This window comes from Coptis chinensis, chromosome 7 (genome assembly GCF_015680905.1).
Source record: "Coptis chinensis isolate HL-2020 chromosome 7, ASM1568090v1, whole genome shotgun sequence".
Lineage (NCBI taxonomy): Eukaryota > Viridiplantae > Streptophyta > Magnoliopsida > Ranunculales > Ranunculaceae > Coptis > Coptis chinensis.
The window spans coordinates 22,664,205-22,808,383 of NC_141462.1; the positions used below are offsets into that span (position 1 = coordinate 22,664,205).

Below are 144,179 nucleotides of genomic sequence, written 5' to 3' on the forward strand. Positions count from 1 at the left end.
TGTTCCGGCAAAATTCTCAGTCTTTGAGTCATTGTAAGTTTTGAAAGGATGTGTGGGTTTGAATAAGGTGGGGAAATAGTTTGAAATCAAACTCACTAAAAATAATGGGAGGAGGCGCGGTGGTGGCAGTGGCAGTTCGAAATTCGTGAATTTTTGTATTTTTTTGGTATTCCAAAAGGTCGGAATTGGTGGGGGAATATTTTGGAGAAGATTTGAAGTTGTTTTAAATTGTTGGGCGTGGGTGTAGTTAGGTTTTTCTTTTTTCATTTTTTTTTTAAATTTTTGGTTAGGGTTTTTAAGCTTTGTTAATGGTGGTGAGGAAAAAGGAAAACTCGCGAGCTGTTTTGGTTTGGAAGATGGAGACGCACGTGCATGCGAGATTTGGGCCCAACCCCAATTCGATTTCCTAAATTTGTCGATTTTTCGCGCAACTTCAAACTAAAATTGCCACTTCGTTACCGGTTCGATTTATGCGAATGAGATATGAAAACGATCAGGAGAGAATTTCCAATCCAATTATCCATAAAACACTCTATTCCGACCGTGGGTGACATATAAGAAGATGAAAAATGCCTCAAAGTGCGTGCATAATGTAAGTTATGCGAATAAATAAAATCTAAATTCATAGATAATGTCAACCTGAATTGAAATACAATTAAACGGCATAAGCAACACAAATAGAAAATTGAACAATCAAGGATGGAAAAATGAACACCCCACCCCAAACAAATTTTTGACAACAGAGTTTAGAAAATTTGTTTTACAAGTGGGTCTTTTAAAGTCATATTCCCGAGACTTCCTACATTACTATTTTAATGATTTAGAAATTTTTTTATTTTTTTTTTTTTTTTTTTGAATTTAGATCTAATCACTACTAAAAGAAGGGCTTTTTGTTTCACTTTTTAAGTGATTCAAGAAGTCACTTGTGTCACTTTTGAAACTAATTCTGAAGTGACCTATAAGCCCTCGACACATAAAGTTCTACCAAAAGTGACACAAAAGCCTTACTTAATGTGTCACTTTTTATTAATAAAAGTGACACTTAAGAATAACCTCTTGTGTCACTTTTAAGAAAGAATGTCACAGTGCTTGTCAAAAGTGACACTAGTTGTATCAGTTTTGGACCAGAGTGGGACATAATTTCGTCAAAAGTGACACATTAAGTATACTAGTTGTGTCACTTTTGGACCAAAGTGAGACATAAGTACGTTAAAAGTGACACATTAAGTATACTAGTTGTGTCATTTTTGGACCAGAGTGAGACACAAGTACGTCAAAAGAGACACAAAAGCCCCTTACTTTTTGTGTTGCTTTTGCGAATCAACTCCATATAACTCGTATGAAAAAGAAAGTGACACATAAAAGTGGTCAGTTGTGTCACTTTTAATAGATATTATGTCATTTTTTTCAAAAGCAACATTAATGTACATATATATAATTTTTTTAATTTTTTCTCATTTTTGTATTTGATCATATACATTCATTTCTCAACCTGCATCCTATATGTCATAACCAAAATCTCATTAACATGTTTTATGATATAAAGAACATCCACATTATCAAAACATCACAACCAAAATCACATTAACCTGCTTTATGATGGAAACATCCACTCGAGAAAAAAGAGACAACATTCAAAACAATTAACTTCTATTGATTTCATTGATCAAACCAAGTATCTATCATCTAGTTTGACTCCCAACAAAATAAGTCATTCCAAAACCAAAAGAATAACAATAAAGCAAACAAAATAAAATTACATGACACTAATGCTATCCTAGCTATATCTTAGTTTGTTATGCGCACTTCCAACACCAAATAACCTAGCTGTCATTTATTCATCTTTTAATCGATCCATGCATCTGCATCACGAAGTCCTCATTCCACTATGACTATACAAAATTAAAAAGCAAGTGAATCAAGAAGGGTACGGTATATTGCACAAGTAAGAAAAAAAATTGATAAGAACAATATACGTTAGCAAGAGAGTCTAGCAATAAGTAACTCTTGTTCTACCATATCTTATCACGTTATCAAATAGTGTTATACATATTGCATTGGGACTTATAAGTAGTGCATATGAAGAGAGGTGAAAGGGCCAGTGAGGATGGTAAGGAAAGTTCAGATTCATACTTTTTCTATCAGTAGGGTACATTGTCTTGTTTCTTATAGTTAATTTTATATATAATATGAAGCATCATCTAGATATTAACACACATGGAACCACTTGAGTCGGAAAAAAAAAAAAAAGGTTAACTAATATTAAACACCCCCTACCTAGATGAGCCAATTAGGATCACTCCCAGATGAGAAATTAGGGTCTCCCCCCTAAATACTGAGTTGACCGTGTTTTTTTTTGTATGTGGTTGGGGGTAATACTAGTTCACCCAAAAAATAATAACAAAGGCAAATGAAAAATAAGGAAACAATGAACAACAAATATAACCAACAACAACAACTATCATTGATACATTCCTATTAAATCCCTTTTATGTATAGCAAGTGATAGAGTCAGATGGTTTCAACACAAACATCATAAAACTATATAATTATTGGATGAAGTACATACGTTGGTCATAAGTGCATAGTTAAGGAGATAGGAAACAGTTTGAAAGCTCCTCCTTATATAGAAGGCCTAAGTAGCCTCAATTCATGTTGCACTTCTTGGTTATATCTGATGAGAAAATCAGACCATATCCAACACGAAAACAAAGTTATATTCTAAACTTGCAAGAAATTGCACTTCAACTCTGTGAAACAATCCATATGTTGTAAGCAAAAGTAATAGAAGAAGTGAATGACCCTTCACAACCCCAAACCAATAATTTATGCCTTGTTCTAACAAAGTAACAAATAGGGCTATTTTATGCATCTATTTTATTAATTCTACCAAAAGACTAGCTATCAGACAAGTAACACAGCCATAGTAGAACCAATGAGAAGCATTCAACTGTGCCTTACCTCAAATTATATTTCGGTCGAGATTCTGACGGAATACACATTGCCAGCTTGCGTTATTGCATGAACATGTTTCTGGACCACATCCAATTAAGTGAATTCAACATTAAATAGGGACATACAAAGAGAAATCAACTTCCTAATTAGACTTGCAAAAGGTGAAATGAATTTCAGCAATTTTGATTCAAACTAGTAAAAGGAGAAATAAAAAAGTAAGAGGATTACAATTAAGAATCAACTATGATGAATCATATGCAAGCGTGAATAGAAATAACAGTACCTAATTAGACCTAATTCCGTTTCCCAAAAGACATCGTTATCTGGCCAATTGTTAGTCCATCCACCAAAACTTCTCGTTCAAAGTCAACTACTAACAAAAAGAACGAACAAAGAGAAGTATCAAGTAGTTAGTATGACATTCATCATAGTGTAATCTTAATCAACTTACTAGCATAGTTGAACTTTAAATGGCTCTCCCATATCAGATTATTTATAAGAATTACTTAGAAGCCAAAAGTGAATGTAACACCACACATAGAACACAATATGGAAGCCATCTCGACGTACAATGGAACAAATTAAGAAAAACAAACAAAAGACTCTGCGAGCAATATCCACAAAATTTGAATGTCATGTGTTTTACTAGTAAAAAAGATAACACTAACCCTAACATATCATTTCTGCAAGTATTGAGTCAAAATGGCTTATGGTGGTATGGATATGAAACTAAAAAAAAAAAAAAAAAAAAAAAAAAAAACAAACAAATAGAAAAAAAAAATTAGACATGTCTCACTTACAATGAAAATTTATCTAGTAATCATATACTTGAAGGTCATGTTGAACAACTAGAACAATTAATGTGCTCCTCCCGTTGTTTCCTTCTAAGAAGATTTTATGCTATGTATGAAAATAGTAAGTAGTAAGATATGGAAATTAGTGTCTCAATCCTAAATTCTGACGGTAGTAGCATGTTTATATCATACTATCATACAATTATGTAAGTAACAGGAAGAAACGATTGCTACCTGCCTTTTCACCCCATAGTTTTTATATTGGCTGGTGGACAAAACACTCGTGATTAACAAGTGCACATATATATATGCTAACCAATATTAAGCTCAAAGTGTGTTTGAGCCTAACTTGATGTTGCTAGCCTGGCTACTGGGATTATATCCCCATTTTCACTTTGCTTGCCTTCTACAAGCAACAGATTCTATTATAGCTTAGTTAACATTGAGAAGCCTACCCTATACACTTAATGTGAGCTTAGAAGAACCTCAGTTGGTAGAGTGAACATTGAAGGGTTCTGCTAATAGACACACAATCCAAACCCATAATAGAAACCCAAAGAGAATTATAAAGAAGAAAACTTCCCATAAAAAACCCAAATTTGTTTTATTGTGGATCATTAATCTGTTTAAAAATCCTAACCCTCTTAAACCATATTCAATTGAATAACATGAAATTAAGAGGCAGCAGAGAATGAGGGGAAATAAATCGAAACCGTAAGTTATTCAAAGAATCGACGTGAATAATATTGAAATCAATAAAGAATAACATTTTTTTTTGCAAGTCATGACTACTGAACACCAAAACATCATTTTGTTTTCAAAACATAAAGGAAGAAAAAGGAGGATAGGGTTACCTTGATGTTGAGAAACCACAAAGAACAACAACAGTGAGTGATAGTGCGAAAAAAAAGGAAGAAGATGTCGCTCCGAACTAGTTGGGAAAACTTTATTTCACTTAATACAGATGAAACATTGGAATTGTTGAGAAAGAGATGACCTGATTGTATTCATGACCTAATTTGAGTGGAACTTGAGAATTTTTCTTTTTTGTTGAGGGAGTCCTTTGAGAGCACGTGCTACGGAAGGGATTTGTAAATATCTGGTTGTTTCACTTTTTTGAAAATACGAAATACATATAAAAATTGACGTGTCCTCTTAACCCAAAGTGACACATAAAATTTCTCTATTTCTACCGCTTCTAACCAAAGTGACACTTAAACACAATTTTCTTGTGTCACTTTCACGAGAAACTCTGATTTAAGTCGCACCTCACCCTAGTGCCCATCTTCATATTCTGTTTTTTAGGGTGTTTGTAAGTGCAATATACCTATTTTTGCGAGTGTGGGAGAGAGAACGTGGGCTAGACATTTGAAGTAGTTTTTGAGTAGTACTTGTGTGTTTGTGGGTCCAGTTGTGTCATTTTTTTTTAAATTTGATCATAGTTTTCTTTTGTTTTTGTTTTCTTTTAGTAAAAAGTGACACAACAACCCAAACCACTAGTGTCACTTTCAAATATTGTGATACGGAAAATTAAGTTAGTTGTGTCACTTTTCCTAGAAGCAACACGTTAACCCTCATTCCATAAAAAAGTGACACATCAAACTTCTGTGTGTCACTTTTTTGTAGAAAGTGACACGAGGCCTAAAAAAAAGTGACACAAAAAGCTCTTCATTTAGTAGTGAATAGAGAAAAACAAGAAAGCAATAAATGCATAATTCACACCATAGAGGAACATGACTAAAAAAACCGAGAAAACATGCAAGAGTGGAAAACATGAATTAGGTTAAACGTGGACTTAGGATCCGGTACTTACAACCACACATTCCATAGAGAGGATCCGGTTACCTGGATGGTGTACTTACCAATCTATGGAAGTGAAAAGAAGTACACCAATAACAAAATAAGTCTTTTATAGTCAGATACTCAAGACTATATTTAAAAGGGTTAACTAGTATTACCCCCCCCCCCCACTAGATGAGCCAATTAGGATTTCCCCCCACTAGATGAGAAATTAGGGTCTCCCCCCTAAATACACACAAAAAAAAAGTCAAAAGTGGGTTAACCGAAATTTTTTTGTGTGTATTTAGGGGGGAGACCCTAATTTCCCATCTAGTGGGGGGGAAATCCTAATTGGCTCATCTAGTGGGGGGGTAATAGTAGTTCGCCCTATTTAAAACATATGTATATACTTGACATGCAGTTTACCATATATCAACAACCAAAATAGTTGTGGATTGCTCCATAAATAATTACCATGGAATGCACCTCCAAACAGAATCAAGAACCAAGATTTTCTACGACGCAACTTAGTAAAATTAAAGTGAAGTCTGATAGATCTAGAATGTAACCGAGCATGCACCGTCTTCTTCATCTTTGAACGAGAGGGTGTCCAAGTGAATGATCTTGAGAAAATGGATGTTTGTGGAAGATATGGTGGATATGGATGAATTTTAGACGTAAGGAATGGAAGAAATGAGAATGTGGGTTTAGCACAAAACTCATTCATGGTGTAGGTAGGAACTGTCTCAATTCTAAAAATGAAGGTGTCAAGTGCCTTTCCCTTGGGAATTATTTCCGTATTAGGAGGATTTAGAAATTCATTAAGCACAGAAGAAACACGAGGGTCAAACGCAAACTCCAGGTTCCTTTGAAAAGGTGGAAGGTGGGGAAAATTGGTGAGGGAAGATGAATGAGTGTCAGCTAGAGCTATCAGGTCTAGATCATCAAAAGCCTTGAGATATGCAAGACATTCCTCAATAGGTGGCTCAACAGAATCACTGGGATAGAGGGTGAAAAATTCATCTTCCATCATAGCGTCAAGGGATGAATGGATGTTGATAAGTGGGGACTCGCGAGGTGGCAAAAAGAGTTGCAAAAGTGTTGAAGGAAATCTTCCTCAATTTCATCTACATCCAAGGAGTCCTTGTCGAAAGTAGAACTTCCAAAGGAAATGAATTGGTGCATATGATTTTCAGGAAACGTGTTGTTAAAATACTCTTAAGTTAAGCTTTCTATCATGCTAACCTCTCCACCGATAGTTATATCAGGTAATTGTTTCATCATTTTAAAAACATTGACCTCAACAGAAAGATGGCCAAAGGACAAGGACATCGAACCATCGCGGCAGTTTATAAGCGCGTTGGTAGTTGCCAAGAAAGGGCTCCCTAAAATGATCGGAATAGAGTCGTTAGCGACTTCTGTATCGAGGATAACAAAATCAACAGGATAGTAGAAATCCTTAACCCTAACAAGCACGTTTTCCACTACACCCTTAGGATGCTTGATAAACCTATCAGCTAATTGCAACGTCATTGTTGTAGGTTGCATTTCCTGTAGACCTATTTGTTTATATAAATAATAAAGGAGTAAGTTAACACTTGCCCCCAGGTCTAATAAAGCAGTGGTCGTGTGAGTATCCCCTAAAGTGTATTGTACAGTAGGACGACCAGGGTCCTTGTACTTAATGATTCCATTGTGTTCCATTAAAGTTGGAAACTGTTCAGTTAAAAAGGCGTCTTTAGGAATCTTTATCTTATGCCTAGTAGTGCATGGTGAGGTAACTTTTTAATTACTTCAAGAAAAGGTAAGTTTATCGTTAGATTTTTAACAACTTCCCTAATCTCGTCAAAATGTGTATCCTTGTTTAACATAGCTAATCTCGGAGGAAACGGTGGTTTCTCTCTATATTTAGCATATGGATCAACAGGATGTTTAACCTTGGCATTTTGTTTCTTAGGTTGTGGTTTAACTGGTACCTCTACAAGGGTAGGATCTTCAGTTTCTATTTCGGTATCTAGTTTAATATCTGGTGTAGGGACTACTGGTGGGGTAACTATAGGCATAGTTACTTTGTTATCAACCACTCTGCCTGAACGGAGAGTGGTGATGGAATTTAGCTCACCTACATTTTCATTGTCCTTACTAGTACTACCGTTTACCTTAAAGGTTGTGTTTGTTGTTTTAGGATTTAGGTATCGCTTGTCCTAGAAACACACCTTTTGTTTGTACCTTCTCTTGTGTTATCTGCAGTAAGGAAAGTTGTATAGCTTGTAAAATCTGTTGTTGGGTTTGCATAAAGGCCTCAAAATGATCCGGTTGTGGAGTAGTGTTAGCTATAGGTTGTGTGATAGGGACCATGTCACGTTGATTATTAATGTGTGACAGCGACCATGTCACGTTGATTATTAATGGGTCGATTTTGATAGCTATTATTTATCGGAATGATACCTCTATTAACATTATAATTATTATTGTTATAATTATTATAATTACCCTGACCTTGTGCTTGACCTTGTCCTTGTCGTGGTTGAGCTTGGTTGTTATAATTATAATTACCCTGACCTTGTCCTTGTCTCGGTGGAGCTTAGTTGTAATTGTTTGTTGGCCTAACATTTGGGTTAAACAACCTTGGAGGTTGTTGATTATTTCGCCAACCGAAGTTGGGGTTTTGTCGCCAAGATGCGTTAGGTTCGCTATTAATGGAACAAACATTATCTCGTTGTGATTGTTGTTGTTCATAGGCAAGAGGACAATAGAAGTCAGGATGCTCAGAGCTCGAACAGAAATTACATGGATTGGAGTTGACATTCATGACGGGGATAGGCTTTTGTTGAACAGAAATAGCCTCTACCTTTTTAGTGAGAGATTCAATTAAATTTTTAAGTTCAGGATCGAGTTTCATCTCAAACATACCGCTAACTTTAATCATTGTAGAAGAACTAGTCAACGGGAGATACCTTCACTACCCGCTTTATTATTACGCTTTTTCTGATCTTCTAGAAATTTATAAGCCTCTGAGGTTCCCTTACTGAGGAAACTACCATCATTCATTATGTCAAGCACCTCTTTGTGGTGGTGTAATAGTCCCTTGAAAAAGGCACGAACTAACGTGTCTTTCACGAGGTTATGGTGTGGACACTCTAAAAGAAGAACGGTGAAACGATTTCAAGCCTCTGAAAATGATTCATAAGGATTCTGTCGAAAGAAATGAAACGTGAAAAACATTTCATCGGTCTTCAGTGATGGGTAAAAATATTCCATAAATAGTTGAACAAGTTTGGCCCACTAGTCCACAAAATTAGGTGCTTGGGCAGTTAACCAAGACGCCGCCTTATCGGCTAGGGTGAAAGGAAACATCCTCAGTTTAATTTGTTCAGCACCAACCATAGGATGGTGGAATGTAGTAAGGACTTGGTCAATCCTATGCATGTGCTGATAAAGTTTTTCATGGTCTAACCCATGAAAAACGGGTAACAAATTAAATATATTTGGGGGGATTCGGAAATCCCCCACTGGGTCTGGTAGAACGATGCATGATTTTGGGCTATTGTTCAAGGCTTTGTAAAAGTCAGAGAGAGGAGACTCTCTTTCTTTAGCCATTATTTCAGGTGTGGTGTGTGGTATATTAGCTATGGCATTGATTTTTGATGTCTGGGGCATTGATTTCATGGGTCCTTTTCCTATTTCCCACGGTTTTATTTATATTCTTATTACCATGGACTACATTTCCAAATGGATAGAGGCTATGGCTTGCCGTAGCAATGACCATAAGACAGTTGTGTTTTTTGTTAAGGAATATATTTTATGTCGTTTTGACATCCCGGCGACACTCATTTTTGCAATAGAGTTGTTGCTTCTTTAGTGGAGAAGTGCGGAGTTACCCATATGGTGGCTACTCCTTATCATCCACAGACTAGTGGCCAAGTAGAAGTCTCTAATAGAGAAATTAAAAAAAATATTAGAAACGACTGTAAATCCTGATAGGAAATATTGGTCTAAGCGTCTGACTGGTGCCTTATGGACATATCGAACAGCTTTTAAAACTCCTATAGGAATGTCTCCCTTTAAACTTGTGTTTGGAAAACCTTGTCACTTTCCCGTTAAATTGGAGCACTATGCTATGTGGGTTATAAAGAGCCTTAACTTCAATTTGGATGAGGCAGGTGTCAAACGCAAATTACAATTAACTGAGTTTGAAGAAATTCGTAGTGATTCTTATGATCTTGAGAAGGATTACAAAGCTAACATGAAACGTGTTCATGATAAATAAATTTTGCGTAAAGAGTTTGTGGTTGGTCAAAAGGTTTTGCTTTACAACTCTCGTTTGCATATTTTCCCTGAAAAATTAAAAACTCGTTGGTCTGGTCATTTTCTGGTTACTGAAGTCACCCCTTATGGGGCAATCACCTTGGTAAATCCCAAGGACAATAGTACCTTTCAAGTTAATGGCCAATGATTAAAATATTTTCACGAGTTAATGTCCCCAGATATGGAGGATGTCCTTTTACAGGACCTATCTATGAGGACTGAGCTTTGATGTTTGGTGTACTTCCTTTCATTTCCATATATTGGTGAGTGCACCATTCAAGTAACCGGGCCCTCCTTTGGAGTGTGTGGCTGTAAGTACCAGATCGTAAGTCCACGTTTAACATAATTCACGTTTTTCACTCTTGCATGTTTGCTCGGTTTTTTAGTCATGTTTCTCTATGGAGTGTTTTATGTTTTTATTGATTTATTGTTTTCCTTTATATTAACCGTATTCATTAAAAAAAATAAAAAATATTAAAACCATAAAAATAGTACTTTAGCAAGTCTCGAATCTGACTTTAAAAGACCCACGTGTTTAAACAAATTTTCTAAACCCTGTTTTCAAAAATTTGTTTGGGGGTGCGGTGTTTGGTATTTCCATTCTTGATCGCTCAACTTTCTATTCTTGTTGTTTATGTCGTTCAATAGTATTTTGATTCGGGTTGACACTATCTATGAATTTAGATTTCTTTTGATCATGTAACTTATGTCATTCACGCACTTTGAAGTGTTTTCTATTTTCTTATATGTCAGCCACGGTTAGATTTGAGTTTTTTTTATAGATCATTGGATTGTACTCTCTTTGATGATCATTTTCATAGCTTATTCGCAAAAATTGAACCGTTAACAAATCGGGTATTTCAGTTTTAAGATATACGAGGCATGGGATACGATGGGTATTATCTATATTATTTTGGGCTTGGGCCCAACAAGTTAAACCATACGCGGTCACGTGAAACCCCAACATGTTTTCTTTTTTCTTCTCCATTCCTCCATCAAACAAAAAATCACGAACTAACTAACCAAGGACAGCTTAAGAGCGTACATCTTCGTGTCGCGCCCTAACCTCCACACAACCCATACTCAATTCTCGATCGAGTGATCCTTTCCCTAAACCCCTATTTGCATTACCCCCAAATTTTCGAAATCCACACAATAGCTCCAACACAACCCAAGATTCTTCCAGAACAAGTTTTTGATTTTAATCGATTCTCACCCTTTTACGGTAATGAGATGATTAGTAGGAAGTGGCAAAAGTTGTGGTATTTGGCAAATGATTTTTATCACACCGATTTGGTGTATAATTTTTATAAGAAGAAGAAGACTGAGGGTCGTCGGGTTTTTGTGAAGGTGGGTGGTAATAGGAGGGAGTTGGATGCAGCTGTGTTGTCTTAGATTCTTGGCATTGGGCAAAGGTCACTCGTACACACACTGTAGGAATCTCAGTTTGGCAGGATTGGTCCTTTGATAACTGAGACCGTATTGGAAAGACAGTACAATGCTGGCTCGCATTGTGTTCGACAGCCGTCTCTGAGAAAAAACCAGTTGGCTATCGCTCAGTGGGTTGGTAGGAATATTACTGGCTCCACGAAAGTGAGTGACGTCAATACGAATTGCCTTCATGTTCTCTAGATACTTCAGAAGAAGAGGTATGATTTTTGTATCCTCGATTTTATGCTAAGTGAGATTAGATTAGTTGGTGTATCTACCGCCCCTTTACCTACATTGATTACCAAGATTATGATGCTATGGGGCTGTGTTCCGAAGACTGATAGGATTAAATTGAAGGAGCATGCAAATCCACGGATTTATAAGGAATGTATTCAGAGGAGGTGGAATGTGCCTGAGGTTTTGGCTGTTGAGAGGGAATCGGATGAGGAAGAGGAGGACGACATGTCATGTTTTGATGCCAGAGTTTGGGAAAAGGCTACTACGGATGTAGCCTGTGTCTCCTTACTACATCGTGGCCTGCGAACTATCCATACTCAGTATGAGGAGATTTAGACGAGGCAAGGTAACATTATCTGTAACCAAGCCGAGCTTCAGACCAATTTTCAGTTGCTAGCTGATGGTTATAAGGATCTCTACGCTAACATGGAGATTCTCGTCCAGCGTGATAATGAGCGCGGGGAAACCATGAATGCATTTGTGGAGCAACAGCGAAGATTTCAAGTAGAAGTTCTATGATGCTTGCCACCTCACGAGGGTTTTTCTTCTGATGAATTTGGGAGGCATGAGCGTCGTCGGCGCAGGACGGATGACTCTGGCCCATCTTCGTCTCGTGGCTAGTTTTAATGTATTATTGTTGTGTTAAGATTATTTTCCCTGTTTTTAGTAGATTTTGACTCCGAATTGTTTAGTTAAGTAGTTAATATTGAATTCTATATTTGTTATTTTTTTTTTTTTTTGGTTGGTAAGCGAGGTTTTTAGAGAGGTCCCCTACCCCTTTTATTAGAAATAAAATTATAAAAAAAACTTGTTACATTCTCACTCTCTCAAATATTGCTTACCCCTCGCATCATCATATATAATTCTTTTTACATCCTCTGTAAGCAATGTCGGTTCTAACTCTAAAAAATTACATGATGGAATATTAGCTGCAATAGCATCAGCTAACTTATTAGATTCTCTGAAAACGTGGAAGATGTTAATCTGCTCAAATTGGGCTTTCATTCGCATAATAGCCCGTATCATCTTTTTGGCCTGCCATGGTTGCTGGTCCCTTTTATTTAAGAAGGCTATTACGGTCATTGAATCGGTCTGCACTTGAAGTCGTCTTGTTCCTTTTCTTAGCGCCATTTTCATTCCCTGCTCTACTGCTTCCAATTCAATAAGGTCTATCGATGGCTTGTTCGCTCTTCCATGGCTAGCCGCTAATACCTTCCCTTCATGATCTCTAATCACTGCTGCCCAACCCCCTAGCTGACCTTTGAGTGTTCCATCAGTGTTGAGGACATGACTACCCACTTCTGGTTTCTGCCAACGCACAAATTGGTGCTTCCTTTGCTTTGTTGCTACCTCCACATTCCACTTATCAGTGAACCTCTCATATGCTTCCTTTGAGTAGTTAATATTGAATTCTATATTTGTTATTTTATATTTGAAGTTGTTTTAAAATCCAACATATGCTATGTTTTGTATCGTGAATCCCACCCTTCCAACTTGTTTGGGGGTGGACTTATTTAATTTAACAATGCCTCTAATCATATCCACGTGTTTTTTTGTCGAAATATTATTACATGCTTGATAATGATCGGTTTATGTGAGTATGTTGCTAAATTAGTGTAGCTAGAATTAGCTAGTGTTGTTTGGTGCAACCTCAAAGAGTAGTGATTAGATGATTGCTATTTTAATTCTAGCCAAAAAGCTATTGGTTTGGTTTTGGAGTATGCATCTTGTCTGTTTCTATTTTGGATTTAGAAAAGTTCTTTTTCCATCATGTTGCCTTAACTATTTGGACAACTTGTGGAACTTAGAAAATAGTCCTCTATAAATACAGGGTTTACTCTCAACTTAACATCACACCTCTCACTTTGCACCTCTCATTTTTCCTTGCACTTTCACTTCATGGCACTTCTCATACATGGAGCACGCATGCCCCCAAAACACTGGAATTCTTATGGCTTTTTAGGCCACCAGCTTTTCTATAGGTTATCCTAATGCGCCTTCACCTCTTCACAACACAAGTTCTGATTTGTGGGATCTTCCGCGGTTACTTCCAGGAGTTCTAGAGTGTGTTTGTTTGATATGAACTCTCCTCATATCATACCAGAGATGTCCTTCAAAGATTTTTTTGCGAGTGACACATATGGATCTTGGTTCCGCGACGTGATTATACAAGCAGGATGGCAACCTCTAATGGTAAGCTCTGATGAACTATATTCTCCTGCACTTACAACATATTTTTATGAGCATTGTAAGTTCTTTGAAAGACCAGATGGAGAACAAGTGTTCTCTGTCATCATTGGCGATGAAACAATGGACTTAACCAAGTTCTTGTTGGCTTTTGCTCTTGGACTGTCTATGCCTGCTGAAATCCAAAACTCATGGGGCTATTAGGTAGATAATATGTATGTCTACAACTATGAGTTTTTGTATGAGACCTATGTGGCAGGGATTTTTCATGTTGACGACCAAGGGCAATATAACGTAGCCCTTGGTAGTTTGTCACTTAACGTGGGCACTGTTATGTTCTTTATAATGTTAAATATCTTAGGGGAATGGTGTTTTTCTTCTGCGAATGACGCCACTTGTAACGTCGTCCTTGCTCTAGCTATGGGACATATGCTCTATGACCTTCCCCGGACCTTAGTTTCTAGTTTAACACAAGCCCATAGTGTAGTTTGCAAAGAAGTTTCACTAAGAACAGTAATCAAGAACCTAAACAAGATTTAAGAACAAAGTTCGCAAGGAAATGTAGTTTATTAATTGATAACAATGATTACAAGTTTTCTCTTTCTCTCTCTCTCTGCTCTGGTTTTGTTGGTTTTTCTATAATGAATTTGGAATAAATCTTTCTTCCTCCTTCTAGTCTTTATATAGTGTTCTGATAATAGCTTTATCCAATCACTAACTGCCGCGTGTCCATTATCTTCTTCTCCCTCCTTTTCCTGCCTTAAACCTGCAACATACAAACTATAATACCAATTATCGAAATATCGCAATATTTGGGCTAGAATATCGGGGTGACGATATTTGCCCGCGATATCGCCCCCTCTCAAAACTTTCAAATTTCAACCACAAAAAATTTGAATGTTTGGAGAACTAGAACAACTTCACCAATTTCAAAATTCAAAAAATCAATCGGTTACAGCTGTAAACAACCCAGTTACATCAAAATTACAAAAACATTATTTCACTTTCTCTCTCTTCACTTATTTGCGAAAAAGCTTGAGAGAAAAAAACCCAAACCCCACCACCATTAACATCATCTGGAAAGCTTAATTTTGGCTGTACTCGCTATCGTCCTCAACAAATCTCTCTGCACAGTTATCAGGTTAGTAAAAAGAATAACTTAACAAGCTACTTCATGGCCAAACTTTATCGTTATCTTAAAAATATCTTGAACAACTTCGTATGTTTCTCTTTCCAGATTATTATACTTAGGGCTTAGGCTTTGAGTATTCACATATTATCTGTGTATCTCTATACTAATTAGACATTGAATTATAATTTTTGGCAGTATGGCTAGGAGAAAATTTTGTGTTAACTTTATACGCACTCTCTCGAAACACTCCTAGCTTCGACATCAAGAACGTATGCGTTTGAGACACAGTTCTTCACCTCGAACCCTGACATTATCATCTAGAGACCTCGATACGTGCTTAGTAAATAATATATTATATAATTATACTAGATATAGTGATAGTATCTCAAATAAATGATATAATTCTAATAAAAAATTTATTGTTTCTAGTAATACCAACATGTCGAACGAAAGTATTGAATCTGCAACTCAAAACAACTCGTCTTCTTCAGCTTCGTCATCACAAAGGACTGAGACTGACGAACCAGAATGGTGTGCCACGTATTTGGCTGATGGCTTAGCATGCCATCCTTTTGAGACTGTGGATTCGGAGTCGGAGTGCGAAGTTATGGACGATAATAGCATATGGAGTAATGGCTTGAACCCTTGTTTTCCAAAAATACCCAACTTAGATATAGTTAAAGTTGCCTACCAAATACCAGACACTATCCATCTTCGACATTACGCTGGAAGTACTATAGGAACTCGATGCCAAAGTCGCGATCCTAAAATAACCATTATTATTGTTGGGCAACTAGCTGCTGGTTTGCGCCTTCCCTTATCTAACCTCGATCGAGAGGTACTGAACTATCTGACCATTTCTCCTGGCTAACGCACAGGCAATTTCTGGAGATTGCTACACATTTGTAACTACTATAATTCTCACCTTGCATCCGATGTCTGGATATCCCAAAGAATTCGTCTTATCGACATTCAAAAACACTATACCTTTGTCGAACGTAATGAGAAGAATAAAAACAATATATCAGAGCCTAGTGGCTATTTTTATCCCAAAAAATGAATCAACCGCGCAGGCATTATAAGGATAAACCGAGATAGTGATTTTAGATGGCCATTATACCCTATCATTATATCTGGGCAATGGGAGTCGTCTGCTTCGATCAATGTTCCATCCTTGGCATATCATGTCTTTAACATTAGAGGCACGTTATTTTACGACACCCCATCCCTTGAATCCTTCTTTCAATCCTCTATCTCGGACCTACTATCTGACTGGTCTACCGTTGTGACCTTGTTTCAGTACCAAAACCAACCTCGATGAGAAGTCTTGGAGAATCCACTAGAGTAATGGAGCTTCTAAAAGGCACTGATGAAGAAATCCCTGCTCGCACTGGTGCTGATAAATACGACAATCCAAAATTGAATATCGATCTTCCAGATATCGACAATTATGTCGCTCCTTTATACTTTTTAAAAAGTACCATCCTTCGAGGTCAAGATTCTTTACTTCCCCAATCTGTTATGTCATGCAAAACTATTCCATGTCCCTTACAGCCTTGTTCCTCTGAAAAAGTATTAAGAAAAACTTTTGATTCCACTAAATTGTCTGCTAACACTCCTCGATGTTATTTTGATTATAAGCTTAATGGTTTTAAAATGACTGAAGATCTTTTTCCCCAAATCAAACAAGAGATTCCTGATTTCTATAATTATCTACTTTTGCAAGACGTATTTGATCATTACTGCTTATTGTACATAGATATGGGCTCTCGCATTTCTCATGATCAAGACAAATCCACCAAACACCTGAAAAAGTTTCTGCACAAAGCACCAATTGGTAGCTCCTCCCAAGCACCTACTCTTCCTTAAGAACCACCTACCGATACCAGTCTTCATCAAAAGAAAAGAAAAGAACTTGTTTCCACTGATGTACCCCGAACCTCGAAAGTACCAAAAACTGCCAAAACTACCAATACTTAACCAGCTGTTCTTGTGCTTGCCAAATCATCCACCTTACTAGCCATTCACAAACATACTGATCCCCCCACAACTTCAGGCTCCTCTTCTCATTCCGAAGCATTTGTCGCTGACTTTGTCCTTTGAAACAAACAAAAAGTTCTTAAATCTGCTTCTTTATTCTCTAATCCTCCGACACCTGGCCTCGAAGAAGCTCTTGTCATGAACATTATTCTCCCTCGAGATAGATCAGCCATGGCTGAAATTGGCACAACTAAACGTTTTCACACATTGTGCTCCTTCCTTGAAAAGGTAAAGAAACAATTTTGGTCGTACTCTTATCCTACTTTGCTCACGATGTATATAATATATTCATGAATCCTATCTTCCTTTCAGGTTAAAGTTGCTGCTGTTGGCCAATTTGAGGATGATATGAGGACCTTATGTCTTCTTCGATATGATAATGAGAAGCTGAAACAAGAGAAGGAGAAAATACAACAGTCTTTGGAAGAAAAAAAGAAAAAACATGCTTCCACTTTCTCCCAACTCAATTCTGCCAATGCCGAGATGAAGAAATTTGTTGAGGAGAATACTGAGTTGGTCAAGAAATTTAAGAAGACTTATGATGACCATGTAGCGAGCCTCGAGCAAGAAAAAATTAAAATAGCTACCCTCGAAGCCAAAACAACTGATCTCGAAGTAAAAATAGCTAGTCTTGAGGCAGAAGTTCAGAAGGCTAAATTTGATTTGGTTACTGCTGATACTCATATGAAATATTGTGTCACAACAATAAGGAGTTTCAGACCATATCTTCCTGCTAACGTTATCACCGAATACAACCTTGACTCTGATGACGATAGCGAGATGCCTTTTGACAATGCTGCCCCTAATCTTGAAAAAGACGTTGTGGACTCTACCACCCCTAATGTTGAAGCTGTGGGTACAACAATGAGTACCCCACCTTTCAATCCAGACTCCCTCATCAGTACACCCAGCTGTTTGGATGGAATTGAAGTGCGGAATGCCCTCAACACCCTTCTTGAAAGCAAATGCCTCAATGCAAAGCTTACCCAAAACTAGTCTTCTTTCTCTGATATCCCTTGATTGTAATATTGATACAATTATCTAACTGTTTCTCTAGATCTCTTTAAACTTTTTTTAAATTATGGAAAATAGATCTTTTTGCTTGTTATAAACTCATTTTGTATGCAATACATCTGATATTTATCATCCATGAAAAAATTAAAAATATAACTTTCGATATTCCTCCTAACCAAAATAATATCAATACTTAATGTATATTTTGAAAACTTTAAAAAATGAGTTTGATACCACTCCAACTAAAGCAGTATCGATACTTAATATATTTCGATACCACTCCAACTAAAAGCAATATCGATACTTAAAATATATTTTGAAAAATTGAGTTTCGATACCACTCCAACTAAATGTAGTATCGATACTTAATATATATTTTGAAAAATCGAGTTTCAATACCACTCCAACTAAAAGCAATATCGATGCTTAATATATACTTTGGAAAATCGAGTTTCGATACCACTCCAACTAAAAGCAGTATCGATACTTAATATATATTTTGAAAAATCGAGTTTCGATACCACTCCAACTAAAAGCAGTATCGATATTTAATATATATTTTGGGAAAACGAGTTTCGATACCACTTCAACTAAAAGCAGTATTGATACTTAATATATATTTTGATATTGGTATACCTCCATTTATCCCTTTGTTTTTGAGTCATACTTTTCTGACCTGGTATCGAGATGAAAATCTACATATCACCAGCCTTTTTTGCATACCTTTGCACTTTGTGCCATGCTTTAGATAAAAGAAAATAAATATTTACATTTTGACAAACAATAATCCTACCCAACTGGGCCAAAAACCAACACCTGTTGAATTAAACCATGTCATTAAGGCTTATTTAATTATCATTCAAACTTTAAACTATCTCGTGCACAAATAACGAAGAGTTACTTTTTCATAAACATTCCTCATTTTCATGCTCACCTACCATTAATACTCCTCGTTTTCTTGCTAATCACCATTAAATTCTCTCGTTTGTATGAACTTTTTTCCCTATAAAAACCCTTTAAAGAACTTGATTTTGAATCATCTCTTACAACTTCCCTACTGATTAATCCTTATTAGTTTAACTGAACAAGAAAACATGTCTCTCATCTCCCCCTTCCTTATTACCTTAACCATTTTTATGGTTTTGCCCGATTGGCCTCCTCACTGGTCTGACTGTCCTATGATGAGGACAAAACAGAAAAAGAGACAAAAGAAGAAAAAGATGAAGAAGAAGATGATGAATGGTTAAGAGATCCCTACTGCTATGACTATGTTAAAGATGGTGATGGGTCTTCCAGCACCTGTGATGATGAAGACGATGATGGAGATGGTGATGATGAAGATGAAGAAGAAGATGATGATACCGATGAAGATGATGATTAATCTTGTTATCTATATTTTAAACTTTTATTTCACCTTGTAATAAGCTGTTTAGCCTACACTTTTTCCCCTTTTAATGAAATATTATTGTACTATCTCGTTCACTAAAAATCAACATCGACATTCGACACTAACATCAATATTGTATTAAAATATTACTTATAAAGACATACCTTACTTTCTCCTTATTTTGTAATCTGGTATCGACCACTCAATACCACATATTCCATATTTTTTGTCACCACAATCTTGATCTGAGTTCGCACTGTTGCTAAGAGATGGATTTATTGAGCTGAATTTACATTGCTGCCCAGAACAGGATTTTTTTATCCGAACTCGACATTGTTGCCAAGAATTAGATTTTATTGACCTGAACTCGCATTGCTGCCAAGAACAGGATTTTTTTACCCGAACTCAACATTGCTACCAAGAACTGGATTTTATTGACCTGAACTCGCATTTCTGCCAAGAACAGAATTTTTTTACCCGAACTCGACATTGCTGCCGAGAACTGGATTTTATTTACCTGAACTCGCATTTCTGCCAAGAACAGGATTTTTGTTTGACCTGATATCGAGATGAGGATCTACAGATCACCAAGATTTTTTTTGACCTAGTATTAAGATGAGGATTTACAGATCCCCAGGATTTTGTTTGACCTGGTATCGAGATAAGGATATACAGATCACCAGGATTTTGTTTGACCTAGTATCGAGATGAGGATCTACAAATCACCAGGATTTTGTTTGACCTGGTATCGAGATGAAGATCTACATATCACCAGGATTTTTTGTTTGACCTGTTATCAATTATATAATTCTAGAGATACAGAAATCTGTTATACATGTATAAATATTGATTTTGAGAATGACAATATCTTTATTGAATGTATAACCTTGATAACAAAAAAAAATACACCATGAAACTTGAAACAATCTTTATTGATAAAATGCTTTCAAATTGCTTACATTTTGAGGCTTTGCTAATATTACCCCTTCAGCCATTTTTAAGTAGTAAGCTCCATTGATTCCTACCTTATGAATGATGTAAGGCCCCTCCCAGCTTGCTGCTAGTTTGTCATCCCCTTTTTCTTTAGTAGCTTGAGTGACCACTTTCAAGACCAAATCACCTTCCTGAAAATGTCTTTCTCTTACTTTCTTGTTAAAAACTTTTCTGAGCTGTCTATGATAGGTGTCGAGCTTTACTCTTGCTTGATCCCTTGTTTCCTTGAGATTTAAAACTTCTGAAGCCATTCCTTTATCATTTCGGCCATTTACTATCATTTTTATTCTGGATGTCGACACCACCATTTCATATGAAGTTACTGCTTCCATGCCATAAGCCAAAGTAGGTGATTCACCTGTGGTAGTTCGAGGTGTCGTTCTATAAGCCCATAAAACGTTGTTCAGCTCATCCACTCTAAGACCTTTCTTGTCTTCTAATTTTTTCTTGATATTATCCATAATGGTTTTATTTGTTGCCTCAGCTTGCCCGTTACCCTAAGCATAGTATGGCGCAGATGTGAAATGTTTTACCTTGTAAGATTCTAAGAAAGCTTTCACCTTTCCTCCCTCAAACTGCGGGCCATTAACTGATATAATAGCATAGGGCAATCCATATCAACATATGACTCGTTCAAAAGGGAAATTTATGACATCCTGCTCTTTGATATGATGCAAAGCGATGGCTTCTACCCACTTTGTAAAATAGTCTGTGACTACCAGTATGAACCTTCTTTTGCCTCTCCCTGGTATTAGCGGACCGACAATATCCATACCCTAAAGAGCAAAAGGCCATGGGTTTGAGACACAATGTAATTCCTCAGCTGGAACATGTATGACTTTCCCATGAATTTGGCATTGTACACATTTTTTTGAATATCGAAGACAGCCTCTTCGCATTTGAGGCCAGAAATATCCCTGCCTCGTGATTTTATTGGCCAACGATCTACCAGCTGAGTGGTTTCCACATTCGCCTTCATGAAGCTCGGTAATGATTAGCTGCGCTTCCTCAAGTGATATGCATTCCAAATGTGGACCTCCAGGATTCTTTCGATATAACTCATTATCAATCAATACATATCTTTGAGCGCCAGATTTAATCCTTCTGGCCTCATTTTTGTCCTCCAATACTTTGCCCTCAGATAAGTATGAAATATATGCTTCCATCCATGACGCCCCCAGTGTGTCAATTTCCATAACTTCTGCATCGTTAATGTCGATGCTTGGCCTCTGTTGAACTCTGATATGTAGAGTGTGACCCTCTATGTTCTCCAGCATCGCTGCAATATAAGCCAGGGCATCAACATGCCTGTTCTCATTTCTATTAAGATGCTGGATCTTTATCTTATTGAAATTCCTCAGCTTAGCTTTTATGAAGCTCAAATAATCCACCATGTTTTCACATTTTGCCAAATATCCTCCATTGATCTGGCTAACCACGAGCATCGAATCACTGAAAATTGATAACTCTTTTATATTGAGAGATTTAGCCATTTCGAGACCAGCTATTAAAGCTTCATACTTAGCCTCGTTATTAGATGCATGGAAACCCAATGTTATTGCCATTTCGAGTCTTTGATTTTCAGGAGTGACCAGCACCACTCCGATGCCACACCCCTTACCTCCAAATGATCTATCGACAAATAACCTCCAACCATTAGTTCCCGCCCATGGATCGTCTGTATCGATAACCTCTTCAGGCTCTTGCAGCATTGAGAATTCCTCTTCTTCCATGCCCCAACTAGCATCCTCAGATGGAAAATCTGCCAGAAAGTCGGCCAACACCTAACTTTTCTCTGATACTCGGTTTTGATACTTTACTCCGAACTCGTTTATTAATACTAACCATTTAGACATCCTTCCTGATTTAGCGGTTTTTGCTAGAGTTTTCTTTAACGGTAGATTCGTCATCACTATCACAGAATGTGCTTGAAAATATGGCTTCAGTCTCTGGGATGAAAATAAAAGTGCCAACGCATATTTCTCCAAAATGGAATACCGAGTCTCCACCTCGAGTATCGTTTTGCTCTGAAAATATACCGCCTTTCCAACCCATTTTCTACTTTCACAAGGACAGAACTTATAGCAAAATCTGATACAGTCAAATAAAGGAGCAAACTTTCTCCCTCATCTGGTTTTGTAAGTGTTGGCATTTCTTGCAGATATTTCTTTAATTCAGAAAATGCTTCTTCACATTCCTCACTCCAACAGAATTTAACATTCTTTTTAAGCAATTTAAAAAGCAGCTTACATCGATTCGAAGTTCTGGAGATAAATCTATTGAGCGCAGCTATTCTTCCCGTCAACCTTTGTATTTGCTTTCTGGTTGTAGGAGATGGCATTTGTTGAAGTGCTCGTATTTGATCAGGATTAGCATCGATACCCCACTTCGTAACGATGTACCCCAAAAATTTACCCAAACTGACCCCGAAGGTACATTTTTCAGGATTAAGCTTCATATTAAATTCTCACAAAATTTTAAATACGATGTCGAGGTCCTTTACATGATCTACAACTTTTATGGACTTGGTGACCATATCATCTATATAGACCTCGACAACTTGCTTGATGAGTTTTTTAAACATCTTCTCTACTAGTCTTTGATAAGTGGCTCCTACATTCTTCAACCTAAATGGCATTCTAACGCCGTTTTTAACTGGTCCACAATAGCCATTAGAATCTAAAAATAATCTGAATACCCATCGCAAAAACTAATCAACTCGAAACCAGCAGTTCGATCAACCAACTCATCAATCCTAAGCATGGGATAATGATCATTTGGACACTTTTTATTTACATCGGTAAAGTCGACACAAATTCGAACTCTATCATCTTTCTTCGGTACTACCACGATGTTTGCTACCCATTGAGAATGCTCCACCTCTCTGATTATGCCATTTTTTAACATCTTCTGTATCTCGACTTGCACTGCTTCTTCAGACATTGGTCTCACTTTCCGATGCTTTTGGTGCACAGGAATCGCATTTTCTTCCATATTCAACTTGTGTGAACAAACATCTGGATTAATACCGGTGAGATTCAACATTGACCATGTGAAAACATCCTGATTTTCTTTCAAAAATTCCATCAACTTATTTCTTATGCTCTCCTCCATCTCTGTACCAATGAACGTATGACACTCACTTTCTCCTATACTAATATTAATTTTCTCCACCATTTCTATGGTCTTTCTTTCCCAGATGGGTCCTCATTTTGCTTCCGCTCTTGAGTGAACTTTGCCTGCTCATGTATTTGCACCTCGGTGTCGACAGGCAAAGCTTGTTGTAACTGCTAGTTAGAACCTTCCAAGACGCCCCCAGTGTCTTGGCTTTTCCCCTTCATCATTCCCTTTACTGTGACAAAATTACACTTCTCCAATTTGGACTGATCGCCCCTAATTTCATGCAATCCATATACAGTTAGGAATCGGATGACTTGATAGAATGTGCTAGGCACAGCCCGCATTTTGTGTATCCACTTCCTTCCCAATATAGCATTGTGATCAAAATGGTGCTTTATGACCACGAATGTCGTCATCACCGTTTGAGGCCCACCTCGAGCTGGCAATTTTATCTCTCTAGCGGGCTTGGTACAAGTTCCATTAAACCCATATAAACTAAACTTTAGTGGCTTTAAATGAGACTCATCGAGACCAATCCTTTTAAATGCTCTCCAAAATAAAATATTAACTGAACTACCGCAGTCCATTAATATCTTCTGTACATCATAACCCGCAATACGCAAAGTGATTAACAAAACATTATCATGCGGTAACATTACCTTGGATAGATCCTCTGGTACAAACATGATTACCCCAGGAATGCTCGCCGACACCAGCTACTGATTTACTGGATTTGGCTCAACATTGGCCTCGAGCACCTCTTTTACAGTCGATATCTTTCTTATCTTATCTCGAAGGATTTTTTTCTAGGGAATTTCTCCTTTGTAAATCATGTTTATTACCCCCAATGGCTTCTCTCGTATAGTTGTCATTTCTTCAGGTCTAACATCAGCCCGAAATTCTCTCAATTTTCCATCCTTCATGAGCCTGTCAATCTCTTTTACCAGCTGCAGACATCTATTAGTTTCATGGTTCTCCACCTTATGAAATTAACATTAAGGTCTTCTTTTTATCTCCCTGAGAGTATATTTCGGCCAGATCACGAACTCTTCTTTCACTATCCTCCTCAATATATCTTCTGGCATGGAGTTGAGAGCTATGAAATTACTAGGATCTAATTCCTCCTTCAGTGTTTTCTCAAATTTTCTTCTTTGTTGCGGCTGATTATCTCTGTTTGCGTACTGCTTCTGAGGTTTTTTATGATCTGACCTCGAAGAATCTCGCCTTTCATATCGATCAGTCCTATCTTTATCTCTTCTTCCTACATCAGTGACTTGCAACACTGCTTGATCGCTTGCCGTCTTTAATCCTTCCTCGACTCTGATATCTCTATCAGCTTTATCATACAATTCTTGCAGAGTTTTAACCTCTTTTCTCAACAAATACTTGTGCATAAAAGATCCTGGTATTATACCTGCTTGAAAAGCTATGACAGCTGTCATTTCTAATTCATCCAACCTTTCTACCAACTGGGTTTCGACCTTGAACCTTGCCAAGAAATCTTTCAATGACTCCTTCTTTGCTTGCTTTCATTGAAATAAGGTCGACACCTGTTTTGGCTTCACCCTCTAGTGACCGTAATTAGTGAGGAACCTTTCTTCAATTTCACGAAAGCATGAAATGGATCCTTCTAGAATTGTGCAAAACCATTTTAGTGCCTTTCCTTTCAAGCTTGATGAAAATGATCGACATAGTACAGTATCCCAATACTCGGTACCCTAATATATTGAGAATTGATGTCGATAACTAAAAAGATGGTCCATGGGATCAGTGGCCCCCTCATACTGAATAAATTTTGGATTCTTGAACTTTGGAGGTAAAACAGCCCTTTCTATCTCCTTCTTCAATGGATTCCTACCCACATCGTCTACCACCTTTCGTATCGATGCTGAGACCTTTTCCAATAATTGATCTCTTAACTGCTGCTGCATCATTTCTTGCACCATTTCCTTCATGATTGGTGCTTTAACTTCTTCTTCTTGCACCACTTTTGGTGTCGTTCTCGCTACAGATTATACCTCTTCAGGATGGCTTCTTCTCACCTCCTCGAGGTGACTCGTTCGTACCACTGGTGTACCCAAACTTGACTCGTCGTCATCCTTCTCATACATAGCATCTTCAGCACGCTTCTCCTTCTCTTCCCTTATCACTTTATTTTCAGCCATTAACATCTGATTTAATTAGTTTTTCTAACTCAGCCATCCTCCTCAACAAGTCTTTCAGAGATACTTCTTCCTCTCGTATCTCATCCACTTCTTCCACTAATCTACTCACTGACCTTCTAGTTCTTCGATCTGCATTCTTAGATGCTGCTTGAGACGTGCTTGCTTCCTCAACCATTAATGTTTTACTTGTTGTCGCTCGTTTGGGAGGTATCTTGACAAGAAATCAAATATCTCTTTAACCAAACTCCCTATTCTTCACTAATCCTATCGAAACTTCTTCAACCTTCTTAACACTAGATTCGAAATTCCAAAGAAAACAAGAAAATAGTGTTCTTTCTTGATCCTTGAAACACAGATGGTGCCAATGTAGTTTGCAAAGAAGTTTCACTAAGAACAGTAATCAATAACCTAAACAAGATTTAAGAACAAAGTTTGCAAGGAAATGTAGTTTATTAATTGATAACAATGGTTACAAGTTTTCTCTTTCTCTCTCTCTCTCTGCTCTAGTTTTGTTTGTTTTTCTATAATAAATTTGGAATGAATCTTTCTTCCTCCTTCTAGTCTTTATATAGTGTTATGATAATAGCTTTATCCAATCACTAACTGCCGCGTGTCTATTCTCTTCTTCTCCCTCCTTTTCCCGCCTTAAACCTGCAACATACAAACTATAATATCAATTATCGAAATATCACAATATTTGGGCTGGAATATCAGGGTGACGATATTTGCCCACGACACATAATATAAGGCATATCTTTTTATGTCTGTCTTAGTTTGTCGAATAATGCTATGTTTCTTTCCTTAGTTTTGTGCCCATTTCACGGATTGGGTTGGGGTTGACATTGTGAGACCCACCAACTGCATTATACACTCATTTCGTGCAATGACTTGGCAGGGGTGGAGGCTACAACCTAATTGGGTTGCCCCTTACACCCCATCCGACCAAGTGACGCTTAACATGTTAGTGACTGTAGATGATAAATGGCGTGAGGCCTGGTAAATAATCATGGTGTGGCAGGATGCCAAGGAACCTCAATTCTTTATAGAAGAGGAGGACAACACGTAAATGTTGGATATTAGATAAGTTTTACTTTTTGTTAGATTATGCTTATGTCCCAAGCAATTTAATTTTTGTTATCCCCATAACGGGTGGAACTCATATAGAGTTGCGTCTGTTTCTATTTATCTATATTAGTATGTTCTAAAATTTTTTTTGCAGGTGTTTTTCAATTTTCACGCATTTCCATAGTATTTCTTACCCTTCTTATTTTAATACTTGAGGACAAAGCATGTTCTTGTTTGGGGGTGGCATAGAAACACACGTAAATTAAGGCACCTATTAGGATATAATACATGTATAATATGCACTTGTTTTCTAGTAAAAAAATTCAAAAATTCAAAACTATAAATAAACAATTTATGTTATACACTTAGGAATATTGTTATTGTTTCTTTCTCCATGATGATATTAATCTAGAAGTTTCATGTTAGCTCTTAAATTAGAATAGTTTTTAGAAATTTAGGTTAATATATAGGTAATAATCATTGCATCTTTTCATAAATATATTGTATGAGTATCTATGTTTGTATTGGCAGTAAGTTTCTGAAATCTAGACTAGAGTACTTATTCTACAAATCCTGTGAGAATATAGCCTAAAACCTTATATGAGTGAAATATTTGAGAAATGACACAAGGGATAAGTAAATTCCAAATAGAGAAATCACACGTCCACTTGCTTAATCACTATACCATATCCTAAGCGAGAATTTAGGCCATTTTGGATAAATATAGCCAAAAATTCAAACTTATATGAAATTATTTTCTGCTAGTCACCCCTCTAAGCCGTTCTTTAGCCTTTCATAAACCGCAAATCCTTTACTCTTTTAAAAGAACAAAATAAAAATAAAAATTAGTCTACCCATCTTTGAATGAGTCTGAGAATAGAGATGAAATGAAGAATAGAAAAGAGAAAGACCTATGAAACCAAGAATTTGTTAGTTGCTTCAAATAAGAAATAGAAGTTTCCATCCAAAGAAAAGAAAATAAATAAATAAATAAATAAAATAAAAAGTTAGAACTCCAAAAACATAATCGAATGAGACAAAAGCCAAAAGAAAAAGAAAAAAAATGGCTAAGGATGGAAACATAGTATAGAAGCAAAGTAAGAACAAGGTTTTCTCTAGTTACATAATATGAAGACTCTATTATCTCAGACTTGTCCCTTTTAAATATCCATTTCCTTCCTTCTTAAACCATCTCCTAATCCCCGCAACACCTAATAAAAACATCTAGCTCAATTAGGAATAGGTTAGTGTGATAGTAAGTGGCATATATGTTTGATCGACTTTGGCTTCTTTGTGTGTCATTAAGATTTTAAGGTAAAGTGTGCCATTTCACACTGGAGTGAGTGAAACTTGAGTGGAAAAATCAGAGTGTTTTTGTCTTGACATATATGTGAGGACCTACTTAAGGACGATATTCCAAAGTTTCATAAATGGACCTGTTATTGCATTTTATAGCATAGTTCATTATATATATGTTTATCCATAGATGATTGATTATTATGCACGTATTAGCTTAGATTTCGACTTGATTATTCTGTGTTTATTGCTAGTGAGATGTATAAATATCTGAGAATAAAGTAGGAAACAGTAATTTTATTTCTTAGTCATTGTAGTATAGATGAAGTTTGTGAGTACCTTCTCTGGAAAACTCTCATGAGGCTATAACTCGTCCACTAAGGAATTCCTAGTGGTTTAAGGCCTTATTGGATACGGTCAATGCAATTGCACTCGCCGAAGCGAGATTAGTTAGAACTCCATTTTTTGTCATTTATTTTAATTTCTCATATTTGCTTGAGGACAAGCAAAATATTGTTTGGGGGTGATTTAATAAGAGCCCAAAACTGTAGTTTTAACCCTTTAATAATATTACATTTAGACCAATTATGTGTATAAGATATAAGAGTTAGTACTGTTTACGTGTTTTTGTGTATTTCAAGTATTGGAGACCAATATGTAAAAAAATATGTCACTTTTGCGGGATAAAGCAGCAAGGGTTGGTTGCTAAGAAGTTCTATGATTAAAAACCAAGATTCAAGGAGAAAAAACCTTTTTAAAGCCTAATCAAAGCTGAAAAGTCAAACTCAACGCAGGCAGAAATAGAGCAGAAAAGTCAACAGAACTTCTGCAGGCTGTATCTTTGGACTTAGACCTCGGAATTGGGCCTATTATATGTCAAAACGACCGGTTCGAAAAGAGTTTTCTAATGTTCCAAGTCTTAACCTAATCAGAGGAGAAAAAGTAGACAAAAAGGCTATTATAGTCATTTCCAGCAGAGAATTCCTTTTTGGGCATATGTAATTAGGTTTTGGGCTTGATTTCATGGCCTAAAACATGGCTCCAAAACCCATGCACGAAATTGTAGACCTAGCCCTTTCCTATATAAAGAGGACTAAGGCATAACTCTTATTCACTTAGTTATTAATTCTTAGACTTAGATTTAGTTTTAGTTTTTAGAATAATTCTCTCCCTTCCCATTAGTGAGAACCTAGGATTTAATTCATATAACTCTTTCATTAGTTTTAAGTTAGTTTATTATTCAATACTTAGTCTTTAATATAGCTTTTAATTCTTAGACTCTCTTCCATTATATTAATAAAAGCCAAGTTATTGTTCTTAATTATGTCTTCTTCTTATTATTCTATTAATGATAGTCTAATGACTTCTAGCTAAACCTCCATTAAAGGGGTGATAAGAGTCCAAAAACTGTAGTTTTAACCCCTTAACAATAATACTTTTAGACCAATTATGCGAATAATAAATAAGAGTTAATGCTAATTACGTGCTTTTATGTATTTCAGGCATTGAAGTCAATTATGTGCATAAATGTGTCACTTTGGAGATATAAAGGAGCAAGGGTTGGTTGCTAAGAAGTTTTGTGATTAAAGGCCAAGATGGGCAGAAACAGCACTCAAAAGTCAACAGAACTTCTGAAAATCGTATCTTTGGACTCAGGCCTCAGAATTGGGCGTACCTTATGTGAAAAATGACCAGGTCGGAAAGAGATTTCCAATGGTCCAAATCTTGACCCAATCAGAGAAGCAAAAGTGGATGAAAAGTTTGTTGAAGTCAAAGCCAGCTGTAAAGGGCCCTGTGGACTGAAGAAATTGGGTTTTGGCCTCGATTTTCCGGCCCAAAATATGGACCCTCAGGCCATGCACGAAAATGTGGATCTAGTCTCCTCCATTTCCACACACAAGACTTAGCTCTTAAGTATCAATTAGGTTAGGATAGAAAGTAGCCATTAAAGCTTAGTTCTAGATCTAGTTTTTTCAATTAATTAATTAGCTGTTATTCTTGTTTTAATTTCAGTATTGAATGATTGTTATTTAGTTGTTAGATCAATAAAATATTTAGTTCTTGATAATCTAATTTCGTTTTCCATTAATTATTAGTTTCAATTCTTAGATTTACTTATTTGTCAGTATTAGTTTAAATCAATTATTGCATGAGTAGTTTCCATTGAGTTTAAATAAGCAAAGTTCCAATCTTTTTATGATGTCTAGCTTTAATTCATATGGAAATGATAGTTTGATGAATCAAGGCTAAACCTCCATTAGAGGGGTTTGATAAAAACTTGATTGTGAATATAGAATCGTTGTAAGAGTCTATTCCACACTAGAAAGTCGTTGATTCGCCATGAGAATGGGTGGACTTTCTCACATGCTAGTTATGAATTGGTAGAGATGTCATGTATAATTAGGGATTAGAACGACCAATTCTTACTGTAAGAATGTAAGAATTGGATTACAACAATCTATGCTAGTTCTTAAGTTGGATTCAAGGTGGATTCAACTCCCCCGTAATTCTTATTCTAGATTCAAACTTTAGTATTCCGTAGCATTTCGTAGTTGAATCATTATAATTCCATTATCTTGTTAGTATAAATTGCATCGTAGTATAATTCATAAAACTCTCATTGACTTTGGTAGGATTGATAGTCGTAGAAAACTTGAATGCTAAAGAACTAGGAGTAGAATGAATCTTCTATTCCAACTCTACTTCAATAGTATCGAGAGTAGAAATCTTTGATAAGAACTATGTTACGATAAAGTTTTAGTTTTCCTTCCGTTTATTCTTCATCATTTATTCGGAGTAGAATTATATTCACTTTTATCGTTTTATCAAATGGCGTCGCTGCCGTCTTAGTTCCCTTTAGTATTGTTTTCTTTAAAATTGTTAGTTTTTCAAAGTCCCATAACCTACCCACCCTTGTTTGATTCTCACTGTGGTTGTCCGTTTCAGCACCGAAAATTTTCCTCGAAGAATTACACGGAGCGCGACCCGCGCCCTGCAAGCTAAATTGGAGCGCCACCCGCGTCCAAGTGCCTGGAACTCCACATTTTGGCTGAGCACGACCCGCGCCCTACCAAGGCTAAATTAAAAGCCACCAGCCCCAAGCGCCGAACTCCAAACGACTGGCGACACGCTCGCACCCTACCTAGGCCTATTCGAAGCGCGATGCATGCTACATTGAAACTGCCCGATTTCCACAGGTTTGTTTCAAATTTCCATTTCTTCATAGTTTTCAGTGTTTTAACTTGTTATACACACTGAGCACGCATAAACAAGATGTTATTCATAAGCGAAGCAAAGAAACATTCAGGTACTCTTTTCTTCCACACCTCGCATCTCCTGTTAGAGGTTCATACTAGCATATCAAGATTGTTTGGAGTGTTGTTGTGTTTCGTTAAGATTGGCTTAGCCTTGCATGAGATTAAGGTCAGGCAGAAGAAAAACGCCTAACGTAATCAACCGGCAACGTCAACAAACACGCCTTTCTAGTATACCACTCACTACACCTCTAGCTAATATACTACACACACCACCTTAAGTAATGGCTGAAGAAAGAGAGTCTCCTCTCTCTGACTTTTACAAAGCCTTGAACGATAGCCCTAAATCTTGCATCGTTCTATCAGACTCAGTGGGGGATTTCCGAATCCCCCAAAATATATTTAATTTGTTACCTATTTTTCATGGCTTAAACCATGAAAAGCCTTATCAACACATGTGTAGGATTGACCAAGTCCTTACTACATTCCATCATCCTACAATTGGTGCTGAACAAATTAAACTGAGGGTATTTTCCTTCACTTTAGCCAATAAGGCGGCGTCTAGGTTAACTGCCCAAGCGCCAAATTCTGTGGACTCGTGGGCTAAACTTGTTCAACTGTTTATAGAACATTTTCACCCACCACTGAAGACCGATGAAATACTTTCCAAGATTCATTTCTTTCGACAGAATCCTTATGAATCATTTTCAGAGGCTTGGAATCGTTTCACCGATCTACTTATAGAGTGTCCACACCATAACCTCGCGAAAGACACGCTAGTTCATGCCTTTTTCAAGGGACTGTTACACCACCACAAGGAGGTGCTTAACATAATGAATGGGGGTAGTTTCCTAAGTAAGGGAGACTCAGAGGCTTATAAATTTTTAGAAGATCAAGCTAAGCATAATAATAACTCGGGGGTAGTGACGATTTCTCCCATTCCGCTAGTTCTTCTACAACAGTTAAAGCCGCTGATATGTTTGAGATGAAACCCAATCCAGAACTTAAAAATTTAATCGAATCTCTAACTAAAAAGGTAGAGGCTATTTCTGTTCAACAAACACCTATCCCCATCATGAATGTCAACTCCAATCCATGTAATTTATATTTGAGTCCAGAGTATCCAGACTCCTATTGTCCTCTCGCCTATGAACAACAACAGTCACAACAAGATAATATTTGCTCGATTAATAGTTTTCCTATTCCTAACGCCCCTTGGAGATAACATCCCAACTTCAGTTGGAGAAATAATCAACAAGTAACACCTCCAGGGTTTAATAATCAAAATGTTAGGCCAGCAAACAATTATAACCAAGGCCCACCACGACAAGGTCAAGGACAAGGTCAGGGTAATTGTAATTATAACAACCAAGCTCAACCACGACAAGGACAAGGTCAGAGTAATTATAATAATTATAATACTAATAGAGGTATCATTCTAGTAAATAATAACTATCAAAATTCACCAATTAATAATCAACGTGACATAGTTCCTGTCACACAACCTATAGCTAACACTCCTCCACAACCAGATCGTTTCGATACCTTTATGCAATCTCAACAACAGATTTTACAAGCCATCCAACTTTCCTTACAGCAGTTAGCTCAAGAGAAAGTACAACCCAAAGGTGTGTTTCCAAGTCAAGCGATAGCTAATCCTAAAACAACAAACACAGTCTTTGAGGTAAATGGTAATACTAGTATGGAAAATGAAAACGTAGGTGAGCTAAATGTCATCACCACTCTCCGTTCTGAGAGAGTGGTTGATAACAAAGTAACTATGCCTATAGTTACCCCACCAGTTGTCCCTACACCGGAGATTGAACTAGATACTGTAATAGAAACGGAATAGCCTACCCCTGTAGAGATACCAGTTAAACCACAACCTAAGAAATAGAAAGCAAAGGTTAGACATCCAGTTGATCCATACGCTAAATATAGAGAGAAACCACCACTTCCCCAGAAATTAGCTATGTTAAACAGGGATACAAACTTTGACGAGATTAGGAAAGTTTTTAAAAATCTAACGATAAACTTACCTTTTCTGGACGCAATTAAAAAATTACCTCACCATGCTAAGTTTCTTCAAGAGTTGTGCACTAAAAGGCGTAAGACAAATATTCCTAAAGACGCATTTTTAACTGAACAGTTTCCAACTTTAACGGAACACAATGGAATCATTAATTACAAGGACCATGGTCGTCCTACTGTACAATGCACCTTAGGAGATTTCCATACGACGACCGCTTTACTAGACCTGGGGGCGAGTGTTAACTTACTCCCGTATTATCTATACAAACAAATAAGTCTACAAGATATGCAACTTACTAAAATGACATTGCAATTAGCATATCGATCTATTAAGTACCCTAAGGGTGTGGTTGAAAACGTGCTTGTTAAGGTCCAGGATTTCTACTATCCTGCTGATTTTGTTATCCTCGATACAGAAGTCGCTAACGACTCTGTTCCGATCATCTTAGGGCGTCCCTTCTTGGCGACTGCCAACGTGCTTATAAACTGCCGCGATGGTTCGATGTCCTTGTCTTTTGGCCATCTTTCGGTTGAGGTAAATGTTTTTAAAATGATGAAACAGTTACCAGATTCATCTATAAATGGAGAGGTTAGCATGATCGAGAGCTTAGCTCAAGATTACTTTAATAACACGTTTCCAGAAAACCATATGCATAAATTCCTTTCTTTTGGAAGTTCAGATTTTGTCGAGGACTCCTACGTAGAGGAAGTCAACACCATCTTCAAGTCTACACAAATTGTAGACCCTTCGGTTGCTCCATATACATAGTTTGAAGACCTGCTGCCTAAGCAAGTATTCATTACTCAAAATGAGGACCCTCCATAAGCATTTATCGATATTCCTTCCACCCCGGTGCTTAAACCTCTTCCTCCTGAGTTAAAGTATATTCAACTTGATCCGGATAGTAGTCATTCCGTAATTATATCTTCTCTGTTATCTAAGGAGGAAGAGACACGGTTGATCAGGGTGATTAGAGAACATCGTTCTGCGATTGGTTGGTCTCTAGCGAACATTAAGGGAATTAACCCTAATGTATGCACTCATCCTATCCATTTGGAGGATAACGCAAAGACTTCTCGTGAACCTCAGCGTCACTTGAACCCTGCCATGAAAGAGGAGGTCAGGGAAGAGGTCTTACGATTACTCGATGCGGGTATCATATACCCAATCTCTGATAGCGAATGAGTAAGTCCCATTCATGTAGTTCCAAAGAAATTAGGGATTACCATGGTACGTAATGCCAAGGGTGAATATGTTGCCACGCATGGTCCTATGAAATGGAGGATATGTATTGATTACAGACGTTTAAATGCCATGACACGAAAGGATCATTTTCCTTTACCCTTTATAGATCAGATGCTTGAACGTCTAGCTAGTCATGCTTTTTATTGTTTTTTGGATGGCTACTCTAGCTATTTCCAAATTATTATTGATATTGATGACCAAGAAAAGACTACCTTCACATGTCCTTTTGGAACATACGCCTATAAACGAATGCCTTTTGGCCTTTGTAATGCTCCTGGTACCTTCCAACGGTGTATGCTTCATATATTTAGTGACATGGTAGAGCGTTTTATGGAAGTGTTCATGGATGATTTTTCTATCTATGGAGACTCTTTCACTGAATGCCTGTCTAAAGTTTTGACACAATGTGAAGAGAAGAGTCTCGTTTTAAATTGGGAAAAATGTCACTTCATGGTAAAAAAAAAAGCATAGTACTAGGTCACATCGTATCTAGTGATGGCATCGAAGTAGATAAGGCCAAATTGGATAAGATAGCGACTCTACCTATACCACAGACTGTCTGTGATATTAGAGCCTTTCTAGGCCATGCATGTTTTTATAGGCGCTTTATCAAAGATTTTTCGAAAATAGCTAGGCCGTTAACTAATCTGTTTTTAAAGGATGTCATCTTTGATTTTAATTTTAACTATAAATAGGCTTTTGAAACTTTAAAAGCCGCCTTAACTTCTGCACCTATTATACAGCCTCCCGATTGGTCTAAACCTTTCGAACTCATGTGTGATGATAGTGATTATGCAGTTGGTGCTATCTTGGGACAGAAACTAGATAATAAATCCACTGTTATTTATTATGCTAGTAAAATTTTAAATGATGCTCAAAGGAATTATACAACTACTGAAAAAGAATTCTTAGCTGTCGTTTATGCTTTAAATAAGTTTCGTCCTTATTTGGTTGGTTCTAAGACTCTAGTTTACACGGACCATGCAGCCCTTAGGTACCTTATCGCAAAGAAGGATGCTAAGCAGAGATTAATCCGATGGATTCTTCTCCTGCAAGAATTCACATTAGAAATAAAGGACAAATGAGGGGTTGAAAACGTAGTTGCCGACCACTTATGTAGACTTACAAACGACGATGATAGTGATTCTGACTCCATACCGGACTCTTTTCCTGATGAGCATCTGTATGCTATTTTTTCTGCACCATGGTATGCTGACATTGTGAATTATTTAACGTCTAATGTTATTCCTTATGATTGGTCAAGAAATGAACGTAAGAAGTTCTTGGCCAGAGTTAAGTTATACTACTGGGATGAGCCCTACCTTTTCAAGTATTGTGCGGATCAGATTATTCGTCGTTGTATTCCCCAATGGGAATATAATGAGGTTCTCTCATTCTGCCATGACAAAGAGTGTGGTGGCCATTTTAGTGGTATGAAAACAGTTGCTAAAATTCTTCAATGTAGGCTTTATTGGCCTACTCTCTTTAAAGATGCCCAAGTCCATTGCAAGACGTGCATTCGTAGCTAACAACTTGGGCGAATCACGAAGCGTAATATGATGCCATTAAATCTAATCATGGTGGTAGAAATTTTTGACGTATGGGGCATTGATTTCATGGGTCCCTTTCCAGTTTCCCACGGTTTTATTTATATTCTAGTTGTCGTGGACTACGTGTCTAAATGGATAGAGGCCATGGCTTGCCGTAACAATGACCATAAGACAGTTATGTTTTTTGTTAAAGAGTATATTTTCTGTCGATTTGGCATTCCCAAAGCCATCATTAGTGATGGTGGAACACATTTTTACAACAGAGTTGTTGCATCTCTTGTGAAAAAGTATGGAGTTACACATAAGGTAACAACTCCATATCATCCACAAACTAGCAGACAAGTAGAAGTTTCTAATAGGGAAATCAAAAAGATATTAGAAACAACTGTAAATCCTGATAGGAAAGACTGGTCAAAGCGTCTATCTGATGCCTTATAGGCATATAGGACTTCTTTCAAAACTCCTATAGGTATGTCTCCCTTTAGACTTGTATTTGGGAAACCTTGTCATTTGCTCGTTGAGTTGGAGCACCGCACTATGTGGGCTATAAAAAGCCTTAACTTCAATTTTGATGAGGCGGGTATCAAGCGCAAGTTGCAATTGAATGAGCTTGAAGAAATCCGTAGCGATTCTTATGATCTCGCGAAGGATTATAAAGCTAACATGAAACGTGTTCATGATAAGCAAATCTTGCGCAAAGAGTTTGTGGTAGATCAAAAGGTCTTACTTTACAACTCCCGTCTACATATTTTTCTAGGGAAATTAAAAACCCATTGGTCTGGTCCTTTTCTGGTTACTGAAGTCACCCCTCACGGGGCAATCACCTTGGTAAATTCCAAGGACAACAGTACCTTTCAAGTCAATGGCCAATGGTTGAAACATTTCCACGAGCTTTTGTCCCCTGATGTAGAGAAAGTCCTTTTACAGGACCCTATCTATGAGGACTGACCTTTTCGTTGGTGTACTTCATTTCATTTCCATATATTGGTAAGTGCACCATTTAGGTAACCGGGCCCTCCATATGGAGTGTGTGGCTATAAGTATCGGATCCTATGTCCACGTTAAACATAATTCACGTTTTCCACTCTTGCATGTTTTCTCGGATTTTGAGTCATATTCCTCTATGGTGTGAATTATGCAATTATTATTTTCTTGTTTTTCTTATATTAAATATTTTTCATAAAAAAATAAAATAAAAATTGTTAAAATCACAAACATAGTAATTTAGGAAGTCTCGGGAATCTGACTTTAAAAGACCCACTTTTAAAACAAATTTTCTAAATTCTGTGTCTAAAATTTGTTTAGGGGTAGGGTGTTCGTTTCCGTCCTGGATTGTTCAACTTTCTAGTTGTGTTGTTTAGGTCGTTTAATTGTATTATGATTCGGGTTGACATTATCTATAAAATTAGAGTTCATTCGTTCGCATAACTTACATCATGCACACACTTTGAGGCATTTTTCATCTTCTTATATGTCATCTACGGTCAGAATAGAGTGTTTTATGGTTCATTGGATTGGAAATTCTCTCATGATCATTTCCATATCTCATTCGTAAAAATTGGACCGGTAACGAAGCGGCAATTTTAGTTTGAAGTTGCACTAAAAATTGAATTTTTTTAGAATTCGAATTGGGCTTGGGCCCAAGCCCACAGTTCAACCCCAAGAACGCATCGCGTTCTTCTTCTTCACTTTTGCCACCGCCATTAACATGTTTTCAACCCTAGAACCAAAATTTTTTTTTTAAAAAAAAAAAAACCTAACTTAACCCACGCCCAAATTAATTCCCAAACCATATATTCTTCTCCAACTCATTGCCCTAACAATTTCCATCACCGAAACCACCAAAAATCAAAAAAAATTGAACTGCCGCGCCACCCACGCGCCACCACCATCGTTTTTTTTGTAAGGTTGTTTCAACTTGTTCCTACACCTCCTATAAACCCCCAAATCATTCTAAAATAGCAATGGCTCTAAAACGTCGGATTTTGCCGGAGCACGCGTTTACTGCCGACCACTTCGCGCCGTTTTACGGTGATGAGATGGTTAGGAGAGATTGGAGTGGCTTGTGGTACTCGACAAACGATTTTTACCATGAAGATTTGGTCCGATAGTTTTATAGGACGAGGGAGTTGGATGGAAATAGGATTTTTGTTAAGGTGGCTGGGAGGAGAAGAGAAGTATCTACTGGATTGTTGGCCGAGATTTTAGGCATTCCGCCTAGACGCCATCTCGATGCCACATTACAGGATTCCCAATTTACTATGGTCGAGCCTTTGATGAACGCGACTGTTTCGGAAGGGAACTACAATGCGAGCTCGCATTGTGTTCGCTAGTCGTCTCTCAAAACCAACCAGCTGGTTGTAGCTCAGTGGATTAGTAGGAATGTCATAGGGAAGGAGAAAGTCAGCGACATCGGTCTGAACTGCCTTCACATTCTATGGATACTCCAGGAGCAGAAGTATGAGTTCTGTATTTTGGAGTTTTTGAGTAACATGATTGGGGGAGTTGGGAAGAATATTGCACCTCTCCCTGTTTTGATAACGAAGATCATAATGACCTTGAGAGCGACTTCGACGTCTGATAGGATTTGCCTAAAAGAGCACCGAAATCCTCATATTTATACATAGTGTATCCAAAGAGTTTGGAGGTTGCCTGAAGAGAGGGTAGTCGAAGAGGATGAGGAGGACACGGCATGTTTTGATGCCGGTGCCTTGGAGAGGTGTAGGTCGGATGCAGAACGCATGACTGTGATTCATCGTGGCATGGGTTCTCTCAATACTATTTGCGAAGACCTCCGGACTAGGCAGGCTACCATGCAGCATAACTTTGAAACTCATGCCCAGTGCGAGGATGAGCGATGGGAACAGACGAGGGCCGAGATGGAAGCTCGGTATGAAGTTCCAAGACGATCACGGCTTACCGCGCTTTCCACCCCTGGGGGTGCTTCTTCGAGGAGGCGATCTATGAGGCCGGCGTCGTTGCCATAAGACGGATGGCTCTGGCCCATCAGGAGCCATCACCTTCCCATGTGCCTTCCACTACCAGCAACGAGTGGTTTAGGAATATTATGAGTTGATGTTGTTTTGTATTTGCTTTTTATTTAGTTCGGATGTTAATTTCTGAATTACGTATTTAAATTTGAATTTGGTTGTTAAATGTTGTTTGAATTTCAATTTTAATATAATATGGTTCTTTTCAAATTGTGCATTGTTTTTATCGTTAATCCCACCTTCCCGAATTGTTTGGGAGTGGTATTATTCACTCTAGCATGATTTGTGATATGATCCTCCAGTTTAAGATTTGTTTTGGAGTGAGGGTTGAGAATATTGCCGATATGGGCATGGCTATGAATAGATATTGTGGTAGGATGAAATCTCGATAAGTTAGGTAGTTTTTATCCTAAATTCACTCTAAAAGATATTAGGGTTGTTTTAGAATCAAGAATATGAGTTGTTTCCGTTTTCGGTTTTGGAAATTTTTTGTTTCCGGCAATTGCCTTAAAACTTTTTGGCAACTTCCCGATTCATTTTAGCAACTTAAAACCTATAAAAACTTCATTCATTCTACACTCACAATCCACACTACACCTCACTTTCATCTCTCACCTTTCACTCCCACGGTTCCCATTTTTCTTCTCCATTTTAGCAGCTCGGGCCTCTCCCCTAGTGGAGGCCTACTGCGCCCTAGGCAATTGTCGGCTCCAAATTTCATCGAGGCCAGCGACTTCGCCCTACCAAACCAGAGCTGAGCGCGACCTGCGCATATAACACTGGAATTCTAGTTTTCATCATCCGAAGGCGGCCAGCGCCCTATCCCAGCAAAAAGTGAGCGCCTGGCTGAAGTGCACGGAACTCCAAAACACCAAAGGCCCGCGCCCAACCCGATGGGCAAGAAAAATTCAATTTTTGTGTGTTGTTCGAGGATCGTTGCAGCTATTCTAAAGAGTAGTTTTGTGATGACTTCTCCTATAGTAATACCGGAGCAGTCTTTCGAACACTTGTTGGGGAGTGAAACTTATGGGCATTGGTTCCGCGAAAGGATCATGCAGTTCGGATGGAGGCATCTTCTGGTAAGTGAAGACGACTTGTATTCACCTAAGCTTACTGAATTTTTTTACAATAATGTTAAGTTCTATTGTAACCAGGATGGAGAACAAGAATTCTTCGTCACGATTGATGACACACCACTAGAATTCAATAAGTATATGGTAGCATTAGTTTCGGGAATACCATTACCTGATCCTATTCACATGTGGGGATATATGACCGATAATGCATACCTCTATGACTATACATATTTCCATGAGTATTATTAGGGAGGGTATTTAGGATAATGGACCAAGGTTACAACATACAACATAGCCCCGGTAGCCACTATGTTATTCATCCTGATAAATATTTTAGGGGATTGGCAGTTTACCTCTGCAAATAGTACCGCTGGTGATATTTTTCTTGCTTTAGCTGTGGGACGTCGCCGATATGACATTCCCCGAGTATTAGTGGCTAGTCTTAAGAGAGCCCAAAACATGCGACATAAGTATCTTCTTATGCATGTTTTGGTTTGCCGCATCATGCTCAGTTGTCTACCTGAATTCTATACCCAGTTCACGGATTGGAAAAGGGTTGAAATCATAAGACCCACCAATTGGGTGGTTCGCTCATTTCGATTAATGACTTGGCTGGGATGGCAGGTGCAACCTCATTTGGTTGCTCCTTACACCCCATCAGACATAGTAACACTAGATAGGTTAGCACAAGTTGATGACACACGGCGGCGGGCTTGGCAAGTTATCATGGCATGGCAGGATGGGAAAGAACCTCCTCTCTTTGGAGAGGGAAATGAGGAAAATGCTTAAACGGGAGTTAAGGTTAGTTTTTATTTCAGTTAGTGTCTGCTTATGTCCCAAGCAAATTATTTCTCATTAACCCCATAACGGGTGGAACTCTTATAGAGTTGCGTCAATTTTTATTTTCTATATTAGTATGTTTAACATTGTTTTGCAGATGTTCCAGAATTTCACGCATTTCCATGGTATTTCTCTACCCTGTTTATTGAAATACTTTGAGGACAAAGCATGCTTCTTGTTTGGGGGGGGCATAGAAACACGTGTAATTAAGGCATCTGTTAGGATATAGATATGTATGATATGCACTTGTTTTCTAGTTAAAAAAATTCAAAAATTTTAAAAATATAAATAAAAAGTATGCTATACACTTAGGAATATTGGTATTGTTTTCCTTCTCTATACTCTCAATAATCTAGAAGTCTCACGTAACTTTTATATTAGAATAGTTTTTAGAAACTTAGGTGATAAACAATAAAAGATAAAGTTTACCTACGAAATGAACGATGAAACTCAAAATGTAAGTAAACTAAAACTTAATTACGTGGCTAAGTTTATCAAAGATTGTTCTACTCTCGATCTATTGAACAGATATAGTGGAGTAGGAAGTTCGTTCCACTCCTAGTCCTTCCGCATGCTGTGTTTTCTAGTCTAATTACTCTACTCTAAGTCAAATGAAAGATTTACGAAATGATAACTAGACTACGATGCAACTACCCACAAGATGCAACTAGTCAACTATTTAAACAACTATGGGAATACTACGTCGATCCTATGATAAGGAATTAGGGGGGGATTGATTCCACCTTAACTCAACTTAATTTACTAACGAATCAATCGTAATCCGAATTGAATCTATACGCGAGAACAATTGATTCTTCCTAATCCCTAGTGTTCATGGTAATCTCTACCAACTAACATCTAGCAAGTGAAGTATTCAACCCCATTCTCATGGTGGACTAATTACTTCTAGAGTTGAATGGGAAATTACGACTATTCTACGCTAATCGAAATCAAGCTTCATCAAGGTTTTTCAACCCCCTCTAATGGAGGTTTAGCCGAGAATCATAAACAAGACATATATAAAGATTTGAACTTTATTTGTTTAAACTCAATTCGAAACTACTCATGCAATAATTGAATTAAACTAATAATGACAAATAAGTAAATCTAAGGATTTAAGCTAATAAATAAATGAAAATGAAACTAGATTATGGAGAACTAATTAACTTTATTTATCTAATGAATAGCAATAACAATAATTTAATACTGAATTTAAGGCAAGAATAAAAACTAATTAATTAATCTAAAACTAGATCTAGAACTAAGGTTTAATTGCTACTTTTCTTATCCTAACCTAATTTATTTTCTAACCTAACTATCTACTTTTCTACAAAGAGTCAAGCTTTTGTTTTTATACTTTCAGATCCAAAAATCGTGCATGGGCTTGGAGCCATATTTTGGGCTGGAAAATCGGGCCCAAAATCCAATTTCTTTAGTCCAAAATGGGCTCTTCAGCTGCAATTGGCTTCGACAAACTTTTGGTCCACTTCTACTCCTCTGATTGGGTCAAGGCTTAGACCATTGGAAATCTCTTTCCGAGCCGATCGTTTTGACATAAGGTAGGCCCAATTCCGAGGTCTGAGTCCAAAGATACGGCCTTCGGAAGTTCTCACGACTTTGTGTGTTGTTTTACGCACTCGTCGACGACTTTTTTTGGACCGGGCTTTACAAAGGCTTTGTCTTCTTGAATCTTGGCCTTTAATCATAGAACTCCTTAGCAACCGACCTTTGCTCCTTTATCTCGCTAAAGTGGCACATTTCTGCACATCATAGACTTTGAAGCCTGAAATGCATAAAAAACACGTAATCAGTATTAACTCTTAATTATTACTCACATAATTGGTCTAAAAGTATGATGGTTAAGGGGTTAAAACTACAGTTTTGGGCTTTTATCATTAGGCTAATATGTAGGTAATAATCCTTGCATCTATCTATAAATATGTTACATGAGTATCTATGATTGTTAGCAATAAGTTTCTGAAATCTAGGCTAGAGTACTTATTCTACAAATCCTGTGAGAATATAGCCTAAAGCTTTATATGAGTGAAACATTTGAAAAATGACACAAGGGAGAAGTAAAATCCGGATAGAAAAATCACACGTCCACTTGCTTGATCACTATACCATATCCTAAGCGAGAATTTAGGCCCTCTTTGGATCGATATAGCCAGAAATTCAAACCTATGAATTATTTTCCGCTAGTCGCCCCTCTGAGCCTTTCTTGAGCCTTTCATAAACCGCAAATCCTTTACCCTGTTACAAAACAAAACAAAATAAAAAATCAACCTACTCAATTCTTTGAATAAGTCTGAGAATAGAGATGAAGAATAGAAAAGGGAAGAACCTTTGAAATCAAGAATTTGTTAGTCGCTTCAGATGAGAAAAGTAAGTTTCCATCCAAATAAAAAAAATAAAAAATAAAAATAAAAAAAAAATAAAGAGTTAGATATCCAAAAATAGAATCAAATGAGGCAAAAGCCAAAGAAAAAGAAAAATATGGCTAAGGATGGAAACAAAGTGTAAAACCAAAAGTCAAAACAAGGTTTTCTCTAGTTATATAATATGAAGACTCTATTATCTCAGACTTGTCCTTTTTGAATATCCATTTTCTTCCTTCTTAAACCATCTCCTAATCCCCACAACACCTAATAAAGACCTCTAGCTCAATTAGGAATAGGTTAGTGTGATAGTAAGTGGCAAATGTGTTTGATCGACTCCGGCTTCCTTGTGTGTCATTGAGATTGTAAGGTAAGTGTGCCCACTGCACACTGGAGTAGCGAAACTTGAGCGGAAAAATCAGAGTGGTTTTTGTCTTGACATTTATGTGAGGACCTACTTAAGGACGCTACTCCAAGTTTTCAGAAATGGACCTGCTAATACATCTCATAGTATTACTCATTGTATATATGTTTATTCGTAGATGATTGATTATTATGAATATATTAGCTTAGGTTTCGACTTGATTATTTTGTATTCATTGCTAGTGAGATGTATAGATAATTGAGACATAGATAAGGAAACAATAGTTTTATTTCTGAGTCATTGTAGTATAGATGAAGTTTGTGAGTACCTTTACTGAAAAACTCTCACTAGGCTATAACTCGTCCACTAGGGAATTCCTAGTGGTTTAAGGCCTTGTTGTATATGGTCAATGCAATCGCACTTGGCGAAAAGAGATTAGTTAGAACTCCATTTTTGGTTACTTATGCTAATTTCTCATATTTGCTTGAGGACAAGAAAAATGTTGTTTGGGGGTGGTTTGATAAGAGCCCAAAAACTGTAGTTTTAACCCCTTAACAATAATACTTTTAGACCAATTATGCGAATAATAAATAAAAGTTAATACTAATTATGTGCTTTTATGTATTTCAGGCATTGAAGTCAATTATGTACAGAAATGTGCCACTTTGGTGATATAAAGGAGCAAAGGTTGGTTGCTAAGAAGTTTTGTGATTAAAGGCCAAGACGGGCAGAAACAGCACACAAAAATCAGCAAAACTTCTGAACACCGTATCTTTGGACTCAAGCCTTGGAATTGGGCGTACCTTATGTCAAAACGACCAGGTCGGAAAGAGCTTTCTAATGATCCAAACTTTGACCCAATCAGATGAGCAGAAGTAGATGAAAAGCCTGTTGAAGTCAAAGCCAGCTGAAAATGGCCCTGTGGACTGAAGAAATTGGGTTTTGGGCTCGATTTTCCTGCCCAAAACATAAACCCTCAGCCCATGCACGAAAATGTGGATCTGGTCTCCTCCATTTCCACACACAAAACTTAGCTCTTAAGTATCAATTAAGTTAGGATAGAAAGTAGCCATTAAAGCTTAGTTCTAGATCTAGTTTTTTCAAGGGTTATTTAGACTTTGGTCCTAACAATAGTGGGTTTATTAGGGTTTGGTCCATAAAATCTTGAATATTAGGGTTTAGTACTAGTTCTGGTTGTTGACTAACCAACTAAGTTGACTGTGGTCAATCTGCTTATATTTTTGAAATGGCAATAATAGCCCTCGCGTGCAACATCATGTGAATATATAAGTTAGACTTTGATACAAGAAAAAAGGTCATCTTCTAAAACTTGGTCCCTACTGTTATTTGACAAATTAGAGTTTAGTCCTACTTGTCAACCATTAAAAAAAACCAATCTTAACAATGGAGGATCCCTTTTCCTTCTTATTTACCCCGGCCCCTAACTCAGTTTCAGACGTTGGAAAAGGAACAACTATAACCTATGCTCGTTCCTCTTCTATGGATTCTAGGTAAACAAACCTTTCTCTCACCAAGATCGATCGAGGGGAGATCCAAAGCCCTTTCCCTTTAACAGCTGAGGCAAGACCAACCCATTTCTTTAACGTCTTCGAACCCTAGAAATGCCAGAACTCTATCTCCTTCGGACCCTGAGCCCCCTACTTCACTGGAGACTGAACTACCTAAGCCTGAGATGAAATCCCATTATAAACACCTATCAATAGAACCACAAGCAAACCTTCATTGACTCTGAACGAGATTCCAATAAATCCCCTCACTCCAGCGGATAGAGGAGGGGTATTATTGTCATTTCAATTTTAGTTGTCGCTAATGGAGCTATGGATTGTGATTGAGCTTAGCTTAGCTGACCTACTCGAAGGTACGATTTAGATCCTCGAATTGCGTTTGGTGTGTGTCGAGTGTTGAAATTGACATTTCTGATTGGTAAAGTGTTCAATAAGAGCCTGAATGGACTCTAAAGTCCGCTTCAGGAGTGAACTACCCGATTTTGTTCCAAGGCCTGGGAATTGGGCTAACATAACCTCCCTCGACGACTGGGGCTCCTTGTTGTTCTCCTCGATTTGATGAGTCTAGTCTTTGATTTGATTCCGTGTGTTGTTCGCTTCTAGATTGGCTTGCGGCAAGAGTTGTTCGATGCGGAAGGTGAACTTATTCGATCCCGTAGCGTAGTAAGAACAGAGCCCCTTCTGTGCCACCACAATCAAGAAAAACCACTATTTCATCTGGTCCTGGTAAACATGGAGAGAGCTTTGCTTTCTTCATAGTAGTCAAGTCATCTTAGCGCCTCTGGTTGTTTAGGCCCCTGTTTTGGCCCATTCTTTAATGGTTGACAAGTAGAACTAAACTCTAATTTGTCAAATAACAGTAGGGACCAAGTCCTAGAAGATGACCTTATTTCTTGTATTAAAGTCTAACTTATATATTTACGTGATTTTGCACGCGAGGGGTATTATTGTCATTTCAAATATATAAGCAGATTTACCACAATCAACAACCAAAACTAGGACTAAACCCTAATATTCAAGTTTTTCTGGACCAAACCCTAATAAACCAACTATTATGAGGACCAAAGTCTAAAAAACCCTTTTTTCAATTAATTAATTAGTTGTTATTTTTGTTTTAATTTCAGTATTGAATGATTGTTATTTAGTTGTTAGATCAATAAAATATTTAGTTCTTGATAATCTAATTTCGTTTTCCATTAACTATTAGTTTCAATTCTTAGATTTACTTATTTGTCAGTATTAGTTTAAATCAATTATTACATAAGTAGTTTCCATTGAGTTTAAATAAGCAAAGTTCCAATCTTTTTATAATGTCTAGTTTTAATTCATATGGAAATGATAGTTTGATGAATCAAGGCTAAACCTCCATTAGAGGGGTTTGATGAAACCTTGATGAAAACTTGATTGTGTAGTGTAGAATCGTTGTAAGAGTCTATTCCACTCTAGAAGTCGTTGATTCGCCATGAGAATGGGTGGACTTCCTCACATGCTAGTTATGAATTAGTAGAGATGCCATGTATAATTAGGGATTAGAACGACCAATTCTTACCATAAGAACGTAAGAATTAGATTACAACAATCTATGCTAGTTCTTAAGTTGGATTCAAAGTGGATTCAACTCCCCCCTAATTCTTATTCTAGATTCAAACTTTAGTATTCTGTAGCATTTCGTAGTTGAATCATTATAATTCCATTATCTTGTTAGTATAAATTGCATCGTAGTATAATTCGTAAAACTCTCATTGACTTTGATAGGATTGATAGTCGTAGAAAACTTGAATGCTAAAGAACTAGGAGTGGAACGAATCTTCTATTCCAACTCTACTTCAATAGTATCAAGAGTAGAAATCTTTGATAAGAACTGTGTTACGATAAAGTTTTAGTTTTACTTCCGTTTATTCTTCATCGTTTATTCAGAGTAGAATTATATTCACTTTTCTTTAGTTATCAAGGGGTTTGATAAAGCTTGATGTGTTAGTTAGAATTATTGTATTTAAGTGTTTCATTCTAGTAGGTTAGTTTATTCGCCATGAGAATGGGTTGAACTTCCTCACATGCTGATTATTAGTTGGTAAAGATTGTCATGAATAATTAGGGATCAAATACTTAATCTTTATTGGTTAAGATTGCAATAATCTACACTAGCACATTAGGAATCCATCAAAGTGCAATCAAATCCCCCTAATCCCTTCTCCATATTCACATCTTAGTATTTAATTGCCTTAGTATAAGTTAGAACAATTTAATTAGTTCAATTACCATATTAGTATAATCACAATCCATTACTCTCATTAATTTTGTTAGAATCGATTAAACTAACGAAACTTACATCTAAATAAATTAAGAGTGGGTCGAATTCTCTACTCCACATATTGCATGATAATCGAGAGTAGATAACTTTGATCATATAGCGTAAAATAGCTTTAGTTTTACTTATTCATAGCATAACTAGTTAAGAGTAGGTAAAACTATTATTTTACGGTTTATCAGTTAACGTTCATGACAGGAGTAGGCTTATGTTGAACAGAAATGGCTTCTACCTTTTTTGTGAGAGATTCAATTAGAGTTCTAAGCTCGGGATAAGTTTTAACCTCAAACATACTGGAATCCTTGGCTGTGGAAAAAGAATTAGCGGAGCGGGGGATGTCGTTACCCTAATTATTATTATGCTTAGATTGATCTTCTATAAACCTATAAACCTCTGAGGCTCCTTTACTAAGGAAACTACCCTCATTCATCATATCAAGAACCTTTTTATGCTGATGTGAAAACCCCTTGAAGAAGGCACGAACAAGCGTGTCTTTCGCAAGGTTATGATGTGGACACTCTATAAGAAGATCAGTATACCAGTTCGGGCCTCGAGAAGGATTCATGAGGGTTCTGGCAAAAGAAATGAATCTTTTGAATCATTTCATCTGTCTTCAGCGGTGGGTAAAACTGTTTCATAAACAATTGAACGAGTTTGGCCCATGAGTCCACAAAATTAGGCGTTTGGGCAGTTAACCAAGACACCGCCTTATCGGCTAGGGTGAAAGGAAACACCCTCAGTTTAATTTGTTCAGAACCTACGCTAGGATGATGTAATGTAGTGAGAACTTGTTTTATCCCACTCATATACTGATAAGGCTTTTCGCGGTCTAAACCATGAAAAACGGGTAACAAATTAAATATATTTCGGGGAATTCGAAAATCCCCCACTGGGTCTGCAAGAACGATGCAAGACTTAGGGCCATCATTTAGGGCTTTATAAAAATTATAAGAGAAGTCTCTACTTCTTCAGCCATTGATGCAGGTGTAGTGTGTGATATTCTAGATAGGCGTGTGCGTTGACGTTTACGATAGATAACGTTAAATGTTGGTTTTCTCTTACCAGACCTTAATCTAAAGCAAGGCAATCAAACAACAACCTGATATACTAGAATTTAAACTCCTCTGACAGAAGAAACGAGGAGTGAAAGAAGGAGTACCTGAATGCTTTCTTGCTACGTGTATGAATAGTGTCTTTTATACGCAATCTCAGTGTATAGAAGAGGTTTGGAACACTGAATAAAAAATAACTTGAAAGAAAAGAGAGTCTGTAACTAACCTGTGAATCGGGCTTTCTTCAGAAGGGCGTGGGTGCACTTAAATATCAAGCAACAATGGCGCGAGCGCACTCTGTGATTTTTGTTAGAAACAGGCTTTCGCGTGGTTCTTAATGGGCTGGGCCTGCAATTTAGAAATAAAACTCGAAATTAGAATACTGGAAGGAAGGGCGCGGGCGGGCTCCGAAGCAGAGTAAATAGGGTGCGAGCGCGCTCCGAGTACAAATCCAAAAAAAATCCTGTAGACTTCCAAGAGCAATTTTCTGTTTTTTTGAAAAAAGTAAACACAGTGAAAACACAAACAATCAGGTAGGTGGGTGAAGTGGGATATTGGTAGAATTGAAAACACGAAGGGAAAACTATTCTAAACATAATTAAGATTGCAGCGGTGCCATTTGACAATACTAAAAATAATAAGTTTCTATCCTAATGAATAGTGATTTTGCTAGGAATAAGAAAACTAAATTATTCTAGGTTTATATCAAATTCTTACTGTCAATTATCATGCAATAACTTGAGTAAAGATTCGTTCTACTCCTAATTGCTTAGAACGTAGTAATTTCACTAACTTAAACAATTCAACAATATTAATGAAAGCAATGTTTTTAATAAGACTAATATGTGGGAATAACTAATTAAGATATTCTAAATTATACTATAGAAATTAAATACTAAAATTGAATATGAGAAAAAGGGATTAGGGAGATTTGATATCCACCTTGATTTGTCCTTAATATGCTAGTATAGATTTTTATTGTAACCCTAATATTTATGTTTTCACACAAGGTTCAACATAAAGGTTAGGTATTTTTATCTCTAATTATTCATGGCATCTCTAACTAACTAATAATTAGCATGAGAGGTAGTTTAAACCCATTCTCATGGTGAATAAACTACCCTCTAGATTGAAACTCTTAAAAGTAATTATTCTATACTAACACATCGAGTCTTCATCAAAGCTTCAATAAAACCCCTCTAATGGAGGTTTCATAAATAAAAGAATAAGAAGACATGATAGAAGAATATAATGAACTTGGATTTTATTAATGGTGGCTAGGCTAAATAACATAAACTAGGTTTACTAAAAATAAAAACTAAGAGACAAGAGACTAATTAACTAATGGGAGAGAGCTTTAGATTTTTGCCTTAGTCCTCTTTATATAGGAGAGGGCTAGGTTTACAATTTCATCCATGGGCTTTGGAGCCATGTTTTGGGCCACTAAATCAAGCCCAAAACCTAATTACTTAAGCCCAAAGAGGGTTTCTCTGCTAGAAATTACTGCAACAGCCTTTTCGTCCAATTTTACTCTTCTGATTAGATCATGACTTAGACCATTAGAAAGCTCTTTCCAAGCCGGTCTTTTTGACAAATAATATGACTAATTCCGAGGTCTATGTCCAAAGATACAGCCTACAAAAGTTCTGTTGACTTTTATACTCTATTTCTGCCTGCATTGACTTTGACTTTTCAATTTTGCTTGGGCTTTAAAAAAGTTTTTTCTCCTTGAAACATGGGGTTTAACCATAGAACTTCTTAGCAATCAACATTTGCTCATTTCTTTTGCAAAAGTGACATATTTCTTCACATAATTGATTCCAAAATCTAAAATACACAAAAGTACGTAAACAGTACTAACTCTTATTTATTATAAATATAATTGGCTTATATGTAATGTTATTAAGGGGTTAAAACTACAGTTTTTGGCTCTTATCATGAACCCCAAATCCATAAGGTCAAGATCATTGATAAAACTATTAAACTCTATCATACTTTTATTAACTACACATGTACCTCCTATTTTTTCATCCAAACTAGTGATAACATTGAAATCACCAAACATGAGCCATGGATCAGTAACATAGGTAGCTAACTCACGCAATTCATTCCACACCAGATGTCTTTGAGTAGCATCAGGGTGACCATAAGCAAAACTAAATATCCAAGGAACATTAGCATGATAATTATTAAATTTACTTGTAACTTGGTTAAGGGTGGCTCCAAGAATATCAAGGTCACAACCATCCCTCCATAGAATAGCAAGGCCGCCTTTCAACCCCATTGCTAGAACATAAAAGACTCACTGAACTTTAGACTCTTAGCTACCAACCTAATACGCTTCTCCTTAACTTTTATTTCACATAAACATATCACATCCACTTCGTGTTACCAGATGAGAAGATTTAGTTATTGAACCGTCGTGGAGGATCTTATTCCCCGACAGTTCTAGACCACTATCATTTCCACTGAGGTGGCTGTGATGGGACAGCCACTGCGAACCCTTGATTGCGGACATTTGAGCCTTGGGAACCTTTCCTTGCACTATTACCTTCATCAGCACCATGTTGTGCTATTGAACCTTCACTTGAGCTTAGGACGGACCTATCCACTTCCTTTTCTGTGAACCTTCCATCTAAAATGTTGGCTTCTGGGTTAAAATCCAACCTACGTGCTACCATAGAGTTGTCCACTGCCAACGGGATTGGTTGTGTGACATTGTCATCAAAGTCATACTCCTGGGGTAGCAATTCATTATAGAAGTTTTGTCCATCTTCCCCATCACTAAAACCAGGGTGTATTGCTTCAAAACCATTGTTATTGTTCTCCTCCTCTTGATCAGGGTTTAGGGGGACATATGGAACCATGGGAGACTAGGACTACGAGTTTACTAAAGCAACAGGAATACCGAATATAGGATCCTCAGATATCTCCATTGTCACCAAGTACGGTACGAGTTTAAAACAGTGTATTTGAAAAAAAAAACACTTAGTTCGTGTTTTAAACGAAACGTCTTTGGAAAAAAAAAAACGAATAAAAAAAAAAAAAAAAAAAAAAAGCGGGTTTTTCTTCATTATATCAAAAAAATGGGGATAAAGAATAAAAAGATAAAGTTTAAAAAAAGGTAAAAGAATTGTTTAAATTAAAAAAAAAAAAATACAAATGAAAGAAAATTCAAATACATGAAAAAAATCATTACGGTAAAACCGATGATAAAGAATATAATAATAGTCCATAAAATTGAATTTGATTTTTGGTTTGGCCCGTAAAAAATGGAAAAAGAATTGACACATAAAATTAAAAAAACATGGTTGATAATACAAATGAAAGAAAATTCAAATACATGAAAGGGACTATCAAATTATCATTACTCATCCAAATACTAGAAGTTTTAGATTCAAGATTGATACCAAAACACGACTTTAAATAAGATACTACTAATTACCAACCATAATGGCATAATCAAGTTCTACAAATAAGTTAATAACTTTAAAATTTATAATTAATTATTAATAGTCCAAAACAAAATAAAATTGTCTCAATAAATCAATCTAACTTGCTATTCCGATGGAGGGACTCTTCAAAAATCGTAAACTCAAAACCCCTTTTTTTTTCTTCTTTTTCGTTTCAAATACCGTTTCTTTTAGATTTAAAAAAAAAAAAAAAATAAAAAAAAAAAATTGTTTTAAACATGGGAGATTTTCAAAATCTCTTTGGGTTTTAAACGAAGCTTGCGGCTTTTCATTTTTAAAAACGGGTTTTTGAAAACCCGGTTTTAAACTTTGTTTTAGAACTAGATTTGCTATTTCGAGGACTTTGCCAATATCTCGGGTTTTAAACGTTTTAAGCGGGAGATTTTTCAAAATCTCGAACTTGGTGAAAATGGATATTTCACTGAATAAACCAAATTGGGCTAAGGGATTATCGAATTGGGCCCAGGCCCTCGTTTCGTCTAGTTACTTGAGTCCGGCCCAATTGGTTAAAGATTTTCTGTATACCAAATAACAAAAAGAGTCTGCCCTGCAAAAACACACCAAATCTCTTCATCTTCATGCTGTGCCCAGGTAACCCTCGTTCATTGCTTGCTGTGTTTGATTGAAATGTTTATTGACTTGATGCATTTAGTTCTTGAAAAATAAAATTGTTGAGACATTTCATATGTACTTTTTGGTGCTTTAGTTGGTTAAAAATATTCATATACCCCTTACCATTTTACCAACTCGTATGGAAAGAATTTATGCATGTTGACAATGACCCTTCGATCACTTTTTTGCCCCCCTTATGGTTGTGTATGTTGATTGAGACCTATGAATGCTATGTTCTTTTCAGGTACTTTTTGTTATTCGTTTGGTGCACACCGTGTTGCGCTATAGTAGTGATACATAAACAATAAGAGGTGCCCTCAAATATAAGCTTAGAAATTTAATTATTTTTGTTTCCTTAAAACAAGAGAAGTTGGTGAAAGGATTTCAGTGACCGTGTGGACCAAGTAATGGAAAGTGGAAATGATACTGAACTTCAGAAGAGTTGGGAACTAAGCCAAGATGATATTAAGGATCAAGATAGGATCAGTAGCTTACCAGACGACATTATGTTTCATGTTCTTTCCTTGCTTGAAATGAAAGATGTTGTGAAGACAGGCGTTCTATCAAGACGATGGGGACATCTCTGGACTAATGTCAGGACCCTGGATTTCCGTGGACCGACAAGTTGTGAAGAAGAAGCACGGGAGAAGTTTGTTAGCTTTGTAGACTACACATTGTTATTTAATGAAAGCAAGACTATCAAAACCTTTCACCTTTTATTGGGACTAACTGAAGCCTTTCCAGAGGACATCAGTGAAGAAGAAGCTAAAAGAGTTAAAGAACTCTGCTTGCATATCGATAGATGGGTTCGTCTAGCTGTGAGAAAGAAGGTTGAGATAGTCTATTTGGATTTCTTTACTGTGAATACAAGGTGGCGAGGTTGTCTTTTGAGCTTGTATCCTTACAACTTGCCTTGTAGTCTTTACATCAACAATACAATCAAGTCTTTACTATTGGCATCCTGCAGCATCGATCCAACCAGGCAACTCCAGTGGAAATATCTGAAGGTATTAAGACTATTTGACGTTAAATTGTGTGAAGAATTGGTTGAGACCATTTTAAATGGTAGTCCTTTGCTGGAAAGTTTGCATTTATTACGATGTAATGGTCTAAGAAAATTGAGTATCAAGTCCCCAAACCTAGAGTACTTGCTTCTGTTTTTTTCCGTTGAAGGATTAAGGCTTGACATCCAAGCTCCCTACTTAAAAGTATTGGAATGTATGGGAGAGATAGCAAACTACCGTCTGATTGATGTATCTTCTCTGGTTTACGCTATAGTCCGGACACACCGGATAACATGTAATGTTTCATATCAAACTATAGTCACAAGTTTTCTTACGAGTGTTCGTCGTGCAGAATGCTTAGCAGTATGCACTCGTTTCCTCGAGGTAATATTTACTTTATACTTTAAGTTTTTGTTCTTTACTTCTTTTTAATAAGCACATTTCTTCCTATATATTCAAATTTTTCAGACTGCAAAAACACAAGAAGAATTTGTACTGCAAAGCTTTGGTTATGATACAAAATGGTGTTTAAAGTGGTCATGCTTATCTTAGTTTAGGGTCTCACTACGACACAGCATCTGGAGGTGAAATTTAATCATCTTCTCAGCTACTAATTAGTTGAAAATTTGGAATAGTTTCCTCTTTGTTGTCTGTATGATGTTTAGGTTTTATTTGAAGATTCTGTCTCATGACTGTTATCCTACGTTTTGTGTTCAGCTATCTTCTTGCAATATACTAATCAGAGAAGATCTGTTAGCAGACACCTAGACATTACTAAACTAGCACAACAGTGGGGTCTCCAGTTGATATAAAACATGCAGCGTTTATGGCGCAAAGAAGAAACTTCAATCTAGCAAACTTAGAAGACTAGAGGGAAGATACTTATAATCCAATAAGTGACCTTTATCTAGAACAGATGTAGAACTTGGTAGATATATAAAGCAACAGTATATGACACACCTTTTGAGTGCATGACATAAAGACTATATCAGTCCTATGTTAGCTACTTAGCGCTCATTCTATTTGTGATCTCATTTCTTTTGTGATTGCTGTTGGGATGTAATAGATGACGACGCTGTTGGAAATAGAAAGCCTTCCTACTCCATTTACTGATTGTCTGATTGCACTTACCTTAAACTTATTGCCGAAACCTTTATGTTGAACAGATGTGGAATTTGATAAATATTTAAGTAACAGAAGGTAACATACCTTCTATGTGCATGACATAAAGACAATGTCAGTCCTCTGTTAGCTCTTATTCTGTTTGTGATCTAACTTCTTTTGTGGTTGCTGTTGGGATGTAATAGATGGTGTCACTGCTGGAGATAGAAAGCCTTCCTACTCCATCTACTGATTGCAATTACCTTGAACTAAAGGCCAATCTTACCAAATGGGAACTCCCAGGAATACTAGCACTGCTGAGAAGTTCTTCTAATCTTAATACACTGACTATAAAGAAGGGTGATAGAGATGGCAGCATTGAAGTGCGTTCATCAAATCCTTGTTGTTCTTTTATAAGCATTTTATTTTCGATTGAGTTGTGTAGTTCATGATATATTGAATCGCTATGTTTCTTTTGGATTTGCAGTTTAGGGATGAATATCTTAAAGGCTATGATTTGAATGAAGCAAACTACTGGAGTATAATGCTGGCATCCACCTGTCTTATGGAAAAACTCAAGTCTGTTATTATATATGAATTCGATGGTGGGTCTTCTGAGATAGCATTAGTGGAGTTTCTCCTCATGAAGGCACCTATTCTGGATAAAATGGTTATTTATAGCAAAAAAGAAAAGCATTCCTCTGAAGATAGAACCCCTTCTGCCTCAAATGACAAGTCAACGCTATATGAAAAGTTGCTGAGTTTCGAAAGAGCCTCCCCTAATGGAAATTTTTTGTTCTTTTAGAAACGTACAGTTAAGTTTTCTTATTTACTTAATGTTTTGGTTTCTTTTTTGTTCACCCGAAACATGTCACCCTCTTCTTCTTCTTTTTGAAAAAGAGTTGTGGATTAGGCAAACACCTGTTATATTATAATCATCGAATTCTGATTGCTACAAATGCGTCTTTATCCGCCTCTTATTTTAGAATCTAACGAGGAGATAAGGAACAGTGAAATGTTAAGTAGGTGAAAAAATGTCAAAGAAAGAAATTAACCAAAGAGGTGGGGACCAAATAGACTCAAACAGTCACCTATGCATGTTTGTAACTTTGTACATCTCACTTTTCCAATTAACTGGTTCTTAGATAAATGTACAAGAACAAGTCCAGATCTTCCCATCTGTATGAGAATCAATTCACTTACTGAATTTCACGACAGATTTTTAGAAGTTGGAAGTCTTGTAGTGCCAAAGATCTAATACCTGAAAACTGCGGCCTAGGCTTCGTAACAAAGTATTACTGAACAAGGTCATGGAATGTTTGCTTATACTGGAGGAGGAGACTTGCTTTCAATTCTGTTTCAAGAGTTAAAGGCTACAGCGATTAGGCTCAGTTTATGTATTGCTCATGACTACAAAAGAATTATAGTGAATTCAGATTCATTAAGGGCAATTCACATTCTTAGGGATATTGACACTAGTCCGTGGCCATGCTGGAACCTGGTGGCTACCATTAGAAAACTTTTGCTTTGTTTCAATGAGGTTTCCTTGCTTCATGTATTTCAAGAAGAAAACAGAGGAGCTGATCACCTTGCAAAACTCTCCTTAGGCGAGAGCATGGAACACTATGTGGTATACCTCATTTATGTAATGTTTTGAACTCTATTATAGAGGAAGATGTAACAATGATTTATGAAAGGTTATCATACAGATGATTATCGGGAAAAAAAATGTTATAATATAGATGGGGATTTGTAAAATCCCTGCATCTTTTCAAAAAAGAAAAAAAAATACTGAAGAAGCTGTGGTCTTGCGAGTTTGTTTTGGTGCAAGTAGAGGTTCTCTTGGTGGTGTACTATTATTTAAAGAATTCGTGTTCCAAAGATGGCATAGCTCGACCAACGAAGTCACTGGCAATCTTAGTTTCAACTCATGATATCTCTCCAGAGAGGGACTGCCCATGAAGGAAGGGGGGCTTAACTTTAAGTGTGTTCCACACTAATAGACCTACAGTTAGAATTGGCCACTGACTTGGTAAATGCCATGCTAACTTTTGCATCACTTCAAGTTGATTACCACTGAGCTTCGTAACCTTCTTACCTTCATAGTTAGCATGTTATCAGGAGATAGGATTTTGACAACTGGAACCGTCAACAGGGAGATATTGGCTCCGTCATCAGGTTATTGCCCGCCCACAAACTCACAAAGAAAGCAGTTAAACTAGGAAGTGTAGAAAAGAATTTGTAGGGAGACTACCTGTGAGCTAATTTAATGTCAATGTTTGCATAACTCAGATTTCAGAGAACTATTGAGTTGTACGTGAAGGTCGGATTTTGTTTTCAACATAAGAGAGCTTCGATAACTCACAGGATGGTGATGAACCATGGCAGTTTCAAAAGGAGAAAGGAAGCAACACAAAGGGGAAAGATGTGGATCTGACTCCTCTTCCACCCAGGGCAAGGAAAATTCCAGCAAGATATAAATGATTTACTTTTACTGGAAATACACATGGTTTAGACTTTGGAATGAAGGTTTTATCACCTTCATGGAATTTATTTTTTGGTTTCAAAGTGGGAACTTGATCCAGCCCGGGTGGTGCTTAACCCCTAGTTTGTAAACTTATTATTATATATAATATATTCACATTTTGCCTGCAAGAAAAAAAGATAGTCAAGGGCTCAAGGCAGAACTCAAAATGCAAGTATATTCTGTGTCAAGCATGAGACTTGAAGGTCCATTAGTCCATTACCCCCACCGGTTAACTAATGCAAAAGTTCCTGGCGAGCTCAGAGGTCTATTACATGGACTCAAAGAGGAGTGTATAGGTTAGAAATTGTAATTGAAAGAGGTCGTTCAAGCTTACTAGGTGAAATTACATATAAAACTATGAGGACTCTAAGAATGGATAATTTAGCAATGTGCGGTGAATGGTTCGTGAAAGGTTAAGGATTTCCAGATCAAGACTACGGACTCTTTAGTTGGTCTTGTTGCAGGTGATTCCATCAGCTCCATCTGCGGAAGGTGTTTGAATTCCAAGGTCAAGAACACCAAATGGATTGCAAGTTATGTAATATTCGAAGACAAGACGAGCTTGCTGATCAAACTGCGTTAATCAACCTTTGTCGATCTTGTGAATGCATTAATTTAAGGAAAAGGGACAAAGTAGCTGGGATATCTAGCAGCCATTCCTGGTGCTTGATCCTCTGTAGCATATCAAGCAGCCACAATTATGCTTTCATATGGTTTTGCATTGAAATTATATATGTTTTCCAAGTTCCACAATTCCTTGAGGCTAATCTCAATTTCCTACAAAAAAGTAGTATACATATTCTAGGGTACTAAAATATTTTCTGAAGTTAGAATTATTATCAGTAATTTTAATAATAATTATTATTGTTTCCACCCTTTTTATGAAGATATTATATCAAAATTCTTCATATCTCTTTGTTCATAGATTCCATCATAAATGAAAAACTTAACGTGTAGGATTATGATATGCAGTAATATTATGGAAACATTCTTCCTTTGTGTAATGTCCTATCCTTCTTTCTTAGTAATTTCTATTTTCTCGAACTCGTATATTTTCATTATGAGCCGGAGAACCTTATGATTCTGTTTGTTTCTTTAAACCAGCAAGAAAAATTCTGTGGAACGGATCAACTCATGGAAAGTGGAAATGATAGTGAAGAGCATAAGAGCTGGGAACTAATCCAAGATACCATTAAGAATCAAGATAGGATCAGTGGCTTACCAGACGACGTCCTGTTCCATATTCTTTCCTTGCTTGAAATGAAAGATGTCGTAAAGACAGGTGTTCTATCAAGACGACGATGGGAACATCGTCTCTGGACTAATGTCCGGATCCTGGATTTTTGTGGACCGTCAAGTTATGAGAAAGAAGCACAAGAGAAGTTTGTTAGATTTGTAAACCAAACACTACTTTTTCATGAAAGCAACAGCATCAAGACCTTTAACCTTAAATTAAGACTAAGTGATGAAGTCTCTCAAGAGGCATCAATGAAGAAGAATCTAAGAGGCTAAAATAATTCTACTTGCATATTGTAGGGGAGCGATATCCTCATAGGGCATCGCAATCGCGAGGAGCATAAGCGAACTGAAGATATCGACCTCCAAGACGGACTGAACAACAACAGCCCTAGCAGCAAGCACCGCGAGTCGCGGCATAGATGAATCCAAGGCAACCTCCAAGACCGACCTGCGAGCGGCTCGAGTAGGTGGTGCGAACGAAGATATCTCAAGATCTAACACTTTGCGGATCTGAGAACTCTTCGGATAGAAACACACCCCACCGGTTGTAATGATTGCCAAGATCTTAGTGGTAATCTCATCAGGAAATAGGGACTACCGCATCTACCCCCAATCATAACAGGGCATATCCAAAATCCAATTCAACACTCATCCGCGATCTCCACCCTACATTTGCACAAAAGAGTACACGTGTCAGAAGGATCTCCTCTCCCTGAAATCTATAAATACCACCCTCTACCGAACTACGTCAGACCTGATTCTTCTCTCCCCAAGAAAAGGAAAAACGAGAGAAGATACGTAGGCAGTTCGCTCACAGCGACCTCGGTCACATCCAAAATCCAAACCCCTCCCGTTCTTCCTTGTTGTAATTAGGAGAAGATCAAAACACTCCTTTACATTGGCGCCGTGGGTTTCGATTCTTCGAGAGCCACTTTAGATCGGGCTTCATCCATCTCTAACTCTCCGACCCACGAAGCATGGTTAGCATAGAAGATCAAATTCGAACCTTGCCCACCGGTTGGGAATAACGAATGAGAGCATTTCCTTGCTTAGGGGAGGAAAATGCTACTTTACGTGCTTTCAAGGATAGTTACCAAGCAACAAAATTAAGCAACGGGCCGAACGCGGATCAATGACGTTAATCGCCAGATTAATGAGTTATCCCAAAAAGATTGGCGGACCGGCTGCGAAGAAGGATTCGACACAGATTGTGCACAAGATGCTTAAGACGTATCGCGCATCTCCGTTCACCGCAGAGGTCCTCAGTAAATCCTCTCCACACGACTTTATCCAGCCACGCTTTCCCATGTACGACGGCAACACATGCCCTGGTCAGCATGTGGCTCGCTATATTCAGAGTTTGGCACTTTACAGCTCACCCGAGTTTGATTATCTCCACTGCAGATTATTTCCAGCCAGCCTCAAGGATGGCGCTCTCGATTGGTTCTTTTCACTGGAGTCTGATTCTATAAACACCTTCAGCGACTTCATCGATTTGTTCGCCCGGCCGATCGTCCACAACAAAGAAGAAGGCGATCTTGATTCTCTGTTTCAATTATCATTCAAGGAGGACGAAACTATTCGTGAATTCCTAGGACGGTTCAAGGCCGAACTGCTCTGCATGGAAAGTGGCTTGAAAGAATCTTTCGCCACACTGGCCTTTTCCAATGCTTGCCAAGTCGCGAAACACCGACCTCGCTAGGTCGCTGATGAAGGAACGCCGGAGACATTGTCCGAAAGCTCTACGCCAGCGCGGGACAAGTACATCAAGTTGCGAGGAAACTTTAAAACTCCATGGTTTAGCAGAGAACCACGAGGTCGCCGTCTCGGATCGTTACCCACGGGTCAAGAAGCCCAGTCGCTTGCACCGGCCGGCTTCGTGCCGCGACCGGATAACAGAGAGTTATTTGTTACGACCGCGGTCCCCGTCACATCTTGGGATAAGATTAAAGCCCCCATTTTTCCGGCCAAACATCGCAGCCCGCGATCGACTGGCAAGCCTTTGCGTGCATTTCACAAAGCAAAGTGCCATGAAACCGATGCATCTTTGGGGGCTCAAGCATTATCTCCAAGACACGGTGGAAGATGGTCATATCAAACAAGCGATACACTAGCATTCCCGATGGCGACTGCGTCACAAGTTGATGGCTCGTCGTTAATGCGTGAGTCGATCTCCACCTCACCGTCACCACCACCAAGGGCAATACGGGCTCGTCCTCACATGAGGGCGGCTCCGTGATCGTTCTCGCCACGAGAGAAGGCGACACTTTCTCGTCCGATCGTGACAATGCCCGCACTATTCATGTGATTACCTTTCGGACGATTCCGTGACCTCTTCCCGAGAAAAAGACGTCGGGTAGTAGCGCTTCTTCGAAGTCTATCATTTTACTTCCACAGGCAGCCCACCCGGTTCGGTCGCGCAAGGCGATATCATTTTCCGAGGCCGACTTAAGCAAAGTCTGCCTTCCTCATAATGACGATTGGTAGTTCATGTCAAAATCAGCGACCGGATACTGATCAAAGCGATCGACTCCACGCGTTTCTGCGACATCTTATTTTACCACACCATGCAAGAGATGAACCTCCCCAAGTCCGTTCGTAGACCCAATCGCCCCCCTTTACGGGTTCAATGGCTCCAGAGCCGACCCCATTGGTGACATTATCTTACCAGTATCGGTGGGATCTCGAGAGGATAAGATTACCTATAATACACGGTTTTGGGTTCTCGACATTAAGTCGTCCTACAATGCCATACTAGGGCGACGCGTATTTGGATCCACTGATCCATGATGCAAGCAATCCCATCAACATTGCATCAAGTTCTACGTTTCCCGGGACCTAGGGAATGATGGAGCTTAAAGCAATCGCCTTTGAAGCGTATCAACGTAACCGATAGTATCAACCCGGTGAAAATGATCGATGGATCGACACCCATCATACACGAGCCCACCAGTTACACAATGGCACATGATTTAGTGGCGGAGTCCGACTTCGACACCGCCAGCGAGCGGCTGGGGGCTCCAAATACATTAATACCTGCGATCGCCTCCCCGACTCATTCTGCTCGCAAAGCAAAGCTACCCAGCATTGATACAAAATCAGCCGCCCCATCGACTAGAGTGTCAAGAATCACTTCGGATTGTGGTGGGCCAACACACGTGCCAACAACAGCCGTACCACCAGTGTCCATACCTCCAGTGCTGTATCCACAGCTCGGGGATGCCCCCATCAACGCTGATGCTCAAGTCGTTCAAACCCCAACTGCTAGCCAGACTAGCCCAGAGCACGTTCAAGACCCCCTTGAGAGCGAACTACCAAGCAGCGCTCCACCATCCGTTGTAACACCTCCAGTGGCAGAAAAAGAAAGAGTGAACTTAGGCACCGCTGACGACCCCAAGTTCGTCTATGTAGGGGCCAACCTCGACCCCATGTTAAAGACCCAGCTTGTAAATTTTTTATCTATGAATAAAGATGTTTTTGCTTGGTCGTATATTGATGTGCCCGGAGTCGATCCTCAAATCGCATGCCATAAGTTAAATGTGAACCCCAATGCTAAACCAGTCCGACAACGACCTCGTAGACTATCCCTGCGCTTTCAAAAAGCCATCAACGACGAGGTCGAAAAACTCAAGCAAGTCGGTTTCATCAGAAAGGTAGACTACCCCGAGTGGATTGCAAATATTGTCGCCGTCCCCAAAAAGAATGGCACAGTTCGCCTATGTGTCGATTTCACAAATGTCAATCAGGCCACGCCAAAAGATGCGTTTTTTGCCCTTTGCCTCGTTGATTGACCAACTTGTCGACCAAACCTGTGGTCATGAGCTCCTCTCCTTTATGGATGCGTACAGTGGGTACAACCAAATCCCACTCGCCGAGGAAGATCAAGAGAAGACTTCGTTCATTACGGAGCAAGGGATCTATTGCTACAACGTCCTCCCCGCTCGGTCGAAGAACGGAGCGACATACCAACGCCTCGGTCAGCGACATGTTCCAAGACATGTTAGGCGACACCATGGAGGTCTACATTGACGACATGGTGGTCAAAAGCAAAAAAGCTGGTGATCACCTCACCCACCTCGAACAAGCGTTCTCCAGACTACGCCGTACGGGCATGAAGTTGAACCCAGAAAAATGCCTCTTTGGGGCGTCCTCCGGCAAGTTTTTAGGGTATCAAGTGTCGCAGCGTGGGATCGAGGCAAATCCTGACCAGATCCGAGCGTTCTTAGATATGCCCGATCCACGCACAAAGAAACAGATACAGAAATTGTCGGGAATGGTCGCGGCGCTCAACCGGTTCATATCAAGGGCCTCAGATAAGTGTAGATCGTTCTGCAGCTCCTCAAAAAGGCGAGCCGTTTTCATGGAGCTTATCAATGTCATCATGCATTCGCTACTCAAAAAGAGTATCTCACCACGCCTCCCGTCTTAGCCAAACCAATATATGGAGAGACACTGGGGCTTTATCTGGCCGTATCTGATTTCGCCATCAGCTCAGTTCTCTTTAAAGAGGAGAACAATTCAGAGAAGCCAATCTACTTCACGAGTAAGACGCTCCGCCAAACGAAAAGAATTACGCCTTCACGAACGAAATGTACTTGCTTTGTTGTATTCCGCGACGGAAGTTCAGGGCCGTACTTTCGGCACATCAAATCAAAGTTCTTACCGACCTTCCATTGAAGAAAGTCCTTCACAAAGAAAACAAGACTACTCGAATGGCGTTTGGGCGAAGAACTTCGGAGAACACCACATAGAGTTAGTCCCCCCCGACTTCTCGAAAGGTCGGTCGTCGCCGATTTTCTAGCAGATTTCCCGATGAGAGGACCCCGGTGGGAACAAGAAACCGAGCTCCCGCACACAAAAACGAGTCAAATCAAATCGGTCTCTCTTTGTGGATGGTTCGAAAATCTCGGTGGAAGTGGCATCGAGTCGCCTTAGTTTCCCCGACGAAAATATGATTGAAAAGTCAGTCCGCATTGACTTTGCAACTTCCAATAATGAGGCGGAGTACGAAGCGCTAATTAGGGGACTAAGGATGGCGCTTCAGCTCGGTGTCGAAGAGATCCAAGTCTTTAGTGACTCGCAACTGGTCGTTCGCCAGTTGCAAAAGAGTACACTACCCACGAAGGTAACCTTTCCAAGTATCTTCAGGTCGTTCATCAGTTATTGCCTTCTTTTAGCGGTACACATACATCATTTCTTGCGTGGAGAGAACCGCCACGCCAGACATAGGTTTAGCTTACTTGGCTACCCGGACCACAGAAATGCGTTCCCGAAGTTCTTCATATAGAAGTCGTCGATCGACCGCATACCAAGTCGACCACACCTTGATGATAAGCGACCTATTTCCTCTCTCCGCCCGTCAGTTGAGCCAAACATGGATGCAGCCCATCATCGATTATATCCAAGACGCAGACGCCCCTCCAGGAGGCGCATCCAAGGCCGCGGTCCCATATCAAGCTCGTCGTTATTGTTTAGTCCAAAACAAGCTGTTCAGGAAATCCGCTGGTGGCCCACACTTACGGTGCATTACCCCAGAACAGGGTCAATTGATTTTTGCAGAAATCCACGAAGGAGAATGTGGAAATCACGCCGGCGGCCGCTCATTAGCTCACAAGGCCATCTCTCAAGGATATTTCTGGCCCCGGATGCAGATCGATGCTAAAGCATACGTCCTCAAATGTCTCAAATGCCAAACGTTCGGCCACAATATCATCCAACTGCTTTCGGCCCGATCGACAAGATAGCGAACCCGTAATATTTCACATGTGGGGCATGGACATTATGGGACCATTCATCCCACGAAGAGTACGGCTTCCGCTTTGTCCTAGCTGCCACCGACTACTTCACCAAGTGGGTCGAGGCCATTCCTCCGCACCACACGTCAAAGAGTCCCATGTCCGAAACTTCATCTGGACTCACATTATCACCAGATTTGGTTTACCACATACACTAGTAATGGACGATGGGCCTCAATTCAAAGGCGAATACGAAAGAAGAGTTCCTAGCCAAGTGGAAGATCATTCATGCGTTCTCTACTCCGCAGTACGCTCAGAGTAATGGCCAAGCAGAAGCCAGTAACAAAGCAATCCTGGAGAATCTAAAGAAAAAGATCGAAAAGAACAAAAGCCAGTGGCCAAATCAGTTGGAAAATATTCTGTGGGCTCACCGTACCACAGCCCGATCTAGCACCGGCGAATCACCATTCTCCTTGTGTTATGGCACAGAAGCCGTAATTCCTACCGGCCGACAAATACTACGACTCGAAACTTGTAGAATCCGGACCGCAGCAACCGTTTTTTTAGCGAGAAATCGACCTGCTCGAAGAAAGGCGCGATCTAGCTGCCATCAGAGTCGCGTCTTATCAGCAAACTCTGAAGAACTCCTACAACAAGCAAGTTCATCCTAGGTCTTTTCAACCTGGAGACCTAGTGCTCAAAAAGACGCAGGACGATTCCAAGTTCGCACCCACATGGGAAGGCCCCTACATCGTGGAACGCGTCGTCGGCAATGGAGCATACTGGATAAGAACCCAAGAGGGGAAGATGTTGCCTCGACCTTGGAATACTTATCTACTGAAAAAAATTTACCAATAGCGCCATCCATGGTGTATATTTCTTGGTTCACATTAATGTCAAATAAGTTTCCTGTGTTATTTAATACAAGTTACTATCTTTATTTGTATTGGCAAGTCAACCAGTTTACACAGCATAGACGCTCAACACGTTTTACTTGGCTCGCCACTCTCGGCCCGGCCAGAAGATACTCTCAGACACGAACGGCTCTCCGCGAAAGCATACAGCTCTGCGAGCTCACATCGGCTACATAGCCTCTCCAATTCTTGTTACGCCGAGGACCTATATTTCTAGGATCGACTACACGAGAACGCCTCATGAAAGCATACAGCTCTCCTCGAGCTCATCGGCTACATAGCCTCTCCAATTCTTGTTACGCCGAGGGACCTATATTTCTAGGATCGACTACACGAGAACGCTCTCAGGAGCATACAGCTCTCTGGAGCTCACCTGGCTACATAGCCTCTCCAATTCTTGTTACGTCGAGGACCTATATTTCTAGGATCGACTACACGAGAACGCTCTCTGCGAGCATACTGCTCTCTGGAGCTCACTGGCTACATAGCCTCTCCAATTCTTGTTACGTCGAGGACCTATATTTCTAGGATCGACTACACGAGAACGCTCTCCAGCGAGAATCAGCATCTCTCGAGCTTACCGCTCTACACCTTTCTAAGTCTTGTTACGTCGGGGCCTATATTTCTAGGATCGACCACACGAGAACGCCTCTCCACGCAAACGCCTCCCGAGCTCACAGGCACCGTAGCCTCTCCAATTCCTGTCACATCAACGACCTATATTTCTAGGGCTGACTACATAACAGGACGCATATTTCTAGAATCAGAATCAGGATGCTAGTTACACACAAGTACACGGCAGCATGCATACACATCCAAAATAACATTATATGACCATACGTCATAACAAATACATCCACCGATCTGCTGGGATTACCCAGGAAATCCAAATCGAGGATCATTACAAAAATTCACCAAGTATTGAACTGCCACTTTCGTGGAATCCAGTTCTCTGAATGAAAATGCCGAACTACTCAGGCAAGCCTGAAAACACAGCTCTATTGTTTGCTCTCGTATAAGAGAGAGAAATGTAGACTACACTTACAACTCAAGACTAACAGAGTCAAATAAAGATCACCTTATCAATTCTCAGTAATGACATGCTTGTCTTCCGGTCAGCGCTTAGTCGAGCGTAAAGATGCCGAAATGACCTCGGCAAAGATCACACGCATCTCAGGCTTTCCTTCCTCGCCTGCAATCGTTTTCCTCAGCGTGTCATACTTTTCGTCCAAATAGCGGCATAGCGTCTGATACTTGATATATCGCCTTCTTCGCTTTTCACCCACCTTCCGACATTTCTTCGCGATAAGCAAATCCACAATGTTCCAATTCCCCTTTCCAAATCGGTCATATCCGGCCACCAAGATACAAGCGTCGGCAATTTTACGTTAACGTACTTGGTGGACATCACTTCTAGTTTCTTCTTGTCCACCCCCACGCTTCAGATCAACCCCAGCTCCACGTGAGGGTTACCACTAGTCTCGATCGGCGACAAAGATCTTTTCGACTTATCATACCCTGCAAAAACTGCATGAGCAACGTTAGAACACCAGACTCCCCTGGAAGTCGGCACAACAGCTTAAGGCATCAGGAGCTCACCAAACAAGCGGCCATATCCATCGTCCCCAGTAGTGTCCCCATGTCCTCGTCCTCCACCTCTGCTTTATCACCATCTAGCACAATCCCCTTCAGAACGCTAGTCGCTATGGGAGCCGAGTGGAAGCTACAGTCCGAACGTTTCACCATCCGCTTCTTCCCCGTCTTCCCCAGGTAGTAGAATTCGCTCCCCACATCCTTACATTGCGGGGGCCTTCTCTCACCGGATCAAGGCGACCTTGCCCCAGCTCGTTGCGCTCGGCCCGAGCGACCACCGGTTTAAGCCCACTTTCGGCGTGGCGACTGAACACAATGCCGCCAGCAGGGCGACTATCTCTCCTCGGTCGTTTATGACCGCCCGTTTCTCCATCAAGAACCTTTCTTCCCACGATCGCCATGAACATGAGGATCAAACTCCATTTCCTCCATTGATAGTGGTGACGTTTCTCTCACAAACGCACGACATCTAGCCATCCTAACCTAGCAGCAAAGTTACTGCGGCATGAGCTAAAGCTTACTCTAGGTATTTCTCAAACAGAATAACACGCGCAGATAAGAAACCACGTACCTGATGAAGCAGCAGCGACAGAAAGGCACAGCGAAAGGGCAGAGCAAAGACAATGAAGGGAAGCTTAGGCACAACAATGATAAAACCCCTTGATGATATTCGAGGAGCGGTTTATATTCCTTAGGAAACGTCTTTTCCTAAGTGCCTCATAATCACCTTGAGACGCCAAACGCCATCTGCCCGCCATCATTATGTCCCATGAACCGCTCGTCTCCCTACACGTGTCACGCACGCAAGGGAACACTGCAGTTGGCGGCACTGAATACAGAGCAAGTCGACCTACGTCTTGAGCCAGACTCCAGCGATCTGATGCTCACGTTGCGCGTAGCATTTATCAATCGAAAGCACTCCAACAACAGGACGCTCCTCCCATCTTACCAATCGTAAGTAAGGAGGTTGTCACCACAATGTGCCTACCACGTTCCAATATAAGCCGTATAATCCTGCATAACTATGAGCGAGCAAACGACTCAGACATACACAAGCAAAACAAATATCTACCATCGCATGCAAACAAAGGACGACCTGGTTTAACAGCTTTTTCATACAGCTCAATCTTGAGCCGAGTTGCTGAGATTACTCAGAAAATCCAACCCGGCCCCACACGAGTTAACAACAATCGGCTACCCCGAATCAGCAAGAGACACCCACTCGTTCAAGATTACAATACACAAACACAAGAAAGGCGAACTGCCCAGGTTACCCCAGGAAACCAGTTCTATTGTATCACAGCATATAAGCTGATAAAAAGACAAGCAACAACTTTTACAACTCATCTCCATCTCCGCGACACGATGGTTACCCTCCACGCTCAAAAGCTTCATCGATCTCAGCATCTCTCCCGTCCACTATAATCGCTATGCCATCCAACTCTAAGCTCATCACCGCATCAGGCGCAACAGCTTCAGCTCGAGCCACCCCGGCTTCTGGCACGCTCACAGAAGAGGCAATCGCCACACCGGCATCCCCTTGGACCTCCTCCACCGAGGGACGGGACGCACAGCGGGCGTGTTCCTCCTTCAAGCCATTGTAGTCAGCCTCCAGCTCAACGAAGTCTGCGTCCAGCGTGTCATAGGCCTGGTTAGCGTCCTGAGCAACCTTCTTGCAGTGCAAAGCATAATCGTTCAGCCTACCAATTTCCACGGTAGCTGCTCGGACATTATCTTCAGCTCCTTCTAGCTTTTGCCTCAGCTCTTCCGCTTCCGTATCTTTCAACATCTTGGCCAGACTCAGCGCTTCATGAGCTTTCTTCAAATCTTCCAGTTCCTCGCGCTCCATCTGCGAGGCGTCCTGGACGTTTTTCAGCTCCTCAGCCAACTTCACCACCATTTCCCTATCTGATTCTGCGAACTGGGCGATCTCTTTCAACTTCTGGAATCCACTCACCAGCTGCACGAACTTACACATGGTTAGCACAACAACAATTTGCATAAGCAAACAAGTAACCTCAGATGAAACTACAGACATACCAAGCATTGCGCAATTTCCATTCGTCTCAAGTTGTCGGCCATCCCTTTCTCATCTAGCTCTCTGCGGTTGCCATCCAGAGCTATCTGTTCTAGCAAAACAACCTCGCTATTATCTTCTTGGATCGATCTCGGCAACAGCGCCGTTTCCACGATCTTGCCATTGCGCCCCATGCTCGTCCAGATAGACAAAATGTCCTTCCAGATCATCCGCAGCGCAACCGCTTTTCCAGTCACCTTACGCGGAGCCTTGGCCTTCTTCACCGGACTGGGATCGCGTCCCAGTCGAGGCGTACTGGACCCCACTCCAAAAGTGGCCAAGTCCATGACCTGCTCAGGTCGGGCCCCACTACGGCGAGATACCGTGGCCCCCCCCGCACCACCATCGATCCGCCCCAGCGCTAAGCGTCATCCCCCCGAAGTGTCGAAGCTACTTCGCGAACTTCGTCCGGTCTTTGCTCGAGGGCGTCGCGTTGCCTCCTCTCCGACCTGCCCCTAGCACGAGCGGTCAAAACCACTGGCTCTAACTCCACAGGAGCCTCGATCGAACCCCATTCAGGCCGACTGCCCGACCCTCCAGCCTCCCCGGGTTCCCCCTAACAGGGATGCCTTTGCGCCCCATGCACCCGCCTCTCCTCCTCGTTACCGTGTTACCCGTTCGTTGCCTCCATCACTCCTTGCCTTAGCGGAGCTCGAGCTCGCTCTTTTTGCGCTTTCCTTTTTTCCCGGATTGCCGGTCCACCCTTTTCTACAAAGAAATGTGCAACCTCGGGCAACTTCGCTTGTTTTTCCGCACGACTCAGCCGAGCAAATCTTTCTATCTCCCCACGATCAGTTCGCCGCTTCACAGAAAACTCTGCAGCCAAAGCAAAACAAAACCCGTTAGAACAACTATCAAACGTTCTGAAAAATAACAACAGAAAAGTGTTCCTACCCACCCGGTATTTTTAAAAATCCTAGTTCGCAGTATACACCCGCTCACACAGTAATTGCCAACTAGCAACAACGGTCTCTTAGTCCAGCCTCCTCATTGCTTACTCCATCGATCCGCAGCCAGAGCACGCGATCGTCATGGTTTGCAAGCTAAAGTTCATATTCCCCGATCGACGTACCACATAGTGCTCCACTATGTCAGCTACCCTTATGTCATATTCCCCACTCGCGTTCAACAGGTCGAACACCTTAAATAATCGCCAGGTGTTACCCACGAACTGACAGGGAGACTTCCAACAAAGCGCCAAGAAGTCGCATACCAGTTTCGAGAACGGTATGTGCATATGCGCTCTCAGCTGACCCTCACAGATTATAACTCCACCGTTCGGCGGGTTATACTCCTCACTACGAACATTTTCACTCAATCGTTGGCTCAGATATCTCCGTGTCGGGGACCTTAATCCCATATGCTGCCCTCAGTTTGGGGAAAGAGTTGGCAGCACGACGGTTCACACTTCTAGGGGGCACATCGCTTGATGACGACATCTCCCCCCGACCTGACGTACTGGCCACGTCATCTCCTGACCTAGATCGGGCATTACCCCCGCCTATCCTATCCTCTTCTTCCAACTCAACCTCCACGCCCGACACTTTATCGTTTCTTCATCCTCGCATTACTCCACAACTTAAAGATATCTCTGGACCTCCTCGATTGAGTATCATCGAATCGGACATTATAACAACTCTTTTCTATCAAATATTCAGTCCTAAACCCTTTAGCCTTACAATAACCTACCTACTTAAAATAACGAGCCGGACAGAGAGGAAAGCAAATGGAAATTGGAAAGATAACAGCAACAGGAGCACTCACCTGAGAAACCCTAGCTGGCGTTTTTGCGGAGGAAGAAAACACGAAATAAATTTTTGGTATCTCAAATCTGATTTTGTATAGACCGCCCGTTCAGTTACCAAGGAGTAATCATTACAGCCTGCTTATAGCCCGCGACACGTGTTCAAGGCAATCGCTTTTTCGGCGATCCGCGATAACGCGGCGACACGTTTCTTCTCCAACTGCTACGATTCTGTCACGTGCAAGTAAGGTAAAACTACCTTTTTCCCGCCAATTCACCAGGCCACAACATTCAAAAGTGGCGCCCTACCAGTCGGTTCATCCACTACTGTTCGCTCATGCTCCACCACGCTCGTCCGACTCTTTTCTCTCAAGCTAGCGTTTCCTTACATCTACGCCCTATCGAGGGGTCAGGTAGGAGCGATATCCTCATAGGGCATCGCGACTCGCGCGAGGAGCATAAGCGGCCCGAAGATATCGACCTCCAAGACAGACTGAGAACAAATGCCTTTAGCAGCACACGAGTCGCCCGGATAGATGAATCCAAGGCAACCTCCAAGACCGACTGCGGAAATGCTCGTAGGTGGTGCGAATGAAGATATCTCAATCATTTAACACTTTGCGGATCTACGTAACTCTTCGGATAGAAACACACCCCACCGGTTGTAATGATTGCCAAGATCTTAGTGGTAATCTCATCACCGGGAAATAGGGACTACCGCATCTACCCCCAATCATAACAGGGCATATCCAAAATCCAATTCAACACTCATCCGCGATCTCCACCCTACATTTGCACAAAAGAGTACACGTGTCAGAAGGATCTCCTCTCCCTGAAATCTATAAATACCACCTACTGGAACTACGTCAGACCTGATTCTTCTCTCCCCAAGAAAAGGAAAAACGAGAGAAGATACGTAGGCAGTTCGCTCACAGCGACCTCGGTCACATCCAAAATCCAAACCCCTCCCGTTCTTCCTTGTTGTAATTAGGAGAAGATCAAAACACTCCTTTACACATATGGATAGATGGATTCGTCTAGTTGTAAGAAAAAAAGTGGAGATTGTTTCTTTGAATATGTGGGTGAATTTATGGGTGGATGATGTTTCGACCAAATATGATCAAAACATTAAGTAGTGACGAAAGAGATGAAGAACATAGAAAAGTAGTGAAAAGGCAATGGTGATTGAGTGAATGATGAGACTGTACCTTTCGGTTGCCTACGTACCCAAATTATCGGTGGGATCAAGTCTCAAGAACGTAGTTCTTTATGAAAAATAGTTTTGTATTTATATGTGTAGAGTAGAGACTTTTTGTAGCTCAAGTATTCTTGTAGCTTAAGTAATTGTGATTGAATATTCTCGATAATTATTTATTTGATAAGAAACGAATCTGGACATAAATTAACATACATTAGTGGCAAGTCATGTGACTAAGGTTCAGCCTTAGACACATGAGTTAATAGGCCTGTACATTGATCCATGGTATTGCTAATTGGGCTTTAGCCCTGTCGATTAAACGAATAAAATAGAGACCCCTACTAATTGACGTTTGCCACGTAGGTGGGGGTTGAAATAATCACCCCTCTTTGGCATGCGAACAAAATTCATATGGCAAAAAAGAGAAGAAAAATTAAGGAAAAAATGGAATAAGAAAAGAGTGAGCGGAATGTATAACAAAATGTCGTGTGAACGTAAACGATAGGAAAGTGGACAGTCGGGGAAAATTCGTGAATTATCTGGAACGAAATAATGTCAAACTAACGTATACGGGACGCAATGTAGTTAAATAAAATATGGCTGAAAATGCACAAAAAAAATAAAAGATGCACAGAAAAAAAAAAATTGCAAAAGAAATTGATTGCCGAAAACTGTATCGAACGCATTATGTAACAATACGAAAGTTGATTTCGACGACGCATGCCAGTGGAATAGCGATATTAGGATTAGACAGTTGAAATTAACTGTAGAGGCAATTTAGTAATAATATAAAGAAAAGGAATTTAAGTACGAATTGAATTCAAAGATTTCGGATGAGATAAGAATGTAGAGTAGATAAGAATTGAGATGACAGATGAAGTTTGGAACATAAAAGAATCCCATCGGTACTGGAAAACAACTCGAACCTTATATAAGTGTTGTGCCGCATATTCCAATCTATGAAAAACCATTGACGCTCATCAACCAGCACTGGATCAAGGCTCCCATTAGGCAAGTACGCGTAAACACACAACTGCACTTTGTTCATGAAATAACAGCCTAACAACCTGACAAGAGTTACATTTGCACTTCTTCACATTGCCTTACAGGTACGTTCTCTCGACATTAATCTTGGTTTAGATATAGATTTACTTAGGTTTGTTTAAAACGTTGCATGTGGAGGAAGCGTTGGACACGCAAAAAATCGAGAAAGAGGAGGAAAAAACGCCGGGTGATGGCGATCTTGGACGATGGCACCGGTTAAGCTTTGGGTGTGTTATGAATGGTGGTATCGTGTTTTCCTTTCCCTAAACTGTTCTCCACCGGCATCTAATCGGAACAGAAAGTATCATGAAGAGGAAGCTCATCATTTGCAAAAACACAACTCTGTTGTCGCGAAAGAAGAAGGTGCGAGTATTTCAAAACCAATGTTTAACAAATATGATACGGTCGCGATTAGAAAGCAAAGGAGGGGCCCCGTGCACATTACTACATTGATTTGGCCCGTGAACTTCGGTTTTGAGCTATCCGACCCGGTTTTTTTTCTTTTTTAGTGAATCCTCGAATGCCTTCCATTTTTTCTTTTCATTTTTTTTTTTTTTTTTTGAAAATTTTATTGATCTTTTGAGGATTGTTTTTTGCCACAGTAGAAACGACCGTATTATACGGGCGAAACATAATCGAGAAGAAGAAAACTCGATGACGATCGTAGACTCGGTGAGGTGGAAAGAAAGTGACAGAAACAACGAATACACGATGCCACGGCGATGGTCAAATTAAGTTGCGGGAGTGCAATTCCGTTGAGTAAAAAAAAATGCAATTATTGAATTATTTTGGGCTGTCGAAGAAGACGGAGAAAAGTTCAGAGAATATGACAAAGCGGTGTCAAAAAATTTTGATAGCATGAAACAGGTATGTTAGTATTTTTTTATCAGTTAGCTTCAAATTTTGATTAAGTCTTAAAGACTAACGAAAAAATTTATATTTTCATCGCAGGTTGAAACAGAGGAATTACGAGCAAAAGATATTGACGAAAAGTTTCGAGAGGAAATATCATAATGTTGTAGAAAAAATTAAGAAGCTGAAGAAAGTTTTCACTCAGAAAGTGAACGTAATGCGAATTTTTGCCGCACGGAGAAACGACGGTAGTTCGAGCAAAATATATGCACAAAGAGTCGACGAAGAAAAGTTGTGCGCAACAAGGTGTCAATTAATGTCGTAAAAAAATGAAAGAAGCTGAAAGAAGTTTCGTTGAGAAAGATCAGCTCAATACCTTAGAGAAAATAACAAAATTTGTCGGAAAGTTACAACTCGTTCGGAAAAATTGGCTCAATGCCTTAGAAAAAATAACGAAACTGTCAAAAAATTTCACTCAGAAAATTTCTTGTAGAACGATCGGCACAATGCCCTCAAAAAAATAATGAAGCTCTCAAAAACCATCGCTCGGAAAATTTCTTGTAGAAAGAATGGCAGAATGCCTTAGAAAAAATAATGAAGTTGTCCAAAAATTCGCTCGAAAAATTTCTCAGAGAAAGATCGGCCACAATGCCTTAGAAAAAGGGCTTTGTGCATAAGCGAAAAATAAAAGAACCGTTGTAACGGAAAGAATGATAGAGAATGTCGGGTAACTATTCGAAAAGCAATGGCTAAAGAAAAAGTTTTGTTCACCGTGGATGAACTCGAAAAATACTTTAAGTGGAGTCAATGAGTGTCGACAGCATTAAACAGGTATGTTAATATTTTTTATCAGTTATCTTAAAATTTTGGTTAAGTCTGAAAGACTGATGAAAAGATTTGTATTTTTATCGCAGGTTGAAACGGAGGAATTACGAGCAAAAAATATTGACGAAAAATTTCGAGTGGAAAGATTTCAATGCCTTAAAAAAAATAAAGAAGCTGAAAAAAGGTTTTGCTTTCGAGTGATCGCTACCAAGAATGCCAGTAGAAGAAATAAAGAAGTCGTGAGAAAATTTTAAACCGGAAAAATCGACGAAAAGTGTCTCTCGGAAAATATCGGCCCAATGTCTTAGAAAAATAATGAAGCTGACGGAAAGTTTAAGTTAAGAAAGAGCGCGCAATGTCTTAGAAAAAAAATGAATCAATGCGAAGATAGTTAACCAAAAGTGCTAAAAGCGAATGCATAATCAAGAAGAAAACGAAGATTTAATCGAATTTCAGAAAACAATTGATTAGGTAATTGTGTGAATGTAATACTATAGAGCTAGAACTTCTTTTGATGAAAATAAAAATAAAGTATGGGTTTGCTATTGAATATTGTTGTTGTGACGATGATAACATACCAAATGGAAAAACCGACAATATTGTTGATTTATGTAGTTGAAATGAAATAGAACGAGACGCCCCCATGTAGAAAAAACGCCCCAATACTAACTTAACTTCGGCAAAATTAGACTAAGCGAAAGTAAAAACGTTCAAACTTTGATTGACAAAAAACGCGGTGACTTAGTCGGATATTGTCGTAATGATAATAACGGACTAAGCGAGCGTAAAAGCGTTCAAACTTAGACTGAAAAAGCTAAACGTGGTAACTTCGTCAAATTTTGTCGTAGTGATAGGAACGAACTAAGCGAGCGTAAAAGCGTTCAAACTTAGACCGACGAAGCTAAATGCGGAAACTTCATCAGATTTTGTTGTAGCGATAATAACGAACTAATCGAGCGTAAAAGCGTTCAAATTTAGACTGACAAAGCTAAACGCGGTAACTTCGTCAGATTTTGTTGTAGCGATAGTAACGAACTAAGCGAGCATAAAAGCATTCAAACTTAGACTGACGAAGCTAAACGTGGTAACTTCATCAGATTTTGTCGTAGCGATAGTAAGAACTAAGCGAGCGTAAAAACGTTCAAACTTAGACTGACGAAGCTAAACGCGGTAACTTCATCAGATTTTGTCGTAGCGATAGTAATTAACTAAACAAGCATAAAAGCGTTCAAACTTAGACTGACAAAGCTAAACGGTAACCGTCCGATTTTTATCGTTAGCGATAGTAACAAACTAAGCGAGCGTAAAAACGTTCAAACTTAGACTGACGAAACGAAACGTGGTAACTTTGTCAGATTTTGTCGTAGCGATAGTAACGAACTAAATGAGCGTAAAAACGTTCAAACTTATACTAACGAAGCTAAACGTGGTAACTTCGTCAGATTTTGTCTGTAGTGATAATAATGTTGCGATGGAAACAAAATTATATCATTAGAACTGAAGTGAAAGAAATACTTTATTGATCACAAAATCTTGAAAAGTGCAAAGATAATAACGGAAAAGAAACTATTGAACTGGAAACAGACGAACAAATGTTTGTCCGGTGTTTCGTTCAACTTGTCTATTTTGTCCGCTCTTTTAGTAAAATAATTTGTTGCGACGAGCAAGAATCGAACACTGTCAAGGGCTGTCGGAAATAAACCAACAATGTCAAGGCCCCATTTCGCAAATGACCAAGGTTTATGGATTAGATGACGCTTCGTCGCGGGAAGTTTGACCCATATCATATATCATGTTTTTGATAAGGCACACACTTCTCGGACAAATGCTTAACATCCTTTGGCATGTATGGCCACCAATACCATTGGGTCATTGATATGTGAGTGAGACTTCGCCCCCGGGAGTGTTGTTCACATAGTCCTGAATGAATTTCTTCGAGGCCTAGTAAATCGTTCATTCTGCCCAAACAACAAAGGATAGGATTGAGACTTGTGCTACCGCGATAGAGTTTTTGGTCATCAGGAATTCCGGAGCATCGTCAGCTGCATGATTGTCGTCGATAGATACCGAAACATTATCAGTGCCAAGCTCGTTGGAATCATCTGAGAGCATAAGTGGTTCATCCAGTGTTGTCGTGACAGTGACGACTTGATTTTCTACGGATAAGTATGCGATAGAATCAGGATGTCTTACATCATAACGTTAATACGACACAATACTGATAGATGCAAAATTTCATGCAATTCGTTGAATTAAGTCAAGATAAACGACCGTTCTATCATCGCGAGCCGCATATTATCATTCAAAGTGACTAGCGACTAACTTAAAATAATTAATCGTAACTTAGTCTCCCTAACTGAAGAGTTGTGCGTATACCGCAAATAACAATGTCGTACCTGGCCATATTATTTGAAGCGTCAAAACCCAAATGTCAAGACATTCTCAATTATGTCTTCATTTAGCTTCAAGATGACAAAACCAATACCTGAGCCAGACTTATTATGCAAACTATCATGTAAATCTAGCAATCAGCTGATATATCTGATAAGTATTTCAAGTCATCGCCCCCGAGAGGTAATGACAATTAGGGATCAACGTGTTTCTCATCGAGTAATACATTCGACATAAGAATATTATCAATAAGAAAATCAGCCCTTAGCGAAACCAAAGTTTGTCTCGTTTTAACTGTATGAGTGTCAGAGACAATGTTATAAGCGTTAAGGTAACTTTTCCATTCTACGACTCGATCTGTAGACATTGTGAAAAAACTTGCGCAGCGGATATTCGAATAAGCTTAAGACGTCTGACAACATGAAACAAGGCCAATGCAATTTTCTCAAAACAAGAATGCCTCTATTCAGCTGAAATAAGAGCCGTACTAACAAATAATATGAGACGACCATTGTCACTATCAAATGACAATGGACAAATATGAATTAGATACGCTTTGCTGAGATTCGTGAAAAATAACCATTGCGAAGTCCGAAGTCCGTATTTATTGTTTTGAACTCGTGGGTAACCATTGTGAATAACGAGAATCTAATCATCACCACTTAAACGAACTCACACGCAACTATATTGTTGGCGTGTGTGACGTTGCGGTGTGACAAATACAACATCATCTGCGAGAGGAATGGTTCATTTCAGACGACGGTTGCAATAGTTGTTATGTTTGTTATACACTTGTGCACTTTTGAAGAAGTGTTTCTCGAGATATAGGACTGACATTATCCGTAACAGATGACGAAGAATCGTCAAAGGCAATAACTTCGTGCCGAATAATCACTACAACAAACAGGTTTTTTAGCGACGAAACTTTTACCGACGTTTTTATTTCGTCCCTGAAATGCACTTTTTGGCACGTTTATATCGTCCCTAATAGTCGGTTGGTTTCAGTTGGAAAAATTAGTTTTTGCGACATTTTTTTCGTCGAAAATTGTGTTATCGTGATTTTTTTTAAAATAATTTTTTTTTATAGAGTTGAAACTGTGTAGTGCCGACGATAAAAACGTCGGAAATAGTTTTCTGCATAGGGCGATGATTTATTTAAATTGCGATCGCGATATAAAAGTAGCGACATGTCGAATATCGTTGGAATTGGTATTTTATACCGGCGTTGTATCTTGTCGAAATTGTGTTTTCGTTTTATGGCGCAATTTTCGATAAAACCAAATACAAATACTTTGATTTTTCAAAAAAAAAAAAAACAAAGAGGGAAGAAACTTTCGGGAAAAATAATTAGAGAACTAAAAAAGGAAACAAAAGAAAAAAGATGGAGACCTCATAGTTTCTCTCCTCACCTCCGAATTCCCAGGTACCCTTTCTTAATTTCTTTGTAATTGTTCTTACCCCCCCTTTCTCTTCCTACCTTCTGTAATTGTTGCCCTTTATTTCTTTGTAATTGTTCAACTCTTTTGTTGTAGGCCCTTTATTTCGATCGGGTTCAGTTTTGCCTTCTCCTTCATCCTTCATTGAGAGAAAGTAAGTCAAATTTCTGGTAAGTTATGAAGCAAAAATCATTCTTTGAACTTGTTTACTGATAAAATAGATGAAAGTTATGATTTTTCTTTTTGTTTCTACAATGTTGAACCTGTTTTTGTTTGGAAACAAAAATTTTAATCAAACTTGTTTGTAGAAATTAAAGAAGCAACTTTTTTTCGGTATTAGGATGCAATATTAAGAACAAATGCATGAAAGTGCATAAATGGAACTGTGTTTCTAAAAGCCATGCATACTACTTGACAAGACTCAAAAATCTCTTGGCTAATGCTTCCTTTAGGAAAAGGCGATCCATCACAAGCACAAACTGAAAGAGAACCAATCTCTAGGATCCCAACATTGATATATCTCCCAGATTTCATAAGAAAATTCAACAAGTTAAAATGGGCTGACATGGAAAAAATGGTCAAGATGGAGTTGGACAGCTTTAAAGATGAAAGCTGAATCGCATGTCGAATCAATTACAACGGATGAACATAAACATATAATCTGATTATCTAGGAAGACTGTTTTGAGGAAAATTTCGCAGAGGGTCTTCCTTCAGTAACTCAGTTTCCTTCTTAAAGTCTCTACTATCTCCCTGCCTAAGTTGCAACATTGAAGACTTATCACTTTCACTTGTCACTGTTGATTGCATACATTCTTCGTCAACAAACACCTCAATGAAACTGTTGGCCGACACTGCTACTGCTCTAGACCCAGGTTTCTTCGAAATCTTATTGGTATTCCACGTGGTAGGAATTGCAGTATTCTCTTTGTTCCTCTCAGACCGCGTTCCTAAAGTGAGCCAAGATGTCGCATCCATCTTTGACAATTAAGGTGATTATTACGAATGACATTTGCATCTGTATCCTTGTACACGGAAAGTGGAGTACGATGAACCCTTTCTTGCTTCATTTTTTTCTTAGAAAGATCAGAACTCTCTACAGTCTGCCTCTGAAGTTCTCCCCTATCTAATATAGTTCCAAAACTTCGGGCTGGTAAGTGATCAGATGGCTCTTCAGTACAAGATTTTGGCTTCCTCATTGAATGCGAAAAAAATTTCTTGTATGTAGCTTCTAGCTTATTAATAGGTTGAGCCTCTCTAGCTAACCCAAGGTTGAAGATGTCATTGGCAATTTTAAGCTTATTCTTGGATTCCATGTGCAAAGCATATGTGATGTAATACACCTGTGTTTTACCAATCCCATTAAGCCTCGAAAACCGTATATTACCTCAAAGATCAAAATAGTTCCCTGCATATTCTAACCACACTTTCAGATAACGGAGATCATCTTTGTAACGCGTTCCAAATGCCAAAAGAGCGTAAGCATTGTTCATATATCACAACCAAACCCGGAGCAGTCTCCACCCGAGGGAAAAGACTCCTAGACCCATTTAATGCACCTTTGGAGCCATGGCTCAAGAGGGTCATCTCCTTGATACTCATCAATTGCCTCGATCAAGCTCCTTCTTTGGTGGAGGAGAGATTTGCGTGAGTTGATTGTCGAGAGAAAATGGGATTGGTTGAGGAGATTGATGTTTTAGTCCCCTCTTCAAAGGCCTCCAGCGTTCTCCTTGAAAACTTCCCTCGTTCCCGTTTTTTTATTAATGCTCCCAAACTTCCTCGGGATCAACCTCCCCCTCTCTCTCTCTCTCTCTCTCTCTCTCTCTCTCTCTCTCTCTCTCTCTCTCTCTCTCTCTCTCTCTCTCTCTCTCTCTCTCTCTCTCTCTCTCTCTCTCTCTCTCTTTCCAATGTTAATGAAGGTTTTTCTATACTAACATCAGTTTGATATAAAATGTCATCCCACGTCAATTAACTTTTTGGTACAGATCTGTCTTTGTTTGTTTCTTAAACTAAAGGATTATTAATATCAATAATAACGAGTAGTTAGTTCACTAGTCCTACACTCCTTTACTTAACAATGCTTTAATGACGCAATCATACACATCCAAGTAATTATGTCTCCCTTTTGCTATCTGTAAAGCCTAATAACATTCGGTCACTTATTGGACTCTGCGAATATATTTTTTTTTGCTAGCTTAAGTTCAGGTATTTTTTTTTTGCTTGTTGGGCCTACGAATATTTATTTTTTTATCATGTTATTTTTGCTTACTGGCTATTTAGAGCATATATCAATTTATTATTCCCCGAAATGGTAGTAAATGAGTTTTTATGGTTGTTTGAAGTGGTAGCTGAATATTTGGAAAGTATATAGGTTAGTTAAGCAATAAGTTAGGCTACCTTCATGGAGTTTAGATTCCATGGGAAGTGAGTAGCTGCTTTGTAGTTTGTACACAATTTGGATTTTGGGTTCACTTTCTTTGGCGGAGTACGTACTCAATTTTCTACTTAACTCATTAATTAATTTGTTTTAATACCTTTTGTGCATAGGAACAGATATGGATAAAAGTTGGATGAATATACGCGTAGGCCTGAATACTTTCAAGGTCTTAAAGATTTTATTACGCTTGCCACCAATCATTTAGACAAAAACGTAGATGCGGTGTCCATGCAAGAAGTGCAATAATAGGTATTACCTGCACACATCGATGTAGTAAAAGATCATTTATTTGATTCGGTATCGACAAAAGATTACACTTTCGATGGGTGCATCATGGTGAGCCTTTTGAAGTAATGAGTGATGATGACGATGATGATGATGATGATGGTTGGTGGACATTTTCATGGGTTGGACGACTTGCTTTCGCAGATGTAGCACCGATTCCTAGGGATATTTTGGAGCCTAGAGTGCAACATTCGAAGCATTTGATGTTCCTACTACAAGAGATGGAAATCCAGAACCATTTGCTAAACTTTTGCATGAAGCTCAAAAGCCTTTGTTTCCTGGTTGCAAGAAATATAGTACGTTGGATTTTCTCGTAAAGTTGTTTCATCTGAAGATAATTAACCGTTGGAGCAATAAATCATTTGACATGGTTCTCAAGTTATTTAAGGATGCATTACCAGATGGTGAAACACTCCCGAAGTCCCATTACGAGGCCAAGACGTTATTGCGAGGCTTAGGACTTGGTTATGTTTGTATACATGCTTGCATCAATGATTGTATGCTTTTTTGGAAAGAAGACCAAGATCTTGAAAGTTGTTCAATTTGTGGTGAACCGAGGTACAAAATTAATCAAGGGAAATGTAAAAAGATACCACGAAAAGTCTTGAGGCACTTTCCACTAAAACCAAGGCTTCAGAGATTGTTTATGTCTAGAATGACTGCTGAAGACATGAGATGGCACAAAGACAAACGAGTTCGGGAGGACAATGTACTTAGGCATCCGGCAGATTCAAAAGTTTGGGAGGACCTTGACAAGGAATATCCGTGGTTTGCTGCTGATCCTCGCAATGTTCGGCTTGGTCTTGCAAGTGATGGGTTTAACCCTTTTGGTGACATGAGCAGTACTTACAGCATGTGGCCTGTAATGCTTATGCCGTATAATTTGCCACCTTGGAAATGTATGAAAGAACCATTCCTTTTCATGTCTCTACTTATACCTGGACGCAAAGCACCTGGAAATGATATTGATGTTTACATGCAACCGTTGATAGAAGAATTATTGGACTTGTGGCAAAATGGGGTGGAGACATTTGATGCGGCGACAAATAAAATGTTTGTAATGCATGCAGCAGTATTGTGGACAATAAATGACTTTCCTGCATACGAAAATTTGTCCGGTTGGTCCACCAAAGGTAAGATGGCTTGCCCGAATTGTAACAAGGATACATTCTCTTTGTACTTGAAGAACGGGCATAAGCAATGTTACATGAACCACGGCCGATTTTTGCGGCCAAGACATCCTTTGAGAAAGCGTCTCAAGCAATTACCTGGTGGAATTAGTGGTAGCAAGTCTGAACCAAAGAAATTAAGTGGGGAAGATGTGAGGTTACAACTTCTGCATGTCGAAGAACAAACATTTGGAAAACATCCAAATAACAAGAAGAGAAAGCGTACTGAGGCTGAGTATAATTGGACAAAGAGGAGCATTTTTTTTCGTTTACCTTATTGGCGAAGCCTTAATCTGCGGCACAACCTCGATGTTATGCACATTGAAAAGAACGTTTGTGAGAGTGTTATGGCAACGTTGTTACACCTAGAAAAAACAAAGGATTCAGTAAAAGCTCGAATGGACTTGGAAGCATTGGGTATTAGACCAGAGTTACATCTGATTCCTAGGGGTAATAAGTTTGTTATACCCCCTTCTTGTTATACGTTGTCACCTGCCGAGAGAAAGAGCTTCTGTGAATGGTTGAAGACGGTAAAATTTCCTGATGGTTATGCATCAAACATTTCTCGATGTGTCAATGTTAAAGAATGCAAAGTATCTGGAATGAAGAGTCATGATTGCCATGTTCTTTTACAACGAATTCTCCCAGTTGCACTTCGTGGTTTCTTGGCTAGTGATGTATCAAGTGCATTAACCGAGTTGGGTTTGTTTTTTCGAACTATGTTGCAAGACATTAAAGCTGGAAATGCTCGAGAGATTAGAAAAGGATATTGCTGTGATACTTTGTAAGCTTGAGTTAATATTTCCGCCAGCGTTCTTTGATGTCATGGTCCACTTAGCAGTGCACTTGCCATATGAGGCGATACTTGGAGGACCAGTTCACTATCGGTGGATGTATCCAATTGAGAGGTCAATGTTTGTTAGCTATAATTTAATTTGTTTTACTTATATATTTCTACTTGGAATTCACTTGTTTAAAGTCTAAATAGGTTTTTGAAAACTCTCAAGCAATATGTTCGTAATAAAGCACACCCAGAAGGATCCATTGCTGAAGCCTACATTGACACTGAATGTCTCACATTCTGCTCAATGTATCTAGAAGGAATTGAAACACGCTTCAATCGTGAAGAGCGGAATTATGATGGTGATCATTCTAAACAAGTCAAAGGGTTGCATGTTTTCACACAGAAGATTCGACCATTAGGAGCTCCCCAAATTATCGAACTTAGTAACGAAGGATTTCAATAAGGCTCAATACTATGTGTTGAATAATTCGTAAGAAATATCTTCACATTTTGAGTAAGTCCCCAACTTAGTTTTCCGACATTGTATTTATTATATATGAACATATATGTAATATTTTATTTTAAATACACAGTCAGCACATGGTTGAGCTTAAAAGACAAAGTCCGCATGAATTAGACGAAAGGCAAGAACAACACTTTGCTGAATGGTTTAAAAAACGCGTAAGTATTGGTTGAGTTTTTCAAGTAGTTCCTTTACTTGAGTTTGAGAATTTTGTATTTGCATTAATTTTTTTTTTTTATCAATATAGATGCAAGTAATGCGTAGAGAGAAATCTTCTGAAGCAAGTGACGAACTGTATTCATTAGCATGTGGGCCTGATCGTCGTGTGACTCGGTATAGTGGCTGCATTGTTAACGGAGTTAGATTTCATACCAAGAACATGAGGCAACACTCCGAACCCAGAATAGTGGCGTGGTTGTAAATGGAGAACACCAGTCAAAAGAAATGGACTTTTATGGTGTCCTAACAGATGTTTTAGAGCTAAATTACCTATTTGGAAACCGAGTTTTTCTTTTCAAGTGTGATTGGTGGGATGTTGGAAATAGGATGGGAATAAATATAGATGACAATTTCACTAGTGTTAATGTCTCAAAGAAGTGGTATAGTGATGACTCATTTGTGTTGGCGACCCAAGCAACTCAAGTTTTCTATTTGGAAGATACCAAATTGCGTGGTACTTGGCAAGTTGTGCAAAAGGTAACTCATCGAAATGTGTATGACGTTATAGAGAAAGATGAAGTGACTACTCCAGAGAATGATGATGAGGCTTATCAACAAGAAGAGCAGCTTGGAAGGGAAGAAATCCAAAGCGAAGATGTTACACTTGTACAATTAAACAGGGAGGATGTGGAGCCTGATGAAGTTGATGAGAATACGGTAAATCAAAATCTAATGGTTGTAGGCAATGACTTCATTGATGATGATTCTGAGGTTGAAGAAGATGATACATTACTAGACTATTACAGTGAAGAAGAAGGGAACGCTTCTAGTGATAGTGATACCGACATTGATTAGAAGTTCATGTAATAACATTATAAATCATGAATGAGTATAGTATCACTTCTAAGTTTTCTTATAATATTAATTTTCTTTTAGTTATTCTTCTTTTTATTTACCATTTATGGTTTTCAATAAATAATTATCCATTTTGAATGTATATCATTGTTATTTGTCAATTTATTGCTTATTAATATTATGGGATTGCATTACTGACACTTATTGAACTAATCTATATTTCTCGCCCTAATTTTTTGTTCTATTTAACATTGTGGTTTTATTATTTGTGATTAACCCTTCATGTCTCTTGTGTAGTTATGGCACCTGGTCGTCCTCGTCGCCCATATGCTAGTGAGCGCCTCAATCCAAATGTGGTGGTTCTTGTATGGGAGATAAACTCATTCTTTTAATTTGTTTTACTTTTTTATTACGTACAAATACCTAACCTTCCTTGTGACTGTTTTTTTTTTTTTGTTCTAAATAGCTTCTGCAGCCAATCGTAAAAGGGTTAGAGGAAGGGCAAAAAATAAATATCTTACAAAACACATCAAGCGGGGTGGCGGGAAACCAAGAATAGAGATTCTTCCTGGGAAAGCGAGGCCTATAGGCGATTGGGGCCAAGAATGGATTAATGAGCTTGGCATGATAGCTAAGGATGACATACCCCCTTTTGCCCATAAGTGGAAGGATGTGGATGATGATGCAAGAACGCTTCTTCATGAAAAAGTTTTGGTAAATGAGTAATACATATTAATTATTGCATTTCATCTCTTAGCTTTGCGAGTTTATTATATTACTACTATTTCAAGAGCTTAAACGTGGTATGTTTTTCAAATGAGTTAATTATGAGAGTGAGATTATTGCTTACTAACTAATTGGTAGATGCCTTGCATTAGTTCATTTAAATTGTTTGTATAAAATGACAATTTCATTGGTTGAACTTTTGTGTTAGTTAAGTTGTTTATTTTTGTCTAGCTTATGTTTTTTTTTTCTTTCTCTTTTCCTTTCTTTATTTTTTTTTTAATCTTTTTTGTAGGATAAGTTTGATATGGATATGAGTCAACCACATGTGGTGTCAGCTGTAAATGGATATTTAAGGGACCGCTTTAAGGATAACAGGTGCAGCCTTCACATGCACTATGTGAACCTACCCAATAATGTAAACAAACGTGAACACCCATACAAGCATTTCACAAGATGCGGGGAAAGTTGGTGTGATTTCGAAACCTAAAAGTTCAAGGTAACGATCTGCACTTTAATGATCTATCTGATTTGAACTATAAGGATTGGCCTCATTGCAGCGAACTTTCTTTATTAACTACTTGAAGACTTTTCAAGAGGAAAAAACATACTATGGAGGAACTCCCTTCTTCCTTTCTTCCCTTCTTGCTAGCCTACAAGATAGGATAATAAGTACTTTCATTCATTCGATTCCTAATACAAATTAAAATGCATTTGTTTGGATGTAGAATGTCAGTGAGAAGACCAAGTATAGTCGCTCGTGCTTAACAACTGGCCACCGTGGTGGTTCAAAGTCTTTTATCCGGGCTCTTGCAGATATGGTATGTATATAGGATTTCTTATTACTTAGATAATTATGTTTTTAGTTTCTTAAACAAATGGTATAACTTGTCTCTTTTTGGAAATGGTACAGGCTGATCCTGAGAGCCAACAAGAGCCTAGTCAGATTGAACTATATAAAAATACCCACTACAATGAAAAGAAAGGTTGGATTTCTCTTCAAGCTGAAGAAAACTATGTAAGTAATATGTACTCTGAAATGCCCACTATTTGTTTGATATTTAGTTCTAACTAACTAACAATAATATAGGAAAGAATGTGTGAACTCCGATCTGAACCTCCACAAGAAGGCTCGACCCCATTGACAGAGCAACAAATATTTGATAGAATATTGGGTGTAAGACGTGGTTACAATAGAGGCCTTGGTCATGGACAGGTAGCTCCATCAAGCAAAGCTGGAGGTGGATATGTGAATGCAGAGGTGGATCAGCTGAGGAGGAGGGCGCCAGATGAGAGCCACTTGAGGAGTTCAAGTAATTCGACACAAGAGAGAATGAATGCCCAACAAAGAAAATCGATGCCCAAAAGGCAAGAATTGATGAGCAACAACGCCGCATTGGACTTCCTTATGTCGGTTCGAGATGCTCCTTAATTGTGGTACCAACAACTTTTGCTCCCTTTATCATTTGAAATTAGTTTTCCAGCTGCCATGATTTTGAATAACTCTCCATGTTTCCTCGTTGTTTTATTGGATTTTTCTTTCATGCCTTCAATTATTTAGGTTAGTTGGTTCTGCCATGCGTCAGTAGATTGTACATAACTTTCTGCTCATTCCTTTGTTTTACAAACCGTTTGTTGTTCCTGAAAATAGACTTCTCAAGCTTTCCATGGGCATTGGAATCTTGGTGGAGTGTTCAGATTCTAGGTTAAGTAATCAGTTTTTACAGTCGGGATTTTGAGGAGTAATATGTACAAACCACAAAGAACCAAATTTGGTGATATTAATGTAATAAATTTATTTGACTCATGGAGAAAAAAAGAGATATTCTTCTATGCTTGTGACGTATCATAGTTGAGAGAGATACAAACCTAGGCAGAGCAACAAAGATGTTTATTAGGCAAGGAGCATTCTACTGGGACAAACATTGACCCCAAAGATCACAAGCTATTCCACTCTGTCTTTTTGGTTCCAGAATACAGCCACCATTGTTTCTATTCTTGGTAATGGAAGCATTGTACTTGGTGTCTCTATCACCAATATGTGTGCTACTTTTGCACTATGAAGCACAGCTACTTCTTCATAGGCAAACTATCTGTGTCCGACACGTATTGGATATCGATACTCCCCGATTTGCCTCCGACATGTATCCGATACTCCGGTTGAAGTATCCAATCTTTGAATATTTTTACAACTTTGGGAACGCTTGGGACACACTGAGGACATGCCTGTGACATGCACATGGCACTATTTGTGTATTTTTGTTCGTTTTTTGATATTTTTTCACTGAGAATAGGGATTCACTCGTTTAAAACAAAACAGTAGGCCGAATTGGATCCAACTGAAGTTATGCTACTTATTGCTTAATCTGTTAGAATTGCCATATCCTACTGTTTGAAAAGTGTCGTATTCGTGTACCCGTGTCGGGGCTTATCCATGTCCTGTTTCGGTGTATGTGTTTCATAGTGTCTGCATGTCAATTTTATGCGTACATGTTAGGTACTTAAACCAAAGTTCTTATACATGGGCCTTTGATACTTCAACAATCAAAAAGAGTCGAACGCGAGAGACAAAATGTTATTGGAGATTAAGACTTCACATGTTATGTTAATATTGGGCAATGAGCCCAGGAACAAATTTTATCTCATCTAGGTAATCACCTATATTTTAGGGAACAGAAAAGGCAGAGATGGATCTGATCCTCTTTGATACCATGTCTAGAAAATAGGAGACAATTTACTGAGATTATCAACTTTATACATTCAGTGAGATGACTTAATTGTCTAGAGACTAAGAAATTCACTTTGAAGAGTGTCTACGAGGCACTGTGCCGTTTGCAAAGACAAGGTGATATACCCAATTTAGATTGTTGCAAAAGAAATACTAGTTCAGTCTCTTTGTTGTCCAAAGAAGAGAGAACTCTATTTATCCCTATAAGTGTATGTTAGTAGTAGCCCCCCCTTCGAGTGGCAATTCTAGATCCACCCCCGCCATCAACTGCGCTTCTTTGTGGTAGTCAGGTGCTACTACGTCGGTCGTCATTACATATATGGGGACATAACATTTGGGTCTATTCAATAATAGTTTGGACTTTTACTCTTTTATGAGAGGTTGTGAAAATAAAGCATCATTCGGTGATTTGGTCAAAGTTGCACACTATAGACTAGTAGCTAGAATTATAGGAAACAGATATGGCCTTTACCACTTCGACAATTGAACCTAGGAGTGGTGATCTTGTTGTTGGTGAAACTGCTTGGCCTATGTTCCGTCCATCCCCTAGCTAGACCGGTTCGGGAACTCAAGTGGTTGGCTGCTCAATTCCATCAGTCTTGAATGTAGGGCAGCTTCACTCAACAACACCACCCCAGCCGAACTCAGAAATTAAGGAAGCATGGTCTTTTCTCTCTTTCTTTATTCAGCTATCGCTAGTTGTGACGCAAATGATGCGAGCTTCTATCAACTTCACCGTTTTTTCTTTAGTGCTATACTCTTTCTTTCTATTAATTAGTAAATGGCGAATGGACGGACGCCAAAGCACCATACCGTATTGAGATGCAAGACCGGCAAGGGAAGTACGCTTTTAAACAAAACAAAGGCCGACTCGTGAGAAGGCCCTTCCGCTTGAGATCCCCTTATTCTTTCGATCGATGCCCTCCGTCACCCAAATGAAGCTCTATAACCAGCTACTAGCGGAGGGGAGGACGGACGGGAAAGCAAACTCACTTAGCGAGATAGGAGCACTTGTTTTGTTAAGGATCCCTCCTTCTTCTTGCCTAGGGTTGGCTTGAAGGCTTAGGAACTTTATTGGCGGGCTTACCGGGCTTCCTTCGACTTCCGGGTGGTATCGCCATTGCTTCGCTCCCATGCGGTTAGCTCCTCATCGATAGCTCCCCGTGTTAGCTCCTCATTGTTGGCTCTTGCCGTTAGTAGTGGTTGCCCTTCTGCCGTTTTCAGCGCCTCGACATATATCACATATACATATAATGATCAAAATCACCTTCAGATTGCTTTGATCGAAAGTGTTGATGCATCAAGGGTAATAGCCTCGAACCTCCAGCGTTGGGTTGCCCAACGCCACTCTCGATAGCAGCCATCTAGTTCTTGTCCGGTACCCATTCCAAGTGGAACGCGTTGTTAAACGAAATGCCCGAACCGTTGTCTTTAGCAAAGCCTTTATGCCTTCCTCCCGTCCGTGCAAATTCATATACGGGAGAAGTGGAACTATTGAGAGATCAAATCTTCGCCCGTGCCGTGAACATGCTCACCGGAGAGATCGATATTTGTGAGCTCGCCGCACACGTTTCGTTATGCCATTACATTATTAACATGGAGATGCGAATATGCACATTTATGGGCTCCGCACTCTCTGTCGGTGTGGTTCAGTTGGTAATTGCCCGGAAACGCTTAGCGATAAGTGAGATTACACACCAATAAGCTACATGCTACATCGGCGGGGTTTCGCTTATGCCATCCATATGGTGTTGCAATTGTTGTTTCCTCACATTGGGAGTCTTTGTCGCATGCGAACCCTCAATGCTCTCTCTTAAGTGTCCTTCGAGGATCCGCTTCGATCCGATCTCCGATCAAGAGGTTGGGTAGGTGGAAAATGAAGTCGAGTCAAATCAACAAATCAAAATAGAATATCTACTTTGTTGCCGCCAAATCTAATAATAAAAAAACGCTACAAAGATAAAGGCGAAGCTAGCCAGCTAGAAGTAGAGTGAAAATCGCCCCAAAATCCTTTTTAATGAATCAAGGCATTTATCGCCTAAGGGTCTTCGCTCGAAAGCAAGCAATAAGTATAGGTGCCTCGTGTCAAGGGCCTTCTATTCCTTTATATTCCTAGTCATAGTAATGTAAGTAAGGGCTTAGGCATTCTAAGAAGCCTCGCGACCAAGCCGCATGCATGCATGGGCAAGAGGGGTCGGTCTCACAAAAAAAGGGCTCGTATCGCATCTTTGTGTCTCCCTAATCAGATATAATAGAAGAACTTCGGCAAACAACCAATGTATTATTCTCGCGCCAAGTGTGTCTTGCTCCGCTCTATGATCCGGTCAATCACGATGATCCATCCGGTCAATGATATTTGATTCCACTTCTTCTTTACCAAGAAATCAGATTCGATTGATACTTAGTTGTTCCTCCATCAATCACATCATAAGAACAAACCAAACCAAAGATAGCTCGCAGAGACGAGCACGGGAGGCTCGGAAGTGAGAAAGCCCTTGGGGCTAGAGAAAATCCCAGCTTGGTCGCACTAAGCCCAAGTAGAGCTAATGAGAGTCGCCTTGGTCCATGAAGGAAATGTTAGAATAGTTGTATGAACACAAAGAACTAAAGTAAACGTAAGGAATAGTAGCAATGAAGAAACAAGGACAAAGATGAATCGGAATAACCAAGGCGCGGATTAGGCTGTCCTTCCCAAGGAAAGATTTCGCCCGCTTCCAATGGTGCGTAAAGGCAACAGCATGGCGTCTTCCTCACAGATTCAATGGTTAACAAAGCGACGACTTTGCACTAGAAACACTCACCCTCTAGAACGAATATAACTATAACTCTCAAGGGCCGACAGAAGAAGAGAAGAAGAAAAGGACCGGTTTGAGTTTTACGTTTCTCCGAAATGAGTTTCTGATCAAGTCTATTTTCTCTATGGACTCACAGTCCTATTTATAGAGGTTAGGAGAAAGAGAGACCAACTCCTACTAGAACACTAAAACTTGCTGCTCAAGAAAAAGGCAAAACAAGTTTAGTCCATTGGTCAAACCACTACCCACAACAGTAAGCCCAAGCCCAGGCCTGAACCCTACCCGATGTGGTGGATAACCAATGTGGGACTATCTACTATGCACTAAAGTGGCGAGAATACCATTTGTTCATCTCCTCTACTTTGCACACACACACTAGTATTTAGAAATACACAAGAGATTCCAACAATCCCCACTATTTCAAAATACTAATAGTCCCCCACTATTTTGGAATAGGATATTACAAAAGAAATGGGTTAACGAAATGCCGAGAGAATCGAAAAACAATGCATAAGATAATGGTGCTTTACTGGCTTGAACTACCATAGGGTAACATGTCTTATAATACGTGAAAGTGGTGGATTAAAAAATCTTTGAACCAACATTCCCTTGTAGTAAAATAGAGGACATGCACCCACATTGCTCTTTCATTATATGCCCGTTACTTGGTGTTGCTTTTTGGCCCTTCATACGCCTCTGTGTTATGTGAATGCTCTAGAGTATTTGCACGAATACTCATAAGAACCGACCAGTTCTACATTCACGTAGGTGGATATCCATCAAGTGTACATAGCGGTTAGAATACACTATCTCATAAAAAATAATGGACTACGGATTCCATTAAGAGTAAAATAACTTCGGCCTTTTCTCATTGCTATTCAAGTTATACAAAGTATACAATAATGCTATCTAGTCATAGGGTGGGGCCTCAAAGAAAGACAATAGCATACCAGAGCGGAATTTAGGTGACTTGTTTTTCCCTTTGAACCTAATTCATGGGATCTCCAATCACATAGGTGGGGTTGCCGTCGATTAATAGCCCCTCTATCTAAGGCAAAAGTCCCATCCCTCGACGATAACCACTTGCCTCCAAAGAAGTGGTGCAGTTAGACATGTGGCCAAACTAAGTCCAACCTAACATAATCTCTAGCAAATGCTGATTAAGTTATATCTCAACTTACATGTATTCTTTTCCCATTGCACATAAGATAACATGTCTTAGCTATTGCAATGAGACAGGTTGCAAAGCATATACACATCGGGAGGTCATTTTAAGCCAATGGGAAGATTTGCCAAAATGTTGCTAACCCACTCAATCATCACATGCCTTTTCTAAAGGCGATTAGCTTGGATGATATCCAAGACACTCAATTTCCACCAAAGGTAAACACATAAACATTACTTTCCATCCGGTTTATAACATATTACCCTTCTAACAATTATGGAAATCTACTAAATATCACCCATAATCAATGGCTCTGCTATAGTACTTGGATAATCGACAATATACATCAAAGTTCCTTATAAGGACACAATGGGTTATCACCAAGATGCCATTAATGTAGGCAATGTCATGACTCACATACATTATCCATCAAGTACAATTGGCTACCAATGATATTGACATATTTAGTATGAGAAAACACAAGGAGATTATTTTTCATAAGATGGATATTTGCCACAAAATGTGTTAACACATGCTTACTATCATAATACCCATACTTTTCAATGAAAAATATTTCTACTAAGTGCTATATATAACAATATAATGAGACCAACATGAGTTTTAATTCCTATATTCACCATCATTCAATTCTCAGAGTGCCCGAAATTCCCTATACCATCCGGCGGGTCCGGTTTAAAGGTATGCCATGTTTCAACCATATTCAAACGCCAACATCTTGACAACCTAATATAGTAGTTCTGAAAATGAGTTTAACAACATAATAAACTATCATTTTCAATGACGATTTATGATGTGTTTCAAATAGGAATTTCTCTGTCTCATACACATTCTCAATGCTAGCACTCATGATATTAAATCATCTAAACAAAGAGATTAACACATATGTCTTGCTTTGCTCTAAAGAAAGTACACATTTTTATCAACAACGGTACTTTGACATCCATATGACACTAATATGTTGTTGAATTGCTCATGCCATTTATAGGCGCTTTGAATCAACTCATACAAAGATTTAACTAAATTGTATACCTTCACCATCACCGGTACTACTTGGTATTGTAGTTCCAAGACAACTACTCAACTAGAGTCTTTAGAATTCTGTAGAAGAAATTCTAGTTATATGAGCACGGTTTCAAAATAGTATAAATCTTGTCTCTGATTGAAACCCCTTGGCTATTATTATTAGCATTGTATTTTGCAATACAACTATCACGTTTTAGTTTTCTCTTGAAGATCCAATTCAACTTATAGATCCCCCAATAAAACAAGAGTCCAGTTTAGAGGAGTTGTATCCTTCAAAAAGGACACTTCTCATAGACAGACAACTTCCTTATAGGTTAATGAATCTTCCTCAAGAAACATATAAACATCATCACCGTGAATGGTGGAAATACTCATTGATAGTCTTCCAAATTTCTTGTGCAGAAATAATGGGATTATCTTATGTAGTTCATTATGAATATTCAACCACTCTATGCCAATTTCTCAGAAAGCACAACCTCAAATAAAATTAGCATATAAGACATTCAATAATAGTGTGGTATCTACAAAATTGTTATCACTCATGACAACTGAAAACAAACATCACTATTATGAGTTTCACCAATGAACATCTACTAGATAATTCCGTGTCTCAAAAGACTTCTTTTAGATTCATTCACAATAGCCTTGGCAAGACACCCCCACATTTTGAAGCATTTTTGGATAGGCCCAAGACCTTTCCATACTTTGTAGTTCGATGTCTTTCCAATTATCTTGTGAGATGAACTATGGTAAAACAGTTGTCATGCATATGGGTCACTACCCCCACAGTTCAATGGTTACTCAACCTAATCAAACTTACATGCAAAACACATTATACCGCTACAAACACTAAAAGAAATAACAACAATAAAATGCACTCTTATGACAAGAATATACTTTTACTCAAGTCTATGATTCTAGATCATATTAAACATAGTCATATTATGTTCATGCTATCTATATGAAAGGAAATCCACAAGTGATTCAAATGAATTTTAAAGAATAGAAGAATTAGATGAAAAAGGTTTTACCCAAGATAATATCATTATCATCCTTCTTTTCATCATTCAACATTCCAACTGTCATAGGGAGACAATCCACGCACTTGTACATCACCTTGGCTATTTATCCATAGTCATAGGAGGATAATGCCTAATAAGACAATCTACAAGCGTTACATCTCCTTGTCTAAAATAGTCACTGGAGGATATTGTCTAAGAAGACAAACCATTACCTTACATCTCCTTGACTAAATTAGGTTTAAGAGGATATTGATTGTTTCCCATATTGTTTCCTCTCGTAGACAACGATGCTCATTACTTAATAATATATGACATGGTTAAACTTCATGTCAAATGTTAAATAATGCATTCATGCCAAACATGGTAAATATCATATCATAGGTTCAGGAAAAGTAAACTTTAACTGTACCCCTCACAACAAAAAGTATACAATATTTAAGCAAATCTAGCCACTGAATATGCAAAACAACTGAGGACTCCACCTCCTCTTTTTATATGAGCTCAAGTAAGATAGAATACCCTATCAATAAGACCTCAAGTACTACCACAACATCTAATGACTCAATCCATTAATGTCTTCAACTAGAAAAATTCACCAATAAACTATTATCAAGTTTAAAGTAAATCCACGATGATTAATATCCAAAACTAGCATGCTACACAACTTTAACATATGCTATATTGGATATAAGCTACAAGTTACTTCATCTAACATGTATTTTCACAATAGTACAATTATAACCATCGTCTAACAACACGTTCACTCAATAAAGATAAGCAATTATGCATTGAATACATTATAATTACTATCCAAGATTTGAGTGTGGTTGATATTAACTATCTTAAGGTCTCTCTTAGACCATCTACATACATCTACATATGTACAAAGAAAATTAATATCAAACTACTTCTAGTCAAACCAATTAATTCCTCGATAAAACACGATAATTTGTTGACTAGGTTATTAAAGAAGTTTAAGCTTAGGGATTTCCCTCCTAAGAAAAACTAGCATGCAACTCAAGGCAAGAATATCACCATATAATCAAACCAAAAGAATTGCAAAGAGTGAAAGAATACGATACCTAACCGATTGAAAAATCGGATTACCATATTTTCTTCCTAGAAAAAACAGTTCAAAAGAACTGTAATTCTGAACCAGCTCATGCATAATTGGGTATCAAGCCTTATACCACTGGAAAGCTCTTTGAATCAGCTTTTCAACCCAAAAAGCGGATTGCAAAACCGAGTTCTGAGCTGAAAGTTATAGCAGTTTCCGTAACGAGTGACGCAGCAGTCAAAAAGACGAACTTTGACGTTTTTCTTGATAGAAATCTCATATTTGACTCCCACAAACGTAGGAGAAAGGTCTACAACCATATAGGGTTTGATAAACCACAAAAAAGATCAATAAATATTGAATCTTTAATTGGTTTCCCTAACAAAAAGCGAAATTATTAGAAAATTTCTAAAGTCATAACACAATAACACAAAAATAATTCAAAGTAAAAGACTTATCTTTTGATTGCAGATTAAAGCACTCTCCTTTGTTCTACTACAAAACTCTTTCCTTAAGATTGAGAGAATAGTTGTATGAACACAGCAACTAAAGTAGAAACAGAAGGAATAGTAGCAATGAAGAAACAAGGACAGCCAGAATCGAATAACCAAGGGCGGATTAAGGGTCCTTAAGGAAAGATTTCGCCCCTTCCAATGGTGCAGAAAGGCAACAATGGCGTCTTCCTCACAGGATTCAATGGTTAACAGCAGCCTGACTTTGCACTAGAAACGGACTACCCTCTAGAACAGCAATATAACTCTCTCAAGGGCGGGAAGAAGAAAGAAGAAAAGGACCTGGTTTGAGTTTACGTTTCTCGAGTTGAGTTTCTGATCAAGTCTATTTTCTCTATGGACTCACAGTCCTATTTATAGAGGTTAGGAGAAAGAGAGACCAACTCCTACTAGAACACTAAAACTTGCTGCTCAAGAAAAAGGCAAAACAAGTTTAGTCCATTGGTCAAACCACTACCCACAACAAGTAAAGCCCAAGCCCGGCTGAACCAACCCTACCCGATGTGGTGGATAACCAATGTGGGACTATCTACTATGCACTAAAGTGGCGAGAATACCATTTGTTCATCTCCTCTACTTTGCACACACACTAGTATTTAGAAATACACAAGAGATTCCAACGGGGAAAAGCTCAAGTCAGATCTCCTTGCTCGTAGCTCAAAGCCCACCCCACGATCTTGTCGACCGCTTACTTACCTAAGAAAAAGGGCAGGATTTGATTCATAAACTAAGCTCGCGGGGATCTAAAGTGGAGTCTCACTACAAGTCGAGCTTGAAATGAAAAGTCCAATGGATAAAGTCTCGCCGCTTAGGCAGCGATATATAATGTGGTGTTGTCTTGTTCTCTTTTCACCTTTATAACTCCTCCCGCCAAAGGTGCGGATGGGTTCGGGTGGCTAACGAGATAAGCATAGCGGTTTTTTCATATGAACGGAAAGAAGAGGGCTGGGCTTAGGAGTACTTAAGAGCAAAACCAAGCTTTGCTATAGAAGTTAGGAGCTTGGCTTTTTCCTATTTTTTCTTCGGGTTGATTTAATCAGGAAGGAAGGGATTTCTCGTAACAATAGGAGACAAAGCGCGGATATAGAGCACTAACACGTCAATCCGAACTTATTATAAATACAAGTACTATTAGTTGAATAAGATCTAGCATTTAAAAATCGTAGATAGGGAGTTTTGGGTCATGTTCATTTTACTATTGAGTTATTGTTTTCATTTAAGCAGTAAGCAGCAGTTAGTTTGTTATCTTTAGGCTTTTTTGAGAATCGATATAAGACTAAAGATTCAACATCCTCCCGTTGCCATACCCTGGAGAAATCTCCCACTTTCTAAAACAAGGAATGATTTATTGATTATATAGGTTTTATAGAAAGTACCGGCTTTGAGGTTCATATTTCCGGGGAGGAATGTACCTATTAGGGTCAACATATTTCCCTAATCCTCTTTATTTCTAAAATAAGAGAAAATCTTCTTTTTTTTTTATTCCCCTTTTATCTTAGTAAAACCGAATTTCAAAATCAGAAAAGAAGCTTAAAAAGCACTATAGCATACTTTTGGAAGTAAACACTCATTGTTTATTTCGTAACTGCCTCTCAATGTAGACCTCTCTGTACCACTTTTTGGCTATGGGGTAATCCTTGTAGGAGTCCGTTCACTCATTAGCGACAATAGATGTGTCAATCATCCCGCTCGGTACCCTTTTGGAAGGGTACCTCACCCATTAATACCATAGTAGTTAGTTCCGAAAGGGGAAGAATTGTCTCTTTCGCCACTTCCTCTCAATGTAGACCTCCCTTAGCCTTTTTGGGGCTATGGGAGGTCTACTTGAAATCACGCTTCTCTCATTAAGCTAGAATAGATTGACTAATTCATACCCGTTCGGTACCCTTAAAGAAGGGTACCTTCACTCCATTGTACCAGTGTTGTTAGTTCCGGAAAGGGGAAGAATTTTCTCTAAAAGCAGGTAATCGAAGGGTTTATTTATAGCTTGAGCGTTTTTCATCATGAATTAGTGGCCAGCGGTTAGTGACCCTTGCTTGAGTACCCTCACTCTGGAAAGATTGACTTCACGAACCTACGGAAGACTAAAAGTGTGTTTTTCATTCACAAGAGAGCTTGAAACAGATAGTATGAGTTTATAATAGTATGAGTTTATATCTTTCTTTTTCTCTAAAGTAGTGGAAGCACTACAAAGAAACCATTAGAAGAAAATGAGTCGCCCTGTGACCAAAACGGTAAGGGTGGAATTCGAGCTAAACAAGCCGAGCTTTACCATGCTCAAGCTCGGCTCGCTAATTACACGAGCTTTAAATTGAGCTCGAGCTCGGCTCATATAGTAAACGAGCGAGTTCGAGCCGAGCTTAAACGAGCCAAACCCAAGCCGAGCTCCGAGCCTTCGGTTATTTTACACTATAAATATGCTATTTCAACTAAACGAGCCGAGCTTCATCAAGCTCATTTGTTACATGAGCTTTTATTTGAGCTCGAGCTTGGCTCATATAGTAAACGAGCGAGCTCGAGCCGAGCTTAAACGAGCCAAGCCCAAGCCGAGCTCCGAGCCCTCGGCTCAAATTCCACCCTTACAAGACGGTCACGGGATGCATACAGCAAGTATGGCTGCAGGATCACACGTGGCCAATGCAAGCCTTCTGGGAAATGCTAGAGGTACGGCTCATGGTAAGGCCATCTAGGTCAGAATTGCTGCATATAAAGTGTGTTGGAAAACTGGGTGTTTTGGGTCCGATATACTTCTTTGGGATGGATTGTGCAATATTAGGCGGTGTTGATGTGCTTTCACTTTCACTTGGTGGTGGAGTGACCTTATTACTGCGACACCATTGCCATAGATGCCTTCACAAAAGATGAAAAAAAGGTACCCACTTGTTATATATATCTTTGCATCTACAAAAAGACAACATTATTTTTGTTCCGACAGACAAAAAAACAGACACAGCTTCATTTTACTATTTCCACCTCAATAACTAGCTAAGTAATCTGATACCTTCTTTCTCTTATTAGTTGACTTTACCGACCCCAGTTGTGTAGAAAACGCCTTTGGTTTTAGATTTCAGCTGGGATTTCTCAAAAAAAAAACAAGTATATGGAGAGATGGTCCTCCTTGTATAGCTTTTATCTTAAGATATTGTACGTTAGTTGTCTCAAAGATATAACTGTGGATGAGTTTTAAGAGGGACAGATTGTCTCCGGGCCGTTTCAGGCCATTTGCTTAGACGCGTCAGGTCGTCTCCAGCAGTTATAGGCCATGCGCCAAACCACCGTAGGCCATTTCCTGTTTACTATTCTCTTATCTAGTTAATTAGTTATCGTTTGATTTTTCTCGCCCATAGCTATATATGTTACTTAGATTAGTAATGAATTAATCTTCTCTTATTGGTATTGAGATTTTTGTTCGTTTGCTTGAGATTCGGGAAAAACCTTGAATGAGTAGAAGTGAAGTGAAATACCATGTGAAAATAGATTCGAGGTTGGGAATTGGTTAATTAGTGGCGTTACATAATTAGAACATGAGTGAGGAACCTATACCGCCTTCCTCATCGGAAATGACTTAATCCATTCGTATAGAAACGCCCTATCAATAGGAGAACTACGATTGGCTTGATCCCTAAATGGGTACGTAGGCAACCACAAGGCTCAGCCGCTCCAGAAGAAAACCCCTACCCCTTGTACAAGGAAGTCGAGTGTTTAACATGTTTTATTATTGATAAATTTTGGTTAATTATGTTTTCGAACGTGTTAAACATGATCTAAATCCTTTGGTAATATTGATTATATTGCGTGTTGCTAACGTGTTTATTTTGAAACTTCGTTAATCGTTATCTGTACAAAGATTTATATAAACAAAATGTAATAAGAATTGTCAAGTAGCTGAAAGAGGATGAACAGGTACCTACCGTTCTACATAGAGAACTAGAATATAGGTTGCTAGACTAATACAATGCAAGCACCAAGTAATTAACCTTGTTTAATTATTATATATATGCATTGACTAAGTGACTAACGTTGGTCATTTGAGAATAAATGACAGAGACGTACAAGTTTGTTTGATAAGTATCAACCATGCAAGCTTCATCACCATAACCGTAGCTTCCACTAGGATAAGGAACCTTCATTCTTTAGTTCAAATTGATTCTTTTTAACTTGTTTTGTAATAATTTAGCTATTTTTTCTCATTATTGAATTATGAAACACTATTATACTGCACTCATTATTTAGAAGTGATGACGATATTTAGCGTTCAGAGATATTGGGTAAAAGATCGGTTTCGTGGCGCTGTAGCTACTTGATTTAACTGGCACTTGTCGAGATGATTAAGTAGCCGGTTCCACGAATCAATATATCTTTTAGTAGTCGGGTTTATGACTGAGGTATTTTTTATATTAAATGGAAGTATATTATTTGAATTTCAGGTTAGGACGTGTTTTAAATTTATGAAATGTTAGAAATACGAGGAAACTCTGCCGATTTTTTTTAATCACGATGTGCAGAGGTTGTTTTATATTTTAGTTCTAGTTTGGACTCATATGAGTCAAACCCGCTCACGTCTTGGTTTATTAGATTGTTGAATATTTGGATCGAGCTCTTTTATTTGAATATTCAATTGTCTGAGAAATTGGGGCGCTATAGTATAAGATAAGTAATGGCTTGAAGAATTAAGGGAGAGGGTGCAATAATGGAGGTGGATATGCTTGTTGCTTAGTTGTGCTAAAACTTTTATAACAAACTATTGGGGGGGGTGGGGGGTGGGGGGGAGAAGATGGCCTGGAGGATGGCCTATAGCAGCCTACGAGTTAAATTATACTAAAATGGAGAGCAAAACACTAATTAGATGAGTGTTAGCATTTAGTATCTCATTTTTTTTATCGTTGTACATACTAACATATTCCATATTTCTACGTTAAATAAATATCATTATAACGGATTAATTCTTAGATTTTAATTATGTGTATGTGAATTCTAGGAGCCAATGAGGGGTATAGTTTGTTATTTAGATTACATGTCTGGTGTTGGATTATTTGGATTATCTTTAAATACATGTTACCATATCTTGGTTTGACATATTTCAATGGATGTGAACTAAATATTGTCATATTTTGTTTACAGGTTCTCATGTGGTTTGGAAGAAACAATTTATATGGGTTTGTTTGGGCATTCTTCTTTTGGGATATGAAGTACTATGCGATAGATGTTGGATGTTCGGACAATTTCTTTTTGATGTTTTGTTGTTTATAAGACTATTGTATATATATATATATATATATATATATATATATATATATATATATATATATATATATATATATAATAATCATATTACTCTTAAACATGGAAAGAGCGATCTTTATAAATTACTTTTGAGAATGTTGTTGGTTAAATTTAATGTGGTTGAATTGAAGTTATTTCTATGATTCTTTTAGGTTTTGTGATTGAAAGAAATGAAGTAATGTAAATATGTAATTGAACAAAAACAGGGTTAAAAAAAAAAAAAATCGACGCTTTGTTAAAGCGTCGCTAAAAATAAATTTATAGTGTGAAAACATATAAGCATATAATTTGCGACAAATTTAAAAAGCGTCGCTACAGGTTCATTTTCAGCGACGGTAAATATTGTCGCTATATGGATTTAGCAACCAAAAATTTGGTGTTGTTGCCCCGAAACAAAACGTCGGTAGTATAAGATTACAACGACGAGATATATAACGTCGCTACAAGTTAATCTTTCGCAACGGTAAATAACGTCGCAATAGTAATTAAAATAACGAAAAATTGGTGTTCTTGCCACGAAATAGAACGTCGGTAGTACTATATAGTACCGACGTTTACAGAATCGTCGGTAGTAATCTATCTTTAGCAACGAAATATAACGTCGCTATACTAATTTTAGTAACGAAAAATAGGTGTTCTTGCCACGATAGAGAACGTCGGTGGTGCTCCTCATTACCAACGTTTTCTTAAATCGTCGCCAGAATAGAGCTTTTGCCACGTTTTAAATAATCAAATTAATATATATATATACCGACGTTATTTTGGGCACTACCGACATTATAAAATGTCGTTGATATTGTCCATTCACCGATGTTTTTTTTTTGTAGTTTCTGATCTTTAGCGACTGTACTTCTTGCGACGACCGAGCGACGACCATAAAAACGTCGCTAATAATAATTACCGACGTTTTTATTACTTTTACCGACGTTTTTTGTCGTCGCTAAAACTCTTATCTGTTGTAGTGAATTTGGCGCATCGTTGGAACGGTAGCCGGGTCGCATGTAATCGGGTGTTGAAAAGGAATAGGAGGGAGTAATCCCATACCGCCATGGTGACTTTGAACCTCACATTCACGATGATCGTCAGTAAGTACATCGAGAACTTAGGCTCGTCGATTATTCGTCATAACTTTTGTAGAACGTAATCGTCGGTTTTGAATAAGAACTGCAGACGGCACCAATTATGTTTCGACCAAATATTATCAAAATATTAAGTAGTGGCGAAAGAGATGAAGAACATAGAAAAGTAGTGAAAAGGCGATGGTGATTGAGTGAATGATGAGAATGTACATTTCGATTGCCTACGTACCCAAATTATCGGTGAGATCAAGTCTCCAGAACGTAGTTCTTTATGAAAAATAGTTTTGTATTTATATATGTAGAGTAGAGACTTCTTATAGCTCAAGTATTCTTGTAGCTTAAGTAATTATGATTGAATATAACTCTCAACTGATAATTATCTCTTTGATAAGAAACGAATCTGGATATAAATTAACGTACATTAGTAGCAAGCTATGTGGCTAAGGTTCAGCCTTAGACACATGAGTTAATGGGTCTGTACATTGATCCATGGTATTGCAAATTGGGTTTTAGCTATGTCGATTAAACGAATAAAATAGAGACTCCTACTAATGGACGTTTGCCACGTAGGTGGGGGTCGAAACAGGGGACAAGGGTGTTCTTTTTGGTTTGTATCCCTTCAGTTTCCCTTCTGGTCTTTACATTAACAATACTATCATCTATTTAAAACTTGGACCCTTCACCATCAAACCAACCAGACAACTCCAATGGGAATCTCTGAAGATCTTGGACCTGTTTTTCGTTAAATTGAGCGATGAAGAACATTTTAGAAGGTAGTCCTTTGCTGAAGTATTTGCAATTAGCACAATGTTATGGTCTAAGAAAATTAAGGGTCACGTCTTTAAACCTAACGTACTTGAGTCTGTTTTTTGCCATGGATGGATTAAGGCTTGAAGTAGAAGCTCCCTACTTACACACTTTGAAATGTCGAGGAGACATAGCAAACTACCGTCTGATTAATGTATCTCGTCTTGTTTCCGTTGAAGTCTCCACTGACTGTATCACAAGTGACATTTCGTACCAAACCATAGTGACAAACTTTCTGATGGGTGTTCATCATGCAATATGTATAACCGTGTCCACTCATTTCATCCAGGTAGTAATTACTTCAATTTCGAGCTTTTAAGTCTTTATAATATGTGCATTGCTTGCTGTATTCTGAAGTATATTTAGTCTCGATCATGACTTCATGAGTCATGACAGATATATATTATACATCTTGTATCCCGCTATCGTCTTGCAATATAGGAACTACGAAAGAGCAGTAATCACACACGTACACATTTAAGCTTGCAAGAAGAGTGGAGTCACCTTTTGATTGAAACGAGACGTGTTTAATTTTGTCTTAAAGAAGAACTATAATTTAAAAAAGCCATAGAACAGATGTACAATTTGATAATATACAGCAATATTGTAACATGCCCAGCTGGCTTTTGAATGCATATGGCATAAAGACATTATCAGTCCTCTATTAGCTGTTATTCAGTTTTTGATATAGATGTTTTTTATGGTTGTTTCTGGGAATCCTGGGATGTACCAAGATGGTGGCAGAGTTCGAGATAGAAAGCCTTCCTTCTCCTCCATCTAACAATTGCAGTTACGTTGAACTAAAGACCAATCTCACCAAATGGGACCTTCCAGGAATACTATTACTGCTGAGTACTTCCTCTTATCTTGAGAAACTGGTTATAAAGAAGGACTACAATACAGAAGGCATCAGTCAAGTGCGTTCTTCGTATCCATATTGTTCTTTGTTTTTATGTGTCTTCTTTTCATCAGTTGATATGCGTAGATTATGATATACTCAACCTCTATGTTTGCTTTGGATTTGCAGTATACAGCTGATTATCTTCAAGAGTATTATTTCAACGAAACAAACTACTGGAGTCTAATGCTGGCATCCCCTTGTCTGATGAAGGAACTTGAGTTCGTTGATATGTATGACTTCGCTGGTGGATCTTCTGAGACAGCTCTAGTGAAGTTTCTTCTTATGAAAGCACCTATTTTGAAAAAATGGTTATTTACAGTGAAAAGAAAAGCATTCCTCAGAGAATAGATCCGCATCTGCATCAAATGACAAGTCAAAGTTATCTGAAAAGCTGATGACGTTCCAAAGAGCCTCTCCTGATCCAACAATTTCATTCGTTTAGAACCAGCTGTATACTCTTCTTACATACTTGATGAATTTCGTCGCAGGATTCATATTACATATTGTTGTTCTTCCCAAACATAATTGAGGTACTCTTGTTCTCAATTTCTTTTATCGAAAATAGTTGAAGAATTAGGCAGTCCCCTACTTACATTAAATTCATCTAACAGTACTCAGTTTAGCAGCTAATAACGAAGTGAAAACTGATAAGACAGTAATATTGCTACTTAGGTGAAAAATGTTGCGGATTAACCAGGTATATTTCCAAATCTCCAAATAACTGATTCTTTGATAAATATACTCTGCTTGGCATTCTGTAATTATTAAATACAATTCTTAGGGGCTTGCCCAAAAAGATTTTCGTTAGGAATAATTCTAAATTTCTTATTTGTTTCCAACTGATCAGGGGCTCCCTATATATGACAAATACTTATCTTAGATAAATATACTCTGCCTAGCATTCTGTAACGAATTACAATATTATAGGCCTGCCCAAACAGAAATTCGTTAGGAACAATCTAAGTTTTCTTATCCCTATGACAAAACTCTGAAAAGGTTCTTATAAGACCTCTCACTGTAGCTAAGCTTGCCAGGCATCTTAGCAAATTATTACGGCCCCAATTAACCAAGTGACTAAGATTCCCGAGTGATTCTGGTATTTATCTAGAAAGATTGTTTCTTTTGCAAGTAAAGGGTCTTTTAGGAGTATTATGTTTTTAGATTAAGATTTTGAGTCACAGATTGCATAGCTAGGTGGCCTACCAAGTCACTAGCAAGCTTCCTCTCTACTAACTAACCAGAAAATCTCTGCCGAGAAAAGACTAGAAAATAGATCGAATGTGCCATTGACATAATAAATTCTATGCTGTCTTCAGCATCACTTGAAGTTCACCGAGGTTTATAACCTTATTTTGGTACATTAACCAGTTATGGGATTCGACTATTGGAACGGTTAACAGAGAGACATTGGCTCTGTCAGGTATTTCCCTCACACAAAGAATGTACTTAACAAGGAAGTTTATAAAACAGAAACGGAGGTAGACCATTTGTCAGCTTATTTATGTCAATGTTTGCATAATCAGAGAACTATTGGGATGTGAAGGTAGGATTTTGTTTTCGATTGAACTCATTGAAGAGTGCTTCCATAGTCAAAGCAAAAAACTTGTGAGTGAAAATGTTGTGTCGAATTTAAGACTTGAAGTTCCTGTAGCCCAGCCGAACTTTAATTGCTATTGTACTCGTATCGGTGGTCTGTGGAGTTCTAAGTCTGTTACATGGACTTAAAGACTAAAGAGGATCGGAACGTATAGTTCATTGAAGGAAAATGCAGCTAAGTATATAAGTACATGGAAACTATGAGACTCTGGGAATAAACAATTTAGTAATGTGTGGTGAAATGGTGCCAGCACAGTTTAGGATTTCCAGATTAAGTGTACGGACTATTTAGATGGTCACGTTGCAGGTCAGGTGACTCTGTCAGCTCCATCTGCCAAAGGAGGTGTTTGATATCCGAGGTCAAGAACACCAAATGGATCATAGATTCATAGGTTACAAATATGCAAACAGTTGCTAAGCATCGGTTTTCTTAAGTCTCACCCTCCCTCTAGATCGATAGTTAGCATAGTTTCTTTGGATTCTAATTATAAATGGTAATTGTAATTATATAGGAGAGACTCATCTATTTATTTTTTTAAAATAAAATGAGAGATAATTATATTATTTAAGTGATATTAGGGTGATTCTTTTAAATTATCAATAATAAAATAGGATTTGTTTTAATTTCAATGTGGGATATGGAGGTAATTATTTAATTTAAGTGACATTAGATAGGTTTTTCTAAATTATTAATATAAAAAAGACCTTGTCCAAATTATATTAATAAAATGGGATTTATTCTACATTTAGTAAGGGAAGTGTTTCTAAATTAAGTAAATAAAGAGATCTTAAATTGCCTAGTTGGGAAGGGTATTCTGGAAGAACATATAGTGTAGATATGTTATATTCAAATAAAAGACCAGTTTGTTGATCAGCTGCGTAACCTGCGTTATGGGACCTTTGTCCACCTTGTGAGTACCTTAATTCAAGGAAAGGCAACAGAGTAGATTCGAATATCAAGTAGGCAAAATTGAAATGTAGATTTGAATCTTAGTTGGAGATGAGCCCCCTAATAGTATCATATAGTGAATTGTCTATAAGCTTAGTTTCTACCAGAAAGATTAATACTTCCATTTCTTTGCTTACTTCACTCGTAGGCCTTCTAACTTCTAAGTCAGAGTTTCACACCTCCAAATCTGCAATGTTGCTTAGCTAGTTAGCTCCAAAGTCAAAAAGATTCTAATATTATGTAATTATTAAGTCGTCAATATAAAGAGGTAAAATAACGAAGTAAATCGTAATATTAGATAAGCATCAGTAATTTGCTATGAAATGATCAAAATCAATGAATCAATCTGTTAATATCAATGAAGCAATCAGGTTTTATGGCAGTTGAAAATGAAACCATTTCGCCTTTCTAAATGTCATTATCGGGAGGAAAAAATTGCCAGCATAATTACAGTTAGTCAAAAGTGCTTCTAAAGTCTTATAGAATGAACGTCTAGAAGTAACGCGGTTCCAATTGACATAAGTTATAAATTATCTTAAGAACAATGTATCCCCTACTCCTTTTGGACCAAATTATTTCAAACTCACTGCAATATATCAAATATAATATCTCCTTTTAAATTTTTAATGATCTTTTGATATGAAGCTACAGAAATTTCACGATACATATCAAATGGTCACAAATTGTATGAGTATGATGACTTGGCCGGAAATCCCGCTAAAACTACTGTACTAAAAAATACGAGTATTGAAAAAAAAACTAATACTAAAAACGAAATATTTAATTAAAAAAAAACACCTAGGATTCTAGGAATCACTAGATTACTTGTTTAATTAATCTGAGGGTCGCCAATTATTTCTGCTGTCACAAATTGCTAACATCCGAACGTTGAAATTCGTATCTACAAATAAAGCTCAACCCAACTAAAACCTCTAAAATCGCAGCTTCAGTTTTTTCTCTATCAGCAAAAAACAATGTTTGTAACAACAACACTGTTGGTTTAGCATCGAAGTTATACTTCTCAAAATTTCTCTCATTTATCCATCTTACGGTATCATGTGCCATAGGCAATAAACCATCCCATTATAACTCTCAATCCATCTTTCCATCCTTGAGCTAATGTTCCATCTACCCACCATTCCGATTCATCTTGATTCCGATAAAGCTTACGCAACTTGAAATTCACCGAAACTTTAAGACATTCCGGTAACATTTCATACAAATCGTCTCGTTCGCAATCGGTGAGTGAACTCGGCGATTCGAGATGCTTATCTAATAACATTATCACATTTGCGTACCTTAATGCTAACCCTGAACCACCCACTGTTGTTCTTGGTGCTTGTTGAAATAACCGGGTCGTTTTTTCGACCCACCCGAATCCATATTCATGGTTCTCTTTTATTCCAATCCGAAACCCGATATTTTCACCTGGTAAGGGTTTCGTATCCTTGCTCCGAAACCGTATAAATCCTGTCTCAGCCTGTTTCGTTTGTGGCCGTTTCGGAATCGGCCCAGATCTCGAGGTAACTATTTCTTTCTTTACTGGTTCTTGATCTTGTGCATCTCGAGGCTTGAAATGAATTAGTGAGGACGAAAACCGAACGTGTCGTGACGACACTGTTGGTAAAACCGATATATGAGGAGCGAAAACAACACAAATCTGAGCATAAACGATACAAACAGTACGAGCCATGAAACCAACCATTTTATCAAAAGTTTGATTCCATAGCGAAATTTCTTGCAAGTGTTGAACTTCTTTTCTCAGTAACAAAAGTTTCTGTTCAGAAAACTCAAGTTTCGGATTCTGTTTCGGTATCGGACCACTATGATCTTTCCAACGTTTCGTTGTTCTTTCCAATGCTTCCATTTCTGATAATGACTCAAAAGCTGCATATAAGGAAGAAGTTGCTGATATAAACTTCTCCATCTTCACAATACTTTTCTCAATTTCCTTGGACGCGAAATCTAGTTTAGCTAAATCAATAAAACCCAGTTTCAAATCAGCATAAGTAAATTCAAACTGTGTTAAACCATGATCAGAACATTTCTTTCCAAACCGCGCAACGGAAATAGCTGAACGATCAAGATCTTCTATTCTTTCAGCGCAAGCTAGTTTAAGAAGAAAATCTTCGTCCATTGAGTTTAAGTACGCAACGCCTTGAGAACGCATAGTAACATTTCTAAGTTTGTGGATTTGATCTTCTGAGACTGACTTGTATAGAGATACAAGTCGCGACATACTTCTTGCAGCTTCAAATGCAAGAATCCCAAATATTGGTACGGGTTCGTGATGGTGGTTGTTATGATTTGAATTAGAACGCTTGTGATGAGTGATATTTGTGATGCCAATACCAACACGGTTGGTTATATCGGAAAACCATGTCATGGAGGAAACCATCTGAGGTGGACTAATTTTTACAAGTTGTAGTTTGGAAGAGTTGAGGACTTGAGGATGGTATTTGAGGGGAGGGAAAGTTGAGAAGAGATGTTCGAAGACAGTTCATGAGAACGCGGGAAGGACAGATGGATTTAGAGGGAAAATGAATGAGACGGGTCTGCGTCTGAGAAGAAAAACATGATGAGTTTACAACTCATCTTTCGGAATGACAGATTTACCGCCAAATTAGCTGATTCTTGTTAAGTTGCTGATTCATTTATAATTTAGGCAAAAGGTCAATCATTAAATTGACTTAGTAGTTGTACGTAGCTTTATAGAAGATTAAATGAAATTGAGTTAGTAGTTGTACGTAGCTTTATAGAAGAATTACATGATTAAAATATATCTATTGATAATAGTTATAGGCTCATAGCATTGGATCCATGATTCAGAAATAAAATTGTTATTACAAATTATTTTAACATGTAAGATCTAAATCTGATTTTTTATTAAGCACATCAATGAATTATATATTTCTAGGATTAATTTTGGAATTAAAAATAATATGTCTACTGTCTAGGATTAATTTTGTAATAAAATAATAATTATATAGGTATCTGCAGTACATCTAGTGCATGTGAGTATCATTCAATGATCTAATTAAGTTTGACCAAGTGCCTAATGGTTTAGAACTGTCTACATCTACAATACAACATAGACAAAAGAGATTGCATTACGAAAAGAAAAAGGAGCATAGGCTCTCCGATGGACTATCTGTAACCGCTCTGGCGCTCTAAGTGAAACTAAAATTTGAAATAGAGATTTGTAAATGTCTAAATTTATACCAAAATTAAGACTTAGCTCTTAAATTAGGATAATAAAAAAAGGATGATTTTGTTTGGTGTTAATGGTTGATCTTCATGTGGATGAAAATGCCTACGTATCCCGATAGTCTATATTGTGGGAGATAGTGGTGAGTTGAGAGTCAATAATTCAGGTTAGAATTTATTTTACTAGACTGGAATCAAGCTACACGTAGTTCTTATAGGTGGTTTTTATAAACATTAGGAGTATGCATCAGATACGACACATGTACTGGTGAGTACAGATGTGCGGTCGAGATAAATGGCATGTGTCTATAAGAAGCACACAAGTAGCAGTTGTAGGCGTTTAGATTCGGAAAAAGGACTTAAGGATAAAATTAGTAATGATGATAGTAGTAAGTGATGACGTCACGAAATGGGGTCGAGTGACGAGTCATTGAGCTACTAAGTATGCGAGTGATTGGAGTTGTTTGTGAATGTGATGGGCACTCGTATGTCTGGGGTCATATTATACTGAGAGAGTCGTTACATGTGAGTCTCGGACACATCACGTGACTGGTGGCATGTCCCTTACAATGTTTATTGTCTATTTGAGAGTCCTTCTAAAGAATTATTTCAGCGTAATTTTCAAGTCTGAAATGATCATCAACAATATGGTTAAGTTATAATTGTTTAATTTTAAGTGATTTGTTGTGCATTATCGGAAAGAAAAAAAAATTGTAATTTGTTATTAAGTGTTTTAAAATGACTATTAATTATAAACTATATAAAATGGGTTTTCCCATTAATATGTCAACCTGACCATTATCTTTAAGCCGGAAAAAAAAGACCACTGTTGACTATATGTGTTGAGATCTCAGCAGTCGATATGTGAATGATATCGAGTTTTTGGTTATGCTAGGCTAATGGTTTCGACAAATTTGACCATTAGTCCAGTACTGACTATTTCCATTAGTCCAGCAGTACTGACTGAATCAGAATTCATACTAGTACTGACTACTGACTAATCAGATTCCATACTTTGTTGGGCCACATATAAATGCTTTCCTCCTAGCCAGGCCATCCAGTCTATTCTTTAAAAGACATAAGGAACTAAAAATACAACTTGTTTTACAGTTTTTTACATTAAATATAATATATTATATTTGTTGCCTAAAAATACAATATATTTTTATTTTTTACAACAGATACTATATGTTAAATCTGATTGGACAAAACTTGATTTAGCTGTTAAAAAATAATCACGTGACTTGCACCCATCTCCCATTTTCCATTTTCACGTTTGGGAAAATTCAATGATGCTTAGGTGGACTGTATCACTTACGTGGCTAAATCAAATAGTGGACTCGAACAATAAAGTACGAACCTAAGTTTTCCCTCGGCCTAATGTTTTCCCTCCTCAACATTTTCCCCAAATCAGAAACCTAATTTCAATTTTTCCCCAAATTCCCCTCTCCAACTCTCCATGTTTTTGCATTCAACTATATATACCTACCAAAAGTGAGTGTTAGTTATAAGTTAACCCTCTAATAGCCTCAAATTCATCCAAAACCAAAAGAATTGACGAATTAGTAAGTTATGTCTTCCTCTTCAATCTACTCCAGATACATATGCATGCAAATGCGAATATTATTGGGGTTTATACCAATACCAATCGATTCCCCACTACACAGATAACTTGTATTTAAACAATAACAACTCTAGACAACAATCAAACTATTCCCTACAACCAAACTAACATGCCCAACTCGCTAAACACCTATTAACAACATATAATAATGTAAAGCGGTAAAAGTATACCACAATACAAAGATATACCGTGGTTCGCCAATAAATGCTTACTTCCACAAGAGCTAATCCTTTTATAAAGTGGGAAGAAAGATTACAATCACTTCTTGCAATCTCTCATCTTACTAGATCACTCTTCTCTCTTTACAAACTTGTCTCTCTGTAAAGGTTATTTCTCAATCTTGATTGTTTTCAAGATTGGGTTTTTCTCTTTGTTTTTGTGTATTTTCGTGTCTCTTCTAAGTGTTAGATTTTGCCAAAAACCCCAACCTATATAGCAAACTCGCGGTTCACAAAAATAGAATGTTGCTGAAAATAGGTGTGGGCGCGAGGCGCACTGAAAACACTGGAAGTCGTCCAAGGCATGAGCGCGGGCCACGCCTTGTGCAAGACCAAACTGAGCGCGCGTGCGCTCAGCCTTCTTCACACAGATTGAACTTCAGTTTTTCCTCATATGAGGGATAACTCCAACAATCTTCCCCTCCCGAATAATGAGGGGGGATACCTCCATGCAATTTCCAAATCAACAGGAGGAGTCTGCTACCATTCCGGCAATAGCACAGCAAACATCAAATTTACCTTTCGGTAAGACTTTGGTCATCATATCCGACTCGTTCTTATCGGTATGGATCTTCTCAATACGCAAATGCTTGTCTTCGAAGTACTTCTCTAATCCATGATAACGCATGTATGTGCTTGGATCTAAAATGAAAACTCGATTCTTGCTCAAATGGATGGCGCTTTATGATCATCACATAGAACTACAAATTGTTTCTTTTTAGCCCTAGTTAGTCAAGAACCTCTTCATCCATAGCATCTCTTTACAACACTCAGTGGCTGCAATATACTCGGCTTCTGTAGTGTAGAGGGCAATACACTTTTGCAACTTAGATTGCCAAGAAACTGCTGCCCCTGCAAAAGTAACCAGATAACCGAAGGTGGACTTCATCGAGTCAACATCACCTGCCATGTCTGCATCAGTGTAGTCTTTAAGTAAGGGCTTACTTTCACCAAAGCACAAATACGATTTGGAAGTGCCCTTGAGATATCTCAACATCCACTTAACACCTTCCCAATGCTCCTTCTCCAGATTTGACATAAATCGGCTTACAACACCAATGGCGTAAGCATTATCCGGTCTTGTACACACCATTGCATACATCAAGCCCTTTGTGGATGCATAAGGAATCTTTTCCATCCGACTCTGCTCATGCTCACCCTTTAGACACATCTCTTTGGTCATTAAATGCGGAACTAGCCACCAAATGAACAAACCGATCGGGTTTCGCCCGGATCCATGTTAAATCTCTTCAACACCTTCTCAATGTAGCTTTCTTGAGAAAGCCATAACTTCCTACTCTTTCTGTCATGAGTGATCCGCATCCCAAGTATCTGCTTTGCTTGACCCAAATCCTTCATCTAAAAGGACTTACTCAAGTCTTTCTTCAACTTGGATATCTTGTTGATGTTTGGGTCAACTATTAACATATCATCCACATACAACAAGAGCACTATGAAATCCATGTCTGAAAATTTCTGAACAAACACACAATGATTGGAAGCAGACTTCTTGTATCCTTGCTTCGCCATAAAGGAATCAAACTTTATGTACCACTATCTCGGTGTTTGCTTCAACCCATACAAGCTCTTTATCAGCTTGCATACTAGGTGCTTCTTGCCTTTGACCTCAAACCCCTCTTGCTGGTCCATGTAGACATCTTCTTCAAAGTCTCCATGAAGAAAAGTTGTCTTAACATACTTATGGTCATACCCAATACCACCCAGATAGAAGTCATCTTCACTACAGGAGAGAAAATCTCATCAAAGTCAATCCCTTTCTTTTGACTGACTCCTTTCACAACAAGGCGAGCTTTGCGCCTTGGGTGTGGATTGTTCTCTTCATGCTTGACCTTGTAGATCCACTTATTCTTGAGAATTTTTCTTCCTTGCGGTTTCTCAACTAACTCATAAGTATGATTCTTATGCAAATAATCCATCTCGTCATGCATGGTCTTCAACCACTTCTCTTTGTCTGTACCTTCAAGTGCCTCTTGATAATATATAGGTTCTCCACCATGAGATAGTAAAACATACGTATGTGGTGGATACCTGGTTGAAGCTAGTCTCTCTCTGTCTAACCTCTTTGCCCCATCTGCTGGTGCCTCAGGAGGATGCACTTCTGCTTGCTTTGGTGGTCGCTCATGCACTTCATCCGCATCTTCTATACCAATAGGTTCTATCCCATCATGAGCAATAGGATTCTCATCATGAGCTTCAAACTCATGGTTCTTTTTTTTCTCAATGCATTCTCGCACGCTTCCGCAAGAGGGAACTTCGGTTCTTAATCAACAAGATCATGAGTAAAAGTTTGTAGCTTCTCCCCTCCCCTCAAAGTCTGCTATGGTTTGGTCTTCCAAGAACACAACATCTCGACTTTGGATTACCTTCTTGTTAATCGGATCATAGAGTTTGTAACCAAACTTTTCATCTCCATAACCTAGAAAAATACACTCCTTGGCTTTGTCATCAAGCTTGGATCTCTCATCCTTCGGAATGTGCACAAATGCCCTACACCCAAATACCCTCAAGTATCCATAATCAACATATCTGCCCGACCATACTCTCTCTGGATAATCACTATTTAGAGGCTTTAATGGTGATAGGTTGATCACATGCATGGCTGTACGCATTGCTTCTACCCAGTAGGCTCTAGGTAGCTTAGAGTGAGGCAAAGATGCATCTCATCCTCTACAATGATACGGTTCATTCTCTGCTATTCCATTACATTGCGGTGTCTTGGAAATGGTCTGCTTCATGATGAATCCCATGACTCTAGTAATACTCTTCAAACGCCCAATGTGCTCACCCCCATTATCCGAAAGGACTACACTTCAACAACTTCCATGCCTCTCTTTTCACCATGCTATGGAATTTCTCAAACACACCAAGTACTTCATCCTTGGTCTTCAAACTATATGCCCATACCTTTCTTGACGCATCATCAATGAAGGTCATGAAGTATAAAGCTCCCCATGGGATTTCACTTTTATAGGACCATATAAGTTTGTGTGCACTAGTTCAAGGACATTGTCCTTTCTGTGAGACGTGAATCTTTGGAAAGACACCCTGTGTTGTTTTCCTACCAAGCAGTGAGTACATGTATTTAAATGTATACCTTTGATGTCTGGCAAGGCCTTTTGCTTAGCAAGAACTTCCATCCCTTTTACGCCCATATGACACAGTCTCTTGTGCCACAGTTCGGAGGAAGCTTTTTCTTACGCGATTCACTACTAAGCTTTACACAAACTAGCCCTCGTGTTTTGTAAAGAGAGAGCAAGTTTTCTTCCTTCTGGCTACTACAATGGAACCTCTGCTCAGTTTCCATACCCCATTACCAAGCGAGTTTACAAAGTCATCGTCATCTAACTTTCCAGCTAAAATTAGGCTTAGCCGAATGTCAGGGACATGTCTTACATCCTTGAGTGTCAAGGTGTAGTCGACATTGGTTTCTACATGAACATCACCAATGCCTATAATCTTTGAGACTCCACAGTTACCCATCTTCACTTCACCAAATTCACTACAGCTGTAGGTGGTGAAGAATCCCCTTTGTGGTGTGATATAATAGGATGCTCCTGTATCTATCACCCACTCTGTATCCTGGCCTGAGGTACTAAGGCAAACACACCCCAATCGACCGCAATTCCCACTAGATCGTTGACTAGTCGCGGTAGTATCTGCTGTGTTTTGTTCCTCTGCACCATGTCTTCATGTACCACGGTTATTTTTCTCATCCCTCTTGATTGTTGCTCATGCCTGAAGTGACCCTTGGTGGCACAATAGTAACATTGCCTCTCGCCTTAGGGTTCTAGCTTCACCCCTAGATTTATTTATGTCATCACCTCTAGAACGAGATGGTTTTCTGTTTCTACCTCTTCCCTATTTCTCTCAGCGACAAGGGATCTCTCGAGTGAGAGGAGCTGCTTTTGAACTCCTTCTAGTCTCCTCATTCAACAAAGTCGCGGTAGCCATCTCCATGGAAACAATTCCATCCTTGGGTACCGTTCGTGTAGAGATTGCTAATGTCTCCTAACTTTTCGGGTAGAGAACCTAATAGAAACAAAGCCTCAACCGTCTAAGTAGATTAATCTTCATCAAATGCATCTGATTGATGGTATTCGTATTGCCGTTAAGATGCTCGGACATTGAAGAACCTTCTTGGTATTTTGTGTTGGCAAACTTCTTAACGGCCAACACTTTATTTCGATCCGACTTCCTCTCATAGAGGTCTTGAGTTTCTTCCTCAAGCAAAAGTTATAGTTTCTTGGGATACATGGTGAAAAGACACTATCGTCAATCCATTGTCGAATGTACCCAATTGCTTTTCTCTCAAAGCTTGCTCCACTCGGTAGCATCACGACAACCGTTTTCGGTCTTTTTCCTCTATTCTCAATGGGTTGTGCCAAGTTATTGCAAAAAGCAATTCTTCCATCTTGGCTTTCCAAATGGTGTAGTTCTTTCTATTCGGACTCGTCATGCGGTGTTCACGAAAAATGTCTATCTCTACAAGTTATTTAAACTAAAATCTCCTCTCAAAGAGTTTTGTCAAACACCTTCCACCAAGATTTGGATAACACCCTAAGGCTAATCTAACTCGGCTCACGATACCACTTGTTAGGGTTTATACCAATACCAATCGATTCTCCACTACCGGATAACTTATATTTGAACAATAACAACTCAGGATAACAATCTAACTATTCCCTATAACCAAACTAACATGCCCAACTAAAGCTAAACACCAATTAACAAATGGATAATAATGTAAAGTAGTAAAAGCATACCACAACACAAAGATATATCATGGTTCGGCCAATGGTGCCTACTTCCACAAAAGCTAATCTTTTTATAAAGTGGGAAGGAAGATTACAATCACTCCTTGCAGTCTCTCACCTTATTAGATCACTCCTCTCTCTTTACAGACTTATCTCTCTATAAAGGTTATCTCTCAATCTTGATTGCTTTCAAGATTAGGTTTTCTCTTTGTTCTTGTGTATTTTCGTGTCTCTTCTAAGTGTTAGGTTTTGCCAAAACCCCAACCTATCTTGCAAACTCGTGACTTCACAAAAATAGAATCTTTGCCGAAAATAGGTATGGGGCGGGTGTTTGGGCAAAGCCCAAGTCGGTAGAGGGGAGCACTAAAACACTTGGAAGTCGTCCGAGGCATGGCGGGCGGCTTTATGCAAAGACCAAACTAAAGCGTCTTGTGGCCCAACCTTTCTTAACAAAAAGGCCCGAACCCGGTTTCTCACCGTGAGGGATAAAACGGACATCCCAATGTTGTGAAGGTTTCACTAGCGGAAAGAAACCCGGGGAAGTAGGTTTTGGGGTCACCTGTAATTATGGTGAACACACTTGAGAAAAAACTCTTGTAACTTTTTTATGGATTGATCCACCCGCATCTTGAAGTGCCGATTCAAGGGTGGATGATTTGGAATGTCATAATAGGACATTGTAGAATATCAATTAAATTTTGTTGTGTTTAGTGTTGAAAGAAGGGACTTGGAGTTGTTGAGGAGGGGGAGAGCGAAGAAAAAAAAAGAGGAATGGAAGAACAAGTATGAAAGGATTTGCTGGTTATTGAAATTGGCTAATCTGTTGGGTCTGTTTGGATGGTTGATTATTTTGTTCAAGTGAACATCTTGTTAAATATTTTCAATTGTTGTCATTGTTAAACATGAAAATAGAAAATGGGAGGTCGTGGGTAGAAAATGTCAATGGGTTTCAATAACCTAATAACCGATCCGAACCAAACCGATAAAAAGCGGTTTGAGTTTTGATAATTTAGTATGCCCTCTACCGACCCAAAATCAAACCCGGTGATAAAATATTGGTTTGGTTTTGGGTTTGATCTCTACCGAACCGATATGAACCATGATAAGATAGCATTTTAGTAATATTTATAATTAATTTTGTATATGTTTATCAATTGTGTGGTTAAAATTAATTAATTTAATTTTAATTTTAATTGATTTTATAGTTTTCGATTGGTCGGTTCAGTTCGGTTTGCAATATATTTTATCGGTTAAACCGGTTTTGATTAAATGTAATATTATCGGTTCCATTTGGTTTGGGTTCCCAATTTTTATTGGTTAGTTCGATTTTTCAAAACCCGACCTAACCCGATCCATTGACAATACCTATCGCGTGGGTGCAAATCAGTGCAAAATCAAGTGATTACTTTTAACGGCTAAATCGAGGTTCCGTCGAATCTGATTTAGCGGATAGTATCATTTTTTTTAAAAAATGAAAATATATTATATTTTTAGACAAGAAAAATAATATATTGTATTTAATGTAAAAAAGTGAAAAGTAATTTGTATTTTTTGGTTCATTATGTCTCTTTAAAAGTTTCAATTTATTTTCCTTCTGACCTTTCTTCAAACACTTATATTTTAGCAGCACTTTGGACTATGGTATTGAACTATGGACTATACGCATGTGGCCAATCTCTGAAAAATAAGTTTTTCATGTAAATTTTGTCTGGGCTGGCACTGGCAATTGGTGTACGTAACTCTTACTCCTTGAAACTTGAAAGCTAAGGGTTACTCATCAGCATTTCAATTCGTTGGCCATTTATGAGTTCTAGTCAATCCATCTATACTATGTTTTTCCCACTAGATAATAAGATAAGGTCTCTGAGTTTGTTTATGACAAAATTGTGCAACACGTTCTTTAGCTTGACTCAAAGATGTATATCTACAATTAATTGTTGGTATAGTGGACTGTGGACAACTTTGAAATAATCTGGATGATTATTGACTCCAAGTCCAGACTATTTTTTTTCGATAATCCAAGTCCAGACTTTAAGCCATGCTATCTAATTATATGTGTGTGCCCGCGTCTGTTATGTGTTTATCAACTAATTTGTCCTTCCAAAGTTTCAGCTACATCCCAATTTGGTAGCCAAATATTGGGTACTTCTCAAGTTTTGACTTTGATTGTTTGTGTACATAACCATAATCCACAAATCAAAATTTGATGAAGACAACTTAGATATATTCGAGCTAAAGTCTGTTCCTTTGTTCCATGTCGATATACAAAATAAAATCGTTTGACATAGACAAAGCTCTCGGTGCATTGCGATCAATTTAAACTAATCTGGTAATACAAATGTTGTGTCTCGTTGAGATAGAATTTATCTTCTCCTGCGACGTACAATACATGCAAGAGCGATAACACTGCATGTCATCAATTGTGTTCCTGTCAACTTCAAAAGATGATAGAAAAGTATCACCGTTAAAGATGCCCCAAGCTAGAAAATATTACATTTTTTGAGTCAGCCTTAACATTACAGCTGAACCCTATCCTCAGGTTGGACCTCCTTAGGTTTATACTCGAGATAAAGACTGTTCCAAACTTTAACAGTACATTTACAGCTTGAACATCCGATCCTTAGGTTTACATCTCCTCTGAAATGTTCATTGATCGGAGTGGCCCCTTTTTTTTTTTCCCTAAAGGGTAATTGTATACACATACATTGACACATACACACATCATTATGTTGATTACTGGCGAAATCAGAACCTAAGGCTTCAAAATCAAATAGCTAACATCGGTTTTAAGGCCAAACCGATTGAGTAATAAATCCATTATAGACGCCCAGGCAAATTCATAATTATCGCGCACTTTAAGGGCCCTAATATATTAAGCCCGCAATCGGCGGCCTATTACTCCTATTAGAGAATACGGGCTGAGGCGCTGAGCGATTTAACACTAGACGGACTATAACCTTCGAGCTTTGTCACTTAAGGTTTAAACACGAAAAAAAAACGTAATATCTCTTCTCTGCACTATTAATTAGATTGCCAGAATTTCTCAACCCCATCTAACCAGCGAATCTATCTATCTATCTATATAAAAACTTCGGCGCATATTCTCTCTTCACATATATCGCTCTATTTTCCAACCCCAAACAATATTAGTGGTTCTTAAAAATTGAAAACTCTAGTCATCAATACATCAAGGGCTAGTGATAGGAACAGGCTAACCTTGCTGTGGGAGATAGCAGCGCTGATCCTCTTCCCTAGGAACTAACTTTCCCTTCTCCTCTATTCCCCCTAACCCCCACTCCTCCTTCCCTCCTCCGATACCCCTTCTTTAGCCCCCCGTTTTTTTCTTTCTCCTCTGGTTTTCCTTTCTCCTCAGGTTTTCTCCCATAACGTTGGGTAAGCTTCTTGGGGTGGGTATTGCAGAGCCATGAGCAAAACCTACCGAGTTAGAGATAGTCCAAGGCGAAGGCAACAACAACACTAAGCAGTTGAGTCCCTTCCAAGAACATGAAAAACCTATTCTTTGGGAAGAAAAGGACTCAAGCTATAGAGCTTAACTGCATCAATATAGAGGGAAAGCGATGATTGAGAAGCTTACCGGTTAGGAGGTTTCTGAGTAGATACCCAATTAAGTTGGAGGAGGTTGGGAAATATATACATAGAATCGGCAAACAAAAGGCAAAAATCACCCCTTGCGTCGGATAGGGAACATGTAAAGATGGTTTTGAATCAAATAAGGAATGGCAACATGTGCTTTACAATGGCCCGTGGATCTTTGGAAGGCCGGTGTTCTCTATTAGGAATGGTGTAGAGGTTTGGAGTTTAGAGGATTACCGGTTTGATCTAGTCAAGTTAACGGGTTGAGGGTTTGGGATCTTCCGAAGGAAAAGAATAAACAAGGCTAATGTGGGAAGATTGGGGTTTTGGGAAGGTTGTGGAAGTGGACATATCTGTCCACGAGTTCAACCAACGGTGGCTCGGATCCAGGTGAAATGGATGTTAAAGAAAGGCTGAAGGACCAACAAATCAAGGCTGGAAAGCGAGGGGAAAGAGATAGTGGTTAGATTCAAGTATGAAAAAAGTTGGAGGTGTTTGCTACTTACGTGGTGTTATTGGACATGACCGACTTGCATGTAGAATCTTGCATAATCAACCTGAGATATGATCATTGAAATGTGGGGGTCTCACGAAGGATGTCAAACAACATTTTAACGACCAAATAAAACAAACAAATTTTATAATGGAGTTGCTTTTAAGGGGAAACAATCTTTCATAATAGTGGAACTCCATCAAAGCTCGTTTTGAAGAAACTCCGGTTGTCCGGAGAAACCGCGTTAAAATATGGTGGCGAGAATAGTGCGGCAAAAGGGAGTGCCCGATGCAATTTGGGTAGGGATTTTACCGTCGGTGACCGCGAGGGAAGACAAAACAAAAACAAAGGTGTATTGAGGGAGTCGGGGGCGGGGTTTAAAACTCCCAACGGCTATCAGCCGGGATTCCCCGGCAGCTAGTGAGCTTATGGTCACAAAGGGAGGGAGTCGACTTCATAGGGAACAAGAACTTGGGCCTCAAGCCCAGCGGATAGGAGTAAAAGGAGCAGAGGAGTGAAAACAAGCCCTATATGCTAAAAGGGGAAACAGATAAGCCCGGACTTACAGGTTGGGGCTAGATCTTGTGATGAAGGATGCTCAAGAGCTAGTGGGCTTGGCAGCTCATTGGTGAGCTTGGCAGGATAGCAACATGGAAGCCCCTCCTCCTGTAGATGAAGGTTGGGTTGCAAACATATCACAATAAAAGAGGATCAGGAGGAAGGTTTAGGTGAAAAGTGTTTTGAATCACCTATGCTTGATAAACCACCTAAAGAGCTTAAGAAGGGCACGCCCTAAGCTAGAATTGAAGCCTTTACCGTCTACACTCAAGTATGTTTTCTTGGGAGATTTGGGAACCTACCCGGTAGTCATTGCATCGGATCTGACTCACGAACAGGAATCGGAGTTAGTGGCACTTTTAAAAGGAACACAAGTCAATATAGGTTGGACAATTGATGATATCAAGGGGATCAGCCTATGATAGTTCAACATAGGATTCATGCGGAAGAGGATTCCAAGACTTCCTAACCCGCCACGGAGGAGGCAATCGTCGAAAATGAAGGAAGTAGTTAAGAGAGGTCGTCAAACTCCTTGGCCCGGCATTATCTACCCTATTTCGATAGTCAATGGGTTAGTCCGAGTTCAAGTTGTGCCAAAGAAATCGGAACCCGGTGATGAGAGCGAGAACAATGAATTGATACTGACGAGTTGATTTGGATGGAGAGTTTGCATCGATTACGAGGCCCGAATAAGCGCATCAAGGAAAGACCATTTTCCATTGCCATTCATCGATCGGATGTTAGAAAGATTAGGCTGGACAAGCTTACTACTGCTTTCTTGATGGTTACTTTCGGGGATATTTTCAAATCCATATTCACCACGAGGACCAAGAGAAGACCACATTCACATGTCCGTTCGAACATTAAAAGTACCGTCATTATGCCTTTTGGTCTATGCAATGCACCGCCCACTTTTCAGCGATGCATGATGAGTATTTTTTGACGACATGGTGGAGAAATACATGGAAGTTTTATGGGCCGATTTTTTCAGTTTTTGGATCATCTTTTGAAGATTGCCTACACCATCTTTCCTTAGTCCTTAAGTTGTTCGCGATACCAACTTAGTTACGGGCTGGGAAAAGTGTCACTTCATGGTAAAGGAAGGGATAGTGCTAGGTCACCAAGTTTCAAAGGAAGGAATTCTAGTAGATCGGCGAAGATTGATATTATAAAGGATCTACCCAACCAAGAAGCTGTCAAAGATATCCGGTGCCTTCCTGGAGTCGCGGGATTCTATCGTCGATTTATCAAGGATTTCGACAAAATTGCAAAACCCATTTGTCACATTTGTTAGGAAAAGATATTGTCTTTGATTTTGATACATCTGCGTTGAAGCTTTTATGAAGTTAAAGGAAGCACTCACATCAGCACCAATCATTAAATGGCCGATTGGAACCGACCATTTGAAATCATGTGTGATGCATCGATTATGCTATAGGAGCTGTTCTAGGACAAAGAGACAAGAAAGTGCCGTATGCAATCTACTATGCTAGCAAGACTCTAAATGGAGCTCAGATTAATTATTCTACCACTGAGAAGGAACTCTTAGCCGTTGTCTATTCTCTTGACAAATTCCGACAATATCTGATAGGTTCAAAAGTGATTATCTATCTTGACCATCTTGCCTTAGTCATTTACTCGCTAGCGGGATGCCAAGCCTAGGTTGATCCGATGGATACTACTTTTACAAGAATTTGATTTGGAGATCATTGATAAGAAAGGAACAGAGAATGTCGATTGCTGATCACCTTTCTAGATTGCTAGTGGAGAATCTGGAGGAAGACAATTTACAAATCTGTGAGACTTTTCGATGAGCGGTTGTTGATTATATCGGAAGTGCCATGGTACGACCACATTGCAAATTATCTTGTGACCGACAAAGGTACCATCACATTGGAGCAAGCAAGAAAAAAGATTTATTCTACTCAAAGGCCGGATATTATTTTTGGGATGATCCATACTTATTCAAAAGTGTTCGGATCAAATTGTTCGAAAGATGCATCCCGTGGAGGAACAGAATCCATTCTATCATTACGTCATGATCGGCCTTCGGGAGGACACTTTGGCCCGCATACGTCATGCAGACAAAGTATTACAAGCTGGATTCTATTGGCCTACTCTTTTAAAGATGCAAATATTTATTGCAAAGCATGTCGAGATGCCAATTTTTGGGTAAGATCTCGAAAAGGTTCGAGTGGCCTCAACAACCGATCCTTATCTCCGAAATCTTTGATGTATGGGGTATAGATTTCATGGGACCATTTCCTCCTTCTTTTGGTTACACCTATATTCTACTAGCTGTGGACTATGTTTCAAAATGGATTGAAGCGGTTCTACGAAGAAGCCCGATCATAAAGTCGTTAGTGGACTTTACGAAGAAGAACATTCTACCAAGATTTGGAACACCGGAGCCATCATCGGTGATAACGGTTCTCACTTCAGAACCGTGTATTTGGGAATCTTATGGCAAAGTATGGAGTAATTCACAAGCTAGCTTTACCATATCATCCTCGGACTAATGGTCAGCGAAGTTTGAATAGGGAAATCAAGAGTATTCGAAAAGACATGTAAATCCATCTAGGAAAGACTGGTCTCTTAGACTCCAAGATGCACTATGGGCATACGAGCGACATTCAAAAACACCCATAGGGATGTCACCCTATAAACGGTATATGGAAAAGCATGTCATCTACCCGTTGAGTTAGAACATAAAACCTATTAGGCAGTGAAAGAGATGAATTTCAACCTAGATCAAGCGGGAGAAAAGAGGAAGCTTCAGATCGGTGAATTAGAGGAATTGAGAAGTGATGCTTATGATAAGTCAAGGATTTACAAGGATAAGACTAAAGCATTACATGACGGAAGAATTACGAGAGATTTTGAACACGGACGAGAAGGTTACGGTCTACAACTCTCGTCTAGAAATTTTCCACTGGAAAGAGATCTCTAGATGGGCCGGGACCATTTATAGTAAGACATGTCACACCTTTTGGAGCTATTGAAGTAGAAGACATAAAGAGAAGGACTCGTTTCAAAGTCAATGCTCATCGACTAAAGCCTTTTCTGGAGTTACCTACTGGAGACGTGGAGGCCATTTTTCTCAAGGATCCGGTTTATCAAACCACTGTTGAAGCGGAAAATTGGGGTAAGTTACCTACACACCTTAAAGATTACATTCTATGTCTTGCTGAACCTGTTACTCTGTCTAGTTTAAGTTTTTTGCATGAGGAAGCCAAGCGTCGTAAGCTTGACTCCTTAGGATCTCATTAGTATAAGTGCAACTGATAGCCGGGCCCTCAGATTTTCATAACTTTATCATTTACTGAGAGGAGTTGCAAAGCACGAGTCAAAGTCTCATAACTCTAGTAGACCGAGTATAAAATGTCTATAGGAAGTAAGCATGTTGTTGAGAGATCAGTTTTGGAATGGGAATTCTAGTCTTGAGGATCTGACTTTAAAAGACTCACATTACGTCTTAGGGATCTGACGTAAAAAGACCTATCATTCTTTTGAAAAACTTTCGTTTTAATTATTACGATCACTTCATTTCATACCGCGAAATTTTGATTAGGAACCCATGCTTTAAAGGTCCGGTAGTTTTCAAACTAATGTTAAGATTTCCTTTCCTTTTACATGTAATTTTAGTCTTCTCTTAAAAAAAAAAAAAAAAAAAAAAAAAAATGATTATATGGGTTTGGGCCAAATCGGTTCATATTTCGACCCAACAACTCATTCTCTTCCCCACATCACCTCAAAACCCTAACAGATTTAAATTCCACCTCCACCACCACCACCACCACCCATTGCGAAATCAGTTCGAAAATCATCCATCAAGAATTCCAAACCCACCACCACTCAATTGTTAGGTCTGGGACACATCAATTTTACTTGAACATTGCGTCGGGGCCGCAACAAAACAAATTTTTTAATTTGTTCCACCACCACTTCATCCCATTTTATATATCATTCACAACCACGAATAAGCTACCCACCATTGCCAAAATTCGAAAGACACCATCAAATTTCACACCCGCCAAAATCAAAAATTTTTGAACTTCGACGTATGCGTCAGGGCGATAGGATTACTGACGAAAGTTCGTCGAGGGCAGCGATCATTTCGACCGAGTGAAGCGATGTAATTACAGTTTCGCCTTTTGGTTGTCGTTATTCGTTTTCCTTTGTTTGATTATTATGGAAGTCTTAAAAGAGATACATCGAGTTGAAGTTTGGGAATTTGTTCGAGAGAGAGGGTCTCGACACACTTTGGAAATGCCATATCGGCGTTGAGTTGGGATGTGTTTTTGTATGACGAGTGACTTCGTATGATGAGGGTCTAGTTAGACAGTTTTTAGGTGCTATAGACCATTTCATACCCGAGGCGAGTGAGCTTGTGTTGAAATTTGAGAGACGCAGGCGAGTTTAAGTTGAATGAGGGAGATGCTCGGGGAGTTCACCCGATTCCGATGTCTGAGGGGGATGGGAACACCTATCTTTGGGAGGATTGAAGGATTACCATGGGCGTCTTGGCCCACATCTGAGAGGTTAATCAAGCGGGCGGACAAAGACCAAGTCTCTGCAGAAGAACCAGCGGCTTCGCATACAAATGGCTTTGTCACAACGTAGTAGGCACGGTGAGTGAGAACACTTTATACCAGCCCGGTCTACACTTGCTTTGGATGTTGATGACTAGGGGCGTTAGAATCTGTATGTGTAGATTTATTCTTCGAAGGCTTGGGGAATATGAAGACAAAGAAGGTAGAGCATTCTAAGATAGCACTCCGGTCATAGCCACAAAAAATCATGGAAGGCTTAGGATTTAGATCAATTTTGCTTTCGGATGAGACTCGGTGAGCTATGATCCTAAGAGTATTTTGGCTACAAGGACCCTTGAGGAGAATGGAGCTCGAAGTACTTAGATGTGATGGGACAGCCGACGCCCCTGTAGCGCACCACACCCCACTTGAGTATGATTTTGGAAACATAGCACCCTATCAAGCTATAGAGGATCAAAACATGAGGGCTGCTATGATACATATCGGAGGGGAATGCAGGCGTTGTTTGAACATCGAGGACTACTACGAAGCAAAGACCACACATACACTTTCGACCGACGAGGTCGGTAGATACCACGGCTACTAATGTTGGCGAGATTAAAGAGCGGGTAGTCGGTGGAGAGTCAACCGAGAGGAGAACGAACGGAGAGGGCGTCGTAAACATCGAGAGGCATACGAGTAGTTTTGAGCACGGTTTGCTCAGTAGGATTAGTTACTTTAATAATCCTGTATTTGTTTTGTTTCTTGAACTAATGATATTTGATTTTCTCTATTTTGTAAGCTTAACCTTTATATGACAGAGAAAGATCAAATATTGATATTCGGCATCAATGGTAATATCCTACCTTTTTCTCATCCACTTCATTTACTTCTTTATACATTGAGGTCAATGCATGCATAAGTAGGGGGAGGGTGTACTTGAGAAACGAATTTCAAAAATTAGTTTTCAAAAACAAAAACATTTTTGTTTTATATCAGTAGCATGAGAAAAAATGAATTTTAATGATGAGTGCGATATATATTCTATCTTGCTTAGTGTTGAATTTGATAGATAGTTGATATTATTGATTTCATTGCCGCAGCTTAGACTATTTATTATGCTTTCGGACATAGTTCTTATTGATAAAATTCTTTATCAAGGCACCACCATAATACTTAGTCAGGTTTGTGTACTTTTGCTAGAAGAGAAATTTAAACCCCTAGTAAACCGAAGTAGAATTTTTAGACTTAGCCCGTGAGACTTGAGCTTTATACTCATTCTTTGGAGAGTTCTTACGAAAAATCCGAAGTCTTAGTAACTCATCATCTTTCAGTTCTTTATGTCGTTGTAATATAGTCTCATTATTCGTTGATTTGGTTAATCACGCAAGTGACATCAACCGGGGAGATAGCCATTAGGTCTTGTAGTCTATTCAAACAGAATATCATCTTGATAAGTCAAGTAGTGAACCCATTCGGTTTCTTTATCCCACCTAGTAGGACCATCATGTTAAACCCTTTTTGAGCCTTACAATAAGCCATTTCTTTCATAAAACCCTTGACCCATCACCCACTCCGGACAAGGAGTATAGCCAAAATCTTTATCAGCCATACCCATATGTTTTAGAAATACTGAGGGGCACAAGGAGGAAGAAAGACCACAAAAGGAAGATTACAAGGAAATATCGGAGAGATACAATGAAGTCCATCATTTTGTTCAAGTGAAAGAAGCTAGTGGAAAACGAGCATATCCAAGATTACTAATCAAGGATATACCATCGAGCTTTAAAAAAAAAAAAAAAAAAAAAAGTTGAAAAGGAAGAACGAGAATGGATGGAAAAGCTAAGACAAAGGAAGAATTTTCTCTGCAATACGAATTTGAAGAAATCTTCCAAAGAAATAAACAAAACCCTTAGTGTTTTCGAAAACAACCTTAGAATCCTTTTTACCTTTCCTTCATAAACCAATACCCAAGCCAAGTTACAACCCATGACTTATCACTACAAGATGGTATGATGCGAAGTCTAGAATAGGTGAGAGGATGCTAAAGTGAAGGACCCGACACTTCATATGTGATTGACATTCTTTCCATGAGACTACTTTTATTCGAAGTCCGTCTTTCAAGGTAGTATGTGGGATGTTAGGTATACATTATTCTTTTCCCCACATACATGAGGTAAAATAGTAGACCATCTTCTCGAGATTCTTTTCTCGAGAGTATGACCGGTGAGGATTGAAAGTCAAGATTATCTACCTATGGTAAACTAGGGATTCCGTTTCTTGGATAGGAGAGTATAGAAAATTGACTAAGTACACACATAAGCCTTGATTGAGAATTTTTGTCAATTTTACTATCTCTCATCATAATCTATGAGTCTTTGCAGCAATGTAATTAGCAATGGAGATTGTCTATTGGAGTAAGCACAAAGTGGGTAAGGAATTTCTCTCTCTAAAAATACTATCATTCTTGAACATGCTATTGATTGATTTTGTGGGTATATCACCGAAAACCCTCAATGAGACTATAACTTCGTCCTTTTTTGGGAACTTAAAGGTTTAAAGCCTTGTTGCATATGGTAAATGCAATCGCGATGCCGCGAAAATGAGTTAGGATTTTATTTTTGTTATTAGGATGTGATTTTGATCACTTATCTATTTTTATCTTATTTGCTAAGAGACTAGCAAAAGGCTAGTTGGGAGTTGTGATAAGTGCTCAAAAAGTACTATTTAACCCTCGATTATGCCTCTTGTTTAGCCATCTTAGTGGACTAATAGTGTTTATAAGTTGTGTTTTAAGACTCTACAGTGAAAAAGAGAGTTTTTGTAGAATATTAGAGAAAATGGGGTAAAACGAAGCAATTGAGGACATTAAGGATCACATGGGAGGCCCGTGGACAATCATGGAGAAGGCCAAGGAATTGAGCTGTTAAAGGTGCGACTTGGACCTATATTAAAGTCTATTTGGAAGCCCAAGGCCAAAGGATTCGTTGCTTGGACCAAAGCCCGCAAAAGAGGATAGAAGGATAGAAGCGAGAAGAGAAAAATGCTTTTATGCGCCCGGGACGATGGATCGGCGTCGAGGCGCATTTATTGAGTCCGGGGCGATAGATCGAAGCGTCGAGACGCATTGATTGAGTCTGAGACGATGGATAATCGTCTAGACGCATGAATCGACAATGTAGCCAATTCCTTCTCGGTTTTGGACATGAAGTTGGACTCTCAAAGAAACCTATTTGTATTAGGAAACAAATGACGGTTTGGAATGCTTCTAGAGCTCATTGTAACCCCCTATAAATAGAGGACCTAAGTGCCTCATGTAATTTGCCAATTCACTTATATTCTTGTCTCGAACTTGAGGCGCAGAGAGATTAATAATAAAAGATCGGTTTTAACTAGGCGAGTCTTAATAAATTAGTCTTTCTAGTCTTATGTTCTTCAACTCTTCTTCTTCTCGTTCTTCGTGTTCTTCCTTCTATATGGAAGGCTAATCTTCTCCTTCAAGGGAGAAGATGAAGCCGATCTTAAAGTTTAATGATTCTTCCGGTTCATGGTGTTCTTCAATCGGTTAGTTCTTTATGTTTGTGGTTATTAGTTCCATTGCCCACACCTGTGGGATGGAAGTATAGAATAGGGTTTATGTTTTGCAATATTAATATCATGCTAGTGTTCTTTACTTTTCTTCTAGTAGTGTAATTCTTTAGAGTTAGGGAAGTATTCTTTGTGTTGCCTTAGAAGGGGTAGCTCGGGAGTGGGCCTTTAGGGAAGTATTCTTTGTGTTTGCCTTAAGTGGTGATTCATTGAATGGCTGCCCTATTAGGAAGTACTCCTTGATGTTGCTCTTGGTAATACATTGAATGGCTGCCCGAGCTTACAAAAAAGGAAAGAAGATATTAATAGCATAAACATTGGAACAACCTTAAGTAGAGTTAATTCTTAACGATGTTTCGTCCAAAAGGGCATCGGCACTCGCTCGATTGCCTAATTGTAGTCTACTTGTAAGAACAACCATGAAGCAGAAGATCATAGATTAAAAGTATTGGTGGATTCTAATCTCTTGAATTCCCTCTCTTATAAATTCTCAATAGTTAGTTAGTTTAGCTTAGTTTAGCATTAGAATCTACAATCTCTACAATATTAGTTTTTAATCCCTCAAACCCCCTTTCCAGTCCTGTTCTTCACATAACATACACTTAAAAGTGGAACGATACCCTACTCATCCTTTATTTATTGAGGGATAGTTAGGTTTTGATACGCTTCTCTTTTGTTCAACGACCATATACCATCTACATACGCAAAAAGAGAGACTGTCAAGTACACGTGTCAGAAGGATCTCCTCTCCCTGAAATCTATAAATACCACCTACTGGAACTACGTCAGACCTGATTCTTCTCTCCCCAAGAAAAGGAAAAACGAGAGAAGATAATGGCAGCGATTAAGCTCACAAATAATTCGGTCACATCCAAAATCCAAACCCTCCCGTTCTTCCTTGTTGTAATTAGGAGAAGATCAAAACACTCCTTTACACATATGGATAGATGGATTCGTCTAGTTGTAAGAAAAAAAAGTGGAGATTGTTTCTTTGAATATGTGGGTGAATTTATGGGTGGATGATGTTTCGACCAAATATGATCAAAACATTAAGTAGTGACGAAAGAGATGAAGAACATAGAAAAGTAGTGAAAAGGCAATGGTGATTGAGTGAATGATGAGACTGTACCTTTCGGTTGCCTACGTACCCAAATTATCGGTGGGATCAAGTCTCAAGAACGTAGTTCTTTATGAAAAATAGTTTTGTATTTATATGTGTAGAGTAGAGACTTTTTGTAGCTCAAGTATTCTTGTAGCTTAAGTAATTGTGATTGAATATTCTCGATAATTATTTATTTGATAAGAAACGAATCTGGACATAAATTAACATACATTAGTGGCAAGTCATGTGACTAAGGTTCAGCCTTAGACACATGAGTTAATAGGCCTGTACATTGATCCATGGTATTGCTAATTGGGCTTTAGCCCTGTCGATTAAACGAATAAAATAGAGACCCCTACTAATTGACGTTTGCCACGTAGGTGGGGGTCGAAATACCGCCCCCTCTTTGGCATGCGAACAAAATTCATATGGCAAAAAAGAGAAGAAAAATTAAGGAAAAAATGGAATAAGAAAAGAGTGAGCGGAATGTATAACAAAATGTCGTGTGAACGTAAACAATAGGAAAGTGGACAGTCGGGGAAAATTCGTGAATTATCGGGAACGAAATAATGTCAAACTAACGTATACGGGACGCAATGTAGTTAAATAAAATATGGCTGAAAATGCACACAAAAAATAAAAGATGCACAGAAAAAAAAAATTGCAAAAGAAATTGATTGCCGAAAACTGTATCGAACGCATTATGTAACAATACGAAAGTTGATTTCGACGACGCATGCCAGTGGAATAGCGATATTAGGATTAGACAGTTGAAATTAACTGTAGAGGCAATTTAGTAATAATATAAAGAAAAGGAATTTAAGTACGAATTGAATTCAAAGATTTCGGATGAGATAAGAATGTAGAGTAGATAAGAATTGAGATGACGGATGAAGTTTGGAACATAAAAAGAATCCCATCGGGTAATCGAAAACAACTTCGAACCTTATATAAGTGTTGTGTCGCGATATTCCAATCTATGAAAACCATTGACGCCATCAACCAAAGACCGGATCAAGGCTCCCATTAGGCAAGTACGCGTAAACACACAACTGCACTTTGTTCATGAAATAACAGCCTAACAACCTGACAAGAGTTACATTTGCACTTCTTCACATTGCCTTACAGGTACGTTCTCTCGACATTAATCTTGGTTTAGATATAGATTTACTTAGGTTTGTTTAAAACGTTGCATGTGGAGGAAGCGTTGGACACGCAAAAATACGAAGGCTGAGGAAGAAACGCTGTGATGGCGATACTGACGATGGCACCGATTAAGCTTTGGGTGTGTTATGAATGGTGGTATCGTGTTTTTCTTTTCCCTTAACTGTTCTCCACCGGCATCTAATCGGAACAGAAAGTATCATGAAGAGGAAGCTCATCATTTGCAAAAACACAACTCTGTTGTCGCGAAAGAAGAAGGTGCCAGTATTTCAAAACCAATGTTTAACAAATATGATACGGTGCAGTGCCAGCAAAGGAGGGGCCCCGTACCTGTACTACACATTGATTTGGCCCGGTGAACTCGGTTTTTGAGCTATCTGACCCGGTTTTTTTTTTTTTCTTTTTTAGTGAATCCTCGAATGCCTTCCATTTTTTCTTTTCATTTTTTTTTTTTTTTTTGAAAATTTTATTGATACTGATGAGGATTGTTTTTTTTTTTTTTTTTTTTTTTTTTTTTTTGTAGAAACGACCAGATTATACTGGCTTAAACATAATCGAAAGAAGAAAACTCGATGACGATCGTAGACTCGGTGAGGTGGAAAGAAAGTGACAGAAACAACGAATACACGATGCCACGGCGATGGTCAAATTAAGTTGCGGGAGTACAATTCCGTTGAGTAAAAAAAAATGCAATTATTGAATTATTTTGGGCTGTCGAAGAAGACGGAGAAAAGTTCGTGAGAATATGACAAAGCGGTGTCAAAAATTTTGATAGCATGAAACAGGTATGTTAGTATTTTTATCGCTTAGCTTCAAATTTTGATTAAGTCTTAAAGACTAACGAAAAATTTATATTTTCATCGCAGTTGAAACAAATGGAATTACGAGCAAAAAAGATATTGACGAAAAGTTTCGAGAGGAAATATCATAATGTCGTAGAAAAAATTAAGAAGTCAAGAAAGTTTTCACTCGAAAAAGTGAACGTAATCACGATTTTTGCCGCACGGAGAAACGACGGTAGTTCGAGCAAAATATATGCACAAAAGAGTCGACGAAGAAAAGTTGTGCGCAACAAGGTGTCAATTAATGTCGTAAAAAAATGAAAGAAGATGAAAGAAGTTTCGTTGAGAAAGATCAGCTCAATACCTTAGAGAAAATAACAGCGCTGTCGGAAAGTTACAACTCGTTCGGAAAAATTGGCTCAATGCCTTAGAAAAAATAACGAAACTGTCAAAAAATTTCACTCAGAAAATTTCTTGTAGAACGATCGGCACAATGCCCTCAAAAAAATAATGAAGCTCTCAAAAACCATCGCTCGGAAAATTTCTTGTAGAAAGAATGGCAGAATGCCTTAGAAAAAATCAATGAAGTTGTCCAAAAAAATTCGCTCGAAAAATTTCTCGTAGAAAGATCGGCACAATGCCTTAGAAAAAAGGGCTTGCGCGCAAGCGAGAAAAATAAAAGAACCGAATTGTAACGGAAAGAATGATAGAGAATGTCGGGGTAACTATTCGAAAAGCAATGGCTAAAGAAAAAGTTTTGTTCACCGTGGATGAACTCGAAAAATACTTTAAGTGGAGTCAATGAGTGTCGACAGCATTAAACAGGTATGTTAATATTTTTTATCAGTTATCTTAAAATTTTGGTTAAGTCTGAAAGACTGATGAAAAGATTTGTATTTTTGTCGCAGGTTGAAACGGAGGAATTACGAGCAAAAAATATTGACGAAAAATTTCGAGTGGAAAGATTTCAATGCCTTAAAAAAAATAAAGAAGCTGAAAAAAGGTTTTGCTCAGAGTGATCACGCCGCAATGCCGTAGAAGAAATAAAGAAGTCGTAGAAAATTTTCGCTCAGAAAAATCGACGAAAAGTGTCTCTCAGAAATATCGGCCCAATGTCTTAGAAAAAATAATGAAGCTGACGGAAAGTTTCGTTAAGAAAGAGCGGCGCAATGTCTTAGAAAAAAAAATGAATGCGGAAGATAGTTAACCAAAAGTGCTAAGCGAAGCGAATGCATAATTCGAAGAAGAAAACGAAGATTTAATCGAGCGACTGTAAAACAATTGATTAGGTAATTGTGTGAATGTAATACTATAGAGCTAGAACTTCTTTTGATGAAAATAAAAATAAAGTATGGGTTTGCTATTGAATATTGTTGTTGTGACAGATAACATACCAGCGGAAAACTGACAATATTGTTGATTTATGTAGTTGAAATGAAATAGAACGAGACGCCCCCATGTAGAGAAAAACGCCCCCAATACTAACTTAACTCGGCAAAATTAGACTAAGCGAGTGTAAAAACGTTCAAACTTTGATTGACAAAAAGAAACGCGGTGACTTAGTCGGATATTGTCGTAATGATAATAACGGACTAAGCAAGCGTAAAAGCGTTCAAACTTAGACTGAAAAAGCTAAACGTGGTAACTTCGTCAAATTTTGTCGTAGTGATAGGAACGAACTAAGCGAGCGTAAAAGCGTTCAAACTTAGACCGACGAAGCTAAATGCGGAAACTTCATCAGATTTTGTTGTAGCGATAATAACGAACTAATCGAAATAAAAGCGTTCAAATTTAGACTGACAAAGCTAAACGCGGTAACTTCGTCAGATTTTGTTGTAGCGATAGTAACGAACTAAGCGAGCATAAAAGCATTCAAACTTAGGACCGACGGCTAAACGCGTGGTAACTTCATCGATTTTGTCGTGAGCGATATTAAGAACTAAGCGAGCGTAAAAACGTTCAAACTTAGACTGACGAAGCTAAACGCGGTAACTTCATCAGATTTTGTCGTAGCGATAGTAATGAACTAAACAAGCATAAAAGCGTTCAAACTTAGACTGACAAAGCTAAACGCGGTAACTTCGTCAGATTTTGTCGTAGCGATAGTAACAAACTAAGCGAGCGTAAAAACGTTCAAACTTAGACTGACGAAACGAAACGTGGTAACTTTGTCAGATTTTGTCATAGCGATAGTAACGAACTAAATGAGCGTAAAAACGTTCAAACTTAGACTAACGAAGCTAAACGTGGTAACTTCGTCAGATTTTGTCTGTAGCGATAATAATGTTGCGATGGAAACAAAATTATATCATTAGAACCGGCGAAAGAAATACTTTATTGATCACAAAATCTTGAAAAGTGCAAAGATAATAACGGAAAAAGAAACTATTGAACCGGAAACGCATCGAACAAATGTTTGTCCGGTGTTTCGTTCAACTTGTCTATTTTGTCCGCTCTTTTAGTAAAATAATTTGTTCGCGAAAGCAAGAATCGAATTTCTTGTCAAATTTGTCCGGAAATAAACCAACAATGTCAAGGCCCCATTTCACAAATGACCAAGGTTTATGGATTAGATGACGCTTCGTCGCGGGAAGTTTGACCCATATCATATATCATGTTTTTGATAAGGCACACACTTCTCGGACAAATGCTTAACATCCTTTAGCATGTATGGCCACCAATACCATTGGGTCATTGATATGTGAGTGAGACTTCGCCCCCGGGAGTGTTGTTCACATAGTCCTGAATGAATTTCTTCGAGTCCTAGTAAATCGTTCATTCTGCCCAAACAACAAAGGATAGGATTGAGACTTGTGCTACCGCGATAGAGTTTTTGGTCATCAGGAATTCCAGAGCATCGTCAGCTGCATGATTGTCGTCGATAGATACCGAAACATTATCAGTGCCAAGCTCGTTGGAATCATCTGAGAGCATAAGTGGTTCATCCAGTGTTGTCGTGACAGTGACGACTTGATTTTCTACGGATAAGTATGCGATAGAATCAGGATGTCTTACATCATAACGTTAATACGACACAATACTGATAGATGCAAAATTTCATGCAATTCGTTGAATTAAGTCAAGATAAACGACCGTTCTATCATCGCGAGCCGCATATTATCATTCAAAGTGACTAGCGACTAACTTAAAATAATTAATCGTAACTTAGTCTCCCTAACTGAAGAGTTGTGCGTATACCGCAAATAACAATGTCGTACCTGGCCATATTATTTGAAGCGTCAAAACCCAAATGTCAAGACATTCTCAATTATGTCTTCATTTAGCTTCAAGATGACAAAACCAATACCTGAGCCAGACTTATTATGCAAACTATCATGTAAATCTAGCAATCAGCTGATATATCTGATAAGTATTTCAAGTCATCGCCCCCGAGAGGTAATGACAATTAGGGGATCAACGTGTTTCTCATCGAAAGTAATACATTCGACATAAGAATATTATCAATAAGAAAATCAGCCCTTAATAAACCAAAGTTTGTCTCGTTTTAACGTATGAGTGTCGAGACAATGTTATAAGCGTTAAGGTAACTTTTCCATTCTACTTCGATCCGTAGACATTGTGAAAAAACTTGCGCAGCGGATATTCGAATAAGCTTAAGACGTCTGACAACATGAAACAAGGCCAATGCAATTTTCTCAAAACAAGAATGCCTCTATTCAGCTGAAATAAGAGCCGTACTAACAAATAATATGAGACGACCATTGTCACTATCAAATGACAATGGACAAATATGAATTAGATACGCTTTGCTGAGATTCGTGAAAAATAACCATTGCGAAGTCCGAAGTCCGTATTTATTGCTTTAAACTCGTGGGTAACCATTGTGAATAACGAGAATCTAATCATCACCACTTAAACGAACTCACACGCAACTATATTGTTGGCGTGTGTGACGCTATGATTAGACAAATACAACATCATCTGCGAGAGGAATGGTTCATTTCGCATCGCGGCCGGTTGCAATAGTTGTTATGTTTGTTATACACTTGTGCACTTTTGAAGAAGTGTTTCTCGAGATATAGGACTGACATTATCCGTAACATATGACGAAGAATCGTCAAAGGCAATAACTTCATGCCGAATAATTAATTTGGCGCATCGTTGGAACGGTAGCCGGGTCGCATGTAATCGGGTGTTGAAAAGGAATAGGAGGGAGTAATCCCATACCGCCATGGTGACTTTGAACCTCACATTCACGATGATCGTCAGTAAGTACATCGAGAACTTAGGCTCGTCGATTATTCGTCATAACTTTTGTAGAACGTAATCGTCGGTTTTGAATAAGAACTGCAGACGGCACCAATTATGTTTCGACCAAATATTATCAAAATATTAAGTAGTGGCGAAAGAGATGAAGAACATAGAAAAGTAGTGAAAAGGCGATGGTGATTGAGTGAATGATGAGAATGTACATTTCGATTGCCTACGTACCCAAATTATCGGTGAGATCAAGTCTCCAGAACGTAGTTCTTTATGAAAAATAGTTTTGTATTTATATATGTAGAGTAGAGACTTCTTATAGCTCAAGTATTCTTGTAGCTTAAGTAATTATGATTGAATATAACTCTCAACTGATAATTATCTCTTTGATAAGAAACGAATCTGGATATAAATTAACGTACATTAGTAGCAAGCTATGTGGCTAAGGTTCAGCCTTAGACACATGAGTTAATGGGTCTGTACATTGATCCATGGTATTGCAAATTGGGTTTTAGCTATGTCGATTAAACGAATAAAATAGAGACTCCTACTAATGGACGTTTGCCACGTAGGTGGGGGTCGAAACAGGGGACAAGGGTGTTCTTTTTGGTTTGTATCCCTTCAGTTTCCCTTCTGGTCTTTACATTAACAATATTATCATCTATTTAAAACTTGGACCCTTCACCATCAAACCAACCAGACAACTCCAATGGGAATCTCTGAAGATCTTGGACCTGTTTTTCGTTAAATTGAGCGATGAAGAACATTTTAGAAGGTAGTCCTTTGCTGAAGTATTTGCAATTAGCACAATGTTATGGTCTAAGAAAATTAAGGGTCACGTCTTTAAACCTAACGTACTTGAGTCTGTTTTTTGCCATGGATGGATTAAGGCTTGAAGTAGAAGCTCCCTACTTACACACTTTGAAATGTCGAGGAGACATAGCAAACTACCGTCTGATTAATGTATCTCGTCTTGTTTCCGTTGAAGTCTCCACTGACTGTATCACAAGTGACATTTCGTACCAAACCATAGTGACAAACTTTCTGATGGGTGTTCATCATGCAATATGTATAACCGTGTCCACTCATTTCATCCAGGTAGTAATTACTTCAATTTCGAGCTTTTAAGTCTTTATAATATGTGCATTGCTTGCTGTATTCTGAAGTATATTTAGTCTCGATCATGACTTCATGAGTCATGACAGATATATATTATACATCTTGTATCCCGCTATCGTCTTGCAATATAGGAACTACGAAAGAGCAGTAATCACACACGTACACATTTAAGCTTGCAAGAAGAGTGGAGTCACCTTTTGATTGAAACGAGACGTGTTTAATTTTGTCTTAAAGAAGAACTATAATTTAAAAAAGCCATAGAACAGATGTACAATTTGATAATATACAGCAATATTGTAACATGCCCAGCTGGCTTTTGAATGCATATGGCATAAAGACATTATCAGTCCTCTATTAGCTGTTATTCAGTTTTTGATATAGATGTTTTTTATGGTTGTTTCTGGGAATCCTGGGATGTACCAAGATGGTGGCAGAGTTCGAGATAGAAAGCCTTCCTTCTCCTCCATCTAACAATTGCAGTTACGTTGAACTAAAGACCAATCTCACCAAATGGGACCTTCCAGGAATACTATTACTGCTGAGTACTTCCTCTTATCTTGAGAAACTGGTTATAAAGAAGGACTACAATACAGAAGGCATCAGTCAAGTGCGTTCTTCGTATCCATATTGTTCTTTGTTTTTATGTGTCTTCTTTTCATCAGTTGATATGCGTAGATTATGATATACTCAACCTCTATGTTTGCTTTGGATTTGCAGTATACAGCTGATTATCTTCAAGAGTATTATTTCAACGAAACAAACTACTGGAGTCTAATGCTGGCATCCCCTTGTCTGATGAAGGAACTTGAGTTCGTTGATATGTATGACTTCGCTGGTGGATCTTCTGAGACAGCTCTAGTGAAGTTTCTTCTTATGAAAGCACCTATTTTGAAAAAAATGGTTATTTACAGTGAAAAAGAAAAGCATTCCTCAGAGAATAGATCCGCATCTGCATCAAATGACAAGTCAAAGTTATCTGAAAAGCTGATGACGTTCCAAAGAGCCTCTCCTGATGCAACAATTTCATTCGTTTAGAACCAGCTGTATACTCTTCTTACATACTTGATGAATTTCGTCGCAGGATTCATATTACATATTGTTGTTCTTCCCAAACATAATTGAGGTACTCTTGTTCTCAATTTCTTTTATCGAAAATAGTTGAAGAATTAGGCAGTCCCCTACTTACATTAAATTCATCTAACAGTACTCAGTTTAGCAGCTAATAACGAAGTGAAAACTGATAAGACAGTAATATTGCTACTTAGGTGAAAAATGTTGCGGATTAACCAGGTATATTTCCAAATCTCCAAATAACTGATTCTTTGATAAATATACTCTGCTTGGCATTCTGTAATTATTAAATACAATTCTTAGGGGCTTGCCCAAAAAGATTTTCGTTAGGAATAATTCTAAATTTCTTATTTGTTTCCAACTGATCAGGGGCTCCCTATATATGACAAATACTTATCTTAGATAAATATACTCTGCCTAGCATTCTGTAACGAATTACAATATTATAGGCCTGCCCAAACAGAAATTCGTTAGGAACAATCTAAGTTTTCTTATCCCTATGACAAAACTCTGAAAAGGTTCTTATAAGACCTCTCACTGTAGCTAAGCTTGCCAGGCATCTTAGCAAATTATTACGGCCCCAATTAACCAAGTGACTAAGATTCCCGAGTGATTCTGGTATTTATCTAGAAAGATTGTTTCTTTTGCAAGTAAAGGGTCTTTTAGGAGTATTATGTTTTAGATTAAGATTTTGAGTCACAGATTGCATAGCTAGGTGGCCTACCAAGTCACTAGCAAGCTTCCTCTCTACTAACTAACCAGAAAATCTCTGCCGAGAAAAGACTAGAAAATAGATCGAATGTGCCATTGACATAATAAATTCTATGCTGTCTTCAGCATCACTTGAAGTTCACCGAGGTTTATAACCTTATTTTGGTACATTAACCAGTTATGGGATTCGACTATTGGAACGGTTAACAGAGAGACATTGGCTCTGTCAGGTATTTCCCTCACACAAAGAATGTACTTAACAAGGAAGTTTATAAAACAGAAACGGAGGTAGACCATTTGTCAGCTTATTTATGTCAATGTTTGCATAATCAGAGAACTATTGGGATGTGAAGGTAGGATTTTGTTTTCGATTGAACTCATTGAAGAGTGCTTCCATAGTCAAAGCAAAAACTTGTGAGTGAAAATGTTGTGTCGAATTTAAGACTTGAAGTTCCTGTAGCCCAGCCGAACTTTAATTGCTATTGTACTCGTATCGGTGGTCTGTGGAGTTCTAAGTCTGTTACATGGACTTAAAGACTAAAGAGGATCGGAACGTATAGTTCATTGAAGGAAAATGCAGCTAAGTATATAAGTACATGGAAACTATGAGACTCTGGGAATAAACAATTTAGTAATGTGTGGTGAAATGGTGCCAGCACAGTTTAGGATTTCCAGATTAAGTGTACGGACTATTTAGATGGTCACGTTGCAGGTCAGGTGACTCTGTCAGCTCCATCTGCCAAAGGAGGTGTTTGATATCCGAGGTCAAGAACACCAAATGGATCATAGATTCATAGGTTACAAATATGCAAACAGTTGCTAAGCATCGGTTTTCTTAAGTCTCACCCGCCCCTCTAGATCGATAGTTAGCATAGTTTCTTTGGATTCTAATTATAAATGGTAATTGTAATTATATAGGAGAGACTCATCTATTTATTTTTTTAAAATAAAATGAGAGATAATTATATTATTTAAGTGATATTAGGGTGATTCTTTTAAATTATCAATAATAAAATAGGATTTGTTTTAATTTCAATGTGGGATATGGAGGTAATTATTTAATTTAAGTGACATTAGATAGGTTTTTCTAAATTATTAATATAAAAAAGACCTTGTCCAAATTATATTAATAAAATGGGATTTATTCTACATTTAGTAAGGGAAGTGTTTCTAAATTAAGTAAATAAAGAGATCTTAAATTGCCTAGTTGGGAAGGGTATTCTGGAAGAACATATAGTGTAGATATGTTATATTCAAATAAAAGACCAGTTTGTTGATCAGCTGCGTAACCTGCGTTATGGGACCTTTGTCCACCTTGTGAGTACCTTAATTCAAGGAAAGGCAACAGAGTAGATTCGAATATCAAGTAGGCAAAATTGAAATGTAGATTTGAATCTTAGTTGGAGATGACCCCCCTAATAGTATCATATAGTGAATTGTCTATAAGCTTAGTTTCTACCAGAAAGATTAATACTTCCATTTCTTTGCTTACTTCACTCGTAGGCCTTCTAACTTCTAAGTCAGAGTTTCACACCTCCAAATCTGCAATGTTGCTTAGCTAGTTAGCTCCAAAGTCAAAAAGATTCTAATATTATGTAATTATTAAGTCGTCAATATAAAGAGGTAAAATAACGAAGTAAATCGTAATATTAGATAAGCATCAGTAATTTGCTATGAAATGATCAAAATCAATGAATCAATCTGTTAATATCAATGAAGCAATCAGGTTTTATGGCAGTTGAAAATGAAACCATTTCGCCTTTCTAAATGTCATTATCGGGAGGAAAAAATTGCCAGCATAATTACAGTTAGTCAAAAGTGCTTCTAAAGTCTTATAGAATGAACGTCTAGAAGTAACGCGGTTCCAATTGACATAAGTTATAAATTATCTTAAGAACAATGTATCCCCTACTCCTTTTGGACCAAATTATTTCAAACTCACTGCAATATATCAAATATAATATCTCCTTTTAAATTTTTAATGATCTTTTGATATGAAGCTACAGAAATTTCACGATACATATCAAATGGTCACAAATTGTATGAGTATGATGACTTGGCCGGAAATCCCGCTAAAACTACTGTACTAAAAAATACGAGTATTGAAAAAAAAACTAATACTAAAAACGAAAAATTTAATTAAAAAAAAAACACCTAGGATTCTAGGAATCACTAGATTACTTGTTTAATTAATCTGAGGGTCGCCAATTATTTCTGCTGTCACAAATTGCTAACATCCGAACGTTGAAATTCGTATCTACAAATAAAGCTCAACCCAACTAAAACCTCTAAAATCGCAGCTTCAGTTTTTTCTCTATCAGCAAAAAACAATGTTTGTAACAACAACACTGTTGGTTTAGCATCGAAGTTATACTTCTCAAAATTTCTCTCATTTATCCATCTTACGGTATCATGTGCCATAGGCACAAGCCATCCCATTATAACTCTCAATCCATCTTTCCATCCTTGAGCTAATGTTCCATCTACCCACCATTCCGATTCATCTTGATTCCGATAAAGCTTACGCAACTTGAAATTCACCGAAACTTTAAGACATTCCGGTAACATTTCATACAAATCGTCTCGTTCGCAATCGGTGAGTGAACTCGGCGATTCGAGATGCTTATCTAATAACATTATCACATTTGCGTACCTTAATGCTAACCCTGAACCACCCACTGTTGTTCTTGGTGCTTGTTGAAATAACCGGGTCGTTTTTTCGACCCACCCGAATCCATATTCATGGTTCTCTTTTATTCCAATCCGAAACCCGATATTTTCACCTGGTAAGGGTTTCGTATCCTTGCTCCGAAACCGTATAAATCCTGTCTCAGCCTGTTTCGTTTGTAGCCGTTTCGGAATCGGCCCAGATCTCGAGGTAACTATTTCTTTCTTTACTGGTTCTTGATCTTGTGCATCTCGAGGCTTGAAATGAATTAGTGAGGACGAAAACCGAACGTGTCGTGACGACACTGTTGGTAAAACCGATATATGAGGAGCGAAAACAACACAAATCTGAGCATAAACGATACAAACAGTACGAGCCATGAAACCAACCATTTTATCAAAAGTTTGATTCCATAGCGAAATTTCTTGCAAGTGTTGAACTTCTTTTCTCAGTAACAAAAGTTTCTGTTCAGAAAACTCAAGTTTCGGATTCTGTTTCGGTATCGGACCACTATGATCTTTCCAACGTTTCGTTGTTCTTTCCAATGCTTCCATTTCTGATAATGACTCAAAAGCTGCATATAAGGAAGAAGTTGCTGATATAAACTTCTCCATCTTCACAATACTTTTCTCAATTTCCTTGGACGCGAAATCTAGTTTAGCTAAATCAATAAAACCCAGTTTCAAATCAGCATAAGTAAATTCAAACTGTGTTAAACCAGGATCAGAACATTTCTTTCCAAACCGCGCAACGGAAATAGCTGAACGATCAAGATCTTCTATTCTTTCAGCGCAAGCTAGTTTAAGAAGAAAATCTTCGTCCATTGAGTTTAAGTACGCAACGCCTTGAGAACGCATAGTAACATTTCTAAGTTTGTGGATTTGATCTTCTGAGACTGACTTGTATAGAGATACAAGTCGCGACATACTTTGCAGCTTCAAATGCAAGAATCCCAAATATTGGTACGGGTTCGTGATGGTGGTTGTTATGATTTGAATTAGAACGCTTGTGATGAGTGATATTTGTGATGCCAATACCAACACGGTTGGTTATATCGGAAAACCATGTCATGGAGGAAACCATCTGAGGTGGACTAATTTTTACAAGTTGTAGTTTGGAAGAGTTGAGGACTTGAGGATGGTATTTGAGGGGAGGGAAAGTTGAGAAGAGATGTTCGAAGACAGTTCATGAGAACGCGGGAAGGACAGATGGATTTAGAGGGAAAATGAATGAGACGGGTCTGCGTATGAGAAGAAAAACATGATGAGTTTACAACTCATCTTTCGGAATGACAGATTTACCGCCAAATTAGCTGATTCTTGTTAAGTTGCTGATTCATTTATAATTTAGGCAAAAGGTCAATCATTAAATTGACTTAGTAGTTGTACGTAGCTTTATAGAAGATTAAATGAAATTGAGTTAGTAGTTGTACGTAGCTTTATAGAAGAATTACATGATTAAAATATATCTATTGATAATAGTTATAGGCTCATAGCATTGGATCCATGATTCAGAAATAAAATTGTTATTACAAATTATTTTAACATGTAAGATCTAAATCTGATTTTTTTATTAAGCACATCAATGAATTATATATTTCTAGGATTAATTTTGGAATTAAAAATAATATGTCTACTGTCTAGGATTAATTTTGTAATAAAATAATAATTATATAGGTATCTGCAGTACATCTAGTGCATGTGAGTATCATTCAATGATCTAATTAAGTTTGACCAAGTGCCTAATGGTTTAGAACTGTCTACATCTACAATACAACATAGACAAAAGAGATTGCATTACGAAAAGAAAAAGGAGCATAGGCTCTCCGATGGACTATCTGTAACCGCTCTGGCGCTCTAAGTGAAACTAAAATTTGAAATAGAGATTTGTAAATGTCTAAATTTATACCAAAATTAAGACTTAGCTCTTAAATTAGGATAATAAAAAAAGGATGATTTTGTTTGGTGTTAATGGTTGATCTTCATGTGGATGAAAATGCCTACGTATCCCGATAGTCTATATTGTGGGAGATAGTGGTGAGTTGAGAGTCAATAATTCAGGTTAGAATTTATTTTACTAGACTGGAATCAATTTCTGGCACGTAGTTCTTATAGGTGGTTTTATAAACATTAGGGTATGATCGATAATCACACACGTATGTCTTGAGTGAAGATGTCGGATGTCGGTCGAGATAAATGGCATGTGTCTATAAGAAGCACACAAGTAGCAGTTGTAGGCGTTTAGATTTATCTGAGTTGGCATAGAGTATAATGATGGTGTTTTCCATAATGATGGTGGATATATGACTGTAATTATGCACATATTACGACGGAAAAAGGACTTAAGGATAAAATTAGTAATGATGATAGTAGTAAGTGATGACGTCACGAAATGGGGTCGAGTGACGAGTCATTGAGCTACTAAGTATGCGAGTGATTGGAGTTGTTTGTGAATGTGATGGGCACTCGTATGTCTGGGGTCATATTATACTGAGAGAGTCGTTACATGTGAGTCTCGGACACATCACGCGATTTGGTGGCATGTCCCTTACAATGTTTATTGTCTATTTGAGAGTCCTTCTAAAGAATTATTTCAAA

General features: G+C 38.4%; 7 protein-coding genes, 4 long non-coding RNA genes and 4 pseudogenes across 16 annotated transcripts; 6 read left to right on the forward strand and 9 right to left on the reverse strand.

Moving 5' to 3' along the window:
* Positions 1-1,633: 1,633 nt before the first annotated feature.
* Positions 1,634-2,693, reverse strand: LOC147486644 (uncharacterized). Its single transcript, XR_015201257.1, has 2 exons — positions 2,570-2,693; positions 1,634-1,892 (listed from the first exon to the last, which is right to left on the reverse strand). It is a non-coding gene; the product is annotated as an uncharacterized LOC147486644 (long non-coding RNA).
* Positions 2,694-19,887: 17,194 nt separating this feature from the next.
* On the reverse strand, positions 19,888-20,718 carry LOC147486645 (uncharacterized). The gene is made up of 2 exons (XM_086573801.1): positions 20,224-20,718; positions 19,888-19,914 (listed from the first exon to the last, which is right to left on the reverse strand). The coding sequence occupies exons 1-2, from the start codon at positions 20,716-20,718 to the stop codon at positions 19,888-19,890; spliced, it is 522 nt and encodes a 173-aa protein (XP_086429927.1).
* A 315-nt stretch (positions 20,719-21,033) lies between these two features.
* LOC147486646 (uncharacterized) lies at positions 21,034-22,715 on the reverse strand. The gene is made up of 2 exons (XM_086573802.1): positions 22,256-22,715; positions 21,034-22,019 (listed from the first exon to the last, which is right to left on the reverse strand). The coding sequence occupies exons 1-2, from the start codon at positions 22,713-22,715 to the stop codon at positions 21,034-21,036; spliced, it is 1,446 nt and encodes a 481-aa protein (XP_086429928.1).
* Positions 22,716-42,038: 19,323 nt separating this feature from the next.
* On the reverse strand, positions 42,039-54,912 carry LOC147486647 (uncharacterized). The gene is made up of 4 exons (XR_015202199.1): positions 54,817-54,912; positions 48,745-48,866; positions 43,072-43,143; positions 42,039-42,673 (listed from the first exon to the last, which is right to left on the reverse strand). It is a non-coding gene; the product is annotated as an uncharacterized LOC147486647 (long non-coding RNA).
* LOC147486648 (putative F-box protein At1g49610) lies at positions 52,511-57,366 on the forward strand. Of its 4 annotated transcripts, none has more exons than XM_086572828.1 (5): positions 52,525-52,582; positions 52,848-53,991; positions 54,915-55,091; positions 55,196-55,522; positions 55,927-57,366. In XM_086572828.1, the coding sequence occupies exons 2-4, from the start codon at positions 53,011-53,013 to the stop codon at positions 55,511-55,513; spliced, it is 1,476 nt and encodes a 491-aa protein (XP_086428954.1). In that variant the 5' UTR covers positions 52,525-52,582; positions 52,848-53,010; the 3' UTR covers positions 55,514-55,522; positions 55,927-57,366. The 4 variants fall into 4 exon arrangements, with proteins under 4 accessions (XP_086428953.1, XP_086428954.1, XP_086428956.1 ...); XM_086572830.1 differs by having other exon boundaries at positions 52,848-53,610; XM_086572827.1 differs by lacking the exon at positions 55,927-57,366 and having other exon boundaries at positions 52,511-52,582; positions 55,196-55,667.
* A 62-nt stretch (positions 57,367-57,428) lies between these two features.
* Positions 57,429-58,760, reverse strand: LOC147486649 (uncharacterized). The gene is made up of 2 exons (XR_015202198.1): positions 58,458-58,760; positions 57,429-57,718 (listed from the first exon to the last, which is right to left on the reverse strand). It is a non-coding gene; the product is annotated as an uncharacterized LOC147486649 (long non-coding RNA).
* Positions 58,761-67,806: 9,046 nt separating this feature from the next.
* On the reverse strand, positions 67,807-69,080 carry LOC147486650 (uncharacterized). Its single transcript, XM_086573803.1, has 2 exons — positions 68,757-69,080; positions 67,807-68,676 (listed from the first exon to the last, which is right to left on the reverse strand). Exons 1-2 carry the CDS (start codon positions 69,078-69,080, stop codon positions 68,086-68,088), a joined length of 915 nt encoding a protein of 304 aa, XP_086429929.1. The 3' UTR covers positions 67,807-68,085.
* A 9,845-nt stretch (positions 69,081-78,925) lies between these two features.
* On the reverse strand, positions 78,926-80,985 carry LOC147486651 (mitotic spindle checkpoint protein BUBR1 pseudogene; annotated as a pseudogene).
* Positions 80,986-81,659: 674 nt separating this feature from the next.
* LOC147486652 (uncharacterized) lies at positions 81,660-83,420 on the forward strand. The gene is given in 3 exon segments (XM_086573804.1): positions 81,660-82,888; positions 82,890-83,081; positions 83,162-83,420. Coding segments are annotated over 3 exon segments (1,680 nt in total).
* A 137-nt stretch (positions 83,421-83,557) lies between these two features.
* On the forward strand, positions 83,558-84,494 carry LOC147486653 (uncharacterized; annotated as a pseudogene).
* Positions 84,495-85,918: 1,424 nt separating this feature from the next.
* Positions 85,919-86,494, forward strand: LOC147486654 (uncharacterized). Its single transcript, XR_015201297.1, has 3 exons — positions 85,919-86,038; positions 86,131-86,235; positions 86,308-86,494. It is a non-coding gene; the product is annotated as an uncharacterized LOC147486654 (long non-coding RNA).
* A 16,017-nt stretch (positions 86,495-102,511) lies between these two features.
* Positions 102,512-103,958, forward strand: LOC147486655 (F-box protein At3g62230-like). The gene is made up of 3 exons (XM_086573805.1): positions 102,512-102,998; positions 103,444-103,626; positions 103,737-103,958. Exons 1-3 carry the CDS (start codon positions 102,657-102,659, stop codon positions 103,956-103,958), a joined length of 747 nt encoding a protein of 248 aa, XP_086429931.1. The 5' UTR covers positions 102,512-102,656.
* Positions 103,959-106,749: 2,791 nt separating this feature from the next.
* Positions 106,750-108,888, reverse strand: LOC147486656 (protein PSK SIMULATOR 3-like; annotated as a pseudogene). Its single transcript, XR_015201275.1, has one exon. The product of XR_015201275.1 is annotated as a protein PSK SIMULATOR 3-like (transcript).
* A 27,799-nt stretch (positions 108,889-136,687) lies between these two features.
* LOC147486657 (F-box protein At3g62230-like) lies at positions 136,688-138,271 on the forward strand. Its single transcript, XM_086572274.1, has 3 exons — positions 136,688-137,111; positions 137,557-137,739; positions 137,850-138,271. The coding sequence occupies exons 1-3, from the start codon at positions 136,770-136,772 to the stop codon at positions 138,165-138,167; spliced, it is 843 nt and encodes a 280-aa protein (XP_086428400.1). The 5' UTR covers positions 136,688-136,769; the 3' UTR covers positions 138,168-138,271.
* Positions 138,272-140,863: 2,592 nt separating this feature from the next.
* On the reverse strand, positions 140,864-142,920 carry LOC147486658 (protein PSK SIMULATOR 3-like; annotated as a pseudogene). The gene has a single exon (XR_015200784.1). The product of XR_015200784.1 is annotated as a protein PSK SIMULATOR 3-like (transcript).
* Positions 142,921-144,179: the final 1,259 nt, after the last annotated feature.

Excerpts from the sequence above, each read along its gene's own strand:
- LOC147486645 (XM_086573801.1), bottom strand. The coding sequence starts at position 20,718 with ATGGATAATATCAAGAAAAAATTAGAAGACAAGAAAGGTCTTAGAGTG. Across the intron at positions 19,915-20,223 it reads TATTAGCAAAGCCTCAAAAT|GTCAAACAAAATCCTGGGGA; the intron begins GTAAGCAATTTG and ends TCTCGATACCAG.
- LOC147486646 (XM_086573802.1), bottom strand. The coding sequence starts at position 22,715 with ATGAAGCTTAATCCTGAAAAATGTACCTTCGGGGTCAGTTTGGGTAAA. Across the intron at positions 22,020-22,255 it reads ATACTCGAGGTGGAGACTCG|ATTTTCCATCTGAGGATGCT; the intron begins GTATTCCATTTT and ends ACTTTCTGGCAG.
- LOC147486648 (XM_086572827.1), top strand. The coding sequence starts at position 53,011 with ATGGAAAGTGGAAATGATACTGAACTTCAGAAGAGTTGGGAACTAAGC. Across the intron at positions 53,992-54,914 it reads TATGCACTCGTTTCCTCGAG|ATGGTGTCACTGCTGGAGAT; the intron begins GTAATATTTACT and ends GGGATGTAATAG. Across the intron at positions 55,092-55,195 it reads ATAGAGATGGCAGCATTGAA|TTTAGGGATGAATATCTTAA; the intron begins GTGCGTTCATCA and ends TTGGATTTGCAG.
- LOC147486650 (XM_086573803.1), bottom strand. The coding sequence starts at position 69,080 with ATGGACTTGGCCACTTTTGGAGTGGGGTCCAGTACGCCTCGACTGGGA. Across the intron at positions 68,677-68,756 it reads TGGAAATTGCGCAATGCTTG|CTGGTGAGTGGATTCCAGAA; the intron begins GTATGTCTGTAG and ends AAGTTCGTGCAG.
- LOC147486655 (XM_086573805.1), top strand. The coding sequence starts at position 102,657 with ATGAAGAACATTTTAGAAGGTAGTCCTTTGCTGAAGTATTTGCAATTA. Across the intron at positions 102,999-103,443 it reads TGTCCACTCATTTCATCCAG|ATGGTGGCAGAGTTCGAGAT; the intron begins GTAGTAATTACT and ends GGATGTACCAAG. Across the intron at positions 103,627-103,736 it reads ATACAGAAGGCATCAGTCAA|TATACAGCTGATTATCTTCA; the intron begins GTGCGTTCTTCG and ends TTGGATTTGCAG.
- LOC147486657 (XM_086572274.1), top strand. The coding sequence starts at position 136,770 with ATGAAGAACATTTTAGAAGGTAGTCCTTTGCTGAAGTATTTGCAATTA. Across the intron at positions 137,112-137,556 it reads TGTCCACTCATTTCATCCAG|ATGGTGGCAGAGTTCGAGAT; the intron begins GTAGTAATTACT and ends GGATGTACCAAG. Across the intron at positions 137,740-137,849 it reads ATACAGAAGGCATCAGTCAA|TATACAGCTGATTATCTTCA; the intron begins GTGCGTTCTTCG and ends TTGGATTTGCAG.